The sequence below is a fragment of the Schistocerca gregaria genome, chromosome 7 (genome assembly GCF_023897955.1).
Source record: "Schistocerca gregaria isolate iqSchGreg1 chromosome 7, iqSchGreg1.2, whole genome shotgun sequence".
NCBI lineage: Eukaryota > Metazoa > Arthropoda > Insecta > Orthoptera > Acrididae > Schistocerca > Schistocerca gregaria.
The window spans coordinates 319,123,120-319,233,017 of NC_064926.1; the positions used below are offsets into that span (position 1 = coordinate 319,123,120).

General features: G+C 40.1%; 1 protein-coding gene across 3 annotated transcripts; it reads right to left on the minus strand.

Annotated features, from left to right (window-relative positions):
• Positions 1 to 307: 307 nt before the first annotated feature.
• LOC126281849 (sterol regulatory element-binding protein 1) lies at positions 308 to 100,687 on the minus strand. 3 transcript variants are annotated; one of them, XM_049981104.1, is made up of 15 exons: positions 100,127 to 100,687; positions 99,349 to 99,569; positions 98,815 to 99,102; positions 90,674 to 90,836; positions 90,350 to 90,540; positions 89,914 to 90,186; positions 88,508 to 88,703; positions 79,952 to 80,136; positions 66,324 to 66,505; positions 60,921 to 61,169; positions 59,686 to 60,095; positions 57,446 to 57,777; positions 54,018 to 54,194; positions 30,361 to 30,496; positions 308 to 3,636 (listed from the first exon to the last, which is right to left on the minus strand). In XM_049981104.1, the coding sequence occupies exons 1-15, from the start codon at positions 100,245 to 100,247 to the stop codon at positions 3,419 to 3,421; spliced, it is 3,342 nt and encodes a 1,113-aa protein (XP_049837061.1). In that variant the 5' UTR covers positions 100,248 to 100,687; the 3' UTR covers positions 308 to 3,418. The 3 variants fall into 3 exon arrangements, with proteins under 3 accessions (XP_049837061.1, XP_049837063.1, XP_049837062.1); XM_049981106.1 differs by lacking the exon at positions 100,127 to 100,687 and adding an exon at positions 99,701 to 99,995; XM_049981105.1 differs by lacking the exon at positions 100,127 to 100,687 and adding an exon at positions 99,687 to 99,995.
• Positions 100,688 to 109,898: the final 9,211 nt, after the last annotated feature.

Consider the following 109,898-nt stretch of genomic DNA (forward strand, 5'->3'; position numbering starts at 1 on the left):
TCCAACCTCTTTATTGTGCAGTTTTAGATGCTTTAACTTAGATATGGCTCCATGATTCATCTCATGTAAACACAGTGAAGAAGGTTATTACATTGGTGAGAACAAACAAGAAATTTCCCCTGCCTGGTAATGAGAATAAATTAGAGGAAAAAACAACTGGAAGATGTTCATAATCTCGTTCTTCATTCTTATGTTGACATGCACGGTGGCCCAGCACAGATAAAAGTGAAACAATCAAATTAAATTATCCGCACCACAGAAGAGAGTTAAGGCAACTAAGACAGGAATAAATTGACACTGCTTGAACTCTTGTTCTTACAAAATTTATTTAAGTTAAAAAAGTTGTACTGTACAATTGTGTAAAACTAACTCTCTCTCTCTCTCTCTCTCTCTCTCTCTCTCTCTCTCTCTAATTGGAAAACTCAGTAGCACAAAAGAATTACAAGAAATAATAGATATGTAAACAGTTTAAAATTGTTTTGGAATCAGCGAGTATTTGTAACCATATGATAAAGAAAATACTCAGATTCTAACACATCTTACTTTAACATCCAATGAATGAGACAATAACAAAACAGAGTGAGGGTTTGTATACAGTAATTTGTGGTAGTTTAAGTGGCTAGTTTATTCTCTACAATAAAACTTATAGAGTGATGTCACACATGAGTTACTCATAGTACAAATATGGAAAATTATATACAAATAATCTGAGTTTCCTCTTTCCCTACATATTTACAAAATATTACAAATTCACCAGAATTACAGTGCGTCATCAAGTTTAATAAATATGATTTAAAAACTCTGCAACATTTTTTTTCTTTGTTTGTAATCCACAACATTTTCTATTTCGATGAGATTTTAAATGAAATAAAGACAAACTGTAAAGCAATTTAAAAGTTCTAAAAATAATAATATAACCATGACAGGAAAAGCTGAGCATTTCTTATCGGGTGGCCGATGCTCTTCATCTGTTTCCATATGGATTAAATCCAATGTGCTAATAGAAATGGTTTTACTTATAAAGCTATTGTAACAGTAAAATGAAACAGACATTTACTTATCAGAGCTCGCACACTAACAATGTTAGTGTAATAAATTGATTTCTTTCTGCTGCACTGGGTATTGAATCATATACTGATTTGGAAGGAGTAAGCTATCCTCATCAGCTTAACGACAAACTTGAACATTTCTGTGACAGATATTCTGACTTGTGAATACTGACAGTGAGCAATACATCTTTAAGACTGATTGTTGAATGCTATGTTAAATTTATGGTACATGGCATACTACAGAAAAGACCATCATCACAAGTGGCTGCCATTTATTGTTTCCAAGTTCTTCTCTTAACTACAATCGAACAATTTTGATTTACTGTACCAATTTAGTATAACAGAGCTGTTACTTTAATAAAGACATGTGGTTCCTATAATGAATATCTTTGTGTGAGTTAAAAAACCACTACAATTAATGCAGAATGATAAGTTCACAACCATTTGGGTACAAATCCTATCAAATATATGATAAGCTGATACTACTCCTATCTGTACTTATGTGTAAGTGGAATAACAAAAATTAACTCCTTCGTACTTGCATAATTGTTGAAAATATTTTTTACACGTAACTGTAAATCTAGTTTTTTTTATAAACTCCGAACTCACATTAAAGACAGATGAATTGATCACATGATTAAGAAAATACCCTTACATTTTTCAACACAACAATTCAATTCAAGTAACTCTCTTGAAAACTTAATCCAATTCCTATATGTACACCGAATGTTTCTTCAAGTAAACTATTAACACTTTTGTTTTCAAATAGAGGATTTTGTCACACTTTACGTACTCCATGTCAGGCCCACGAATACTATTCCGCAGGTTGTTGAGCACTGTCATCTGCAAAACAAATTCTACAGAACTTCCATCCCCCCAGGCCCAGACACAACAGTCTCAATAAATTTGATCATTGAGTTTGAGAAGAATCTAGAAACTGCTGTTGGTCCAAAATGGCACTTGCATACAATAATACCGCTCCAAAATATGCAGTACACAGAACTGAGACTGAAGCAGAATGCGAGTGTTTGTGCAAGTGCTACCATAGATCAAGAACACTGATATCAGCTTCAAGGTGATCTTCATGACCACGCCAGAGCCAAAGCCAGCTGCCGATACTCCTGATACTCTTTAGATCTAACTGACAGCTGTCAATGGTGCAGAATGGAGGCAGTCCCACAGACCTGCTGTGCCAGAGGACTTGGTATACCTGTTGTTAGGTAGAGAAGGAAAAGAACCTACTGAATCTGTACAAAATATGTTGCACTCTAATAAACTGCAGCATTTTAGGTGTGACCTTTAGAAAAGAACATTAACTGTGGATGCTTAGTCTTAATGATAACCTTTTGGCCCCAGAGTTTGAATATTTGCACATAAGATTCATCTTTCATGAATAGTTTGTCCTAAGATGGAGAACATTTCAAGAATTTCAGCGAGCATATTCCCCATTTATCAGGGGCAAAATTAAAAGCAGTTGGATCTAAAATGATGTTTCATTCCATCTTCAAATCATAAATGACTGTGAGTAAGAGGGAAGGAGGAACTGTTTGTTAACAAGTTCTCAGGTAATAAAAAAGACCCATATCACATTTCTGTTGTAATTTATATGCTGAAAAAGTCCATGAAGTTAGGCTGCTTAATGGGGCTCAATTTTCATTTTTGAGCACATGCCACAATTTTCTCCCTGCAAATTTGTGTATGTCGGTGAGGAACAAGGTGAGCACTTTAATGATTTGATGAAAGTGATGACAAAAGGTATCACAATTACTGGAACATTCATACAATAAGAAAGACTGTGCATCACTTTGAGACGTACAAAAGGCAATTCGCCACAGTGAAAGCAATGGTAGATGCTTTGAGGAGGATAGAGAAAATTAATGTAAATCAATGGCGTATACAGAAAACTTACGTTAAGTCAGTGGACACGTAAGTGCTATGCAATAACGACTTTTTTTCACATATGTCCATAGTATAAAACCTTCACTCATGCTGGAAAATTAAATTACTTTTCATTACAATTACAAATGCTTTGCTAATTTTCTAGTTTATAAAGAAATCATGTTGCAGTAAAACTTATGTGATGGGAAAAAAACTGAAGTCAGATTTGGATTCAGTATACAAAAATCCTTGGTATTAAGCCATTATGTAGCAAAAATTAACTAAAGACATTTTTCAATGGCCTGGGTTATCTTTGGATTTTCAGTGCAAACAAATTAATCATACTGCAGAAAGAGACTGATGGAGTTTACTCAGTTTAAGAAACAAAAGACAGAAATGTCAATTGCAATTGTTTCAATGCTTGTTCAGACTTTGAGAGAAACTAAAAATATTTGGAATGTCAATTGTCTCTCATAAAATACTAAGATCACTTAATTTGTGACAGAACTGCTACCAAGAGATTTCATAAGATTGTAGCATTCCCCAAGCCTCTTTCGGTCACCAATTCTCTCTAGAGTCTTTGCTGCTTCTGCAAGCATGCCAGCACGTTCGCCTGGTGATGAGAGAAGCTGTGCTGGCAGATGGCGGCAAGCCAGATATAAGGCCATTGCATGCTCTCGCTCTCCACTAACTTCTTGTTGGCTTTTATCTACAAAACCAAACAATGAGTGCAGTCAATCACAACTGTATATCAGAACAAAGAAGAAAAATATATTTAAAATACATAACATCACAACAATCTTAGTAATACAATACACATTCATTACTAAAAAAAATCTGTATTTTTTTAATGGAATTTTCTCACTACTTCAAATCTGATCCATTTTTCACTTTTTAAGAATAATCCAGATATTTCGCAGGACGCACAAAAAATTTAAGAATAATGCATTTTATTACTCTTCCAAGATTTCACTGCAAGATTTACAGCTATTGTGAATTATTAACTTCATTTATGAATTTATAGGCTGTTATTTTCTTACCACAAAATGCAGTCTCTAAACTAAAACAAAATCCCTTTTTCAAGAATTTCTCATTGCCATTGCCATATGTAAAATAGTCTACAAGGGTCAAGTGAAGAGGTTTTGGCCAGGCATAAAGGAGGTATTCCAATCAACAAAACATTGCATTTTGTTCCAATTTTGGTACACACTAGGCAATAATATCAAGTCAAGTGTCAACTTGCGTGACAGAATAGCTTTTTCCATTTGAAAAAATAGTTGCATCTCTTTTGTTTAAATTCATAAAATGATGTAGTGGTGGTGTAAAATTCCTTGTTTTCGATGTCTTTTCACCAATAGAAAGATCCATAAGGAATTTGCTCCTTCATTTTCAATGGTTTAAAAATGGGCAGCTGAATTCAACACCCTCCCACCTTCTCTCTCTCTCTCTCTCTCTCTCTCTCTCTCTCTCTCTCTCTCTCTCTCTCTCTCTCCCATTGTACTTAAATATCCCATCAGCTGCATAAGACATGGTTTTGTGTAGGTGGTTACTGTACAGATAGGAGAAGAAAAAAACAGTTGTGGCCTTACTGAAAGGATAATATTGGTTGAAGTAATATATGGACAGATGGGATGGAGTGGGTGGGAAGCTAAATCAAGAGGGCTAATCATAATTAAACTGGCTTCTCTCCTCTTGCCAGAGATGTGTCTTTTGATAAAAATCTACCAACGAATTATACAAACCTTCATTTTCCTATCTTGAAGTTAGCAAAAGGAATACAAAGACAGAAAAGTTCTTCAAGTACAGTTTTTCCATTATTTCACACTCAACACATTCCAATGGCATACAAAGTGAAAAAGAAAAGACTTGTGGAAAAAATACCTTAAGCAAAAATTATTATCCAAGAGAGTACAACAAACTTCTCTCATTTTCTACTGGAATAACGCCAAGGAACGACTAAAATCTTGTCAAAATGAGTTGGTCATAATTATCTACCATCTACTTCAGTACCATTCATCGATCAGTCCACATGAGCTGACTCAAGCAAACGTTAAAAATGTACTGGGAGTGGGAACTCTTAACGAATAGGACTTGAAATGAAGGCGAGATGGAGATGCAGGTGTTATTTTTGTGGACATGAAGGGCAGCTGTCAACAATTCTAATGGTACAAGCATCTGATAATAATATTAATGAGATTTAAAATAACTAAAATCTTCTTGATTAGTTCTAGAGACATCTATGTGCATTTTGTGACCATTGCCTTTTAATATGAAACAAGAAAATACTAATTGTTAACGAACATTTATTACTGTGCCATTTACATCTTACTGGGCACTACTGTATTAAGCAGAGAGAGTCAATAAGCACCTATAGACAGAGTTACTTCAAGAAATTGTGAAAAGAATGAATGAATGAATGAATGAATGAACTGATTTATAAAGTAGCAACTTAATTTTCACCTATTTCCTAATATAGGAATATTCATATCTGGAGTCTTGTAAAATTGTGAAAAATTAAAGTTTATCAGCATAGTTATAGAAATCTTAACATGGCTGCAAAAGAGCAACTGTGTAAATCTGAAGAGGTTGAAAAATCAGCCAACCAGTTGCAAATAAAGGTTTATAAGTCCATGACCTTGGTTTCAATATTTGTAAAAATATCTTCTTCAGAAGCAGTGGGCCAGGCCTTGTTACATGACATGATGGTACATTAGATTAGATGAAGCTGAGTGGCTCTTGTCATATTCAACATTGACAAAAGTAGAATTACCAGAAGCCATGGCTTTAGATAGCAGCCAGAGTTCGTGCATTGTACTTCAAAATGAATGCTCACTAGTAAATGCCAACAGGTAGAGGCTCTTGTCAACACAAAATTATGACAGGCGACACAGAATAAAATATTTGCATAAGTTATGTTTACATCCTGCCAGAGACTAAGTTCCTGGCATGATGTACATGTCACTTATCCAAATAAGTCTCTGGCATGATGTACACACAACTTATGCAAATATTTTATCCTGTGATGCCTATTACAATTTTATGTTGACAAGAGCCTCTACCTGTGGGCATTTACTAGTGAGCATTCATTCTGCAGTACAATATGTGTAATCTGGCTGCTATCTAAAGCCATTGCTTGTGATAATTCTTGTTTTGTCAATTTTGTATATGACGAGAGCTGTTCAGCTTCATCAAGCTAATGTACCATAATGTGATATAACAAGGCCCACTATTTCTCAAGAAGAAATTTTTACAAATATCGAAACCTAGATCAAGGAGGAACAAAACTTTATTTGCAACTGGTTGGGTGGTTTCTCAACCTCCTCAGTTATAGATATATATATGAGACCGATTTTGTACAAAATTCTTCATGAAATTATGTTTAAGACTTTAGATCTATTAGCTCATGATTCAATTAACCCAGATAGTCCTGAATTATTTGTTTTTCAAAAATTGATTTATATCTTATCTACATTCATTCACAAGGTTGTAAAGAAGAAAGTAAAAACAATTTAGAGTATTTATTTTTATTTAGTATTTCCAAAAATGGGCGTCCTTCCAGAAGGACACCAGGACAATAAGGGAACATGTTTTTAAAGTATATGACATTGCACAATTAACTTGTTTTGGTTTTTATACTTTCAAATAAACATAAATAAATTTGAATTATGGGCTAAAACAGCTAATAATACAAAAAAACGAAAAAATAACCTTTACACATATTTTATGCACTAGTATGATAAGACAAAAAGCAACAAACATGATGTGGTTCGTCACATTTTACACACATAGTAGTAGTTTTTTTGTGGTAACTTCGACATTTCAGCTGCTTCTTCTTTTTCTTTTATCTCGTCCGTTGGTAACTCAGAAACATAATGTCCTATTCCATCAAATCTAGAATCTAGTTGTGCCCTGTTACTAGGACATCCTCTGCTGGTAGTGACTCTTTTGTTACTTTCAAGAATTGCAGTGGCAATTCGACGACGAAACGTCAGATGATCTATGGGTTATTCGTAGTGCTTGTAAAGATCCCAGGCATTTTGCACTGCAATGTCTATAAAATGTACAGTGATCGGGAAATACCACTTTTTCCCTCTTATAGAGCATCTATATAGGGATTCATTTTGGTCAGTTCGATCTATGCCTCCCAAGTTAGGTTGAAGCACGCTAATCCTTTTCTTTTGTTCCCTGGAAAATCTTGCTACAGAGTGTGATGATTGCACTCTGTCAAAGTTGGTAGCTACAGTAACGACACTGTTGTCATTCTAACGTACAATGGAAATCCCGGATGCTGAGTCAGATAAAATTTCATATGATCCTCTACTTTCTTTTATCATTTTATCTACAAATGATTGAGTACAATTCTTAACTCTGTTTCCTCTTATTGTTCCTGTTGCTTCCACGCCCCTCTCTTTTAGGTCATGTAGTGCAGTAGCATTGAGCTGACTTGCTGGTAATTTATCTACACTTGGATTTTCTTCAGCACCCGAATCTTTATCTGTTACGTCATCAGTTGAATTTAGAGGAGGGTGTAATGTTACATTCACACCAGTATTAGTATTTCCTCATCTTTTGATTCTAACATGCCCAAAAGTTCCATTAGTGTACATCGTTTTCCGTGAATACAAAATGACAACATATTACCCTGACGTCCTTCTGGAAGGACATTTGAAAACATTATTGAATTACAACTGACGAAAACTTTCAATCGTAATATGATCCCATAAATAATATAGGTTAATTCTTTAAGATATTATATGACAAGTTTCAGAATTATTGACGCAATATCAAAGAAAATATACATATCCATCAATGACAAGGTCAGTCAGTTGGTCCATGGTAAAATCGGCCCTATTTTCAAGACACAGTTTCTCACTCACTATGAACAACAGTGTCAAACTGACTGTCGCAGCGCGCAACTGATTCTGCCTACTTCATATAACAATGCTTCACAGTCCGTTGCAACAATGCGTTATTCGCAAAAATAAATAATTTCAGTAGTGAGTTACGTCGTCCTTCCAGAAGGACATCAGGGTTATCTGAGTTAATATACAGCCCATATCCCATATCAACAGAAAAGGAGTGACAACTGATTAAATGTTTCCTCTAATTCCCAGAGGTCTTTGAGATGTATGTCAAGTGTGTGGATAATAACTTTACTATATTTAGGTACTTTTCAAAATTTTGCTCTACTTGAAGTGTACTACAAATACGTAGTATAGCTAACAATCTCCATCTCTCTTATAAGAGTGCCCAGCAACCAACGCTCTAATCAATTAAAAAAAAAAAAACAATATTTTACACTGTACATAAAAGCAAGTCTTTAATGACAAACTCAACACAATATAAGAACACTTAGCTTTTTGTTTGCTCTTCACTTGAATACATACAGTAATTTTTTGGGGGTTGATAAAATTTCTATCAACTTCACAAAAATAAATCAGTCAGTAGCAGTAAGAAAGGGGTTGGCTCACTCATCCACAATGAACAGCTATTAATCCTAGGATGCCTTGGGGGGGGGGGGGGGGGGGGGTGTTCATTGAACCCACAATTTCTTTATGTCCCCTGATTTTGCCCAAGTAACTTTCATACTACATACTCCCTTTGAGTTATTGTTTGTTGGCTATTTTATAAAATGTTAATGTCAACATATTTTATAGACAATTCCTGCTTTGAAAGAAAAAATAAACAAACTTATTATGCCCCCCCCCCCCCCCAAGGATTCCATACTATAGAAAATTTCCCTTGGTAGGATTTCGTATTTCTCATCTCCACAACAATGCAAGTTAGTTTCTTGTTGGTTAGTATTCTTGATATTCACAACAATCGGTTTACTTTCAGGGGAAGTGATTGTTGATGTCAGTCAGCTGTTATTTAACTTGTAAACTTACAGTGAGTTAGTGCAGTTCCCTACTGTTCACACCCAGACTTAGAAATGACTAAAAGAATACGTGATTCATCTTTAGAAAGAGTTCTGAATGAAATTTTAGATGAAGATTCTGACTTGGGGAGTGAAAGTGAATATGAGGATGGTGTTAAGGAGTATGATTCAGATCAGGAAAGTGATGTGGATGTTAGAGAAGATGAAGATAGTGCTGCTTCAGGCAGTGACCATCAGGATGTTATTGTGGCCAAGTCTGGAAGAAGGTATGTAATCACACAGCCTAGAATTCCTTGGAGGTCTGTTGCTAATATACTCAGAGAGCAGGCAGGAGTAACTCCGGCTGGTGTTTGCCATTCACCCAGTGAAGCCTTGAAGTTACTTCTTACACCTGACATCATGGATGTTATAGTAAAACATTCAAATGAAGAGGCAGTTAGGCGAAATGTTGCTTTGACTAATGAGAAAGAATTGTATGCCTTTATAAGAATGCTGATAAGGACAATTCTCTCAGTGAACACGATCTTTGGTCAGACCTAATGGGTCAGCCAGTTTACAAGGGTATTATGGCAACAGAACGTTTTAAGGAACTTATTGCAATTATAAGGTTTGATGACAAAAGTACCCGCCAGCTAAGAAGGGAAGCAGACAAGTTCACAGCAATCCGTGATGTTTTCAACAAAGTGAATGATTGGTTTCCACTACTGTATAAACCAGGGGTCCACCTAACCATTGATGAGATGCTCAGCTTGTTTAGAGGGCGCTGCCCCTTCAAAGTATTTATGAAGGATAAACAGGGCAAGTATGGCATCCTTATACGCATGATGTCCGATGCAGTTTTACAGATACATCTTGAATACGGAACCCTATGCAGGTAATGTTCAGAATTAGTCAAAAGAAGAACGGGGTTCAGCAGCTGTCGTCAAACGCCTGGCAGCACCTGTGAAAAATACTGGTCAAAATATTACTACAGACCGATACTACACATCTGTGGATTTGGCGGAAGAGTTATACCAAGACTACAAGGTTACTACAGTAGGAAAGCTCCAGTCAACCAGGAAGCATATTCCAGCCATAATGAAGAACAATTCAAATCAAGAGCTATATTCATCAATGTTCTTGTTCACAGACCCATCAACAGGTAGGCCTCCAGTAACTTTGGTGTCCTACATAGCAAAAACGAAACCAAGTAAAAACTTACTGATGCTGTCAACAATGCACCAAGATAAAGGCACTGTTGGAGGAGAGAAGAATAAAACTGAAATAAATGCATATTATAATTCCAGTAAAGGTGGAATTGATACCATTGATCAAATGGCACGTATGTACACCTGCAAGAGGGGAACAATGAGATGGCCTCTATCTGTATTTTACTCTCTCATTGACATTTGTGCTATCAATGCAACCACCATATTCATCCAGCAACATCCAAGATGGAATGAAAAGATACACAACAAATGTAAACTTTATCTTCTGCAAGCTGGGATGGAACTAGTGAAATTGCAGGTAGAAAAAAGAAGTGCCAATGCAAGAGGGTTATCTAACCAAATTGTTCAATCAATGGAGACTATTCTACAAAAGAAAATCAAAGAAATGACAACATAAGCACGTCAGCCTCCTGTGGGGAAAGGTTGGGGCCATGTTTGTATAAGAGAAGCTAAAACAAAGAAGCAGAAGTACAACAATCTAAGTAAACCAAAACAGTATTGTGGACAGTGTCATAAACATGTGTGTAACACACATTCAGTAAAAATTGTGAAGTGTGTCTCTTGCCTTGAAATTGAGGATTCAGAGTAGTCTACTGTATATGAACACATCTATATTTTGTATGGTAATAGACCAATTTTTTATTCACTCAATCCAATATTTTTGAAAATTAACAACATTTATAAACTGATGCCTTAGTTAAAATACATAAACCACTTTGAAAGTTGAAATTTTTCATCAGTAAACTTATTTAATACCTGTGGGTGAACATTTCATAAATATTACACTGTGTGATAAATGGAAGAGACCAACTGTTAAAAATTCTTCACTTTCTCAAGACATATCCAGTTACCTGCATATAATGAACTTGTCTTTACAACATCTCCTTCTCTGGAAGTATGTCGTGTTGACCAAATTGATAACAAGATGTTAACTAGTTGATAACGGACATCTTTTGAATTTCAAAATCATTTACTTGCCAAACAAGAATTCTGGCGTATAGCCCGTCATCACATTGTGTAAATCTGCATCAAACAACATGTCATGTAGAAATCTCTCTGTCTGTTAGAATGCTGTGGATCTCTGTGGTACATGGATCATCATTTGTACATGCTAAAACTATGAAACGTGATGCATACATACACTATTTATCACAATATACCACGAAGATAAGTTGAATACTGGTGGTGGAGGCAGGTTTATAGCTGGAGGGGAAAAAGAAGGACAATGCCTAGTGAGATTAGTACAGATACCGAATGTGAAATAATTTGGATGAAGACAAGCTTTATAGATGGATCGAACATGGTCATCAGATGCTTTTATAGACCCCCTGCCTCAGCATCAGTAGTAGCGGAACACTTGAGGAGAAATTTGGAGAATATTTCATGTCAATTCCTTGGTTATTTTACAGTTTTAGGTGGAGATTTTAACTTACCAGATAGCAGGCACAAAGAATCATGTGAACTTGTTCTATGTGCTTTACCTGAAAATTACCTTGAGCAATTAATCAGAGAATTGACTCTTGAAGATAACATTAGATCTGCTAATCACAAAAGACACAAACTTTTTGACTCAGTTAGCGTAGAACAGGGAGTGATAAAGCAGTTACGGTGAAGCGTTATTATTGTTGTGGGTTGATTTCAAGTGATCGATATATTGCGAGATGCCTTGTCTTTATTCGTTTCCTGTAACAACAGTTACCTTCTTTTCCTAATTTCCCAGTCACTGTCTTGTTTTCTCTTAATGTTGCGGTCCTGCTATGCAGTGCCGCGTATTCAACTGCTCACTTCTTTTCTAAATGCAGAGGGAGAGTGCTATAAGAGAGCTTCTGCATTTAAACAACTCACTACAAAATCACAAAATACTGTTTCCATAGTCCTTCTGTATTCAAATAAATTCTCAACTCACAACAACTGATAATTAATAAAGTTTTGCAGACAACATGTTCATAAATGATGCTTCAATGCTTGACTAAAACCATACCCCTGCATTTAACTTGAGATTGTACGGCATAGACTTTATACAACAACATTCATTTTTCTTTAGTATTTGACCCCTGTCGCCAGGCCCCTCTCCTTTGTGGTCCACAGAAAAGCATGACTGCCAAGTGCAAGTGACACCTCACTGGCCTGTCCAAGTTACACATCTATCATTGCTGTCTGCACTGTCCCCACATATTTCTTTCTCATGTCTGTGCATAAATTCAAAGAAAATCTGAGCATAGTACATGCTCTTTACACTACCGCTAATTAAAGTCACATTTTTCACCTGAAAATCTTTCATCAGTCTAGTAAAATGAAAGTGAGATCTTCCTACTTAGGGGGGGATTTTATCTGCTGCAAGAACAACACTGAATATCAGTGGACAAAGTTCAAGAGCATTTTACAACAGACTTTCGACAGGTATGTGCTGAACAAAATAATGAGGGCAGCAAAAGACCTGCCTGATTTGACAATTGTGTTAAAAGAACTGCTAAACCAAAGCCTCACAGACAAACAAAATATAAAAGTAACTAAACTTAATATAAGGAGAGCCGTGTGCAAAGAGTTCAACTAATTCAAAAGTAAAATTCTCTCTACAGACATGACAGAAAACCTAAAAAGTTTTGGTCTTCTGTTAAATCAGTAAATGGGTCAAAGCCATCATATCAGATACTCTGAGACCATAATGGCTTTGAGACTGAGTAGAACACAGAAAAGGTTGAGATATTAAACATCTTTTTCCAAAACTGTTTTACAAAGGAGGATTGCACTGTTGTGCCTCCTTTAAATTGTCCCATAAACGAAAAAAAAAATTGTTGATAGCGGAAACAGTGAACCTGGAATAAAAAGAAACAGAAATCCCTCATCACAGAGCCAGCTGCTTGACCTGACAGGATATCATTATGATTCTACATAGAGTATGCGAAAGAATTTTCCCTCTTCCAGCAGACGTGTGCTGTAGGTTTTTGGGGGAGCAAAGTGTTCCTGATCCACCACAATAAAAATTGAAGCTGGATGTGAGACTGTTTGGGCAGACATAAAATGGTAATTGGATCCTTGTATCACCCACCAGACTCATCTCCTGACGTAACCAAAAACTTTAGAGAAAACTTCAGTTCACTTGTACTGAAGTTCCCCATCATCCTGTAATCATTGGTGGAGATTTCAATCATCCAACAATCAACTGGAAAAATTACAGTTCTGTTAGTGGCGCGTGTGATAAGAGATCCTGTGAAACATTACTAAATGTCTTCTCTGAAAACTATCTAGAATAGGTAGTTTGGAACCCTACTCACAGTGTAAAAATATTGGATCAAATGGCAACAAACAGACCTGATGTCTTTGAGGGCGTCCACATTAAAACTGGTATCAGTGACCATGAAGGGAAGAAAAGAAAAAAGAAAAAGAAAAAAACATAGTGGCTGTGGCAACAATCATTACCAAAGTACAAAGGACAACTAAAACAAGCAGAAAGGTATATATATTCAGTAAACTAGATCAAAAATCAGTAGTGTCACATCTGAATGATGAAATTGAAACTTTCAGTACAGGACAGAAGCATGTAGAGGAACTATGGCCCAAGCTACTTTGGATAGATATCTACCCAGTATAATAGTTAATAGTATAATAGTTCGTATACACTCTCTATAAGGAAACTCCCCCCCCCCCCCTCCCCTGCCCCATGAACCATGGACCTTGCCATTGGTGGGGAGGCTTGCATGCCTCAGCGATACAGATATCTGTACCGTAGGTACAACCACAACGGAGGGGTATCTGTTGAGAGGCCAGACAAATGTGTGGTTCCTGAAGAGGGGCAGCAGCCTTTTCAGTAGTTGCAAGGGCAACAGTCTGGATGATTGACTGATCTGGCCTTGTAACAATAACCAAAACGGCCTTGCTGTGCTGGTACTGCGAATGGCTGAAAGCAAGGGGAAACTACGGCCGTAATTTTTTCCGAGGGCATGCAGCTTTACTGTATGGTTAAATGATGATGGTGTCCTCTTGGGTAAAATATTCCGGAGGTAAAATAGTCCCCATTCGGATCTCTGGGCAGGGACTACTCAAGAGGACGACATTATCAGGAGAAAGAAAACTGCCGTTCTACGGATCGGAGCATGGAATGTGAGATTCCTTAATCGAGCAGGTAGGTTAGAAAATTTAAAAAGGGAAATGGATAGGTTTAAGTTAGATATAGTGGGAATTAGTGAAGTTCGGTGACAGGAGGAACAAGACTTCCGGTCAGGTGACTACAGGGTTATACACACAAAATCAAATAGGGGTAATGCAGGAATAGAAGATAGGAATACGGGTAAGCTACTACAAACAGCATAGTGAACGCATTATTGTGGCCAAGATAGATATGAAGCCCACACCTACAACAGTAGTACAAGTTTATATGCCAACTAGCTCTGCAGATGACAAAGAAATTGAAGAAATGTATGATGAAATAAAAGAAATTATTCAGATAGTGAAGGGAGACGAAAATTTTATAGTCATGGGTGACTGGGATTCGAGTGTGGGAAAATGGAGAGAAGGAAACGTAGTAGGTGAATATGGATTGGGGCTAAGAAATGAAAGAGGAAGCCACCTGGTAGAATTTTGCACACAGCACGACTTAATCATAGCTAACACTCGGTTTAAGAATCACGAAAGGAGGTTGTATGCATGGAAGAACCCTGGAGATACTAAAAGGTATCAGATACATTACATAATGGTAAGACAGAGATTTAGGAACCAGGTTTTAAATTGTAAGACATTTCCAGGGGCAGATGTGGACTCTGACCACAATCTATTGGTTATGACCTGTAGGTTAAAGCTGAAGAAACTGCAAAAAGGTGGGAATTTAAGGAGATGGGACCTGGATAAACTGACTAAACCAGAGGTTATACAGAGTTTCAGGGAGAGCATAAGGGAACAATTGACAGGAATGGGGGAAAGAAATACAGTAGAAGAAAAATGGGTAGCTTTGAGGGATGAAGTAGTGAAGGCAGCAGAGGATCAAGTAGGTAAAAAGACGAGAGCTAGTAGAAATCCTTGGGTAACAGAAGAAATATTGAATTTAATTGATTAAAGGAGAAAATATAAAAATGCAGTAAATGAAGCAGGAGAAAAGGAATACAAACGTCTCAAAAATGAGATTAACAGGAAGTGCAAAATGGCTAAGCAGGCATGGCTAGAGGACAAATGTAAGGATGTAGAGGCTTATCTTACTAGGGGTATGATACATACTGCCTACAGGAAAATTAAAGAGACCTTTGGAGATAAGAGAACCACTTGTATGAACATCAAGAGCTCAGATGGAAACCCAGTTCTAAGCAAAGAAGGGAAAGCAGAAAGGTGTAAGAAGTATATAGAGGGTCTATACAAGGGCGATGTACTTGAGGACAATATTATGGAAATGGAAGAGGATGTAGATGAAGATGAAGATGAAATGGGAGATACGATACTGCGTGAAGAGTTTGACAGAGCACTGAAAGACCTGAGTCGAAACAAGGCCCCCGAGTAGACAACATTCCATTGGAACTACTGACGGCCTTGGGAGAGCCAGTCCTGACAAAACTCTACCATCTGGTGAGCAAAATGTATGAGACAGGCGAAATACCCTCAGACTTCAAGAAGAATATAATAATTCCAATCCCAAAGAAAGATGGTGTTGACAGATGTGAAAATTACTGAACAATCAGTTTAATAAGCCACGGCTGCAAAATACTAACACGAATTCTTTACAGACGAATGGAAAAACTAGTAGAAGCCGACCTCGGGGAAGATCAGTTTGGATTCCATAGAAATACTGGAACACGTGAGACAATACTGACCTTACGACTTATCTTAGAAGAAAGATTAAGGAAAGGCAAACCTACGTTTCTAGCATTTGTAGACTTAGAGAAAGCTTTTGACAATGTTGACTGGAATACTCTCTTTCAAATTCTAAAGGTGGCAAGGGTAAAATACAGGGAGCGAAAGGCTATTTACAATTTGAACAGAAACCAGATGCCAATTATAAGAGTCGAGGGACACGAAAGGGAAGCAGTGTTTGGGAAGGGAGTGGGACAGGGTTGTAGCCTCTCCCTGATGTTATTCAATCTGTATATTGAGCAAGCAGTAAAGAAAACAAAAGAAAAATTTGGAGTAGGTATTAAAATCCATGGAGAAGAAATAAAAACTTTGAGGTTCGCCGATGACATTGTAATTCTGTCAGAGACAGCAAAGGACTTAGAAGAGCAGTTGAATGGAATGGACAGTGTCTTGAAAGGAGGATATAAGATGAACATAAACAAAAGCAAAACGAGGATAATGGAATGTAGTAGAATTGAGTCGGGTGATGCAGAGGGAATCAGATTAGGAAATGAGACACTTAAAGTAGTAAAGGAGTTTTGCTATTTGGGGAACAAAATAACTGATGATGGTCAAAGTACAGAGGATATAAAATGTAGACTGGCAATGGCAATGAAAGGAAAGCGTTTTTGAAGCAGAGAAATTTGTTTACATCTAGTATAGATTTAAGTGTCAGGAAGTCATTTCTGAAAGTATTTGTATGGAGTGTAGCCATGTATGGAAGCGAAACATTGACGATAAATAGTTTGGACAAGAAGAGAATAGAAGCTTTCGAAATGTGGTGCTACAGAAGAATACTGAAGATTAGATGGGTAGATCACATAACTAATGAGGAAGTACTGAATAGGATTGGGGAGAAGAGAAGTTTGTGGCACAACTTGACCAGAAGAAGGGATCGGTTGGTAGGACATGTTCTGAGGCATCAAGGGATCACCAATTTAGTATTAGAGGGCAGTGTGGAAGGTAAAAATCGTAGAGGGAGACCAAGAGATGAATACACTAAGCAGATTCGGAGGGATGTAGGTTGCTGTAGGTACTGGGAGATGAAGGAGCTTGCACAGGATAGATTAGCATGGAGAGCTGCAGCAAACCAGTCTCAGGACTGAAGACCACAACAACAACAACAACAACAACAAGGAAACTTCTAAAGAAACTACTGCATAACAGGTGCAAAACAAAGCATAGGATTATAGACACAGAGCTGTTGAATGAAATGCACTTGGCTGTCAAGAGAGAAATGCGTGAAGCCTTCAATGACTACTGAAGCAGAATGTTGTCAAATGATCCTTCACAAAATCCAAAGAAATTCTGGTTGTATGTAAAGGTTGTTAGTGGAACCAAAGTTAGAGTTCAGTCCCAAGCGAAATAGACAGGAACTGAAATAGAGGGCGACAAAGCTGAAGCTGAAATGCTTAACTGTGGTTTCCTATGTTCCTTTACAAAGGAAAACCCAGGAGAACAGTCCCAATTTAATCCTCAGCCACTAATAAGATGAGTGAAATCAATATTGGGTCGCTGGTGTTGAGAAACATCTGAAATCATTAAAACTGAATACAGTTCCAGGGCCCAAAAGAATCCCTATAAGATTCTATACTGAATTTGCAGCTGAGTTAGTTGGAAGAAAGCACAGGTCACTCCTGTCTACAAGAATAGTAGTAAAACTGATCCACAAAACTAACATCCAATATCTTTGACATCAATTTGTTGTAGAATTTTTGAACTTTTCTCAACTTAAACATAATGAGGTATCTTGAACAGAAACACCTCCTCCATGCCAACAAGCACATATTCCAAAACAGTTTATCATGTGAAACTCAACTCATACTTTCCTCACGTTACATACTGAAAGCTATGGATCATGGGAGTCAGGTAGGCACAGTATTTCTTGATTTCCAAAAAGCATTTGACACAGTACCACATCTACACTTATTGTCAAAAGTTTGATCATATGGGGTATCAAGTGAAATTTGTGACTGGATTGAGGACTTTGTGGTACAGAGAACACAGCATGTTAACTTGGTTGGGGAATTGTTGTCATCAGATGTAGAAGTAACTTTGGGTGTGCCCCAGGAAGTGTGTCGGGACCCTTGCTGTTCATGTTGTATATTAATGACCTTACGGACAATATTAATACTAACCTCAGACTTTTTGCACATGATGCAGTACATTGTATCTAAATGACCCTGCAGATAATATTAATAGTAACCTCAGACTTTCTGCATTTCTGTAGTTATCTATACTGAAGAACTGTGAAAGAAACTGAGTAAACATTCAGTCAGATCTTGTTAAGATTTAAAAGTGGTAAAAATAGGCAACTTGCTTTAAATGTTCAGAAATGTAAAGCTGTGCACTTAACAAAATGAAAAAAATACATAGTATCCTGTGACTATAATATCAATAAGTCACATTTGGAATTGGCCAACTGTTACAAATATCTGGATGTAACACTTTGTGGGGATACGAAATGGAATGTGATTCTGTGATCATAAGTTCAATTCTGGATAAAGCAGGTGGCAGACTTCAATTTATTGGTAGAAAACTGGGAAGTGCAATCAGTCTAAAAAGGAGACTGTTTACAAATCACTTGTACGACCCATTCTAGAATATTTCTCAAGTGTATGGAACCCATACCAAACAGGAATAACATGGGATATTGAACATACACATATAAGGGCATCATGAATAGTCACAGGTTTGTTTAACCTGGGGAAAAGTTTTGCACAGATTCTGAAGAAACTGAACTGGCAGAGCCTTTAAGATAGATGTAAACTATCATGAGAAAGTTTAATACCAAAGTTACAACAATTGGCTTTAAATGTTGACTCTATCAATATACTACAATCTCTTGCTTATCGCTCTCACAGGGACTGTGAGGATAAGATTAGAATAGTTACAGCACACACAGAGGCATTCAAACAATCATTCTTCTTGTTCGCCAAAAGTGGATGGAATGTACCCTCTGCCATTTAGTTCACTGTGGTTTGCAGGGCGGTAGATGTAGATGATTATTGGAAAAAAGCACAGGTCATTACCATTTGTGAGAAGCACTGCTGAACAGACAAGCAAAACTATAGGCTTATATCTCTGACATTGGTCAGTTTTGGAACATGTTTCATGCTCGCATTTTATGACATTCCTGGAGGGGGAAAATCTCCTCTGTAGGACTCAAGATGGGTTCCCAAAATAATGGACATGTGAAATCCAGAAACCAGTAAATGCTTGGCACCCAGGTAGATACAATGTTCCTTTACTTCAGGAAGCCATTCGATACAGTTCCAAACTGCTGCCTAATGAATAAAATCCGAGTGTACATAGCATCAGACCAACTGTGTGAATGGACTGAAGAGTTTCTTGCAAAGAGAACACTCCCTGCCACCATTGGATAAGCAGCTGCCAGCAGCAAGTCGTATACTCCTAGCTCACTCATTTGTTACATAGTTTAATTCTTAATTTCTTGGCGTGTTTTTGGTATTTGCATTGTTTAATTCATAAATTTCGGGCGTATTATAGTATTTGAGAGTTGTAGCATCGCGTTTTAGTACCTGAATAGTGTAAAATTGCGTATTCTCCTTCCGCCACCAAGCAGGATGTCAGCAGTGTGCAAGTAGCAGCATTACTGCATTTACTAGGCAATCTTGTATTTTAATAACCGTTAATTTGTTTGTGCTCTCTGTACATTAGTTCAGACGTTCTTTGCACAACAGTTTTTAGCATGGATAGGGACTGGAACTGCTGTGTTCAGATGCAGGCTGAGTTAGCATCCCTTCGCTCCCAGCTTCAGGCAGTATTGGCTTCGGACACACAGCTTGAGGCTGTTGCCAATGGGCATCACTGTGGGGGTCCGGATGGGGGTTTCTCGGGGACGGCCAGCTCGTCCCACGCATCCCCCGATTGGACTACGACTGTGGTTGCCCGGGATACTGCCCGCATTGAGGCTGATCCCTCACCTGTGGTAGAGTGGGAGGTCATCTCAAGGTGTGGCAGGGGGCGAAGGACATTCCAGAGAGCTGAACGGAAGGCCTCTCCAGTTTGTCTGACGAACCTGTTTTGGGCTCTGTCTCAGGCTGCTTGTCCTGTTCCAGAGGTTGCCCCCTCAGTCTGCAAGATCCGGGCGGTTGCAGAGGGTGGGCTTACTGGTAGTTGGGAGCTCCAACGTCAGGCGCGTAATGGGGCCCCTTAGGGATATGGCAACAAGAGAGGGGAAGAAAACCAATGTGCACTCCGTGTGCATACTGGGGAGAGTCATTCCAGATGTGGAAAGGGTCCTTCCGGATGCCATGAAGGGTACAGGGTGCACCCATCTGCAGGTGGTCACTAATGTCTGCACTAATGATGTGTGTCGCTATGGATCGGAGGAAATCCTCTCTGGCTTCTGGCGGCTATCTGATTTGGTGAAGGCTGCCAGTGTCTCTAGCGGGATGAAAGCAGAGCTCACCATCTGCAGCATCGTCAACAGGACTGACTGCGGACCTTTGGTACAGAGCCGAGTGGAGGGTCTGAATCAGAGGCTGAGACGGTTCTGCGACTGTGTGGGCAGCAGATTCCTTGACTTGCGCCATAGGGTGGTGGGGTTTCGGGTTCTGCTGGATAGGTCAGAAGTCCACTACACGCAGCAAGCGGCTACATGAGTAGCAGGGGTTGTGTGGCATGGGCTGGGTGGTTTTTTTAGGCTAGATGGCCTCGGGCAAGTACAGAAAGTACAACAGCCTCAAAGGGTGCGGGGCAAAGTCAGGACATGCAGGGACCAAGCAGCAATCGGTACTGTAATTGTAAACTGTCGAAGCTGCGTTGGTCAAGTACCGGAACTTCAAGCGCTGATAGAAAGCACCGAAGCTGAAATCGTTACAGGTACAGAAAGCTGGCTCAAGCCAGAGATAAATTCTGCCGAAATTTTTACAAAAGCACAGACGGTGTTTAGAAAGGATACATTGCATGCAACCGGTGGTGGCGTGTTTGTCGCTGTTAGTAGTAGTTTATTCTGTAGTGAAGTAGAAGTGGATAGTTTATGTGAATTATTATAGGTGAAGGTTACACTCAACAACTGAGCTAGGTTAATAATTGGCTCCTTTTACCGACCTCTCGACTCATCAGCATTAGTAGCAGAAAAACTTAGAGAATATCTGGAATACATTTCACATAAATTTTCTCAGCATGTTATAGTCTTAGGTGGAGATTTCAATTTACCAGATATAGACTGGGACACTCAGATGTTTAGGATGGGTGGTAGGGACAGAGCATTGATTGACATTATACTGAGTGCACTATCCGAAAATTACCTCGAGCAATTAAACAGAGAACCGACTCGTGGAGATAACATCTTGGACATACTAATAACAAACAGACCCAAACTTTTCGATTCTGTAAGTGCAGAACAGGGAATCAGTGATCATAAGGCCGTTGCAGCATCCCTGAGTATGGAAGTTAATAAGAATATAAAAAAAGGGAGGAAGGTTTATCAGTTTAGCAAGAGTAATAGAAGGCAGATTTCAGACTACCTAACAGATCAAAACGAAAATTTCTGTTCCGACACTGAGAATGTTGAGTGTTTATGGAAAAAGTTGAAGGCAATTGTAAAATGCGTTTTAGACAAGTGCGTGCTGAGTAAAACTGTGAAGGACAGGAAAAACCCACCATGGTACAACAACAAAGTTAGGAAACTACTGCGAAAGCAAAGAGAGCTTCACTCCAAGTTTAAATGCAGCCAAAACCTCTCAGACAAACAGAAGCTAAACGATGTCAAAGTTAGCATAAGGAGGGCTACGCATGAAGCGTTCAGTGAATTCGAAAGTAAAATTCTATGTACGGACTTGACAGAAAATCCTAGGAAGTTCTGGTCTTACGTTAAATCAGTAAGTGGCTTGAAACAGCATATCCAAACACTCCGGGATGATGATGGCATTGAAACAGAGGATGACACGCATAAAGCTGAAATACTTAACACCTTTTTCCAAAGCTGTTTCACAGAGGAAGACCGCACTGCAGTTCCTTCTCTAAATCCTCGCACAAACTAAAAAATGGCTGACATCGAAATAAGTTTCCAAGGAATACAAAAGCAACTGGAATCACTCAAGAGAGGGAAGTCCACTGGACCTGATGGGATACCAATTCGATTCTACACAGAGTACGCGAAAGAACTTGCCCCCCTACTAACAGCCGTGTACCACAAGTCTCTAGAGGAACGGAAGGTTCCAAATGATTGGAAAAGAGCACAGGTAGTCCCAGTCTTCAAGAATGGTCGTCGAGCAGATGCGCAAAACTATAGACCTATATCTCTGACGTCGATCTGTTGTAGAATTTTAGAACATGTTTTCTGCTCGAGTATCATGTCGTTTTTGGAAACCCGGAATCTACTCTGTAGGAATCAGCATGGATTCCGGAAACAGCGATCGTGTGAGACCCAAATCGCTTTATTTGTTATGAGACCCAGAAAATATTAGATACAAGCTCCCAGGTAGATGCTATTTTCTTTGACTTCCGGAAGGCGTTCGATACAGTTCCACACTGTCGCCTGATAACAAAGTAAGAGCCTACGGAATATAAGATCAGCTGTGTGGCTGGATTGAAGAGTTTTTAGCAAACAGAACACAGCATGTTGTTATCAATGGAGAGGCATCTACAGATGTTAAAGTAACCTCTGGCGTGCCACAGGGGAGTGTTATGGGACCATTGCTTTCCACAATATATATAAATGACCTAGTAGATAGTGTCGGAAGTTCCATGCGGCTTTTCGCGGATGATGCTGTAGTATACAGAGAAGTTGAAGCATTAGAAAATTGTAGCGAAATGCAGGAAGATCTGCAGCGGATAGGCACTTGGTGCAGGGAGTGGCAACGGACCCTTAACATAGACAAATGTAATGTATTGCGAATACATAGAAAGAAGGAGCCTTTATTGCATGATTATATGATAGCGGAACAAACACTGGTAGCAGTTACTTCTGAAAATATCTGGGAGTACGCGTGCAGAACGATTTGAAGTGGAATGATCATATAAAATTAATTGTTGGTAAGGCGGGTACCAGGTTGAGATTCATTGGGAGAGTCCTTAGAAAATGGAGTCCATCAACAAAGGAGGTGGCTTACAAAACACTCGTTCAACCTATACTTGAGTAATGCTCATCAGTGTGGGATCCGTACCAAATCGGGTTGACAGAGGAGATAGAGAAGATCCAAAGAAGAGCGGCGCGTTTCGTCACAGGGTTATTTGGTAACCGTTATAGCGTTACGGAGATGTTTAGCAACCTCAAGTGGCAGACTCTGCAAGAGAGACGCTCTGCATCGCGTTGTAGCTTGCTCACCAGGTTTCGAGAGGGTGCGTTTCTGGATGAGGTATCGAATATATTGCTTCCCCCTACTTATACCTTCCAAGGAGATCACGAATGTAAAATTAGAGAGATTATATTGCGCACGGAGGCTTTCAGACAGTCGTTCTTCCCGCGAACCATACGCGACTGGAACAGGAAAGGGAGGTAATGACAGTGGCACGTAAAGTGCCCTCCGCCACACACCGTTGGGTGGCTTGCGGAGTATAAATGTAGATGTAGAACATTTCATCCTGAATGGAGAGAAGTCCTCAGAAGTAAAAGTAACTTCAGAAGTGCCCCAGGCAGGTTTACAGGAACATTACTTTTGACAATATATATAAATGAGGTTTGCTGATGACATTGTAATTCTGTCAGAGACAGCAAAGGACTTGGAAGAGCAGTTGAACGGAATGGACAGTGTCTTGAAAGGAGGGTAGAAGATGAACATCAACAAAAAGAAAACGAGGATAAAGGAATGTAGTCGAATTAAGTCGGGTGATGTTGAGGGAATTAGATTAGGAAATGAGACACTTAAAGTAGTAAAGGAGTTTTGCTATTTGGGGAGCAAAATAACTGATGATGGTTGAAGTAGAGAGGATATAAAATGTAGACTGGTAATGGCAAGGAAAGTGTTTCTGAAGAAGAGAAATTTGTTTACATCAAGCATAGATTTAAGTGTCAGGAAGTTGTTTCTGAAAGTGTTTGTATGGAGTGTAGCCATGTATGGAAGAGAAAGATGGACGATAAATAGTTCGAACAGGAAGAGAATAGAAGCTTCTGAAATGTGGTGCTACAGAAGAATGCTGAAGATTTGATGGGTGGATCACATAACTAATGAGGAGGTATTGAACAGAATTTGGGAGAAGAGGAGTTTGTGGCACAACTTGACTAGAAGAAGGGATCGGTTGTTAAGACGTGTTCTGAGGCATCAAGGGATCACCAATTTGGTACTGGAGGGCAGCGTGGAGGGTAAAAATTGTAGAGGGATGCCAACAGATGAATACACTAAGCAGATTCTGAAGGATGTAGGCTGCAGTAGGTACTGGGAGATGAAGAAGCTTGCACAGGATAGAGTAGCATGGAGAGCTGTATCAAACCAGTCTCAGGACTGTAGACAACAACAACAACAACAACAACAACAACAAAATATAAATTATCCAGTAAATAACTTTGGGAGTTCCATGAGGCGTTTTGCAGATGATGTTATATGGAGGAGTTGCAATACTAGGAAACTGTAGCGAAATGCAGGAAGACCAGCAAAGGATTGACACTTGGTTCAAGGAATGGCAAAAGACTCTCAGTGTAAATGAATGTAACGTACTGCAAATAAATAGGGATACCATTTATTACATGATTACACAATTGCAGAACAATCACAGTAAGCACTTACTCCCATAAAATATCTAAGAGAATGTGTGCAGAGATATCCGATGTGGAAGACCACACAAAATTAATCCAGAGTAAGGCAGATGCCAGTCAGATTTACTGGAATAATCCTCATGAAATGTAGTCCATCAATAAAGGAAGTAGCATACATAATGCTCATTCAACCAATACTTGAATACTGCTTGTCAGTACTTGATTTTTACCAGACAGGACTGATAAGAGGAAGTTGAGAAGATCCTAAGAAGAGTAGCACATTTCGTTACTGATCCCAGAGATAATCAACCAACTCCAGTGGTCGAAGCTGCAAGAAAGATGTTCTGCTTCAAGTTGCAGTTTATTGTTAAAGTTCCAAGGGACATATTCGTAGAACCATCAACAAACATAGTGATTCCTCGTATGTGAATCTCATGAAAAGACCAGGAACATAAAATTAGCGAGATTCAAGCCCACATGGAGGTTTATTGGCACTCATTCTCCCCATAAACTATTTGTGACAGTGGTACACAAAGTACTCTCCAGCAAACACCTTAGGTGGCTTGCAGAGTATACAGGGTGTTCAGAAATTATAATTACAAACTTCTAGGACTCATAGAACGAAGTGAGTAATCTTATTTCGAACTGGAACTCATGTCCGGAAACATAAGGTTTCTGTGCTGCAACCATTTGAAAAATGTGACCACCTTTACAAGTAATTGTTTAGGCATGAGCCAGTATATCACTTGTTTTACAGTTCCACTCATTAATAGTCAAGAAACTGCTCATGCACTTGTTGACAGGTCCTCTTCAATGTGTGCAGTACGGCCTCTTCCAACTTGGGCTTGTGGAATCTCCATAAAGCACCACAGTCACGCCTGATGATGGAGGTGGGTATCCTCTCTCCAAGCTGTTGCATAATTGTGGCGAAAAGAGTATGCTATGGAGTTGAATCTTGTAGATACCAATCTTGAAGAAAGTGATGGGCATCTCTTCCATTACCATGAACTTTGCCATTCAGAAAGATCATGTTGTAGTCTGCTAATGTGTTCTCAACCATGTTGTACTAACACTCGTAGACACGTAAATGAGACTTGAACCAAGTCAGAGGGGTAGGACAGATGTCAAATGATATTAGCTGATCTGAAATAGCCCCCCCTCCCCTCCCCACAACACTATGACTACCCTATTGCATACCTCCATATAAAATGTTTTCAATGGTTGTACTCCATATAAAATGTTTTCAATGGTTGTAGTTTGGAAATAGTATGCCTCTGGGCATGGGTTCCTATTCAAAATATTATGTACTCAGTTCCTTCTGTAAGTCCAAGAAGTTTGTAATAGGAATTTCTGAACGTCCTGTAGACGTAGGTGTAGGTATGCTCAAATACCAGCCTGTAAATAAATACTTTATAGTGCCCTTTATAAAATTCATACAAACTTTGAAGCTCACAGCATACAATATTTTCACATTGCTACCCGACACATTCAATAGTATCCATCAGACTACTGATACATGTATTGGACACTCATTCTGAAACTACAGGTACATTTGCACAATTTTGAATTGTGTTGTGTAAGTAATAACTTAAATGATTTTCATTATCTATATAAATACAAATTTATGAATAAAATAGAAAGAAACATTCCACTTGGGAAAAATATATTAAAAAACAAATATGCTGTGACTTACCAAATGAGAAAGCGGTGGTAGACAGACACAATAAAAAACACACAAACAAATTTCAATCTTTTGCAACCCACAGTTGCTCCATCAGGAAAGAGGGAAGGAGAGGGAAAGATGAAAGGATGTGTGTTTTAAGGGAGAGGGTAACGAATCATTCCAATCCTGGGAGTGGAAAGACTTACGTTAGGGGGAAAAAGGGACAGGTATAAACTTGCGCGCGCGCGCGCCTCCACACACACGTACAGACACAGGCAGACATATGTAAAGGCATAGAGTTTGGGCAGAGATGTCAGTCGAGGTGGAAGTTCAGGCGCAAAGATGTGGTTCAGTGACAAGTGATCTACAAGGGGCGGCAATTTGAAATTAGTGGAGGTTGAGGCCTGGTGGGTAACAGGAAGAAGGGATATATTGAAGGGCAAGTTCCCATCTCCGGAGTTCTGATAGGCCAGCACATCTTGGCACAGTGTTACACCGTCCTGGTTATCTGGATACTTCCCACTGACACCAACCTACCAGAACTCCGGCGATGGGAACTTGTCCTTCAATATATCCTCTCTTCCTGTTACCCACCAGGCCTCAGCGTCCACTATTTTCAAATTGCCACCCCTCGTAAATCACTTGTCACTCAACATCATCTTTGCCTCTCAACTTCCGCCTCGACTGACATCTCTGCCCAAACTCAATGCTATTTCTTTGAATTCAGGCCACATTTGGTCTACACTTACATTGTTAATCTGGAAGGAATGGAGATTGTCTCTCAGGAAGGTTTCAAGCAAATTTTTATCTGCTTTTTTGAACATGTATGTTTTTCTTTTATTTTTGAAGGATTTGGAGTTAGGTGGTGGTGGTTAGTCTTTAACGTCCCGTCGACAACGAGGTCATTAGAGACGGAGCGCAAGCTCGGGTTAGGGAAGGATTGTGAAGGAAATCGGCCGTGCCCTTTCAAAGGAACCATCCCGGCATTTGCCTGGAATGATTTAGGGAAATCATGGAAAACCTAAATCAGGATGGCCGGAGACGGGATTGAACCGTCGTCCTCCCAAATGCGAGTTGAGTGTGCTAACCACTGCGCCACCTCGCTCGGTTTTGGAGTTAGGGTAATCAGTCTCACAATAACAGCCGTGTGTTTACTAATCCCTGTATCCATTTGCTTGTTATTAGTTCAGGATTATGCTGAGAGATCCAGTGTGAGTTCACAACCATTTCCTATTTAATTGGGCTCATGAACTAACTGCTCGAAATAATTTTCAGAGAATGCATTTAGCATTCAGATGATGTTTTATGCTTACCTTCGGATTTAAACATGTATTTTTGCCAACATATTGTGGGTAAATTGAAGTTGCCACCAACTATAATTTTATGAGTCAGGTACATGTCTGATTTAGAATCAAGTTTTCTTTGAACCTTACAACAATTGTATCATTTGATTTGGGAGGTCAGTAAAAGGATCCAAATATTATTTTATTCCACTTGCCAAGAATGACATCCACCCATATTAACTCACATAACCTATTTACTTCAATTGCACAACAAGATAAACCACTTCTAACAGCAACAAATACACCACCACCAACTGTTTTTAGCCTATCCTTTCTGAACACCATTAGGTCCTTTGCTAAAATTTCTGGTGAACTTTATCTCCAGCTTTAGCCAGCTTTCAGTGCCTATAACGATTTGAGAATCAGTTCTTTCTATTAGCACTTGGAGCTTTGGTACTTTCCCAACACAGCTATGGAAATTTATGACTGTTATACTGGTGATTCCTTGATCTAAGTTCTTCCTGTGTTGACCTGCACCCTTTCAGACTGAAGTATGTTTCTTGTTTCCCAAGACCCTCTAACCTAAACATCTGCCCACGTCCATGCCACACAGCCCCTGCTACCCACGTAGCCACCTCCTGCGTATAATGAACTCCTGTCCTATTTAGCAAAATCTGAAAACCCACCACCCTATGACGTAAGCTGAGGAATCTACAGACTATATGGTTGCAGAGCTGTCTCAGCCTCTGATTCATAACATCCACTCAGTTCTGTACCACAGGTCCGCAATTGGTCCTGTCAACTATGCTGCAAATAGTGAGTCCTGCTTTCATCTTGCAAGCAAGACTGGCAGCCTTTACCACTTCTGATAACCACTAGAAACCAGAGAAAATCTCTTCCGATACAAAGTGACACAAGTCACGGGTACCGATGTGGGACAATTCTCGTTTATTTAAAGATTGAGCTTCATCACTAATTACAGTGTCATCAATGAGATACTAAACTGTGATCTTCCTCATCCTTCAACTGTATCAAATGACCAAAGATAACAATGTTTGCTGTAAATTGTCAACTGGTGTTTAAAGTAATCACATTCAGTATGTCAGTATGTACACTTCTGGACATACCATGGTATTATGTTTCTATGGAGAAGAAAATACAATGGAACCTCACTTAACGAGCACCTCTCATAACATGCAATTCACATAATGAGCAAAACAAATTGTAAAGAAAGACTTACTTAATGAGCAATGTTTCACATAATGAGTAATAATGATTTAGTGTGACATCACCAGCTGTTTGCATGTGGCAGGGGAAACATTCAACAATATGAACACCTTCCATTGTCGGCAGTGGCATATGAACAATGTCTGTAGTATGTACTGCAGTCTGGGTTTAGCATTCTTTCGCTGCCCTCTTAGTGCAGCTTGGGATCAAACTTTTTCTAAACTTGTTTTCACACTGTTTTTTGTGGGCAAATTTTAATGCTCTTCGTAGAAATGTCATCGAAGATAAAGCCACAAGAGAAAGGAAGTAACCTTAGAAATGAAACGTAAAATCACTGAAAAACACAAAAGTAGTGTAAGAATTGTTGATTTATCAGACACATACAATTGGTCTACATCAACTGTTTGCACTATCTTCAAGAAAAAGGATAAGTTTCAGGAGATAGATACTTCAAAGGGAGGGACAAGAGTATCTAAACAACAGTTTCGTATTTTGGACAATGTTGAAATGTTGCTCCTTATACGGATAAATGAAAATCAATTCCGAGGAGGAGGAGGAGGAGGAGGAGGAGGAGGAGGAGGAGGAGATAAGTGTTTAACGTCCGTTCTACAACAAGGTCATTGGAGACAGAGCAGAAGCTCCCATTAGCTTTGGCTGGAGTGTGTTTCTGAATGTGACTCTGAGGCATTTGAGTCAGTACCTGCGAAGGCTATTGTCAACAAGATTGTGTCTTTCGCCAAGAGTATGGCACTACTGGATAACAATGATATTGATGAGCCCAAGAAATGACAACCTAAGAGCTTATAGAGTTGCAACGTATTTCACAGCAGGAAGTTGTGAGAGTTCAGAGGAGGAGGAGGTTGCAGTAACAGCAAAGCAGCAATCTTCGGTGTAATACGAGAAATGCTGAAAGCACAGAAATTGGTTGCATTGTACACTGAAAATCATCATCCCAGTAAAGCAGTGGTTATGTGCGCTGCAAATTTATTTGATGATAATGCTGCGTCGCATTTTCGGCAAGGGTTGAGGCGTCTGCAGAAACAAATGACTACATATAGCTTTTTAGTAAAAAAGGATTAGTTATATATCATGAACAATAAAGTACATAACATTGCATGTAAAGTTTTTTTGAATAAATGGCATGAATAAGAAAACTTTTAGTACTTTTTCTGCATGGATTGCATTATAATGCAATGCATTTTACATTAATTTATATGGAATAAATTGTTTCGTTTAACGAGTGTTTCGCACTACGAGTAAGATTCTGGAACGAAATATGCTCACTATGTGATGTTCCGTTGTATCGACATCTGTAAAACCAATACTGAGCTTCTGCAGATGACAAATTCATTTGTCAAAACTTGAAAAGCATAATAAAGTCTATTTGCAACTGATGACTGACTTTTATCCTGAAAAAATAATACTACAGTTACTGAAAATTACAGGCATGGCTAAAATTTTATCTTCCTTTGGATTATGAAAAAGTAACACTATTTAAACACTAAAATTTTAGTTTAGGCTTGATCATGACTGTTATGAAGGTGGTAAAAATTAGAGAGGGGGACCAAGATCTGACAACAGAATGAAGGTTCAAATGGATGTAGGCTACAGTAGTTACATAAAGACAAAGAAGCTTTCAAAGTTACAATACAAGACGAAAACTGTGTGTACAACAATAACATACACTCAAAAACTTACCTTTTCCACAGATAATTGATCCACGACTATGTCGTTGTCGAAGACTTCTGTCCAGAAGTTGTTGTGTGCGTCCTGGTGCAGCACCAGCCATCATTCGTGCTGTCGCTTCATACAGGAAAACTCGTGCGAATGCAGACTAAAAGAAATCATACCATAAAACAATGCAACATTCACTGTAAAATATGTTAACAACACACCAACTCAGTTAATACAAAATACATAGTAATTTGTGCTTGGACTAACGATAAATGAAGATAAAACCAAATACATGGCCTGTGGAAACGCATATCAGCCCAACATGCCGTCAATTTTCAGTGTGAATGGATACACATTTGAAAGGGTTGATAGCTTCAAGCATCTTGGTTTCACAGTCACTTGCTTTAATGACATCTCAAATGAAATTAAGATTAGGCTGGTATCAGCAAATAAGGTATATTTCTCCTTGAGTAATTTATTACAGTCAAGACTCCCCAGCCGCCCAACAAAATTCACTATTTATAAAACACTTATGCTTCGGAAATGTGGCCCTTGATGGAAACCTATGCAAGGCTGCTCGACAGATTTGAGATGAAAGCTTTGAGGAGAATAATTGGCCCTGTGCATATGAGAGAACAATGGAGGAAACGGTACAATGCAGAATTGTACACTATATACGCCGGTGCTCCTGTAACAAAAATCATATGATTTGGAAGGATAAGATGGGCAGGTCATGTGGCAAGAATGGACGAGTCTGAGGTGATAAAGAATATTCTCTTTCGTAATTCAGGGGGACAAAGAGGCCAAGGTTGACCTTGAGTAAGATGGATGGATGGAGTGGAAGAAGACCTACGGAAGCTCGGATGAAGAAACTGGAGGAGGGTAGCACGCGACCGTGATGGATGGCGGAAGCTCATTGGGAAGGCCACTGTTCATCCTGGGCTGTAGCGCCACAGAAGAGTTAATTTGTGCTTGTGAAACAATTTAAATACCTTTAATTAGTTGCAAACTAGATGTCATCCCAAATGTACATTTTAAATAGGCACATGGAATACACATCACAACTGCATTTTCTCACAACATATAATGTGACAAAACATGCCTTAAATATCGTACCTACTGAGAACTAGCAACTCCTGTTACTTGCAGTATTTAGTACAAAACTGATTCACACAAATCTGAATAAAAAAATCATCAAAGGCCGTGATACACCTTGCTGTGAACCTTTGTGAGTAAACATTTCCTTTTCTAATCAATTTCTCACTCTCTATTTCTATCTGAATAATAATATCAGAAAATGCCGAACATAAACCATTCAAACAAAGTCCGTAACTAGACACTACAAACAATGGGAGAACAGGAGAATTTCTGCAGTGATAAGCATTTTGAAACTTCCGTTTTCTCCACTACCAGATATCTATTACCAAACACTGTATGCTTTATCAAGTTTCATCCTAAATTGATATTTTTAAGGCTACAGGGATACTGCAAAAGCACTGGTACTTTATACAGTATATACATTAGTAGCCAGACTAACTGACTAGGCCGTATAAGCTAATGATGGTGTAAAATGTGTGTATAGTTGTCACTCTCTGCTAGCTACTTCTGAATAACTTTGTGTGCGTGTATTGGGAGGGAACGAGCTATTTTGGGAAAAAAAAGTGCCAGCCCTGTACCATTCAGTTTTTGTTTTTATCTAATACTTCAAACAAAGAATTTATGTAACTTTACCCATACAGCTATCATCTGTCTGCATACAGACAGTTATTTAAGTTAAGCAAAATTTATATTGCTAAGTAAAAATAGCCAAACAAATTGTAGAAAGAGATGCTAATGAGGTTTTCTTATACTTTGCTTTTGAGTATTTGGGAATTTCAATTCCCTGCCAGATGGCTACTGTCATCATGTTATAGACTTAAGCATCAGAATATAAAACTCTATTTTAAACCCTACAGAGGACTGCATAGTGTATATGAATTAGTACTGCAGTTGTGAATTGAACAGTTTATACTAAATTCACTCTTGTTGTTAACCACAAATGCCATTATGGGGGATAAGTATTGGCACATAAACGAAAGACTCAACTGGTCCCAGAAGAGGCTTCTGCAAGATGTTCTGTTATCAACTTCACACAACATGCTTATAGCATGCTTCTGTAAAATAGACACTTTTTTCACCTCAGATGTATTGCTCTAGTTAGATTATACCACAGAATGGTATGTAAAGCTTACTAACAATCCTGTCTGCAGGTCAGCACAATGACAAGACCGTTCTGTGTGCAAAGCAAGAAGACCTGTGTTTTTTGGTGAAATTGACCACATGATGCTGCTGCCCGAGTTTCTTATCCCTCTGGATGCCCAGAACTTCACACAGTGCCTCTCCTGTGTATGCCCACTGATCTCTACTTAAGTCACTTTGATTTGTTTGAAATTACAGAATGTTAAGTTTTCACAAGCTAATATATCAACAAAATTACTCAATTTTCGAAAACATAATGTAGTTGTGTAGATAATAAACCCATTCTCCAAGTGTGGCAGGAAAACACATGTAGAAAGGTATGCAAGTTTTTGGAGCCAGTGGCTCCTCCTCCTGGCAGAAGAGTTGAAGGGGAAGAAAGATGGGCGAAGGAACAGGGCTGGTGAGATGCAGTTCAGAAAATTCACACACAACACCAGATCAGGGGAGACATACCAGACAGATTGAGAAGGAAAGACCCACCGCTGGGAACTGCATCAAGCTATGTTTGAAAACTTTGGGGCTTAAGAGTGGATGAAAGGGTAATATGGAAGACAGACATTACTGCTACAGCATCATGCATGAGATAATAAGAGCAAAAAGCTAAGTGGATTGTATGTGGAAGAGACTGGAAGGGGACGGTGAAGAATAGACAGGTCGGAAAATGAAAAATGTAGAAAATTAAAATGGAGTGAAGAAAAGAAAAGTTACAGTGAAGAAATTATGCCCATGTGGGTGGCAAGAACCAAGGGAATGTTGTAGCACCAGTCCCCACCTGCAGAGTTCTGAGAAATCGGTGTCTGGGGGAAGAATGCAGATTGCATGTGATGTGGAACAGGCACCAAGGCCACAACTGTCATGTGGTAGTGCATCCTCTGCAACAGGATACTGGGTATTGCCAGTGTACACCCTAAACACATTCATCCGAAGTGATAAATTGGTGATAATCATGTCGATGTGAAAGGCTGAATAGTGTCAGGGTGTATACATGGGCAAGGGGAGGGGGGAAAAAATGGGTTTTTCCCGGAATTCTCGGTTGAAAATACACTTTTTCCGTATCAAGTGACAGTATAATTTTTCTCAGCACTGTAAAACATAAATCCTTTGAACATTTATGGTTTTATACACCAACGTAGAATTTCCTGGCACTTTAGAAAACGAAACGGGGGGGGGGGGCACATGTTTTGGAAAGCTCTTTGATGTGCAGCAACATGTACGCTGCATATATTTGTGTTACGAAGGTATAAATTCGAATTCCACCAAACATTGCATGTTGCTTTCCGAAGCATAGAAATCAAGATTGCGACCCACTTTTCTAACCCAGTCATAGCTCATTTCATGTGATCTTGCCAGCTGATGACAGCATATAGAACACGTGATGTAGTCAGTCAATAGCAAGATCACTCTTTAAGTAGCGCGAACACACAAATAAGAAAAGTTAATGGTTTAAATTAATATACATAGTGTTGCTACAAGAAAAAAAAACTTTCACATATAATATTGGTCTCTAAGATTAATAAGCTACAAGAGAAGCTGCGCTTCCGCATATAATGTTTATCTTTTTTGCGCGTGTTACACTTTAAGACACTTCACACAAATGTGCCAGTAAAATTTTTAATAACGACGTAAATTTCTGATCTTCTAGGCTTGAAATTCGTCCAGATGGTTGTCCTCAAAGACATGATCTTTAATGAGAGTCAAACGCTCTGTGATTTAAGAAATTCATTGTACATTCTCGCACATAATTCATCATGCGTAAAAGGAAATTTACTTTGAAAGTAATGCTTTTCAAACCACCATTCGCAATATTTTCCTGTGACCTGTCAGAAATTGGTTCATTTCAGCAGTTGCCAGAGAGCGCCAGATAACAGGCGTCACTGCACTTGGGCAGCTACGATGACGCAGGAAGCCCACTAGTTAACAGTGGGAAATTAAACACTTAGTTTGAAATAAATTGACTGCCTCAGTGCAAAAGGTTAATAAAAGCCAAATCTCTTTAGCAAACCGACAAAAATAACTTCATTGTTCTGCAAGGTGATTAATGCTTGACTGTCAGAAAGGTGGAAATAAAACCTGAAACTAGTAACATATTTTAGCCTTCCCTGACTATGTGAACTTATTTTAATTAATTTGACAACTCCCGGCCACAGAAATCTGTTTTGTTTTCATTTAATGTGAGAACAATAAATGAACAGGAAACAGCAAAATCACTAAGTGTTAACACAGGTCACGTGGACACTAACCACCTCACCACTACACCTCAGACTTCTCTGTGGATCTCCGATTTTTCCGAACCACGGCAATATTAGATAGTGGCGCCCAGTCACACATCTGTGGCCAAAAGCGGGAGAAGGTACAACTCATACACGACTCAAGTGCATATGCACAAGAGCCCACCCGCAACTGCTCAAACGAATCTAATGTAAACAGCTGTCACGTCACGCTCATGGGAGGCAATTTGTTGTTAGGTAGCACAGCATAGTTTTCCTAAAGCATTTGACACACTTTGCTGTTGGGAGACGCTTGTATGAGCACTTTGTTTTGTTGCTGTATATGGCGTATTTCCTTTGCAACTTAAGTTTTATTTTGGTTTTTTTCCTTTCGTTCATGTTTTGTTGCTGCATTATTATTCTGCAGAAGCAGGATACAGTAATATACTTTGTTAGAGTATTGGTTCTTACCAGTCAAAAATCACAAAAATTTAACTGAAAACTAAAACAATGAAAAATTCCCAGAATTCTAAAAAATGCCTGGGTTTTTTCAGGATCTCCTGGGTTGTATACACCCTGAGTGTTTACGTAACAACTGGTATATGACATGTTGTTTCGACTTTTCCAAACTATACCCCTTTTCCTAAATCTAACCAATCCTTTTTCTTCACCAGTCTTCCTTCCCATCCAACTCTTCTGCCAGGAGCATGAGCCACTGGCTCCAAATGCTTGTGTAAGTAATACCTTTTATATGCGTGTTTTCCTGCTGCCGCTTGGTGAGTAGATCTTTAATCTATCCAATTACATTAGAATATAATAGAGGGAAACATTCCACGTGGGAAAAATATATCTAAAAACGAAGATGATGTGACTTACCAAACGAAAGCGCTGGCAGATTGATAAGACACACAAACAAACACGAACATACACACAAAATTCAAGCTTTTGCAACCAACAGTTGCTTCATCAGGAAAGAGGGAAGGATGAAAGGATGTGGATTTTAAGGGAGAGGGTAAGGAGTCATTCCAATTCCGGGAGTGGAAAGACTTACCTTAGGGGGAAAAAAGGACATGTACACACACACACACACACACACACACACACACACACACACACACACACACGTGTGTGTGTGTGTGTGTGTGTGTGTGTGTGTGTGTGTGCGAGTGTATACCTGTCCTTTTTTCCCCCTAAGGTAAGTCTTTCCCCTCCCGGAATTGGAATGACTCCTTACCATCTCCTTTAAAACCCACATCCTTTCGTCTTTCCCTCTCCTTCCCTCCTTCCTGATGAAGCAACCGTTGGTGGCGAAAGCTCGAATTTTGTGTGTATGTTTGTGTGTCTATCAACCTGGCAGCACTTTCGTTTGGTAAGTCACATCATCTTTGTTTTTAGATACAATTACATTAGAATATGAGCTTTCATACAATTATGTATTAAGCTTTTGGCTGTGAGCCTGCTGTAAACCTGTTCTACTGTTACCTTGACTGTGCTTGGGCCTCTTTATCAATAAGCAAACACAGTTTTTGAAAAGCGCTTCAATGTCCCAGGTAAATCCTTTATGTAGAAGAAGAACGGAAGTGGGCCACTTACCAAACCTTGAGGTAAAACATTTTTAATATTTTCCCAATCTGAACTTATTATTATTCTTTTTATTTCACTTGCTAAGGTGACATTTGAGAAGAAGCTTGGAGAAGGCTGAGTGTGCATAATATTTCCTTCTCATATTACAATATTGGGGTAGTTTTCACCTAATCAGCTACAAGCGGGGAGACTAAAGTGATTAGGATGATATTAGTGGGAGTGAATCATGTCACATTGTTCCAGACATCTTATGCAAAAATTACCTTGAGTAGTATCTTAGTTCTGGTAACCAAGAGGCTAAAACTTTTTGATTCAGTTACCATAGAATAGTAAATCAGTGATCTAAGGCCATTACAGCATTACTGTATAAGGCTGTAAATAGGAATGTAAAGAAAGATATTTCTGCTCAACAAGTATTACAAGAAACAAATTCCAGATAACCTGAGCAGTCAACATGAAACATTCATCTCCAGGGATGAAAATGTTGAACACAAATGTGTATGAAAATTTTGAACACAAATAGACTCAATTCAAGAACAATATGCCTTACACAGGTATATGCTCAGAAAAGACGCAAAGAATAGCAGATATCTAGTGTAGTCTGATAGTTGTGTTAGAAAACTGCTCTGAAGACAGAGTGAACATCACTGCAGATTTAAATGTAGGAAAAGACACAAAGACAAACAAAAAAAGTAAAAATTATTGTAATGTGTGTCACATGTGAGAGACTTTCATTGACTTCAAAAGTAAAATTCTATCTACCAAACTGATAGAAAATTCTAAGAAGTTTTTGGTCTTATGCTGAATCAGTAAATGGACCAGAGGCATACGTTCAGACACACTGACCATACTTACATCAAAACAGAAGCAAGGTGTAATCCTGCATCATCTTACTGACAAACGATACTCGCAACAAAAGTGATTTCTATAGTAACAAAATCACAACATAAAATGTCAAATATAAATATTCAGATATTGCGTGTTGATTTGATTTTAGTTTGCATGTGGAGAGCTGAATTGAGGGATGATGTCTGTCTTTAGCACAGGACAGGACAGCAGTCACAGCGGCTCAGTGAGAGGACATACTTGCTGGGACACAGCAATAAGCATTTCATGGATCATCACTCTGACCTGGAGGTGTACAGACACACCGAAAAATTATATAACAACAATACTGAGAAGTTTTAAAGGAAGTTACAGAAACTTCTGTGATGAAGAATAATCATGAGTGATACTTTATTAGTTTGTCAATGCACACTAAGCGGCACAAAAAACACAACACTTAAGTTTTTTTAATTTTTTTAAAAAATTAATCACTTTTATGACACTAACTTAATACTTAGTGATAAAATATTACATATGGCTTCACCTAGGTATTTAACAATGGATAAAAAAAGAGCTAATAATAGAAGACAATTACAAACAAATTAAGCAAGAGACAGAAAGAACACAAATGGATTCACACTTCAAGCAAATTCTGTGAAACTTCATGAAGGTAATGTATGTCCGTTTTGGTTTTCAACACTTCACTCTTCACTTGACAAACCTCTCTTCATATCTTTAGAAGCGTGTAATACCTCCTCTTGCACTATCAAGGGATTCAACCTATCAGATATGCTCCCGATTAATGCTGCAATGTCCTCTTGAGGGATCATCTCCCATTTTTTTCACGAGAACCTCCCACAGGCCATCTTGGATCTCTGGAAGGAGCTGATAGACCCTTCTCTCCAGTTAGTCCCATAAATGTTGAATAGGATTCAAATTAGGACTTTGAGCATGCCAAGCCATAGCCGAGTCTCCACTTCATCCAGTAACTCTTGCGCAATTCTCAGAACATGTAGGCATGCAGTGTGATGCATTGGTGTAAATCCATCATCAATAAATGAAGCAAAAGGCAAAAAACATGATCCACAATAATTTCCTGCACATATCAGTGCGCTGTACGACTCCTATGACCCACGGAGACCAAATTCGTCCTTGCAGTCAGGATGATTCCTGTCCACATCCAAAAACCACCATGAAAAGGTGTCCTGAATGAGAATATGCATGGGGAATACTTTTCCACAGTTCTCCAGAGCCTCTCTCTACCATTAGGGGATTGCAGTCCAAATCAAGGTTCATCAATGAACAACATATGTTCCCATTTTTGTACTTTCCAGCCACTATATTCCATGGTGAGACACAGATGAGCTGTGTAATGCTCTCTTTCTGGGGCTGTAGCAGGTATTCTTGACTGAAGATTGATAACACTGACCCCTCAAACTTGATGGAGTCAATTTTGTGCTTCAGCAGCTATAGTGCGACAATTGTGAAGACCTGGAATTGATAGAAGTGGTTGTCTCTTGCTGATACTGATCTTATTGAGACTGATCTCAGCTTCCATGTATTGTCGCCAGTTTCCCCTCTACCTTCTCACGATTCTGGAAATCGTGAAAGTTTTCATTCTCACTACTTCGGCAACATAACACATTTTGTGACCATCTCCAGGGCTTAATAGTATGTTTAGTCTTGAAAGCTGATTACGATAATCAGAGAAAGACTCTACAGACACATCTGATGGCCAGGGATCAACACAAGGAAGAGCTAGAAGAGTGGGAAACATTATTTCCTCCATCCGGAGATGTGTTTTTCAGGTTGCACAGCTACACTCTAATTTTTTACATCCAGAGCAATGCCAATACAATGCACTGTCAAAAGTTATCACAGAAACTGCTACACTTTGATTAAACAGATAATTAATCATCATTTATCGTGTAGTACATTTTTTGGTCAGTGTATTTGAAGACATGAAAATATTTGAACTTTTAACTTACAGTGTGACAGTTATTGAACACTATAAAAAAAAAAAAACCTTAAATTTCATACAAAATATGGGCTGCACACACTTTCCTCAACATTTAGATGTCACTACAGATATTTGGATTCAGGTTATGACATGTTCGATATGCGTGCTATCATTGGCGATGATGTGCTGCAGACGAATAGCGAAATTCTGCATGACCTGCTGAGTGTCAGAACATTGATGCTGCCAAAGACCTGTATGGCTGTTTTAAACTCAGTAATGGTTTTAGGGTTATTGCTATACACCGTATCTTTAATATAGCCTCACAGAAAGCAGTTGCACGAGTTCGGATCTGGAGAATATGGCGGCCAGTCGAGGCCCATGCCAGTGGCCTCTGCGTATCCCAGAGCCAGAATGTGATCCCCAAAGTGCTCCTTCAGGACATCAAACACTCTCCTGCTTCAATGGGGTCGAGCTCCATCTTGCATAAACCAAATTTGGTCAAAATCAGGGTCACTTTGGATAATGTCAATGTTATCATCTTCCAAAACCATCACATACTATTTGGTATTCGCTGTGCCAAAACGAGAAATTTCACAATGATTATTCCGTGACTGAACACTGCACACCACAGAGTCACCCACTGAGGGTGAAGAGACTTCTTCATCACGAAATGCGGATTCTCAGTCCTCCAAATGTGCCAATTTTGCTTATTGACAAACCCATCCAAATAAAAATAGCTCACAATAACAACGCGTGTACACATGCACACAGTAATTCCCATCAGGCACCACAGCCAACCATGTAGATTAAACATCCTAATGCAAAGCACTGTCGCCCTGTACAACTGGCATGAGAAGTTTTTCCTGGTAAGTGTTGTTGTTGTTGGGATGTTTAAGGGGGACTAAACAGCTAAAGTCATCAGTCCCCCATTCCAAAAAACCGGCGAAACAAAATTTACGGAACAGGTAAAACCCCAAGGGGGGAGGAGACGCCCCTCCCCCCAGTCACTGAAAGAACACCAATGTGGCAGCGAACACTAGAGACAAGAAGAGTACAGACGAACACTGGACAGAAAGAAACGGAAGAAAATAAGAGGGTCGGAGACTGGTTGACTGACCATGGGAACAAAAATTGGGAAAGAGTCAACCATCCGAATACACACATTAAAATCTGCGACCAATGGCACACTCGAGGACAAGATACACAGAAAGGGAAAGGGACGGGTCCCCCCCTAAATGGAACCATAAAAAGGACTACCACGGATAAAATTTAAAACGTCGTCAGTCATGGAGGCATCGTCGCATAAAACCAAAGGCAACGTGCCCGGGAGATTAAAAGTCTGCCGGAGGGTGCGCAGGCGGGGACACTCCAACAAAATATGGGCGACCGTCAACCGGGACCCACACCTACACAGGGGGGGATCCTCCTGACGCAAAAGATGTCCGTGCGTCAGGTAGGTATGGCCGATGCGGAGCCGACACAGGATGACAGAGTCCCTGCGAGAAGCCCGCAGGGAGGACTGCCACACATCGGTCGTCTCCTTAACAGCCCGCAGTTTATTCGGAGAAGTCAGGCTACGCCACTCGTTACGCCACATCTGAAGCACCTTACGGCGCAACGCCAGCTGCAAATCACGAGCCGGGAGGCCGATCGCCAAAGTGGGGGCGTCGACCGCCCCTTTGGCCAGCCTGTCGACACGTTCATTCCCCGGGATGCCAACGTGACCTGGCGTCCAAACAAAGACCACCGAACGACCAGAGCGGGTAATGGCAAAAACAGACTCCTGAATAAAGGATACCAGAGGAGAAGAGGTATAGCAGCGGTCGATAGCCTGGAGACTGCTCAGGGAGTCACTGCAGATGACGATGGACGTACCTGAGCAGGAACGCATATGCTCAAGAGCGCGCAATATGGCCACCAGCTCTGCAGGAAAAATACTGCAGCCAGCCGGCAAGGAGCGCTGTTCAACATGGGCAGCGTGAGCAAAAGCGTAGGCAGGACGACCATCCACCAGGGAACCATCAGTGTAGGCAGGCTCACAGCCTGAAAATGAGGCGACGAGCGCAAGAAAACGGTGACGGAGGGCCACATGCGGAACCGAGTCCTTGGGTTCCCGTGCCAAGTCCAGACGGACGGACGGACGGGTCATACACCAGGGAGGCGTGGGTGCACAGGCCCGGAAGGGCGGCAGAAGAGGGAACGACCCCAGTTCAGACAGCAGGGACTGGACGCGGACAGCAATGGAAAGCCCAGACCTAGGTCGCCGGTCGGGCAGAGGGAGAACCCTGGCAGGGAAAAGCAGGCGATGATTGGGATGGCCCGGTGAGCAATGCACGTGGACAGCATAGTCGGCGAGCAGTCGGAGGCGGCGAATCCGCAGCGGGGGAACCCCGGCCTCCACCAGCAGACTATCCACGGGGCTCGTACGGAAAGCGCCAGTTGCAAGCCGAACCCCACAGTGGTGTATGGGGTCCAACAACGTCAACACTGAGGGCGATGCAGACCCATAGGCCAGGCTCCCATAATCAAGCCTGGACTGCACAAGGGCTCTGTACAATCGCAACAGCGTGCTGCGATCTGCACCCCAAGACGCATGGCTCAGGCAGCGGAGGGCGTTGAGGTGCTGCCAGCACTTTTGCTTCAGCTGTGTAATATGAGGAACCCATGTGAGCCGGGCATCAAAGACGAGTCCTAAGAAGCGGCTAGTGTCCACCACTTCAAGTAGGTGACCGTCGAGGTAAAGTTCCGGATGAGGGTGGACCGTCCGACGCCTGTAGAAGTGCATAACTCAAGTCTTGGCCGCAGAGAACTGAAATCCATGAGTCAGAGCCCACGATGCCGCCTTGCGAATGGCTGCTTGCAGCCTGCGTTTGGCGACTCCCGTAGTCGTTGAGCTAAATGAGATGCAGAAGTCGTCGGCATACAAAGAAGGAGACACCGACGACCTCACGGCTGCAGCCAGACCATTAATGGCCACTAGAAATAAGGAAACGCTCAACACCGAGCCCTGCGGGACCCCATTTTCCTGTATATAAGATGAACTAGAGGCGGCACCGACTTGCACCCGGAAAGAGCGGCGCAATAAAAAGTTTTGAAGAAAAGCTGGGAGCTGACCACGAAGACCCCACTCGCGCAACGTAGCAAGGATGTGATGCCTCCATGTTGTGTCATATGCCTTCCGCAGATCAAAAAATACAGCAACGAGATGCTGACGGCGGGAAAAGGCCGTACGGATAGCAGATTCCAGCCGCACCAAATTGTACGCAGCAGACCGGCCCTGACGGAAGCCACCCTGGGATGGAGCGAGGAGACCGCGAGACTCAAGGACCCAACACAAACGCCGCCCCACCATACGTTCGAGCAATTTGCACAAAACGTTGGTGAGTGTAATAGGACGATAGCCGTCCACCGCAAGAGGGTCCGCACCGGGCTTCAAGATGGGAACGATAACACCCTCTCGCCATTGCGACGGGAACACGCCCTCGCTCCAAATGCGGTTAAAGATGGTGAGGATGTGTCTCTGGCAGTCCCTGGAGAGATGCTTCAGCATCTGCGCGTGGATGCAGTCCGGTCCTGGTGCTGTATCAGGGCAATTGGCGAGGGCAGCGAGGAATTCCCTCTCGCTGAAAGGAGCATTGTATTTTTCAGAACGACGTGCGTGGAACGATAACGGCGTCCGCTCGGCACGCTCCTTTAGAGAGCGAAAGGCAGGAGGGTAAGTTGCAGTCGCAGAGCTCATAGAAAAGTGCGTGGCAAGGTGGTCAGCAATGGTGGCAGCGTCCGTGCAGACAGCGCCGTCCAGGGAGATTCCAGGGACACCAATAGGGGTCTGGTATCCATAAATCCGCCGGATGCGGGACCACACGAGCGACGGGGAGACACGGGAGCCCAAGGATGAAATGTACCTCTCCCAGCATTCCTGCTTACGACGTGCAATAAGACGACGGGCCAAGGCACGGAGCTTCTTAAAGGCGATGAGGGTCTCCAGAGACGGGTGCCGCTTATGACGCTGGAGAGCCCGCCTACGGTCGCGAATAGCCTCAGCAATCTCCGGCGACCACCAGGGGACAGACTTCCTCCGAGGGAGTCCAGAAGAGCGAGGGATGGCAGTCTCGGCCGCAGAAATAATTGACGAGGTCAAGACACGGACCACCTCGTCAATGTCACCTTGTGGGAGAGAAGCAATGGTGGCAGCGGAAGTAAAAGCCGGCCAGTCAGCCCTGTTGAGAGCCCAGCGGGGCAGGCGCCCAGAAGAATGACACTGGGGCAGTGACAAATAGATGGGAAAATGGTCACTACCACACAGATCAGGATGCACTCTCCAGTGAAGGGATGGGACAAGTCCGGGGCTGCAAAGAGAGAGATCGATGGCCGAGAACGAGCCATGGGCCACACTGAAATGCGTGGGAGCACCGGTGTTCAAGAGGCTAAGGTCGAGCTGAGCCAACACATGCTCCACAGCGCGACCGCGGTCATCGGAGACAGTCCCACCCCATAGAGGGTTGTGGGCATTGAAATCGCCCAGAAGCAGCAATGGCGGCGGGAATTGAGCCAGCAGCGCAGCCAAGACATGTCGGGAGAGTTGCCCATACGGAGGAACGTAAACAGAGCAAACAGTAATAGCCGGCGAGAGCTCAATCCTGACAGCGACTGCCTCTAAAGGCGTCAGAAGGGGTACTGGTGAGCTACAGACAGAGTGGTGAACAAAGAGGCAAACTCCACCTGAAGCTCGTTGACAGTCAGCGCGGTTCTTATAGTATCCCCGATAACCGCGAAGGGCAGGGGTCCGCATTGCTGGAAACCAAGTTTCCTGAAGAGCAGTGCACAGAACAGGGGAAACACTCAGAAGCACCCGGAGCTCAGGCAGGTGGCGGAAATAACCGCCGCAATTCCACTGGAGAATGGAAGCAGGAAGGGACTGGGAGGGCATGAAGGCGACTAAGAGGCAGACGGCACCGCAGAGTCAACGGCCGCCACTGAGCGAGAGTCAGCTGTGTCCATAGGAGAGGTCCCCGAGGGTTCCGTGAGGGCGAGATCCGCGGTAGAGGCGAGGATCTCCACCGCATCCCCAGAGCCAGAGCTAGTGACAGCAGGCGGTACTGAAACTGCCGGAGCGTCCTTCTTCTTGGACACGTTCCGGTCCTTCTTCTCGCGTCTGTCCTTTGGCTTAGAGGGCTGGGAGAGTTTCTCTGAAGGAGCGTCGGATGCTGACGACGACGCAGAAGCCCTACGACCAGCAGGTGGATGAACCTTCAGCCACTGGCTGACATCCGGCGGGGGTAGCAGAAGAAACGGAAGAAGGGAGGGCCCCGAGGGACCCCTTCCGCGGAGACGACGCCGGCAGAGACGACGCCGGCAGAGACGACGCCGGCAGAGACGACGCCGGCAGAGACGACGCCGGCAGAGACGACGCCGGCAGAGACGACGCCGGCAGAGACGACGCCGGCAGAGACGACGCCGGCAGAGACGACGCCGGCAGAGACGACGCCGGCAGAGACGACGCCGGCAGAGACGACGCCGGCAGAGACGACGCCGGCAGAGACGACGCCGGCAGAGACGACGCCGGCAGAGACGACGCCGGCAGAGACGACGCCGGCAGAGACGACGCCGGCAGAGACGACGCCGGCAGAGACGACGCCGGCAGAGACGACGCCGGCAGAGACGACGCCGGCAGAGACGACGCCGGCAGAGACGACGCCGGCAGAGACGACGCCGGCAGAGACGACGCCGGCAGAGACGACGCCGGCAGAGACGACGCCGGCAGAGACGACGCCGGCAGAGGCGACGCCGGCAGAGGCGACGCCGGCAGAGGCGACGCCGGCAGAGGCGACGCCGGCAGAGGCGACGCCGGCAGAGACGACGCCGGCAGAGACGACGCCGGCAGAGACGACGCCGGCAGAGACGACGCCGGCAGAGACGACGCCGGCAGAGACGACGCCGGCAGAGACGACGCCGGCAGAGACGACGCCGGCAGAGACGACGCCGGCAGAGACGACGCCGGCAGAGACGACGCCGGCAGAGACGACGCCGGCAGAGACGACGCCGGCAGAGACGACGCCGGCAGAGACGACGCCGGCAGAGACGACGCCGGCAGAGACGACGCCGGCAGAGACGACGCCGGCAGAGACGACGCCGGCAGAGACGACGCCGGCAGAGACGACGCCGGCAGAGACGACGCCGGCAGAGACGACGCCGGCAGAGACGACGCCGGCAGAGACGACGCCGGCAGAGACGACGCCGGCAGAGACGACGCCGGCAGAGACGACGCCGGCAGAGACGACGCCGGCAGAGACGACGCCGGCAGAGAAGGGGGAGGGGGAGGGATCGAGCCCCCTGGTTTTGGAGCAGATGTCACTCCTGAAGCATGTGCGGGGGCAGTGACAGAAGGGGGTTTGCCCCCAACTGCTAAGGGGGCAACAGAGGAAGGCTTGCCCCCAGACACGAGGGGGGCAGACAGAGATGGACGGCCCCGAGGGCCAACTGAAGGCGGCACAGAGGAGGCGACAACTGCCGCCCGCGAGGGCGACGATAACGTAGCTGCAGCATAAGAAGTTTGAAGAGGGACAGGATGCAACCTTTCAAATTTCAGTTTTGCCTCGCGATAAGTAAGCCGGTCCAGGGTCTTAAATTCCATAATCTTCCGCTCCTTATGAAGAACGGCGCAGTCCGGCGAGCATGGAGAGTGGTGTTCCCCACAATTGACACAGACAGGCGGAGGCGCACATGGAGAATCGGGATGAGAGGGGCGTCCGCAATCTCGACATGTGGCGCTCGATGGGCAACGGGAGGACATATGCCCAAACTTCCAGCACTGGAAGCACCGCATCGGGGGAGGGACGTATGGCTTGACGTCACAACGGTAAACCATTACCTTGACCTTCTCAGGCAATACAGCACCCTCGAAGGCCAAGATAAAGGCACCGGTGGCCACCCTGTTGGTCTTGGGTCCTCTGTGCACACGACGGACAAAATGCACACCACGTCGTTCCCAGTCAGCTCTCAGCTCGTCATCGGACTGTAACAAGAGGTCGCGATGGTAAATAATCCCCTGGACCATATTTAAGCTACTGTGGGGAGTGACGGTAACAGGGACGTCTCCCAGCTTATCACACAAGAGCAAAGCCCGTGACTGGGCTGGGGAGGACGTCTTGAGGAGGATGGACCCATTCCTCATTTTAGACAAACCCGCCACTTCCCCAAACTTATCCTCCAGGTGTTCCACAAAAAACATAGGCTTTGTCGAAAGAAAGGAGTCACCATCAGTCCTGCTGCAGACAAGGTATTGTGGTACATAAGGCTCCTGCTTGGCACTAGATCTGCGTCCCTCCCATGGCGCAGCCAACGAGGGGAACGACTGAGGATCATATTGTGCAGCATCGAATTCAATTTTGCCTCGCTTAGAGACGCTGGTGGCAGTGCGACCACCAGCTTGGTGAGATTTATTGCGCTTCATTGCGCCACATCCGCCCAGATGCCACCTACTCCGAACGAGGGCTCTCCCCAAGGGCGCCACCCAGCCAAAGCAACGGGTACCTGGCCGATATCCCATTGCCCGGAGTCCCCGTGCCCCAGACAAGATGGGCACATACTCCTTGGCATGCATGGGGAGGAAACAGCTCTGGCATCTGTAGTGCGATCCCTGCGTGGTCCGGGGGCTACCACCAAGAGGGTACATGACGACCCCACCACAACGGACTGGCTACCGTGCTGGATTTTAGGTGTTGAAAGGGTCCACAGTTGCCGTGGGCGCTAAGAAGGGGATTGCGCACAAGACGAGGAGGCAACCCAGAAGACATGGGGTGTAAATCCCTCCACACGACAATAGATAGCATGCAAGATGGAGGTGCACGATGGACCAATAGAAAAACACCACGTAAGGCGTCCTTCCCCAAATGGCACGCACTAACAACGGAAATTTTGAAAATGGCAGGTCAAACCCAAGTGGGGACCATCACATAAGGCCGAAACTTTGGAGACTCCTTTTAGTCGCCTCTTACGACAGGCAGGAATACCGCGGGCCTATTCGTACCCCCGAACCCGCAGGGGGACCTGGCAAGTGGTGTAGAAGATTAACATTGTTTGAATTTACTGTAGTGATTACACCAAAGATGTTTGTGTCCAGAAGATAAGTATGGGAAGTACACAGTCAAACTACAGCTATACATATCTAACAGCCACCCATGTTAAAAGCAGACACCCATTTAAAATGTACTGTACAATATTCTTGAACCTTGTCAATTTATGCTCAATACTTCATACTACAGAAATGTAATAATAAAACATGTTCCAAAATTGTATAAAATACAAAAGGAGCAGGCTATTTCTGTTTTCTAGGAGGGTCAAACTTTTTTAAATTGTCATAAAAATGTCCAAATGACAGATACTGAAATAAGTGAACACTTCACAGAGGAAAAACCACTGGATCTGATGGGGCACGCTTGTGATTCTACACAGAGTATGCACAAGAACTTGCTCCTCCTCCACCAGCAGTGTACTGTAGGTTTGCTGCAAGAACAAAGTATTGCTAGTGATTGGACAAATGGGGCAGGTTATTTCAATTTTCAAGAGGGATCATTGGACAGATGCACTAAACTTTAGGCCTGTATCACTGATATCAGTATTTTATACAATTTTTGGAACATGTTTTATTATTACATTTCTGTAGGATCAAAATCTCATGAAAGGAACCAGCACAGATTTAGCAAACAACAGTCATGTGACACCAAATCATCTTGTTTGTGGGCGAGTTGCAGAAGGCAGTAGATACTGGCAGCCAGATTGATACTGTGTTTCTTTACTTCCAAAAGGCTAATGTTAAAGTTCTGCACTGTCACCTACAAGGGCATTGCGTATCGGACCAGTTGTGTGATTCGATTTAAAAGCTCCTAGCTAACAGATCAGAACAAAACAGAGCAGCCACTAGTAGGGACTAGAAAATTTAACATCATTTTTGGCAGAATTCCCATCTATTTTTAGCAAAGTTTACACCCACTTTTTGCAAACTTCATGTCTATTTTTGTTGAAGTTCATGTCCACTCTTTTAATCTTTTTTTCTAAATGTTTAGATACACAAATTTAAAAGGTTGTCACACTATGAGTGAAGAACAACATAAAAAAAAAGAAGGGAAAAAAGGAGGAGGAGGAGGAGGAGGAGGAGGAGGAGGAGGAGACTATTTAAACTTTCAAAAACGGTTGTTCTATTGAAAAGCAGCAACATTTTCTCACTGGTAAACAAAGTGTCTACAATTTAAGGTGTTTATAGACATTATTTGTCTTTTAAAGCCCAATTTGATGATTACAAAATCTGCCACGCTTGACAATATGCCAGATAGAACTAACAAGGTAACTATTGGAGATGTAGAACCGAACATTCAGTAACTCTTTTTTAATGTTAGGAGCAGAATTTCGACACAGTCAAAAAACATTACAGATTTTGTTTTCCAGTCACTGTAGCACAGGGTGTGGGCACTATAGGCTATATTGGCAGATGGCTACATGTGTAAGCAATTTAGAAGTTTGACTTCCAGAGGGATGAGGAGCAGTATGGGGAAACAACCCTACCCTTCTTTCATAGGACAGTAGCCTACAGCAGAACTGACACACTGTCATACGTATTGCCAATCTCTTCTGGTGTTGTAAGGGTCGTAATCAAAATCCTTGATGGACCAAGATTAGTTGCTTCAATTATTTCAAAATAAGAAATTAAAATGATGAGAAACACACAACACAAAGAATGTGGGGATGGCTACCATGCAGCTACTTGTTGAGGTTAGAAGAATGTTCAATACGCTTGTTTGCCCACTGCTTGAATACTGCTCAGCAGTGTGGGATCCGTACCAGATAGGGTTGATAGAAGAGATAGAGAAGATCCAACGGAGAGCAGTGCACTTCGTTACAGGATCATTTAGTAATCGCGAAAGCATTACGGAGATGATAGATAAACTCCAGTGGAAGACTCTGCAGGAGAGACGCTCAGTAGCTCGGTACGGGCTTTTGTTGAAGTTTCGAGAACATACCTTCACCGAAGAGTCAAGCAGTATATTGCTCCCTCCTACGTATATATTGCGAAGAGACCATGAGGATAAAATCAGAGGAATTAGAGCCCACACAGAATCAAAGCAACAATCCTCCTTTCCACAAACAATACGAGACTGGAATAGGAGGGAGAACCGATAGAGGTACTCAGGGTACCCTCCGCCACACACCGTCAGGTGGCTTGCGGAGTATGGATGTGGATGTAGATGTAGATGAATGTTGTTAACATAGTTCAGGCCCAACCTCTAGCGGTATTTGATGCAACCACAGTTCAAAACATCTGCCACCTAATTAGCCACGTTAAAAGTGTTTGCATCATACCATCTTCTGAGCTTTAGTTAACAAACATACACATTTCTCTGTTAGAAAATGCTGGGTCCCACAGCTGAACACTACATTGCATTATGCAGAATGCATCTTTAAACAGACCATTCAACCAGCTGCAATTGGCATGGCAACACAGAATGCACTGATATGTCATTGCGTTTGTACACTTTTTATTTTGTGAACAGTTTCATACACACATTATCTTTCCAGATTTGGCTTTGCTAGAGGATGTACCAATAACAGTAACTCAAAAGAGTTACATTTTCGATATTTATGAGCAGAAAATAACAGTTATTTCAAACTATCTCTGATAAAATAGTTCATCTGGATACAATTCGCTAAAAAATAGCGTCTTTTAAGTAATTTCGCGTTTTGCATTTTGAGACAGATTTAGCAACTATTTTGCATTTATCGTAAAATGCAAATTTTTCCAGTCACCAACCGTCAAGAACACTTTCTTAATAGGAAGAAGTCTTCAGACATAAAAGTATCTTCCGGGAAACTGCCAAGGGACCATCACCATTCACAATACACACTGAGGTGACAAACGTCTGGGGATAGTGATATGCATATATACAGATTGCAGTAGTATCACAAATACAAGGTATAAAATGGTAGTGCATTGGCTAAGCTGTCATTTGTACTCATGTGATCCAAGTAAAAAGGTTTCTGATGTTTGAACACGGAATAGTAATTGGAGCTAGACACATGGGACATTCCATTTTGGAAATGGTTACAGAATTCAATATTCAAAGATCCAAAGTGTCAATAATGTGTCGAGAATACCAAATTTCACGCAATACCTCTTACCACAGACAACGCAGTGGCCAACAACCTTCACTTAACGACACAGTATTAGTGCCTGCATAGAGCTGTCAGTGCTAACAGACAAGCACACTGTGTGAAAGAACAACAGAAATCAATGTGGAACATACAACGAACTTATAGATTAGGACAGTGTGGAAAAATATGGCATAAATGGGCTATGGCAGTTGAGAACTAATGCGAGTGCCTTTGCTAACAACTTGATATTGTCTGAAGCGTCTCTCTTGGGCTTCTGATCATATCAGTTGGATTCTAATAAACGACTGGAAAACTGTTCTGGTCAGATGAGTTCCAATTTCAATTGGTGAGAGCTGATGATAGGGTTCGAGCAAGGCACAGACCCCATGAAGTCATGGACCCAGGTTGTCAACATGGCACTGTGCAAGCTAGTGATGGCTCTGTAATGGTGTGGGCTGTGTTTATACGGAATACACTGGGTCCTCTAGTCCGGCTGAACTGATCATTGACTGAAAATGGTTATGTTCAGATACCTAGAGACAATTTGCAGCTATTCAACAATGGAATTTTTATGGACAAGAATGTGCCATGTCACTGGGTTACAACTGTTCATGATTAGTTTGAAGAAAATTCTGGACAATTCAAGCGAATGGATACCCAAATCGCCTAACATGAATCCCTTCAAACAATTATTGGACATAAATAAGGGGTCAGTTTCTGCACAAAATACTGAATTGTCAACATTTTTGAAATTATGGATGATTATAGAGGCAAAGGATGACTCAACATTTCTGCAAGGGACTTCCAACGATCTGTTGAGTCTATGCCACATCAAGCTGCAGCATTATGCTGGCAAAAGGGGGTCTGTCACGATATTAGGATATACCCCATCACTTTTGTCACCTCAGTGAATATAAATGACCTCATGGATAAGGCTGGAAGTTCGCAAGCCTTTCTGAAAATGCTACAAAACTGTATTAAAATGTAATAAGTCCTGCCGAAACATTGCTTGGTGCAGGGATAGACCCTCAAAATACACACTGAAGCACCAAATAAACTGGTATAGGCATGCGTATCCAAATACAGAGACATGTAAATAGGAAGAATACAGCGCTGCAATTGGCAATGCCTATAGAAGACAAGTATCTGACACAGTTGTTAGATCAGTTACTGCTGTTACAGTGGCAGGTTATCAAGATTTAAGAGAGTTTGAATGTGGCATTATAGTTGGCGCAACAGCCATGGGACACAGCATCTCTGAGGTAGTGATGCAGTGGGGATTTTCCCAAACAACCATTTCATGAGTGTACTGTGAATATCAGGAATCCGGTAAAACATCAAATCTACTATGTTGCTGCAGCTGGAAAAAGATACAGCAAAAACGGGGCCTACGACGACTGAAGAGAATCATTCAACGAGACAGAACTGCAACCCTTTTGCATATTGCTGCTGATTTCAAAGCTGGTCCATCAATAAGTGTCAGCATGAAAACCATTCAATGAAACATCATCGATACGGGCTTTCAGAGCCGACAACCCACTTGGGTACCCTTGATGACTGCATGACACAAAGCTTTACGCTTCGCCTGGGCCTGCCAACACTGACATTGGACTGTTGATGACTGGAAACATGTTGCATGGTCGGACGAGTCTCATTTCAAATAGGATCGAGTGGATGGACATGTACGGGTATAGAGACAACCTCATGAATCCATGGATCCTGCATGTCAGCAGAGGACGGATCAAGCTGGTGGAGGCTGTGTAATGGTGTGAGGCGAGTACAGTTGGGAGTGATATGGGACCCCTAATATAGCTAGATACAACTTTGACAGGTGACACGTCCGTAAGCATCCTGTCTGATCACCTGCATCCATTCATGTCCAATGCACATTCTGTCGACTTGACAATTTCAGCAGAACAATGCAATATGCTACACGTCCAGAACTGTAACACAGTGGCTTCAGGATTAATCTTCTGGGTTTAAACACTTTCGCTGGCAACCAAACTCCCCAGACATAAACATTATTGAGCATACCTGGGATGTCTTGCAACATGCTGTTCAGAAGAGATCTCTACCCCCTCATACTCTTACAGATTTATGGACAGTCCTGCAGGCTTCATGGCATCAATTTCCTCTAGTACTACTTCAAACATTAATTGTGTCCATGCCATGTCATGTTGTGGCACTTCTGAGTGCTCGTGGGGGCCCTACACGATATTAGGCAGTTGTACCAGTTTCTTTGGCTCTTCAGTGCGCAAATGTAATGTATTGTATATAAATAGGCAGAAAGATGCATTATTGTGTAACTATACGATTGCAGAACAAACAATGGGAGCAGTCAGCCATTAAATACCTGGGTGTGTGTATGATGCGATTTGAGGTGTACGACTACATAAAAGTAGTCAAAGGTATGGTAGATGTCCCACACACTGGAAGAGTTCTCAGAAAGTGTATATTGCTCATTAGTCTGGGATCCACACCAGATAGGATTGATAAAGCTTAGTAACAAACTCAAGTAGCAGATGCTACATGACCAGCATTGCGATTGATCAAGATGTTTACTGTTAAAATTCAAGGAGCAGATGAGTCAGCCAATATATTGCTTTCTCCTAAGTATTTCTTGAATATAAAATCAGAGATTCAAGCTCACACACTGGATTACCAACAATCATTCTTCCCGAACACCATTCATGCCTGGAACAAGAAAGGAGGGCAGTGACAGTGGTGCACAAAATACCCTCCTCCACACACCATCAAGTGGCTTGCAAAATACAGATGTAGATGTGATATTCTGTTGTAAGTTATCTTCTTAATTATGTCTGAGGAAACATGAAAGATGGAGAAGGGTACATAATTACGATGGATTTTTTTTCATAACAGATGCTCTTGACACCGTGACGTCTTCTGACTTCAAATCAGTTGCTTATTCTATTTCATAAACTGGTGGTACAAATGAATACTTCAGTACTGTCCATTATAGTTATGATTTATGTACTATTAGGAAGATACATAGTCATTAATTAAAAAGGATAAAGTTTCAAATCTGCTTTCATGTATCTACCTTAGAAGGTATTCCTTCAGTTTCTAAAAATTGGAACTCTTAAAATATTTAGCTGTTTAAATCAAATGATGGAAGCTCCAGGTAGGAATATCATCTGTAGGAATATCAACTATAGGAAAAGTGAATGTTACTTACCAAAAGAAGACACATTAAGTTGTAGACAGGCATAGAGCTTTTGGCTGCAACCCTCATCAGCAAGAGAGAAACCCGCATCATTCATACACACAAGCAAGCACACCTCATGCACACATGACTGCCAACTTCAGCATTCTGCCCCGAGATGCTGGAGTTGGCAGTCACATGCGCATGAGGTGCACGTGCTTGTGTGTACGAATAGTGTGTGTTTCTCTCTTGTTGATGAAGGCTGTGACCAAAAGCCTGATGTAAGTGTCTCTTAACTGTGCATGACTGCAACTTAAGGTGTATTCCTTACAATAAGTAGCAATCTGTCTTTTACTACATTATTTAGCTGTTTAGATTTTTTCTTTAGTTCATTTGTTCATATACTGTATTTCCAGAAACTACAAAATTGAATTTAGATACGCTGACTGAAAGGTAAAAGGAAAATAAGACACAGAGAATGATAAGACCAATCACTGGAAAATAACAACTCATAAAACGTAAACATTAAATAACAGCAGTAAAGAAGTTACTTTCTTACAGGTACAAGTTGTGCAAGACGTCTCAAAGATGACAGATCCCTCTGAAATCCTGTAAGAACTGCATTGGAGACTGGAACTGTGATGTTTGTTGAGTTCACATCCACATCGCCCATTTCATCTTCCCACAAAGATGTTCTTGTCTCAAGAAGACAGTCACATATGAGTAACTGAGCAAGCTGGAGAAGGAAGTAAGATTAAGGTTTAATATACAAGCTGATGAGTACACACAGATATTTACATGCAATAACAGCAAATATTTTAACATTTCCCAAGCACAAAAATCATTTGACAAGGATACCATACCTACTTATCACTAATTCCATCCAAATTTATGGTACATACAGGGCTTGACAAGTGGGAGCTGCAGATGGCATGGCATCTAGAAAAAATAGCACTTTTAGTGCCAGCCGGACAGGTATGTGCCGTTTATGTTAGTGCTAGTTCCAAGCAGCAGTTGGCACAGCGGAAAGAGCACTAAATGGTAATCTGAGGGTTGTGGGATCAGTTCTCTACTTTGAAACTTTTTTTATTCTCAATTTTTACATTACTTACACTGAAAATAAACCAAAATAATGCTTAATATATTGTATTTATTACTATTTTCAAAAAAGGCATAAAAAGGAAAATTTGAGATTTGAAATAAATTTCAAGGAACTACTGTACTTACAGCTTCCATGAGGACTCTGCAAACAACTTCCCAAGAAGGGATTGTAATTGATGCACATTGTATTTCATTAATTTCAGTTTGACCTTCAAGCAGCCTCAGGAGCTGCACCGAATAATTTGTTGCCACAATGGATGAAATTGGCCCACTGGCCACTGGGCAAACCACTAGCTATGGCTACGGAGCTCATTCAGTTGCTAGCTCTTGACTGAGCAACATGGATTTTTTTTTAGAATATTATCAGAACACAGCGAGAATATTGTTTTCTATACAAACTCTAAAACAACCATGCCACTGTAAAAAATGTGATGTTTATAAATGTGTTCAAGAAGCTGAGAAAATTACTACTTCCCATTCTTTCGATGAAAATACCCCAGCACATGTAAATCACAACCTGTAACATAATAAAAGTATCTAATTTTATGTATGAAGTTGTCCTGTACGCATTACAGTCCCTCCCTGGAAGTTTCTTGCAATCCCAAATTTTCCTTTGTCTCTCCTTTTCATGGCTTTTACGAAAATATTAATAATTACAATATACTGGATGTTATTTCTATTTATTAGCAGTGTAAATAACAGCAACAACAAAAATTCCATTAGGGACTCGGCCCCCATGACTGCTGGATTGCCGGTCTGTGCTTCTTCCATTGCGCCCCGCCCACTGGTGCCTGAAAATTATGCTGACATAAATGGCTTGTGCCTCAACTGACCCAAGCCTAAAATGCTATTTTTTCTAACCAATTGGCCATCTGGAGCTCCTGTTTCTCTTACTTCCATTTTTGGCCAAGCCTTGCATACACCATAAATGGGAACGAAATTGGTGAAGATGAGCAGCTGCGGTCTCCCCTTTTGGGATTAATAAATACTCTTTTTTCTTTTCTCAACTACTAATGTATGGCATGTGGTGTTGAATTTGTTATCGGAAAATATAATTTAAATGCAATGAAACAGAGATAAAAACAGTTTTGTTGGCAGAGCTAACATGATAAAATTACACAGTATAATCCTATTCCTGTACTTTGCTGATGCTTCTGAACACTGGGGTTGCATTGTAGAAGTACTGCATCTTTTATATGTCACATGCAATGCAACTACAATGCACACCAGGGATCATGAATCAAACGAAACAACCTGCTGACAACAAAATTCATAACACATCATAAAAACACACACAAATAAAGTAAGTATCAATTGCATACACAGCTTCAATTTTGAGATTTATTTTTTTGTTCCATCAAGTAACTGAAAATCAACATTAAAATTTTTGACTGCCACGAGAGAAGTCAAAATGATCATAATATAGCAAAGACAGCACAACAAAGCTTAAAACCACCCAATTTCTTCAAAGTCAGTTCTCTTAGACAGCCTGCCAAACTGAAACAAAATGTTAAGGCAATGGAAATTCTAGCGCAGAAGTAACAAACAAGAAATGAGAAAAGTCAACCACTCACCGGAAAATGAGTTATGTCTGGCGCATTCATGTGAACCCCCCTCCCTGTGTGTGTGTGTGTGTGTGTGTGTGTGTGTGTGTGTGTGTGTGTAGAATCTGATACATAAACTCAAACTATACAAAATGATTGCACAAATCTATAGCACCTAGTGAGTGGACTAACAAGACAGTAAGTAGTGAGCATTTAATGGAATCAGAAACACAATCATTTCACTCACATTTTAATCCATGTGATCTTGTAGTGTGCAGCAATTGATCAAAAAAGTTTTATTAATGCAGATCTAGATTTCAACTATTACACAGACATCTTCAGTGCATATAACAACAGGTAACATTAGCCCTGAGTGTCGCTCAGTAAACACGAATAGTGGTGTAGAGTTTACCAGAGTCTAAGATCAACTCCCATAAGAGCTACACCACCAATATCGTTTATGACGTGACACTCTGGGACTAATGTCACATGTTGTTATATGCAATGAAGATGACTATGTAATAATTGAAATCTAGATCTGCTGTTATTAAATAACAGATTTCACATTCAGTTGCTGTTCTTTTCTCCACTGACAAAATTTTTTGTCAATGTTTGATAATGGACATATGTACAGGACGTAGAGGTTGATTGGAATATAAGTGTTGATGTGAAGCTTTGCAAAGGCAATGGCATATTTGATAATAGGCATACATGCGGGATCTAGACATTCTTTGGAATATAAGTGTTGATGGTAAGCTTGCAAAGGCAGTGGCACTTTTGCATTAAATACTGGAAACCAATCATTAATGTGGTAGGTTTGAGGCTCTGATGTAGCCTTAGCAGTAGCTGTTAGTTTCATTTTCCTGTAGGACACGATAAAAAGGGAGGTTGAAGCATAGTGTCTTTCCAACATCAGCAAAGTGTCTTTCCAATATTAATATCTTTCGAGATACTTTTATCTCAGAGAAGGGTGGAGGAAGGAAACAGTTGCCTCGGGTATTTTAGGAAACATTGGAAAGCCTTAAATCTGGATGAGTATCATATCCACTACACTACCTTGCTTGACTTTGTGTTGATTTTTGCTTGCATCGTAATGATGTTGGAGAAACCATGGCATCAGAATGCATGTAAATCAATAAATAAACAGAGACATTTTGTTGAGCAATGTTATTACTGAAATACTAGAAGCATTTCGAAAAGAGTTTCAGTTTTCTGAAGATGAGCTTTGAAATACAAATCGCTATCTTTAACAACTGCTTCTATATAACACTAACCACAATAATTCAGCATGATATTGTACAAGATAAAAGATCATAGTTTTACTACCATTACAACTACACACCAGAACTGTGTTGTCAGATGGTCTGCAGCTTGCATAAGTCAAACTCTCATCAAGAAGACTGCCTGCAGTGTTGCACAGGGCCAATGCATGTTGGGCTGAAGAGCGTGCCCGTCTTCCCGGACTCCTGCTACTGCAGTGTACTAATGCAGCACGTCGAGCACGGAAAGCGGCTAACATAGCTCGTGGCAAAGGGTCAGCTAGGCTTTCCAGAATCTCGGGCATTGCCTCAACGCGGGCGTAGAGCCTTTCTGCCTGAGTTTCCTCACCCAACATCCAATAAGCAACTACACCAATAACACCTGACCACCAGTGAGCAACTTCATCTTCCCTACCTGCAAACAAAAACAAAAAACAAAAAAAACTGCTACATTTATCATACACAATATAGAACAAATAACCTGAACTCAGCTGTAAGAGAACCAGAGACATTTAATCCTATGCTAGTATCATACAGCTACTGTGGGACATGTACTCCATGTGTACCAGAGCACACAGAGAGCTTACAAAGCAGGTATCTCTGGAGCTGGCCCTAGCTTGGAACTCCCAAATTAAATAAATTCATATCCAAATAGGCATAGCTTAACTTCTTGAAGTGGTCTTAATTTAACATTTCATAGGGAGCATATGTAACTTATGGAATGTCCTAGATGTCACGAACCAGGGACAGAGGTTGTGTGTGTGTGTGTGTGTGTGTGTGTGTGTGTGTGTGTGTGTGTGTGTGTGTGTGTGTGTCTAAACAAATCAGGTAAGACAAGCCATAGGTGCAAACATATTACAGATGTGTCTATGAGAAGGTCAGACTAACATATGGCTTCTTAAAAGGGTCAGCAACACTTTCAGTTGTTACAAAGGTGGAAGTTTTTATGACCGACTGGTATGGCCTTGTAGCAGTAGAGCACTGGTAAAGATTATTGAAAAGGCTACAACCAAGCATAACACACGTCAGGTGAAATACGAGGAAGATTGGTAGGATAATGAATGTCCAGCAGCAATTTCAGAAAGCAGAAAAGTACTAAGAGCATATAAAAATGCAGCATGAAGCAAAATTTCGTTCAGCTTAAGGATGCCCAGCACAACAGAAAATAAACCTTAAATAAAAGAGGCAAGGGGCTGGATAGCATAACAACTTAAATTAGCACACCCCAGTTGTGAAATTATGGCAACAAATTTGAAGATATTGCAGTCCTCAACACTGCCAAACCATCTAGTTATGAAGTATACCATCTAGGTTAACCTCGCAAACAGCAGAGAAGGTGACTGAAACCAACTGAGTCAAAGATTATCTTCACATAACTGCGCAATTTTTTACAGTAACTCAAGATACATCTACTACCAACAATTAATTTCTAGTCCTCAAGACGCAAACACAGGCTGTTAAAAATCTTAAACAACATGTGGAAGGACAAAATTAAGAATCTGGAACTGAAACCAAAACCCATATCCCAATTTTAAAGAAAAAAGAAAGAAGCAACATAGAAATATTCCTACAGACAAATATCACTGTCATATTGTGCGCATAAAATTCTGGAATGCGTGGTTAAAAGGTATCTTGAGCAGCACGTCGCAGATTTAAAAAGAAATTTTTGGAGAAAAGTGACCATGCTGGATGAATTTCATCATGAGCTCTGAGGGTAGGCAAGTATTAAGTGAAGAAGAGAAGACTGGAATGTAGAAGGAACACAGAGAAGGGCTATGCGAGGGAAAGAAACTAGATGACAATACAAGGGAAATACAAGTGGATGAATGTGAGATGGTGGATGCGATACAGCAAAAAGAATTTGCCAAAGCACTAAAAGATCTAGGGCATAACAAGGCACCTAGGGTAAATGACATTTCTTCCTAATTATGAACACACTTCAGAGAACAATCCACATGTTAAAAATGTTCCACTTTATTTGCAAGCTATAAATGGGTAAAATACTCCCAGACCACAAGAAGAATGTAATAAATACAGTTCCCAGGAAAGCAGGTACTGAAAACTGTATGACTGAACCATCAGTTCACTGTTGCAAATACCAACACAAATTATCTGCTGAAGAAGAGAATGATTGGTAGAAGAACACTTAATGTTCCAAAATTTTCAAACTAAAATTGTTTTTAATGAAAATATTACATTCAAATAGTTACTGCACGCTAAAATTCAAAAGATAATTGATTCTTGTCACTACATTTGCAACACAGTATGTATAAATCATATTTTTTTAGGAACTAAAAATCACAGAATAGTATTTATTACTTACTTGTGACATGAAATGCAGATGCATGCTGATGTTTGGAAGCGGTAGCAGCAACAGCATTTTCCATAAGTAGCTGGACGTAAGTGAGAACATCTGCTGTCTGGGTACGGCGATATGGTTCTGAGATCTCTGACATCTGAGATGTAGTTCCAATTAATGGAGTGTTTCCTGCACCTGGTGCAGCCAAAGTTTGTAATGCACACAGAAGAAGGTGATCACGGTAAGCACGTGCCACACATGCTACTGGATCAGCACGTGAGCCCAGTTGGCTAAAAGGTGATGGTGCTGCAGCAGCAGGTCCATAGATCCATCGACCAGATACAACAAAGCGATGTCCATATGATGTAAACAACCACTGAAGTCTTGCAGGAACTTGGCTACGGCATACATTGCGTGCCAAACCAAGATAATACCTATATGGAAGACAAGATGTGCCCATTAGCTAGTTATATATACCTGTAGAAACTAATGCTTCAAAAAATTAGACTGTCACACATGAGATTCACTAATTTTTTGTTTTAAATGTCTTAACAATGCTGACTTACAATATCACTGTTTCCACATATAACAAAAGCAAATACACAAAAACATGTAATGAATGAAATCATTAGTAACAGAGAACTTGCACGAGTTAAAAATGGAAAAAGGGTAGGAGGAGAAGATAACAGGGGTTTAAGTATCTATCGACAATGACATCACTGAGACAGAGTACAATGTCCAAAAAGCAAGGAGTGGGAAGAAAATATCTTGTGTAATTTTCCAAGGATCCATCTGGGCATTTGCTTTAATCAACTTAAAGAAATCGTAAAAACCTAAATTAAGATGGCAGTAGGGAAGTTTAAACTATGCTCCTTTCAAATGAGATGCCCGAATGCTTACCACCAGGCCACCTTGCTTAGTGATTAATAATAGAAAAATAGGGTTGAGGATAGGTCATGTTTTTGTTGGAGGAACCATAATGCCAAACATTCTCCGTGTTATTTAAGGAAATGACAGAAAACTTAAAACAGGGCTGACAAATCAAAATATGAACATGGCGAAATACAAGTCTAGTGTCTTACATTAAACTACCCAAATAGAAGATCCAAGAGAGGATCTTTATATGCTTTAAATATTTGAAAATGCACATACTTCACTTGTGATATATACTACGCCACCTTCTCCTTACTCTGTTACAGTCATCGACAATAAACAAGAATTTTTTGTAACTTTTAACCACTAACAAGGATGTATCTCACCTGTTCAGTATCTGCATGAAAGAGGGGCATGATTCTTTTATACGAAGTGCAGCTGCAACATATACATCTGCCATTTGCTCCACAGTTAACAGATGGGCAGCTGCTTCAGACATATTGACAGCACTCAGTGCCAACATAATGCCTGTCCAATGACCATCTGCAGATCCTCCCACAAGATGTAACTGGTTCAGTCGATGATACACTTGTGACAGGTCACGAGCAGAATTAATGGCCTCCCGTCGTGTTGAGCTAGTATAAAAAATGAAAATGTCAACATAACAAATATATCATGCTAATAAAATGTACATGCAGTTCCACAATAAATATTAAATAAAGAAAAGAAGTTTCATAATTTCATAACAGAAGGGTAGTTCCGAATATAAACTATCGGAAGCATCTCAAGCGCACATCATTTGAAACTTGGCTACTAACTTAACATACAGTATCAGATCACAGTAATCCGATTTAATTTTTGTAAATCACTTGTCCCACAATTGCAATTCTTATAAAATTGAATGACATATGAAATCAAACAAATATCTTCTGCAGATGGAGACTACATTTTGCAATGGAAGTAAAATACTATATGGTGATAGACCTCTTTTGTTTGGTCATGTTATCATTAACAGTGATTGGGAATCAGGGTTGCCACAAGTATCCCCAAATGAAATTCCCTGATTTACAGACAAGTTTTAGCATTTTTCCCAGACAAGTTTTGAGGTCTCAAGGGTAAGTACAGACATAAGCTGAGAATCCATCTTTGCAGCTGTGGTACAAAAAAACAATAGTGCCAAACGAGAAAATATCTAAATAAAACTTGCAAGCAGACAGCATTTCCTAATGTGAGCAAAAATCTTAAGTACTAACAGCAACATCTTTTGTAATGAACTGTTTTTAGATAGGGAAAGCAAGCCAAATGGTGTATATGTTTCATTAAGACCACTGATATTATTTTATTTCAATAAAATGAAACAAATTTGTTGGCAAAAATACGCATTTCTTTGGAGTCACAAGACAGATTTAAAATATGTTACTGATTTCAGAAAAAAACATCAGAAAAAAAGGCCTCCTGAAAGAAGTGTATAAGCCAGTGAAGAGATGTAAACCAACAATATAGGTGACCACCAATAAAATGTTAGTTGTTCTATGTTCATTATTGTCAGTTATCAGCCAATGTGCAACGTCTATTACTTTACAAGATATTATCTGATTTTTCTTTCAGAAATATTTAAGTACATAGCTTACTGCCAGCGACTGCCACAATTTTCTCCTTCCTACCGTCCATATTTTGTAATATATAAACTACTTTTAAAGTGTCAAAATGTACTAGAACAGATAAAACATCTATATAATACCACACCTTACAACATACTTGCGATGAGACAGTTGCAATTTCTGAAATCCATCACCCATGGCCTCTGACCTGCTGAGGAGCACTGCAGTCCTAGGTCCATGGTGCACTATGCCACACAAAAACAGTGCCGGCCTGCAGCCAGGTCAGTGAGACTAGATCTGATGGGCAGGATCTGCACGTTAGTGGGAAACGATGGGCTTCAGATCAGCAGGCCCAATCCGTTAGAGACAGACGCAAAAATGGCCTGCGGTTTTGGGCTTTTATGGAAATCCACTAGCATGGCCAGCTATTCAGGAGTCACAGATAGCATGTTGATGAAATGGGACCGCAGTGATCAATCTACGCAAACAGATAACTTGTGCAAGTACTGTGAGAATCAATAATAATGAGGATATGTAGCAACTCACCTTGAACATGATTGCTAAGCTGCATTTTTTTTTTTTTTACAGGCAAGCAGAAAAGACAATCGCACTCAAACAACCAAATTTTTGGCCATAGCCTTTGTCAGAAAACGAGCGCACGCACACACACTTTGACGCAATCACTTATGACTCATGGACACGTGAATTCCATCTCCGGCCAGTGTGTCTACAGTCTCTGAGAATCAGATCCAAACAAACCAGTCCTCATGCCTCCCTGCCTATCGTTGGCAGCTGTTAGGCTAGCGGCGACAAGTGGTGGCAGCACTGACTGCAAGTTGAGGCGAGTGGTAGGAAGGGGAGAAGCACTAGCAGTGAGGGAGTACGGAAGCGGCACATGTGCTCAGCTGCACCCAACCAGTGATAATGCACGACATCTCAGTAAACAAACCATCTCATCTACTGAGTGCTTTCCAGTTGTCACAACTACTGACAGCGTTGGGAGAACCAGTCATGACAATTCCACCTGGTGTGCAAGACCATGTGAAATACCCTCAGATTTCAGGAAGAAAGTTATAATTCCAATTTAGTGTTAACTGTTTATTATGTTAGCCAAATAATGATTTGACATTTCCAGCACATATTCATATAAAATAATATGCTTAAATACAATCTGAGTATATACTGTTGGACATGGGTCATACTGATCATCAGTGCTACAAGTCCTGAGCAATCTTAAACTGCCCCTGATATGGATGCAGACTTCTTGGTGTTGGACGAATGATGGTAGTGTTAGTACAGTTATTCACATGTATCTCAACAGATACTGGATGCACAACTGCACCAACAAGGGATACCACAACTGTAGATACCAGGGTCATTCTTCCTGCAAGGTTCAGAGTTCCATAAGTGGATGGGACTGCCCATTATCATGAGCACCTTTGTTAGGAGAGTGATGGAATCATCCAGTGAATTTACAGCTGTCTCGACAAGGAAGTCCATGTAGAGAAGTATGGTCCCTGGCAGTCATGTCCAGGATGTGTAGGTGGCACTGCTGGCAGATCAAACATGGCTCTGAGCACTATGGGACTTAACATCTGAGGTCATCAGTTCCCTAGAACTTAGAACTACTTGAACCTTAATAACCTAAGGACATCACACACATCCATGCCTGAGGCAGGATTCAAACCTGCGACCGTAGCGACAGCTGGCAGATCAATGGTGCTAATTGTGTGGGCATAGGGGCCACTTTACATTGGCTGGTTTGAGCGATATTCACTGCTGTCATCATATACAGATGAATTAAAATAATGTCTTGGTTTTGCATAATGTATTGTTTTGCACAGAACATGATCGACATGCTGTAGCTTTCCAAGTGGATAATATTTTCTACAATTTCATTTCATAGCATAATGGCTACTCTTCTTCAGCCTCCTCTCCTCCAGATGTTATTTACCTTTATCCTGTCCAATGTAGTTACTCATATCGTGTAAATGACATGTCCACTTCACTTCCAAGTTCTCTAACTTCCTCACTTACTATAATGTTCCCACACTCCAAATTTCCAAATTAACATGGACGTCATCTTTTTTTTTCCTTTCTGGTAATATGCTCTGGAGTAGTTACCATTTGCAGACAGGAATATGGAACTATTTTACCTAATCTAGAACTCTTCCTCCTTACTTTTGTTTCTTATTAGAAAACAATAAGGGGTTAAAATTTATCCTCGTTGTTTAGGACGACCAAACACTGTGGATAATTTTCACAGTCCCAATATTTAAACATTCTAATTGACACAAAGAATCTTGTGAATAATACTGTGGCTATGTAGCAATATAAATGACATTGACAGAAAGACAGCAATATTACCCAAGGAGTCAATTTTTTTATGTTCCTGGGCCAGGTAAATATTTTTAGTGCCCATCATTTCTCAAGACGCAAGATGAAAACTCCAATTTCATGTCACATTAAATTGCAGACACACATTAACCTTGTAATGAAATCTGATCTGATGACTATGTTATGAGAAATGAAAATCTGCACGCTGCTTATCAACAGTGGCTGTCTACAAACAGCAAACACCATTATTACATTTTTCAGCACACTACCCAAGAAGTGTAAAATACAAGAAAGCATATGAAATGCAACAAGCAAAAATGAATAAATTATTCTGTTATTTTCTTTATATTGTTCAAAATATAAAATAAAAACAATTTAAATTTTGTCAGAGAGGGGGGGGGGGGCGGGGGGGAATGGGCAGCAACTATTTTTGTTTCTTTCTAACTGCAATTAGCTCTCCAAAATATACAAAGCACCAATCACAAAAGCAGTAGCCAATTGATGACGCACACAAATTCGCACGCTCATATCCCTCTTCATTCTGGTCATATCTAATAGTGTACACAAAACACAGAAGCAAAAGTCTTTCGTGAAACCACATTAAAGAGACTTGTTACTGATAATCATTATAAAATTGTGGTACATGAACCTGTAACACAATGTTGGTTAATACACTAAAGTTGGTGGTCTTCGTAAACAGAGAACAACAGGCACAAAATCTACAACTGTTTGCTAAAAAGATTACTCGGTTCTGGGACATCCTGGGTGAGACAGAGGTCAGAAATTGTTGTCATGTTATGGAGCATCTTGAAGAGGAATGTTTATGTTTATCATCGTAAGACTGTGCATCTAGTACTGATAAGCATATTTCATGCAGGAGTAGCAACAATTCTTGAAAGCCCTTTATAGAGACAGCCTTCTTGAAAAGCAGTGTTTATTCATACATGTGAAATTAAACTGTAACAACTGGAAGATATAAGGGGAAGTTTCCGGCTCTATATAGCTATAGTACCTGATATGTTTACTAAGGTCCTTGTGTAATAGATGATTATCTGGGCAATCTGATGGGATGGCTGGGGAGGGAAGATGACAAGTGACTAATAATATAACTTGATTTTGAGAAATGAAGAAACCACAGAACAGTTGCTTAATCCACAATCTTACTGTGTACATGACTGGTTTTGGAGCAAGTATTCCATCATTTGGGTAAAAATATAAAATCTGTGTCAAAAGGGCAAAGGGACAAAAAACCTTTGGTTCCATGACAGCACCCTGGGGTGAGGATGACCTCAGATGATTAAGTGATTTTATTCTTTAATACCAGATGATTGAACATTGGTATTCTGAAACCAGTCCTGTGCATAAGAAAAGATTGTGGATTAACCAATTGTTCTGCGGTTTCTTCATTTTTCAAAACGGACTTTTACAGTTGCAGCTGCCCCATAAGGACAGTATGTAATATCACTTGAAAAACACTAAAAATTACAGACAATGAAACTCCCCTGTAATGTTTATATTGGGATGGAGATGCATCAGACAGAAATAACTGATGACAAAACCAATTAATCACAGTTTCTGTAAGGAACAAATGTGGCACAGTGAAGGTAACAACCAAGGTTCTGAGAGGGTATTTCATTCAAAAGTGAAAAATATAAATGCAGAGAGAAGAAATGTCTTTAATGTGTAAGAAGCAAATATTACTATCAATGTTAAAATTGAGTTTACTGTTACATGGATTATGTCTATCAGCCTATGAGCAGAAAGGGTTGACCTGTGTTCATAGCTTTACCATATTTTTGGAACACATTTTCAGTCACAATCTCTCTTTAATTTCTGGATTAATGGTCTTACCTATCAGCAAAAAAGCCACCAGCATGTTTTGCTAACCAGCGGCCAACCCAGAGTCGGTGCAGCAGTTGTCTTAAAATCTGCCATGCTGTTGATGACAATAACTCGAGCTTTGAGGCAGGAAGTGGTTGACCAAACGCAACAAGGCAACGGCGAAGTTCCTGTGTAGCTGCAGGTAACTCACCCTAGAAAATTGATGGCATTACCACAAAATATAAATAGCTAAGATCTCAGGTATGTAATGTATTACATGTATCTTAACACACTTCGAATTTTATTTGCAATAATTATTTTAAAAAACTATTTTCATAAAGTAATAGAAAGGGGGGGGGGGGAATCTGTTTTCAAATTTCTAAGTTATAATTTACATGATATAATCAGTTATAATTTACCTGTTCTGAGGCATCAAGGGATCACCAATTTAGTACTGGAGAGCAGCACGGAGGGTAAAAATCGTAGAGGGAGACAAAGAGATTAATACACTAAGCAGTAGGTACTGGGAGATGATGAAGCTTGCACAAGATAGAGTAGTCTCTGCTCTGAAGACCACAACAACAACAATTTACATTACTGAAGAGAAAAATGAACAACATATTATTTACACAGATGATAAATTCTGTTACATGAGTAAAACGATAAAGAAGAGACATGACATTCAACATCAAGGTACACAACATAATGAGACAGGCAGCAGGAAACACCTAAAACAATCAAAAAAATTACAATCTGGCAGATGAATCTTTGGCAATGACAGCTCAGTACCATTCCTTTGCTGCCTAATGATAGCAGCAAGCCAAGCAACGATGAATAACTCGTCAGCAGGTAGAATGATCCACATTGCTCCAAAGTAAAACATATGCTGACAGCTGTGAAGCACAGCAGTGAGTTTTTTACAATGGACAATTATTGGTGTTTCACTTTGTTTAACTTGAAAATTAGATTGTTGTTTACTTCAGTTTTGGTGTTTATTCATTTTTATTTCATTTCAAAGCACATTCCGTCTAACAAACATTGTAAGCCCAACATGTGAAATGAAATGGAAGAAAAAAAATCAATCTGTACAGCCAGGCCACTGAATTAATGTGCTCAGTGAGGAAGTAATTTGAGAAAGCAAAGAAAAAAGTTCAGAATTTATTACCTGTTGCTTATGGTTTAAAGAGATCAGAAATAGCTTTAAATATAAACAAAAACTCTGCTGTAACATTAGGGTACAAAAGGTACAATATGGGTTGTGATGAGAGTGTTACAACAAAGTTACATAAAAAAGCAATCGAGGAAGAGGCAAGTGACAGCTTTGGACAATTTTCAGACAGATGCCATTCATTGTCATCTATGACTACTATAAGGAAAGAGTTATCAAACAAGATTGAAACTGCTCCTGTAGCTCCAGAAAGACATCCTTTATAAAAGTAGCAAATTTTCATTGTATACAGCGCTGAGAGACACAAACTTCAGCTACTTAGTTACTAATGGACACAAAACATTAATGGAAAAGACAAATGCTGTTACATGGTGATGCAGATTTCTGCAGAGGATTGTGGGTGTGCCATCTGATAATATCCGAGTACATGAAACTTGGGCTAACACCAGTCACTTAAACAGAGGTTGGAGTGATAGCACACCCAAAAGGACAATAGCAATGCCTGTTGGAGAACGAGAGAAATACATAGAACATTTTTGTGTCAAACTGCCTTTCATTAAAAAAACCACTTGATTAATGCGAAGGGATGAATAAAAAGGTAGGTGATTAAAATGATAGGATGAATAGTGTAGTCTCTCTCAAATGGTTCCAAACATCACTATGAAAAATATCATATAGGCAAAAGTCACCATCATGGATAATGCCCCAGAGAAGATTTGAAGAAATCTGAATTGCTCAAGGTTGTGGCACAAAATAAACGACAATTTCCACAATATATCATTAATGAAACTGCTGAAAGACGTGCATGAAATATTTCAGATACCTACATATCATTATCTTTTGAATGTTACTGAAGACATGTGGGTATAAATAAAAAATAACAATGAAAATTTCACCCTCTGTGAAGTTGAGATTCTCTCCTTGTGAAAGCTGTGAGTCAAGCAATAAGTGAGACCTGGAAGAAAACAGTGAACAGCATTGTTAAGTGTGACCAAACGAGAAGCAAAAAACAGTGGCGTCACTGAAAATTAATTGTAAAGCTGAGGAACGAAATGACCATTTGTAGGGACCAGAAAACGTAGCATCTATTTTTCGCAAAATTCACATCAATTTTCTTTGTTTGTAAATGATTAGATGCACAAATTTAAAAGGTTGTCATGATGTCTTAGTGAAGACAAACAAATTATTAGCTATCTGAAACAGACTGTTAAAAAAGTGCTGATTGGGAACTTTTTGACTGGAGTGTTTACTTTTGAAAAAAACTTCCAACACCTTTTTCTTCCAAAATGGTCTTGGTTTTCTTCGTTTCGCTGCATTCAAGCTTCCAAAAATGATTGTTGCGTTGAAAAGCAGCAGCATTTTCCCACGAGTTAAGTGAATGTGTCTCCGATATAAGGTGTTTTGAACATTATTTGTCTTTTCCTGCTGAATTTGAAGATCAAAGAATCTGCACACTACTAATTTCAAGATTTTGTGGATATTTCTAGCCCTATGATCCATACTTGACAACGCTACAGATAGAACTGACAAGACACTTAGCATGGAAGTAGAACCAAATGTACAGCAACTCGATTTTAACGTTAAGGGAAGAATTTCATCACCATAAAAAATAAATAAATAAATAAATAAAAAATAAAAAAAACAAAAACAACCACATTACAGATTTTGTTTCCCAATTGCTATAGCGCAGAGGGCAGGCACTATAGGTTATAGTCACAGATGGCTGTGAGTGTAAAAAGACTAGAATTTTGACCACAAGAGGCAAAGGAGCAGTGCAGGGAAACAAACCGTGCCTCTATTTCACTGGGCTGCAGTCTACAGCAGAACTGACACACTGTCACAGGCATCACAATCTCTTCTGATGTTGTAAAGGTCATAATCGAAATCCACGATGGACCAGGATTAATTGCTACATTTATTTAAGAAAAGAAAAAGAGCAACGCACAACACAAAGCATTCGGGGATGGCTACCATGCGACTGCACGTTGAAGTTAGCAGAGTATTGTTAACGATGTAGTTCTGGCCCGACCTCTAGCGGTATTCAACTACAGTTCAAAACATCAACCAACAAATTTTCCACATCAGAACTGCCCGCATTATACTATCTTTTGAGGTTTGGTGAACAAACAAACAAACATACGTTTCTTTCTTATAAAATGCTAGGTTCCATTGCTGCGTACTACATTGCATTATGCAATGTGTATCTTAAACAGACCATTCAACCGTCCACATTGGCATGACACCAGATCATTTAGTGCATTGATACATCACTGTCTTCGTACATTACATTTTCCAAGTAAGTTCTTGTGCACATTATCTTTCCAAATTGGGCTTTGCCAAATGGTGTACAATGCCAGTAAATGCTTACATTTTCAGTATTGTGTACGCAGAAAATAAAGCTGTTTCAAACTATATCTGATACATGGCTATCTGGATTCCATTCACTATGAAACAGAGACTATTAAGTGATTCGTGGTTTCACATTTTGAGGCAGAATTCGCATCTACTTAGGATTTATCACAAAATGCGAATTATTCCGGTCCTTAAGCATATGGCATCATTGGCTGCAAGAGCTCATCTGGGGGTTGTTTGGCCATCAGGTACAAGTCTTTCTATTTCACATGACTTCGGTGACTCGCACAACAATGAGGATGAGATGAAATGATGATGACAATACACACGCCAAGTCCCTGAGCAAAGAAAATTTTCGAGCCAGTTGGGAATCAAACCTGGTTCCCTTCTATCTAGAGGCAGTGACGCTAATCACCAGACCACAAATTGCAAACATACAACTGGAGGGAGCAGTGACAGCTCATGCACTGCAGAAGGAAATAATTCTGAATCAGATTCTGTGAGCAACATTACTAGTGCCATAACTGGCAGACAGTCAGGAATTTAAGAGGAAAGCAAGCCATCGGTCAATCACCACAACACATTATAACTGTCAGTGTACTGTACTGATAAGATTGTCCTGGAATAATGTTATGGAAGGAAGGAAGACAAAAGGGAGAGACATACTCTAGGAAGAATATCACATAGCACTGAAAGACATTACACTGAAGGAAGACTACATTTTCTCAGAATTATTGAGATTTTTAGGTGGCAAAGTTATTCCATCTGGCACACAAGATAGCCGACATATCGTCAGACTTTCAAAAAGAATGTCATAATTACACTTCCAAAGAAGGCAGATGGTGACAGCAATGGATATTACTGAACCACCAGTTTAATAGGTTACAGTTTTTTAAAAATTGACACAAGTTATTTACTGAAGGGAGTGAGATAGGGTTGCAGTCTATTCTCAATGTTTTCAATACGTACAATGAGTAACCATCAAAGAAAACAAGGGAAAATTTGAAAGGAAACTGAAGTTCAGGGTGAAGAAAATTAAGCTTTGATGTTTGCAGTGGTACTGTAATTCTGGCGTAGATGGCAAAGAACTTGAAAGATCAGCTGAATAAGTGGATGTTGTTGTTGTTGTCTTCGGTCCTAGGAATGGTTTGATGCAGCTCTCCATGCTACTCTATCTTGTGCAAGCCTCTTCATCTCCCAGTACTTAGTGCAACCTACATCCTTCTGAATTGGCTTAGAGTATTCATCTCTTGGTCTCCTCCTACGATTTTTGCCCTCCACGCTGCCCTCCAATGATAAATTTGTGATCCCTTGATGCCTCAGCACATGTCCTATCAACCGGTCCCTTCTTCTAGTTAAGTTGTGAGAAACTCCTCTTCTCCTCTATTCTATTCAATACCTCCTCATTAGTTATGTGATCTACCCATCTAATCTTCAGCATTCTTCTGTAGCACCACATTTTGAAAGCTTCTATTCTCTTCTTGTCCAAACTATTTATTGTCCGTGTTTCACTTCCACACATGGCTACAATCCATACAAATAGTTTCAGAAACAACTTCCTGACACTTAAACCTATACTCGATGTTAACAAATTTCTCTTCTTCAGAAACGCTTTCCTTGCCATTGCCAGTCTACATTTTATATCCTCTCTACTTCGACCATCATCAGTTATTTTACTCCCTAAATAGCAAAACTCCTTTACTACTTTAAGTGTCTCATTTCCTAATCTAATTCCCTCAGCATCACCCGATTTAATTTAACTACATTCCATTATCCTCATTTTGCTTTTGTTGATGTTCACCTTATATCCTCCTTTCAAGACACTGTCCATTCCGTTCAACTGCTCTTCCAAGTCCTTTGCTGTCTCTGACAGAATTACAATGTCATCGGCGAACCTCAAAGTTTTTATTTCTTCTCCATGAATTTTAATACCTACTCCGAATTTTTCTTTTGTTTCCTTTACTGCTTGCTCAATATACAGACTGAATAACATCGGGGAGAGGCTACAACCCTGTCTCACTCCCTTCCCAACCACTGCTTCCCTTTCATGTCCCTCAACTCTTGTAACGACCTTCTGGTTTCTGTACAAATTGTAAATAGCCTTTCGCTCCCTGTATTTTACCCCTGCCACCTTCAGAATTTGAAAGACAGTATTCCAGTCAACATTGTCAAAAGCTTTCTCTAAGTCTACAAATGCTAGAAACGTACGTTTGGCTCTTTCTTCTAAGATAAGTCATAAGGTTAGTATTGCCTCACGTGTTCCAACATTTCTACAGAATCCAAGCTGATCTTCCCCGAGGTCCGCTTCTACCAGTTTTTCCATTCGTCTGTAAAGAATTAGCGTTAGTATTTTGCAGCTGTGACTTATTAAGCTGATAGTTTGATAATTTTCACATCTGTCAACACCTGCTTTCTTTGGGATTGGAATTATTATATTCTTATTGAAGTCTGAGGGTATTTCGGCTGTCTCATACATCTTGCTCACCAGATGGTAGAGTTTTGTCATGACTGGCTCTCCCAAGGCTGTCAGTAGTTCTAGTGGAATGTTGTCTACTCCCGGGGCCTTGTTTCGACTCAGGTCTTTTAGTGCTCCGTCAAACTCTTCACACAGTATCGTATCTCCCATTTCGTCTTCATCTACATCCTCTTCCATTTCCATAATATTGTCCTCAAGTACATCGCCCTTGTATAAACCCTCTATATACTCCTTCCACCTTCCTGCCTTCCCTTCTTTGCTTAGAACTGGATACTGTCCACAAAGGTGGTTGCAAGATGAAAATCAACCAAAGGTAAACAAGGGTTATGGACTGTTGTCAAATTAAATCAAGTGATGCTGAAGGAATTAGAATAGAAAATATGACACTAAAATCAAGTACATCAGTTTTGCTATTTGGGGAGTGACATAACAGATGTGACAAATTAGAGACAATGTAAAATGAAGACTGGCAACATGAAGAAATGAGTTTCTGAAAAATAGAACTCTGTTTTAGTGTAAAGAATTTTTCTGAAGGTGTACGTATGAGTGTAGCCTTGTATGGAAGTGAAATGTAAATAATTCAGACAAGAAGCCAATACCAGCCATTGAAACGAGGTGCTGCAGAAGAATACTAGAGGTTATATGGGTAAACTGCATAACTAATGAAGTGTTACTGAATGGAAGTGAGGAGATTATAAGTTTATGGAATAACTTGATTAAGGGAGTGGATAAGTTCTCACTACACATCCTGGGGCATCATGGAATTGGGCAATTTGATAATGCAGGGAACACAAGGAGGTAAAGATAATCAAAAACTTTCTAATTACAAGTACAACTAAACTGAGAGTATTTTATTCCCTTATGCAAACTGTCATGACATACGGATCAGAAACATGGACAATGACAAAAGCAGACAGTAACAGCCTAAAGGTATTTGAAAGGAAAAATCTTACAAAAAATCTATAGGCTTGAGAGAGAGGCAGAAGGTTGGAGAGTGAGATACAACCATGAAATACAAGAGCTTTTACAAGGAAAAGATATAGTGAAGAATACATTGGTTCGAACATATAGAGAGGATGATGGAAAGACAGGACGCCCAAACGAATAATGAATGCCAGACTGTATTCCACCAGAAGGAAGGGCAGACTAAGAGCTAGATGAATGGACAATGTGCTGATCGACCTTGCCAAGATGGGGATCTGTGGATGGAAGAAAAAAGCTGAGAACAGGGAGATTTGGAGGAAGATTACTGAGGAGGCCAAGGCCCGCCAAGGGTCTAACTAACTTTAACCTGGGAGTCCGTATGAGATTTTGACTCTGGTTTTTATGCCCTGAAGTGTTACACCTTTGTACACAATGTGACCCACAAATAAGCAAAGGCTGCCTGACTGTAATGACTAAAGTTTCAGACTGGCAATAACTTCTGCAAAGTGTGTTTAACCAATGTTAATCAAGAGAAAACTGAAATTAGAATCCGCACTGTAGACCCCTTACATCTGACTGCGTATGTAAATAAATTGTAGCTTATGGTTACAAATTGTGCTGTGCAAATTTTTTTCTTTCTGTGCCCTACGTTACCCAACACTTGAAAAACTGTGATCTTGTTTGGTAGCAGAAATTATTTAAATGTCTGTCAGCCCTAGTACATGTATCTTAATTCCACACCGATATGTATAGATGAAATTGTTACATAATACAATTGTGATCACTGCTCAAGTTAGGCTAATTCATCCCACCTTTAAATATAATTAAAAATGGATGGGGTAAGTTTTGAGAAAGCAGTTCTTCAGTGAACACATGTATGGGTATGGAGAACGAGGAAAAGATTCATAATAAAAAAAAAAGATCCTGGGAGAAGGATAATAAATTCGTAAGACCGCTAGTGTAATTAAATAAAATATAATGAAGAATGTTCATGCACAGCATAACTAACTTCATGCTTAAATACATGCCTTCACATCCTCACCAGATAAGGCAGATAAAGAAATTTAAATAAATATTACTATTACTTCCTGCAACATGGTCTTACATGTGGAAGTTACATTGGCATGAAATGGCAAAAAAGTTTGAAAATAAACTAACTTTTGCAGCCGTATGGAATATCCAGTATGAATTGTGTGCATTCCCTCTTCTGTATTAGTACAGATTGCATGCACTTGTCCACATTTCTACTATGGCTGCGTAACGTTTAAAGAGAACCTTGTTGTCCTCTACCACATCAAGTCAGAATATACTGATTCTAACTGTGAGCCCATCTCTTTCCTTCTACACAGGGTGGTCAGAAACAGTTTTCAAGTGGCCCGTCAAATACAATCAGTGTCAGTTGATCTCATGGAGCAGATGATAGCGCACATGACTGCTGAGCCTTTGGCTCAGGTTCGATCCTTACTACCCTCGCACATTTAATTTTTGTATTGCTCTTTTGTTCGTTTGCAGGAAACCAAACGAATAACACATCTGGCAAACACTGTATCCGGCGAGCCACTCAAATTTGCACACATAACAATACGGTTGGCTGACTTCAATGCTAAACTTGGAAACTACACAATGTACCAATTTTTTTTCTTAACAATTACTTCTCAGCAAAACCTACTGTGCAACACCCTTAAAAGTTTTTCAGACTGTTTCTGACCACCCTGTGCAAAAGCAGTAGTCAGGTGCGTGATTCTTGATTTGAGGTTTTATGAAACTTCCTGTGAGTAGATTAAAGCTTTGTATGCAGTCAAATTTCAATTAGGCATGCCAGTGGCTTCTTATTGATGAATCACATAGCAGACAAAGCCACCAACTTCTAAAAAGTACATGATAAAGATGCACTTACAATGTCACAGATAAGACAGTACAAATAGTAACAATATCAGTCCCTGAGCATAAAATACATGACATAATTCATAATCATACATGAAAATAAACTTCCTACTTACAGACTCTTGTTTGTATCACTCGCACAAACACTACTCGTTCAAATAATTACATAGATCGTGCGCAACTAAGGTGTTAAATGTGCAGCTTTCAGCACTCAACCGAACTGTCTAGCTGCCTTATCCAGGCAGGCGCACTCTACTCAATTCCCCCAACTAGATTCAACAGGCCGAAACACTTTGCGCGGCACGCATTGCTGCAGCAATGCCGAAGGCATGAGAAATGCTTCGTTCGCATTATCAAATACTAAAGCTGTCAAAGAACAAAAGTTATGTAAAGCATCTCAGCATACACCTACTCCTAGAAGAGCGACCTTATGCGAACATGGTGCACCATGGAACAGCACGAATAGGTGAACCATTGCAGTATGCTTTCGGCAGATGAGTGGCATAGACATCTTGTTTGCGTCCTGTCTACAGAGTCGTGAGTGCGCTTAGTTTGTTTACTTCTACGAGGCAGCTACTATTCGCGTCCTTTGACACTGAGTCATTAAGGCTCATTCCTACAGAAAAGCTACTATCAAGATCAGCTTCCAGCTCGACCACGCAAGACCACGAGCATTTGAAATCTTGACAAAGTTCAAATACCACCATGGCACATCATCGGTATTCTACTATCTATCACAAGTAGCATTGTGTACGTCAAGATGGTCTATGACGAGTTATGTCACGTTGTTGTGCGGTGAGCAATTGTGCAAACACTCTAAGTTCAAACACTCCAATGGTCACATCGGGGCAGTTACCGCTGATCATGCAGGCTAGTAGGATTATGCACACTAAGAGTCTTCGAACTCCCGTTCAAAGTGGCACTGGACATATTTACTGCAGTTTTCCCACAATATGGGACGGTAATTAACCACGTGGCCGAAAAATGGAACACCTTTGAAACTTACCCGGTCCTCAGAGGTGTCCAACAAGTCAAAACTGAATTAAAGAAACACGTGCCATCCTACTGAGTCATAGGTGGATGTCGAGCAATCATAATGTATGATGGACAACCTCGTACTTGTTCTGGTTGTGGCCATGAGGGTCATGTACGCTTGGTGTGTATTCAACATCAAGTTTCACAAATCCCATTAGGTAACACGGCACCACCTCATATGGTAACGGCCCTCCCCATCAATTACGCAGGGGTGACATGGTCGACCGTCGTGGCAGACGAAAGACCACTTCAAAGACAGAGTGTGTTAGAGTGTTGAAGAAGAAGAAGAAGAAGAAGAAGAAGATTAGGAGGTAAAAATTTTGTAGGGACACAAAAAAGTGACTGTATACAGGTACAAATGGATGCATGTTGTAGAAATTATGCAGAGGTGAAGATTCCTGCAGAGGATAGAGTAGTGTAGAGAGCAGCATTAAACCATACTTCCGACTGAGGATCACAACAAGAATAATATTAACCTGTTGCCTATGGCAGAAAAATTTAGTAATGAAAATAATTAACAATTAAAACAAACCACAAATGTTCTATAATACAGCAAAAATAGTTTGCATTGCTATTGTGAAGTACAACATAGAACATAAAGGCATAGTAATTGTTGAACAATTCTTTGCAATTATTGGAATTTTATAGTAAAATTAATAACTGTAAATATATTTATACATACAACTATGGCCAGAATATTGCCACTTTTCTGTTTTGCCACTAGCAAATATGAGTTGTTGTGACTGTTAATGTCATATTATGCAACATAGCCACATGAAGTGTCAATAGTAATTATTTGTCATATGGACTATAAAAGTATGAAGTTAAGGAGAAAGGAGCTTTAGTCCCACAAAAAAATTTTCAGAAGGCTGTTATAAACTGTCCATGACACTATGACTTGTGTTAAAATTACTTTTGCTACATTGCAGCAAAAATGTGAAGACATGAACAGCGACCTCAGTGTGAGATGCTACCCATGTTGACATACTGCATTGTGAAACATCCGTAAGCAATGTAAGATAATAACCTTCCTGCTCATACTTCCAACAGGATTAGGGTTCAGCTTGTGATGCAGTTAAAGAAAAGAAAACATTTAGTGGCCATAGCTCTGATTATTGCTAACATAAAACAAACACAATTATTACATTAAGGTGCAACAGTGATTTTTTCCACGCATATAAATTTTTTGAGACAGTATCAGACAGAAAATTTCATTACATCATGTAACACATTATTGTCAGTTGCCAAATGTGGGAAAAATTGCAGAGTGTGGTGTGGTATAAAGACAAAGAGCACAATGACGCCAATGGAAAGTATCCTCCACTTCCCTCTTAACAGAATGCATGATGCACCTGCCTTTACCTTGCACAACATTCCAGTGTATGGCACCTACTGACACTGAAATTTAAAAACAGAAGACATTGTGATGTTCCTCTGAGCTTGGACAATTATGTGTTTGGAGGAGCCCGAGTGTTATTAAAACTTGCTACAGTGCTACTGTGCAGTAGACTATTAACTTCACAAAACGTGTGAAAATTAATCTGCCGACAACACCTGAAAAACTCTGAGATTACTGTTGCGTGCCAATCTCTTCAGTTGGTACTGCAATTCTAATCTGATTTCTCTGCATATCATGTTCAAAGTTTTTGGTACTTTTGAAATTATTTGTGTCTAATAGTGTAATTGTTAACTTTTTTATAATCTTTGTCAATAAATGCACAGTACTTACATACCAGAAACTATTTAAAGTAGATTAGCTACCACATCTCCACTTATAGCCACATAGGTAGTCTGTGTGCATCTCTGAATGAATCCAACAGCAATGTAAGAACTGCTAGAAAAGACCACATCATCATGAGAATAGCACAGAACATGCACTGAGGAGCTCTCAACATTGATCTTACAATGCAATCTCAATTAGGAAGAAAAGGCCATTTGTACAGTAAGTCACCTACATTACTTCCTGTGGGCTCATGGCTAGACTGAGAAACTTTTGTTGAAATATAGTACCATGGCGGGGGGGAGGGGGGGGGGGGGTCTTGCAAAGTCCATAACTGTAATAAAATAAGTACATGAAATAAAGCTTAACTACAACTTGACAGGCTCAGTCACAATATGATGATGTTATACAACTTAAGATAACTGCAATATGAGGAGGAGGACCGAATGCTACTCACCGTAACAAAGATTAACTGAGCTACGGACAGGCACAACAAAAAGCTTTTGACCAAAGCCTTCTTCAGCAAAGAAAACACACACACATTCACAAAAGCAAACTTCACTCACACACACGACTGCCACCAACGGCAGCTCCAACCAAAATGCAACTTTTACGTGAATAGTAACCTGGTATGGGGTGGGGGATGAGGGTGGGGCTGCAAGGTACAGGTGGGGGGAGAAGGGGGAGGGGAGAGAAGAGTGCTGCCTGGCAGAGCATTCAGACAGTGCTCTTCTCTCCCTCTAACTGTACCCTGCTATCTCTCCCCATACCCTTCCCCTGCCCCATGTGAAGGCTTTGGCTGAAAGCTATGTTCAATGTCTTTTTGTTGTGCCAGTCTGCAATGGTTCATCTTTACGGAGATCAGCAATCCCTCCTTCTCCTAATATTGTTGACATATCAACCTAGAGTTTCCACTGTTTAAATTTGCTTAACAGCTTAAGATGATATTAAAGTAAAAAAAGTGGTGGTTCACACCAGACTTATCTACGAACAAACCTTTCAAAGTCGTACTCAGGTAATTTCATTGAAGTGCCAAAGAAACTAGCACAGGCATTCATATTCAAATACAGAAATATGTAAACAGGCAGAATACGCTGCTGTGATCGGCAACACCTATATAAGACAAAAAGCGTGTGACACAGTGGTCAAATCGGTTACTGCTACTAAAATTGCTGGTTATCAAGATTTAAGTGAGTTTGAACGTTATGTTATAGTCGGTGCATGAGCAATGGGACACAGTATCTCCCAGGTAGCGATGAAGTGAGGATTTTCCAGTATGACCATTTCACGAGTGTACCATGAATATCCAGAATCCAGTAAAGCATCAAATCTCCCACATCGCTGCAGCCGGAAAACGATACAGCAAGAATGGGGCCAACAAACACTGAAGAGAATCATTCAACATGACAGACGGGCAACCCCTCCACAAATTGCTGCAGATTTCAAAGCTGGATCATCAACAAGTGCCAGCATGTGAACCATTCAACAAAACATCATTGACATGGGCTTTCAGAGCTGAAGGTCCACTCATGTACCCTTCATAACTACATGACACCAAGCTTTACGCCTCGCCTGCCAACAATGACATTGGACTGTCAATGACTGGAAACAAGTTGCCTGGTCGGATGAGTCTCTGTATTGAATGGCTGAACGTGTACGGGTATGAAGATAACCTCATGAATCCATGGGCCCTGCATGTCAGCAGGGGACTGTTCAAACTGGTGGAAACTCTGTAATGGTGTGAGGTGAGAGCAGTTGGAGTGATATGGGACCCCTGATATGTCTAGATATGAGTCTGCATGTACTGATATTTACATAAGCATCCTGTCTGATAATCTGCACCCATTCATGTCCATTGTGCATTCCAAAACACTTGGGCAATTCGAGCAGGACAATGCGACACAGGATTCATGGTGTCAATTGCCTCCAGCACTTCTTCAGACAATAATCGAGTCCATGCCATGTTGTGTTGCGGCACTCCTGCATGTTCACGGGGGCCTTGCACAATGTTAGGCAGGTATACCAGTTTCTTTGGCTCTTCAGTGTGTAACCATGAAGGAAAACACAGTTAAGGTCTCAAGATTTCAAGTTTGCTTTACCTTTGTTATGTCAAAGTCTGCTTGCTTTCGGTGTCTCCAGAATACAGTTGATGCAGCTGATTTTGAAGGCATTACTGGATCGCCATATACAAATATTTTAATGAGACAGCCAACCAAAATTATAAAATTGAAAAACCACAAAAACAGTGATGTGCTTGTCAAACTCCATATGCCTCCATCAGAACCTACAGGAAAAGAAAAGGTGGATGCACAACAAATTATTTTTTCAGAGAGAACTCAAGTTTACATTTTATATTTAAGTGCGAGTGGTCATTCTCACTCAGTTAAAATACTATTAAGTTGTTATTTCATCCTTAAAATCTCTATTAACAGAAAGATACACAAAGTATCAAAATGGCTGTAATATAGCCTCTTATTTCCTACAGATTGTGTGTGTTTTGTGTGACGATTTATACCGAGTTTCCTCTCCCTTAGGAATCTGCATTCCTTGTTATCTCCATTATATTTCTCTTTTACAGCACAGGAACTTTTGACAGAAATTCAATTGTATTTTAACATTGATTAGCTTCAGCACTAGTCAAACTGTTCCTATTACGGTGGTTTACAAAGACTTTTCAGATGCACCATAAATGTTAGTCATTCATTCACATATGTTCTGTAAACTGCATCATGAAGGAGAGCTAACTAGGACGTGAAACACATCAAACTGTACTGTAGACCACTCCTGTAACGTACACTAATAACAAATAATACACAGTGTTGAGCGAGTCACATTGATAAATATGGGGATTTACTCTACATTACTTTATACCCCGTGTAATAAAAAGATATGGTCAAACTTCCAGCTAATCTTCCTTGCACAAAGAGGAAATGTGTTATAAGTACATGCGTCTGGAAACAGTTGACTTCCATGTTAGAACTAATTTTCTCCTTTTCTTCATAACAACATTTATCATGGGAAATGCACAGAAACAGAATGTATCAGCAATACATGAAACGTTTTCTTACATGAAATGTTCTGCAGTCAGCAGTCAACACTCAGAGAAATGAATGGAGGAAGATTTTAGTAGTTTTAAGGTCCTCTGATACTGAGGTCACTGGAGGTGGAGCACACGACTGGATTACATAAGGATGGGGAATGAAATCAGCCATGGCATTTACCTGGAGTGATTTAGGGAAATCACAGAAAACATAAATCTATATGACTGGATAGGTATTTGAACAGTCGTCCTCCCAATTCCTTGGCCTCTAAACTCTCTCGACTTAAATCCAACAGCCTTTTAATTGTGGAGGCATTTAATAGCTTTTGTGTACAGAACCCCAGTATAAGATGTACAGAGACTTTGTGATTGTGTTGAGGAAGGTTGAGAAACAAAACAATTCTCCAGGGACACATCAGCACACCAGGGAGTCAATGCAATGACAGGTTGATGCACGTATCCTTGATAATGGAGGGCATGTTGATCATTTCATTTAGGAATGTGTTTCATAGTGTGCTTCCCATGATTAATGTGTTGAAGAGTTGGGGAAACTGAGATCCAATTTGAAAATAAAGCATTTCTCGATCCATGTCTGTGTAACATATTTCTTCCTCTACATTTACAAATTTTTCCTTGAAGATTGGCCATATATTTTGGTGACATCCTGTGTAAGTAAGTGTATTACAGGAGAAAAACAGCCACTTTGAAAAAGTAGTGCATGCTCACTGATTTCTACTTTTGGTAACTTTCCTTCTTCAACAATGCAGCTGCTGTTTTCCATAATACTTTGAAACAAAACATTTGCGTAACATCATAGACCACAATCAGCTGTTCATATACTGACAAACTCAAAATCTGTTTAATATGAACATTACTTTTAACTGGAATTCACATCCAGGAGCCTAAATATCTTGATAAATTATAGATAGGGTGGCCAATAAGATTCATTTTTAATCTGTTTTTATTATCTGTGGATTTACAATTTCTTTTTCAATGACAACTAGAAAACTATTACACATTCATATTGGAATAAATAGCTCCATTTTGAAAGCTAAATAGGGATGCACATTTAATGGAAATTTCCACAGACTGGGCATACTGCCTTAGGAGATTAGTCCAATCAACCAGACGATTGTTTTTAATAATACATTTCACACTCATGTCACACAAAGAGATATTATTACTTCAGAAAATGGAGTCTAACCCTGTCCACTTCAGAAAATGGAGTCTAACCCTGTCCATGTTCACTGATCTATACTTCTGATAACTAGAAGCCATTTTGATTTGTTTGGTATTGTGTAATATGAGTCTTAGTAAGATTAAGCCATTGTTGTGAATCAGTTGTGAGCCCATCCCATTACCCTCCTGGATGTGTATAGTAGGGGTGTGTTTGTGCCTTTATCAGTAAACTTGTGTGATCAGCAAACATCACAGTTTTTGAAGAGAACTCCAATGTCCTGGGTAAAACATGAATGTAAAAAAAGAAACAAGTGGGTCAAGCACCAGACATTTTGAGAATATGGACAGTAGGGAGATGAGTCTATAATTAGAGTTCATTTGCTTATCTCCACATTCATAGATGGAATTTTCTACCTCATGATTCAGTCAGATGACTCACGAGTGATTACGATGTTAATTCAAAAGGGGGAGGAGACTGCACAACTATCTTTAACATGTAATTTTTTCCGGTCTCGTCAGCTTCTTCCCACATTCTCTGGATAGTAATGCACTCTTTTGGACAGTCTCCAGAGCAGTGAAGTTCTTGGAGATGCCTATACTAAAACAACTGGACTTCCAGCATTTGCCTGATTTGGCATGTTTGACCACAGTCCAGTAGACAGTCCTGTTATTAACATTACTGTCACCAACACAATCTCTAAACTGCTATAATTCTGCCCGTGTCTGATCTGTTTGAGGTTTCAAGAGCAAATGTTCCTTTTACATTATCATGTAGCGATATTCACAACTATTACACCAAAGGCTAGTTACATTTTCCAGGCAGGCTAGATGCATCACTGCATCCAAGGTGAAAAAAGTGTACACACCCCTGACCATTTCTCATAATGCTGTGGCTGTTTTCACACTTTTCCATTATGATGATACCATGCATGTTCAGAAAGTAAGTGTACTGGGCTTTTATACATTTTTAGAAAAAGCACATTTGGGAAAAAAGGATATATTTGACACTCCTGTTGACTATTTTTTTCAGATAATAACCATCCTGTTCAAAGTATGTGGTGAGCAATAACACAAGCTTCTTTATGACCTCCTCGAAGAACTATCCTACCAGCTCCTTCTCCACTTCAGAACCTCTTTCTACACCTGTTTATTGGCTGAAAATTTAATTCCTCTAATGGGTGTCTTCAGGGCGGTGAAAAATGATAGTCTTTGAAGGTGTCAAGTCAGGGGAATAGGAGGACAGGTTCAAAACATCCGAGCTGGGGAGCACCTCAGTGGCTAAGGCTGTGTAAGGATGGGTGTTGTCATGCAACAAGCACACACCTGTCATAACATTCCCCTGCTTTTGTTTTGCATGCTCCTTTTGAGTTTCTCTAGGGTCTCACAATATTATTGTGTATTGAAGATCTCATCCTGAGAGAGAAATTCTATCAAAATTCTGCCTGTTTACTTCCCAAACACCGAGGCCATGGCTTTTCCCACAAAATTATGGCTTCAAATATTTTAGCATATGGGGAATTGGTATGACACTACTGTCACAACTGTCTTTCACACACTTCATTTCCAGTCGCAACAGAACTCAGAAAAAGCTCACCTAATTCAAGTCACTCAAGAAAATTGCGACCACTATTCACCTGATTTTTCTTGTGTTGCTCTGTCAGATATTTTGGGATTCATCTAGTAAGCAGTTTTTAGTGTCCCAGCATTTCAGTGATTATCTCTTATAAAAGAGTTCTGAAAACATAGCTGAAATTTCATCCACTGTCAAATGGCAGCCTCCACGAACAGTTTACAACTTTTGTACCAACTCATCAGTCAAAATAGAGGGTCTTCCACTCCTCCGTTCATCATGAACATTTCTTCTGCCTCCACTATACTCCCTAAACCACTTTAACACACTTGTTCTGTTCATAATAACATCGCCATAAATTGTTTTCATTAGTGAAAAAATTTCAGTAGGTGTGACTCCTTCCGCAAATAGAAAGCGGTTCACAGTGTCACTCCCACTAGGCAGGATTTCTTAACGACATCTCTCACCCTACTGGACACTACAAAGTGATTTTACATCCACCCATGTGCCTGCAACGCTCGCTCTGGTCACAGGATCCTTTGTACCACCCTCAAAAAATCAGCATCCAGTTATGGTCACAATACACTTATTTACTGGACATGCATTGTATTTTACTTTAATTTATACAATTTATAAATAGTTACTCAACAAAAAAATCCAATTACAAGACTGTTTTGCACAATAATAATACTTCTGAATGCAATAAATACCTGTGTTGAATATTACTGAGCTTGCTAAATGTTAAATTACTAACAAGGGAAACTCCTCATCGCATCCCCTCAGACTTAGTGGTAAGATGACCCAGATAGCCTGTCAAAAAACTGAACTCAGATCAAGCATGAAAAGAGGAAGAAGGGTTACTGAACTGTAGTTGGGGAAAAAACTACACACACACACACACACACACACACACACACACACACACACACAGTGTGGACAGTCCAAGCTTAACAATGCTGGCAAACAGAGTTCAAAACTGCCTCATGTCTTTTTTCCTCCCACAACATTATGAACTGTAAGTCTGGTCATTGAAACGTTTGTGCTTTTTCTGTGGTCTTAGCAGTTGTCACACTATACAGTGGTTAAAGAAGCTGAGTCATGTGGTAAGAATACATTAGAGTCACAAGTTAATGTGATTAATAGTGCGAGCATGCGAGATACCACATAGAAATCTCACACAAATGAAAACAATAAATAAACGGGTGTGACCTATATTACAACAAAGGAATTAATAGTCAAAATCTCCAGAATGGAATTGTAACGTTCCCTCTTTCTGTTTATTTAGGTTTGATTTGTTTGATTGTTATTCTTTATTTCTATTATTCGGAATCTTTTTTTTTTTTATTAAATTGAGCCTGAAACTTACGTAATAAATACTTCGCGTGAAGTACGATTTGCAGCATAAACAAAAATTAATTTCGGAAATGTAATCCACTGAATATTAAAAGTAAAGCTTTTGAACAACGCGCGTGACTGACTAGATACATTCAGAGGGTACGTACATTCGCGTGCGAGTGGTTGCGGTCTGATGAGAAATTTTCATTGTGAAATAATTTCGTCGTAGCACACTCGGAGATTGCGAACGTACATTCAGAGTAGAGGCACGTACGTTCTATCATTCCCCGTGGCCTGGGTAAAAGAATGGCAATTATTTAAATCTAAGAGTATTTCTTTTGCATCGGACTAGTATTATTATAAGAAAAGAAGATTGCAGGTTCTGAATGTCTCGGCAAAACGAATCGGAAGTAATTTTAGCGGCCACGAAAGGAAAGTAGAGAGCACAATCACGCACCTCTATTGTTGAGCAGTGCCGTTTTGAAGATCTTCGGTTCCATCTAAAACTCGCCTTCTCTGCTTAACATAAATACTCCATAGGCATGGGAATAAGGCTTGTTGTGCGATGAAAATAATATAAAACACATCTTGCGTCTTTTAACTCTTTCATTTACCACACACACACACACATACACACACACACTAGTAATTAGACAGTACGATATCCCACCAGCCCATCAGAACAAAAAGTAGTCGTTCATACAAGAAATAAAAAACGAAGGGCGAAATTGTTCCTATGTCTCTCAAAGATAAAAAGTTTACCAGATATTTCTCTGGTGTGTCACTGGAACAATTTTTCAGCACCTCTGCGATTAAATCACAATATTTTCAGTTCCTTTACAGAATGCAACTCCGAAACAAATTAAAAACATAATTTTTGACAGAGCGCAAGCAAACTATGCAATTGTGAAACTGTTGCCTTTATTTGGTGTAGCTTATGTGACAAACTATTGTGTTTTCATCATTTCCTTCAGAAATCATGAAAGGAGACATATCTCACTCAGTCACTAGGCATAGAAAATTAGGAGCATCGTTAACAGATATCTATCATATGACACATGTACTGTCACTAATGCCATATATGACACACCAGGTATGTTTTTCGTTGGAGGATTCAGTTGACTTATCGCCTTGTCATCAAATGTTTGCAGTTCCCGTTTGAAAGCCAGTTCCTTTCGGCTGCTAACAGAGTAGTTGTGGAGAATCAGCTATCATTATAGGTCTCTACCTTACACCTCGTAATTACACCAGGAAACAGACACAAATTTGACTACAGCAAAAGAAAAGAAGGGAAAAAAGAAAAAGCAGAAAAAGAAAAAAGAAAATTAATTGCACGGGGGAGTTTTAATCCACCTCGTCCGTCTTGCAGTCCAACACTGTGACCAGTTCCCCATGACACTGTGGCTCCACCACGCTGTCCTATGTTGCACATCTCTTGCTAGGACCATTCAGTGTTTCTATTTTGCCTACTTTTTCACAGTTCAGTACACCTTCTTCCTGTTTTCATGCTTTATCTGTGTTCAATTTTTGGTAGGTTGACACTAAATCTCATTGGGGGGGGGGGGGGCATATAGAGGGGAGGGGAGAGGGGTACAGTGGAGAGTTTCTCATTTAAGCATTTTCAAAGGAAGATGATGTTTCTTATACGTGATATAATCACTTCTACAGCACAGAATTAGATTAGTTTATATGTTGTGTTTGCTACCCAAGAATAAGGCGATATTTTTTTTTTTTTTTACTGAAATATAGGTAAAGCAATTTTCAACTCCTATTTACTATCACTATTTGACACATGGAAATCTGATTTTTGCATTGTTTTATGTGTACCTAAAGTAGTTAGACTTATTAGAAGCTTTCAAAGCATTTTTAGTGCCTTAAAGCACGGTCATATTTTCAGCGAACCGCATAGCTGTGTTGTAGAATGTTCGCCTGTCATATGGGTGGCCTGCATACAATTCCAAGCCACAATAAGTTTTTAAACAAAGGAGCACATCTTATGAGCTTTTTGAAGATAAAATATTTAAAGATGAATGAGATACCACACAAGAAGTGGTTGTGACAGCTGGTACCAGAAGCACTGAGGACATCCATCCGCAGCAGAAACATCACTGCACTCAAATCAATCAGGCTTCCTGTGAGAAAAATGCCTCCTGGAGTGGCAGCAGCACCAGGAAGAGAGGCACGTGCTTAAGTAACTGTGCAAGAGCAGAAGTTTCCTGAGTCTTGCTGGGGAATTCCTGCAGAACGTTAGTCATGTCTTCAAGTCGTCGACAGAAACAATGACAAAAAGACAGACAGTAGTCAGTCTTCAGTGTCAGCGGAACAGCGAATAGAATTACCATGTATGGACAGAGATAGTCTGCCTAGAGATTTAACTGAGTACTGTTAGTTTAGAAGAGTTCCTCGAACAATACATCAAGACAGAAGATTAGTTCTGAGCACATTATTTAGCTTATGTTCATGGAATTGTAGTCAACACGGGACAGGTAGGCTAAAGTTGCATGACCAAAGTTGGGTAATATACTTTACTATTCACCATCATTCTGTGTTACTTTAATTGTGTGTGTGTGTGTGTGTGTGTGTGTGTGTGTGTGTGTGTGTGTTTAGGTGGTGGTGGGGGGGGGGGGGGGGGGTCAGTGTAATCGTGCTGCCCTAGGAACCACATATCCATCCTACCAGGACACCCGTGTCAGTCTTCCTTAGACACAGTAAAATTTTCATCAATGTGGAGCCCCTGGTCCACATCTTTTATAAAAGACTGGTAATTTGCAATGAAAACTGAATTTTTGTTTGTGATATACAATTAGAAATAACAAGATGTGCATTTTTCATAATTGGTAGTTGAGATACATTTGCTTAATTATTTAAATAACATAGGTTTTCAAACTGAATGAAATAAAATGACTAAAGCACGACTCAAATTAGTGATCCATCCGATACCAGACATGAGGCCAATTTGCATTGAAGGTACTAAACCAAAAGTCAGCTCAGTACTCTACCACAGACTTGTGTTGCCTGTTGAAAAATCTACCTTACTTCAGGGCATTAAAGAAGCTTGGAAATCTTCGAAGTATACTTTCTCAAGAATTTTTGAGAGTTTAGTGGGATAAATATTTGATTTCTGAACTTCATGTAGCACAAATATAAATGATCACAAAATCTGATTGCCATATAGTTGCCTTGTAAATAATTGTATAATATAGACACTCGTACTTCTACAGCTGTAGACACTCTACAATGCAATTTCTAACGAGCTTTTACTTCCACAGCAGCTTTTTAATCACTAAAATAGTCACTTTTGGCAATGTCTGCAAATCCATGAAATTTATTCCTAGTCTTTATTCAGGCTAGACAACAATGTGAATTTAGATGCAAAATCTACAGGTAGTAACAACATTCTGAGGTATATTCAGAATACATAAGCTGACAAAACCAGTATATGCTGTGAAAGCACCACTTTACACACATTATTTTGCAAACTGAAACACAGACATTAAAACAAATTTTATACAGTGAGAACAAAATATTTACCTCCATCACTTAGAATTGTTCTTCCTATTGTACTTGGTTGGGTATAATCAGTATCTGTGTTCATGTATTTGTTGAGAACTATACCAAATGGGTTAAATGCCATAACAACAAACATGAACATGCAAAGTGTCATTCTGGAGTGGTCAAGCATTCCACTGCTGACCCTGTGCATACAGTCACTGTCTTCTTTCTTCATCTGTGAGGAAAGAACAAATATGATAATTGCTGAATTCAAGAAAAGTAAACAAGGATAAAAGTGCATCGTGTTTATAAAATCAGTTTGGAGACCTCACTGCGTAGCAGCAGCAGCAGCAGCAGCAGCAGCAGGAGCAGCAACTTAAGCAGGAAGTGTGTATTGCAACCACTTGCTAAGTAATGAATTTTTTTTATAAAATCTGTGACAGCTTATAGACTCAATGAGAAAAGGACACACACAACATACAAGATAATAAAGGGCAGATATTTAAGCTTTAAAGTTTATGATAGCAAATAATTATTCTATTTGCTTGGGTACCTTCTCAATCCTTTTAATTTGTTAGTTTTGAGGATACTGAGTCAAGAATTTGAACTGCATTTCTATTTATATATAACATACATATATACAGCTGCAATGAGCTCCTGCAATTCACATGCACTGACTGGAAACTGATACATAAACCAGTTTTTACCCAATGATACATAATCCAGTTTCTGCCCAAATTAAGAGTAGATACAGCATCTATTACTGATACAGTTCAAATCTTATAATGTGTTCGATAAATGATGTCTGCTGTTCACCACTATCTCATCATTACGACACAAAATATTCCAATGTTCAGTTTAGTTTTTTAAATCAAGTCTACTATATGAAAAGAATTGTCTAGTAGGATTTAACAATGAAGTGAATAAATAATATCTGATGGCTGGTGTGATATGAGAAACAGCACTCTGACTTCATTGTGACCTAATTTCTCAACCAGTAGATAAGAAAATGAACACACGACAAATACATAACTTATTACATCAAATAATCAAAAGAAACTTTTACATTTCCACAAGACACTGCATTCGAGATTACGAAGGAAGATCTCATCTACTGAGCTGTGGTAACAATGAGGCGTTGCCACAAAGACGTTTATTAAATCGCGTTATTTTCTTTTGTTGCGGTAGGTCCATGAAGCTGTGCTGCCCAGCCCATTGCAACTGTCAGGGATCAACTTACGCTGACTCGACTACAGCAGTGACACAGAAAAAAGTTTAATATTATGTCTTACGGCAACAGAGAAGAGGAGAGACAGTAAATAATATCTGAAATGAAAATGTATCTGCTACTTCATTAGTACCAGCAAGTGACTCAAACATATCAAAGCGATATCTATTATACATATGTCTGAAGACATAAAGAGTTTAACAAAGCAATAACATACCTCCATTTCAAATGAATTCTCAGGTGATGGTGGTACAGAACTGTCCGAATGAGGTGGTGAAAGCGATGGAGAAGAAATGTCTGACTGTGGTGGTGTAATCTCCCCATCAATAAACATTTCAGACTTCACACTTTCTGGCTTCAGCAGCTCTTGTAAGGACTGCTTCTGAGCACTCATTTTTAGAGACATATTTTCTTGCTTTAACTTTGCATTTGCATTCTGGAGGTATCTGATATAATCAATGGCCTTACGTAAAATTGCTGATTTATTTAACTGCAACAAAATAAATAAAATACCACAATCTGTGACCAATGATATAAAAATGTATTCTGCATTATTGTTATTAGCTATTCCACACGACATGGATTCTGTAGTGAGGAGTAAGATTGCTAATCCAAGAGAAAAATAGTTTTGTTCAGGAATGTTAAGTACCAACCTTTGCATCAACTCCGACTACAATATTTTTCAATTCAATAATTTTATCATTTATGCTTGTTCGATAGCGTCTTTCAATAGCATTATGAGCACTTCTCTTTACTTCCTTCACCTTCGGTTCTCGAGTAGTTGGAGTCACAGCTGCTATTCCATTGAGAGCAAGTTTGTCAGCGTCCAGCACAACTGGAATTCCTGTAATTGTTATTATTAGTGGTGAAATACATTTGACAGGCCAAGTAAAAGCACAAATCAATGAACGAATCTTGACATTAAGTTATGATATGAGAGTGTAATTAAGAAGTGGTGCATCAAACCAAGGGCTCACCTGTAGCAAGAATTGTACCATTGGCAGTATTTACTAGTGTGTGTATTGAAGTTCCAGCAGGAGAGGGACTGGTTGTTGAGCCCGTTACATGTGACGTAGTGTACATGACTGCTGTTGATGTCATCTGTGGTTCTGATTTTAAGAGTTGTGTTTGGAGAAGTACCTATAAATTGAGATCCAAGAATGAAAAGTGAATATAACCCATAAACCTCTATACAAATAAATTTGTTCTCAGAAAAAAAGTTACAGTATATGACGTAATTAGTTGCCAACTGCTGGAACCAAATTAATTTTGGAATGGTATGAGAAGTTAGGGCAGATTGGGGAGGGGGGGGGGGGGGGGGGGTGTTAAGAATGCTTCTTATGAGCTGTTGCTCACTAAATGCAGAGGGTGATATCCTAAAGTTAGGAGAAAAGTTTTAAAAATCTTTAGGAACAAAATTTAAAAGTCTCTGATGCTATTTATACAAATTCCCCATCCACCTTTTTCCCCTTTGTTCACAACAAAGTAAAGCAATTAACACAGTAGCAGAGTCTCGATTGTCCAACATTTTGAACCATTGTAAACAGCAAACAGCAACTATAATTTAAATTGGTGATTTATATGAGTATAATGCACAACAAATCACATATTTTAAATACAATTTATTTCCTGTACCAGAAACTAGTTTTCATGCCACTGCAGACTCACCATCAGATGAAGGTGTTACAGGAACATAACACAACCCCTGTGCAGCTGGAAGCTGTAGTCGTGCTGGTGGATATAACAGAAATTCAGTTACAGGTAACAAAAAGCTCATAAAATGAAAAGGTTATTACACATTGCATGTGTAATGAGCTGCTTATTCCACAAACTACTTCTTGCTAGTAACTAAATTTCCATTTAATCTGCCTGTACCATGACCACAGCATCTAGCTGCACATGTTTGAGCACAACCAGCACTGTTACATTTCCATTTGACAATAAGCTTGCAGCAGCTTGTAATCTAGTTAATGACAATTATATCATAATTAAAGAAAGTGACTTGTTACATATCATAACCAAATAAATCACCAGAGTAAATACCGCCCAATATTACTGTACATTTATAATGAGAAGTGTAGCTAGAACATTAGTAATATTGAATAATCATACTGACTACAGACCGCTTTAGGCGTACTTTGTAAAAAAAAAGCACATCAAAGTTTCTAGATATGCACTCTCATCTCTAACACATGAATAGTACAAGTGTGATCCTAACAAATTAGTACAAAATTCTAAGACTAGTGTAAGTAACATAATCACAGCTTGAAAAACATCACTTTGTAATTAAAGAAAATTATAAAAATTATTAGTAGAGTTGCACTTTGGAAGTATAGTCTGTAAATTTTGTAAACACTATTTTATGGAGTAAATCTAATCCATCTTAGACAAGTCGCAATGCCTTAGGGAAACACAGAGACAGACTCATAAAAATTATGTTTTTGTTATATATTTCAGCCTCTGATTGCATACATGGTATCTTTATCGGTTTCAACTTGTTATCAAATCATCAGATGATTCTCTGGTGACAACTTGGCAATAACTCAAACCCAACAAAATGATATCGTATATGTGATCTTGAGGCTGAAATATATAACTAAAAATGCATTTGTGATTGGTCAGTATGCTCAGTGGTTGCTGACATGGTCAAAATTTCATCATTGTAACTGGTGGCCAATGATTTGAATGTATCATCATTTATGCCAAAGTCATCTGGAAACTCAGTTTCATTTCTCTAACTCTTAACTCAGAAGGTGAATTTTCTGTATATACTATGAGGTGTGGTCTCCAAGACCCCTATCTTTAAACCCAGTTTTAAGCTGTACATCATTTGAAAATTTAATTCATGTTATATAACATTAATGGTTACAACTTTATAAGTGTTGTTTTAATACTGGTACTCCTTGTTGATTTTATTGCACTAAATAAAGTCAACAGCATTTTATTTTTGTATCACACAAAAATCACATACTTCCGTGAAGCTTTTTCAATAGTACACATAAATGAACAGTTAGAGAACTGAATTTTACATTCTGAAAAATTGTTATCTCTGTAAAAAGCAAATTATCGCATAAAACTAATTTATGGGGTTTAAACTTGCATATAAAAATTGAGCTCAATAGCCAGTAAAAGAAAGGCTGCAAAATTAATATTCACTACTCAGTTCTACATCTTTCTTTACCTCCACTCAGGACACATTTAATTTTAACTAACACTAAGTATTTTGTTGGAGAAACAGAAAGGTTCTCATCACCACTATACTCAGGTTCTTCCTCTGAATGGTCCTCTTGTTCACTAGCAGAATTCTGATTGCTGGCTACTGAAAAATCATTATTTTCTTTATCTACTTCTTGTTCTATGTCATTGACACCATTCTCCATCCACTGACTAAAAATTTCATCAAACTTAGAATGCGTCAAATTGTCACATTCTTGCAAACACATTTTGTACTGAACTGATGAAAACAGGTGCCTACTTCATGAGGTGTGGTCTAGGAGACCACATCACATGTCAAAAACACATCAGTAACAATCAAATAAGGTGATAACGCAACTAACAATAATAATTTGTAGGGTTGGTGAATAAGGAGGGTAGGTGGTATATAAAAACATTCTGCCATAGCTGAGCTATGAGAGCGACTTAGAAAATTCTGGCACGGTCTGAGAGACCACACACCGTGAGTTAAGGGTTAACAGTCTTTACCTGTTCGTTATCTTCTAAGGAATTGAAACATTTTTATTCACTCTTTCAACGAGTTATTTCTGTACATAGCACAGGTTTTCCTTTACATACATGAAGTATGATTTATGGTAATGAAGTTTTAACTTTTCATCACTTTGTCTTCTTGTGTTTTTAGTTTGTAACTCACTTGTAATCAAGTCTAGTGAACAACAGGAGCTATTGATATAATCTTCCAAGTGTAAATTGCACTATGTAGATGGCATCTGCAACATTTCAATTCGTGTATTTCAGTTGTAGGTGTCATTCATTCACACCTTTTGTTTACAATATGTTGTTTATTTCTTGTGAGTGATGGCTTGGATCAATTTGTTTAACAGACCTAAACAAGTCTTGCGCAGACAGCAAAACCATTAGGCTGGTTTTCACCAAATAGCGGAGATGCTGAGTCGCGATAGGCACAACAAAAACAGACCTGCAACACAGTCATGAACCTTTCCTCCAGAAGCCTTAGTCCCACAGAAATATCAGTCCTTACCACAGGCCGCACCTTTTGCCCCACCCCCAAATTCAATCATATAGGACTTTTTAAAGACCTTCTCTCCTTCTCCCGGTCCGTACAGTGGAAAAACTTTTTCGCCACCAACTCGTCCAATGAGACTCAAACAAAGACCAATACTGAACTTTGCCCAACTCGGCTCACTCCTCTATCCAACCTTGAACCTTGCCTCACCACCATTCATCAAATCCCTCAGCATACACACTAACATTACATCTACAGAAAGAACTTCAGTCCACCATCTAAGAACTGATCCTGACCTTATAATCGTACCTGCAGACAAAGGCTCCACCACAGTTGTTTTGAACCCCAAGGATAACGTGGCGGAAGGACTCCATCAGCTGTCAGATACTTCCACCTACAAACCATGCCACAGTGATCCCATTCCAACAATCCAGCAGGATCTCCAGTCACTACTAAAATCCTTAGACCCATCCCAGAACCTCTATCCAGAGTCCGTATCTCTACTCACCCCTATCACTCTCCACACTCCCACCTCTTACACGCTTCCTAAAGACCATAAATCCAACCACCAAGACGACCCATTATGGCCGGTTACTGTGTCCCCACTGAGAGAATCTCTGCTCATGTAGACCAACACCTTCAACCTATTACCCGGAACCTATCCTCCTATATAAAACATACCAAGCATTTCCTACACCGACTCTCCACAGTTCCTGTCCCTCTACCACACAGTGCCCTGTTCGTCGCTATTGATGACACCTACCTGAACACTAACATTCCTAATGCCCATGGCCTTACTGCTATTGAACACTACTTTTCCAGACGCCCTATGATTCCAAACCAACATCCTCCTTCCTAGTCGTCATGACCGACTATATGATCACCCACAATTACTTCTCCTTTGAAGGCATTACCTACAAACAAATCTGGGGTATGGCTATGGACACCTGCATGGCACCATCCTATGCCAACCTATTCACCCATGAATAGAGGAAGCTTTCCTAAAAACACAGAATCCTAAACCCCTCACCTGGTTCACATTCAGTGGTGACATGTTTGCTATTGAAGGTGAAGACACCCTATCCACATTCCTCCAGGACATCAAAAACTTCTCCCCCATTTGCTTCACCTGGTCCTACTCAACCCAACAAGCCACCTTCCTAGATGTTGGATACATCAGTACCTCCGTTCATATCAAACCTAACCACCAGCAATACCTCCACTTCGACACTTGCCACCCATTCCATACCAACAAGTCCCTTCCGTACAGCCCAGCCACCCGTGGTCATCACATCTGCAGTGATGAGCAGTCCCTCTGAAAATATACCGAAGGTCTCAATGAAGCCTTCACTGACCATAATTTTCCACCCAACGTTGTACAAAACTGAATCTCCTATGTCTTATCTTTCCAGTATGCCACCACCACCCAAAGTCCAGCAGTCTGGCCACAGAGGAGCATTCCCCACGTAATTCCCTACCGTACAGGACTGGAGCAACTTTAATTACATTCGCTGCCAGGGTTTTGATTACTTCTCGTCGTGACCTGAAATGTTTTAAAATCCGTGGAGAAGAAATTAAAACATTGAGGTTCGCCGATGTCATTGTGATTCTGTCAGAGACAGCAAAGGACTTGGAAGAGCAGTTAAATGGAATGGACAGTGTCTTGAAAGGAGGGTATAAGATGAACATCAACAAAAGCAAAACAAGGGTAATGGAATGTAGTCGAATTAAGTCGGATGATGCTGAGGGAATTAGATTAGGAAATGAGATGCTTAAAGTAGTAAAGGAGTTTTGCTACTTGGGGAGCAAAATAACTGATGATGGTCAAAGTAGACTGGCAATGGCAAGGAAAGCATTTCTGAAGAAGAGAAATTTGTTAACATGGAGTATAGATTTAAGTGTCAGGAAGTCATTTCTGAAAGCATTTGTATGGAGTGTAGCCATGTATGGAAGTGAAACATGGACGATAAATAGTTTGGACAAGAACAGAATATAAGCTTTTGAAATGTGGTGCTACAGAAGAATGCTGAAGATTAGATGGGTAGATCACATAAATAATGAGGAGGTATTGGATAGAATTGGTGAGAAGAGGAGTTTGTGGCACAACTTGACCAGAAGAAGGGATCGGTTGGTAGGACATGTTCTGAGGCATCAAGGGATCACCAATTTAGTACTGGAGGGCAGCGTGGAGCGTAAAAATCGTAGAGGGAGACCAAGAGATGACTACACGAAGCAGATTCAGAAGGATGTGGGTTGCAGTGGGTTCTAGGAGATGACGAAGCTTGAATTAGATAGAGTAGCATGAAGAGCTGCATCAAACCAGTCTCAGGACTGAAGACAACAACAACAACAACAACAACAACAACAACAACAACAACAACAACAACCACTCCTTCAGTGGTATTCCACTGTCCACCAAAGATACACAATATACTCATCCATCCGTACACGATCACTGCCCCCAATCCCTTACCTCATGGCTCATAGCCCTGTAATAGACCTAAATGCAAGATCTGTCCCATACACCCTTCTACCACCACCTACTCCAGTCCAGTCACTAACATCACCTATCCCATCAAAGGCATGGCTACATGTGAAACCAGTCATGTGATTTACAAGCTAAGCTGCAACCACTGTGCTGCATGCTATGTAGACATGACAACCAACAAGCTGTCTGTCTGCATGAATGGCCACCCCCACAAACTGTGGTCACAAAACAAATGGACCACTCTTTGCTACCAAACATGACATCCCTCATCTCAATGACTGCTTCACACCCAGTGCCATATGGATCCTTCCCACCAACACCAGATTTTCTGAATTGCGCAAGTGGGATCTTTCCCTGCAATACATCCTATATTCCTGTAACCCTCCTGGCCTCAACTGTCCTTGGTCACTGTCCTCACACATCCAGCCCCTTCCCTGTTCCCATTCCAGCACTATTTAGCCGTCATTTCACCACCACACCCAGTCTTTTAATTTCTTTTTATTTCTCTCCTTTCTGTTACTTAACCCCACCTTCTCTCCTGTCCTCTGTCTAAACTGTCCACCATCCCCACCATACTATCCTTCCCCATCCCTGCCCCAGCCACCTCTTTACCCCCACCCAGTCACCATTCCAATCATGCACTGGTGCTGCTGGTTGCACAGTAGTTTCAGTTATCTGAGCCTGCAGATATGTGTGCAAGTTGCATTTGTGTGTGTGTGTGTGTGTGTGTGTGTGTGTGTGTGTGTGTATTGCTGACAAAGGCCTTAATGGTCCAAAGCTATAATTGTCCTCCTTTTTGTTGGGCATCTCCGCTATATGGTGAGCAGCAACTTTTCTTCTCTAATATTGTCACATTCCATCCTGGATTTTACATATTTACATTTATGTACCCAACGAAACTCCTTATTTTCTCACTACGATTTTAAATTTTTAAGTTTATAGAATTCTTCACGCTGTTAGTAACAAGAACTATCACCCAAAACTCTCTATTCAACAGAAGGCCTGTCAATTTGACAGTATATGTTTTGGTAATGTTTAGCGTCAGTGAAATCATAGGCCTAAATAGGTCATTTCTCGGGGCTTGAATCTCCAGCCTGTCAATGTCTTAAGTCTTTTAGAGCTGACTGCACCCCCCCCCCCCCCCCCACGCAAAAACAAGTCATAAGTTCCAGTTCAGTACATGCACATAGCATTCAAAAATGTCAGTATCACAAGCCTGTGTTTCAACTCACGCTGACATAATATGGAATTCAAATACTCCTTTAATGATATACACACTAAAATGAGTAATATAGCTGAAAAAGCTGTAAGAAATATGACAGCACAAATAGATAACTAGCATGAACAATGACCATAAAATGGAATCTTGAAGACATTGTTGGACATAATGTATAGTTTACATTTTATACAACCTACAAGCTGAGTGGCCGAAGCGGAGAGCGAGCTCGGAGTTAAAATGCAAAGAAATGAGAACACATCAGGTCACAGACACTTTGTAATTTAGTTTGTTCAACACATGACCACCTATGACTGATAATCTTTACGGCTTATGGAACATAAGCCTAATATGAATGTTGGTCTTCAAATTAAATTACTGATTGCACACTTTTACTTGGCACTTGAGCAGAGTATGCTGGGAGCAGAAGCTCGCGATCAGCTGCTGAGACAACCCCTCGTCTGCCTCCCAGAACAGTCAGCTTATAGCTAGTAACAGAAATGGATGTGTATTGTATTAATCCAACACTAATGTAAAACAAAGGTAATGACACGTCACTAAAAGTACCAAATAGAACCTCTTTGCTTATTTTTTGTATTAACAATCACTAGCATCAACTTTGATCGGTGACGTAAGAAATATGGCATAAACAATACAGTGACTATAACATGATTTTGTTGGTGATTTTTTCAAATGGGCCAAGCTACAGGTCAGTACTGTCACCACGGCCAGGTTTTTTTAGTGTCATATTCACTGGCTTCACCAACTCTCAATCAAACTGCCACTGTCCAAACTAACCTAGACCTCGAGCAAAACTACAGCTCAATCTGTCACAACAAGCAGGTTTTTATAGTCAAGTTTGATGACTTCACAGCTCACAACAAATTTGTTACCTTCCAACCTAACCTATACGTTGGACTGAGCTACAAATCAGTATCACCAAAACCAGTTTTCCTATTGATCCACATTTGTTAGTTTCACAATAAACAACAAAACTTTATACATGCACCAAAAGGTGATCTGAAAGCAGCCATTTACATTATGTCATTGGCCAAAGCCAATGACTTGTAGGCCTACTGAACATTCATCTTGATCCCATTACGGTTACATGGCAAGAGGTTGGTCAACTTCCACCAATCAAAGAAGTGCCAACGTAAAACACGTGAACAGCAAATGCTACTGAATGGTGACTGGTTTGTTATGTCCTACTTACCTGCTGCACTTTATCAGACGAAACTTGTCCCATTCCTTGAAGAGTGAGAAGTTGATTTAACTGTCCTGGAACCTTCTGCAGCACAGGAACAGTAGTTTTTTGTGTAGTGGGAGCTGGTGCCACTTGCTTCACTATAGGCTGTTGCTTACGTGGCTGAACATATTGAATGCGAGGTCCAGAAGGAGTTGCTTGCTGGGTAGCTGGATGCAACAACTTTGGTGTCTGCTGAAGAGACGTCTGAGAGACGCATGTTGGTATTGCAGTTTGGCTCCTAGTTGTCTGCGAAATCTAAACAGCAAATCAAGGACTGGTCACTAGCATACTTACATCACAGTATTTAGTTTTCTGCTTACGAATAACACAAGAACTGCCCATTCATCATTACACTCACACAACAAAGGAACGACTTTGTTCTACCTAGTAACTATCTATATTACACGAATAACGAACAAATTAACAATTGACAAAATACAAGCAATATGTTGCATTCTAACTGCAAACAAAGAAACAAAAACAGATCTGTGATTAGTTTACTTGTTGCTGAAATGCCAGTCCAGAGTTCTGAAGTTGTGGAGCTGTTTTCTGATGATCCACTGCCTGTTGCTGAACGACGGTATTTGGAAATGGCACGGAGCTCGATACATTCATAAAGTCAAATGATTCATCTTCTTCGGTCAGTTGCGACAGCAGGGCGTCATCGGCAAATATGTTACTGTTCTTGGAGAACAACTCATTCTCGCAGTTTGATATCAGATCTGCAAAATATAATTAACTCCTAATATCAAGAGAAATTATATCATAAATTAGTGTTGCTAAATTTCATGAGTTCTGCGACAATCTATATAATACTTAAAGAATACTACTAGTAATACCTGAAACGGCATACTTTACTAGGTAATGCTGCTACGAATAGTAACTGTCGCTTCTCTTCTAGTAATTGCACACTGTATATTTTTACGATTAATCATGCTTAAATATTAATAAGACACTACGTATGATTAAAAAACAATTCTCTTTCTGCCAACACGACAAGCTATATAGTGATACATCAGTCCCAATATTTGTAACATGTGCAACCGACAACCGTGATTATTGCACCACAAGCGCGTACATAAAAGAAAATTAATATATAAATAAACACAACCAAATATCAACACATTCTTGCAGAACACTGGCACGTGCTGCCTGCTATGATTGGTATGTCACTGCAAAGGGGGAAAAAAAAGAAACCAACTCCACCTTCAGCAGACGAACTTAAATAAGTACCAAGCAACTTTCACTGCAAATGACATGAGTGTACACTGTTGATTACCATCTAGGTTGTTAATGTCGCTGATATTAAACGTGTCACTCATCATCGCGAAGCTGTTTTCGTTGTCATACTCTGGCAACTCCTGCTGCTGCGAAACATTCCATCCTCCCGGGTCCGCCATGTTTACGAATTAATCAAAACACCTTTCGTCAGCCAATGGCGTGGGCGCTACGAATCAGACGATTTTACGTCACAGGCGATGTGCGTAGTAGTTGGAATTGAGGGTATTGTTGTGGCACAGCAGTCGAACAGTTTGTGTGTAGCACAGAACAGCAATTTCCACATTCAAATATTTGCGCCAACTTGTCTAAACAGAAAGAGTTCGTAGACACAAGTGCTTGCGTGTTCATGAATCACTGAAAAAAAATGTCTGTGTTACCGTCTCTACTCGGCTGCGCGAAGTCTGGCGTGCTTGAATTGACGCAGTCCGCATTAGGGTAAATCCGTACTACCCCGGAATGTTATTACTAAGGTCCTTCCAAACGCACCGATTTATCAGCACTAAAAGCTGCGCACATCAAATGGCGTAGGCAATAATTGCATGTGAACCACAGACTATGTACCTGTGGTGTGAACAAGCGGTTTGCGCAGCTGATCAAATTAGATCAGTTTAGATTAGATTCAATTTTCATTCCATAGACCCAAAAAATGAGATGATTCTCGAAGGTGTGGAACATGTCAGAAAGTATAACATAAAAGCATAATACGTTTAAATATAATACTGACTACCTTGATGTTTTGTCAGGAGATGGTCGAAAAAGGTGAATACAATGTGGTAAAGTGGAACAGCTAATCTGTGGATGTAAATCACATCTGTGCAAACATGTCGGAGAGTATGGTCAGAAGATCACAGCAAAGCTGGTGCGTGAAACGTGTTTGAGTCAACTGTTTGTTCAGTCTCATGTTTCACGCACGTGTGTGGGTACAGTGAATTTTAAAGTAACATATACGCCAGTGCTCTAGAGAGTTAATTGGAGAATTTACTGATTTGTACGGGAGTCATACACGTCCGTGCAAAATTAAGAGCAGGGAATACAGCGACAGAGATACAAAGACAGCTGCCTGTAATTCTTTAATAGAGGATTTACGCGCGGCTGACAGTACGGCGGACAGGGAAACGGCGATAGAACCAATTAATTCGTTGTGGCGAATTTACCGTAAAGAGACAAGAAAATTAACGAAATCTATTCGATATGACGCTGGGGGATTCCTAGTAGACTTTCACCCAAGTACTGACCTATTCCATAACCTTATGTGACTGTAGCAAAAGCAAGTAGGTTCCATTTCTTTCTAAAGAACAGTGCGGTCAGAACATTGTGTTAAGCTGATAGTGGAACACCTTGAAACAATGCCATAAGTGTCAGATAATTTAACCTTTTTTTATTTCCTAACATACTATGTGGTTCTTAACTACAGTGATTTGTAGGCGAACTGTGCAATTCACTTCCACAGTAATAGAATTAAAACTTTCCAAATAAACTATAACCATACAACTAGAATTCAGAAAAGAGTTTTATATTTTGATGTAAAAATCTTTAACACATTGCTGGAAGACCAGTAATGTACAAGTACGCTTGCGTGCGCTATATATCGGCTTTCGGAATTATTATGCAAGCGGCTGGCACGTATAAACACACTGCGAAGCGATTCTTTATTGCATATAAGGAGTGCAGCAGCATATTAAAAACTAAATGAAGTCATCTCTCGGATGATGATAATGATGATGGTGTTTGGTTTTTGGGGCGCTCAACTGCCCGGTCATCAGCGCCCGGTCATCTTTCGGAGTTACTTCCGCCAGTGTAATTAGCAGAAGAAATAAAGACCAACCTCGAACTTTGTAAAAGCTGTGTCTGTAATAATATATCAAAATGTGTCTGCAATCTGCAAGTAAACTTTTGGAATGATTTACTATCGATGTAGTTACATTGCTCTGACATTTTATTATTTTATTTTGTTATTAACATGACACGAGACAGTACTAAAAGCCTAGTTTACACGACGACACTGGCTTGCGCCATTAGTTGCGTGAAACGAGTTGTACGCAAATGGTTTGGTATATGGCTGTAGACACGCTGCCACTAGTGCACACTTTAGTTTCGTCGTTTGTGAGTGCCGCATATGCAAGTCTAAAATGAAAGTTTTGGCAGCTGTACGAGTTGTAGTGGAGATAATTCTTCTTTGCGTGAAATTGTTGCATAAGAAAAAAGATAAACATATTAAGAAACGTGTTTGGGTTCGTGAACGGATCAGGAAAAGAAGTAAGCTCGGTTGCTCACCGACCTTGTTGAAACAAATTGCAGTGGAAGATCCAAGAAGTTATTTTAGTCACCTCCTAATGCCGTATTGGAATAGTCGCACAAAGCAAATTTCCTTGCCTCAGAATATTTATCGCCACTGTAAACAAATTCGATATCAGGCTTCGTGACAGATGTGCACTTATTTCCTCAACCTAAAATACATTGCGAGCACAGAAACCACATAGCGTTTTATACTCTACCCATCACGTCGTCCCTGCTGTAACAAGTGACCAATGAAAAATTAAAACTGGAAGGCCAATCAGAAAGCGCGATGTTTCACCCTCTTTCAGGTTTGTATTCTTTTTCTTGTTAAAGTTATTTTTTGGCTCATTGAAAATTTATCACAAGGATACCACCCCTGGTAGGATTTCTTATAACTAAATATCAGTTAACGACGCTTCGAGTAAAATGTCATCAGGAAATTCCAATATCAACAACTGCTTTGTTTATAACGCTCAATGTTTGAAGTAGCTGCATGGTTAAAGGTGTCATATTCCTGTGTTCTGGTTCATAGGTTCGTCGCTTGTTGTATATGAATTTTATTTTTAATTTTTTTTCAATTTTCGTGTTTTTAATATATTAACATTTGTCGGTCTATTTCCACTATGTCACAATTTCCATTGTTGCAGTTAGGCAGGAACCTAAGACTGCTGCTTAAATTGCTGTGAGTGAATGAGCAGCAATGACATGTAGACAGGAAAGTGCCTAAAAGCAGACCCCCATTTCTTTTTTATTTAACAATTAGAAAAGAGTAAAAACCTCTTTTAAAATTGTGTAATATTTATTTTATAATAATATGGGGCATTTACATTTTATAAATAGTGAATAAACGAAAAGCTATTACGAAAAACATTTTTAAAAACTTTTCACTTAGCTAGTTCAAAAAAAAGCTCCCAAAGTCGAATCCCAAAAACAAATAATCAAATTAGCACTAAACAAAATTAGAAGAAGGTATTAAATCGGAGAAAACATTTTAGATGCAGTGTAGGTATAGTATGACATCTTTCATAAAGTTTTACAATTTCTATGTGTTTTCTTTCCTGAAACAAACAGCCCTGCTGTATGATATTACTGTAGGATTAATTTCTGACTGTTTGGATTTGTGTCTTTTAAGAAGTCATTTTCCCAGCAATTTTCGTCAAAAGGTGTTCAGTGTTGTTTCTCTCTGCCAGTTCTGTAGCTATTCTTCATAAGTTATTGCGAGTGAGCATGAAGAAACAAGCTTCCATAGCAAGATAGTACTAAAGCAGCTCTTCTTCAAGATCTTTACCGAAAAGTGTAGCTCTGGCTCTTTTTGTTTTTGCTGCTTCATCAAGTATACTGTACTTCTCGGTGTAAACCCTCATAAGAATTATTTTTGTAACATAAACTGCTCACTGGCCTTCTTCCAACTCACCTGTTTCTGAACTATTTCAGTGGGTTTAGTCATTTTAGATAGACTCCATGTTTTTTTATCAGCCCTTCCTATCACCCTCTTTGAATCAGCAAGAGAATGAGAGTATGTACTAACACAGGAAGACGTTAAAAGTAAGGGGTCCAGTTTAAGCAATTTTAGGAAGTCCAGTATACGTGAGTAAAGCTTGCCTTTGGTAACAGAATAATTTTTTTAATCAAAAATCTAAATAAAAAAGTAAAAACGTTTGATACAACAAATGCATCGAGGTACAACAGAGATGCCGAGTATGAATAGCATATAAAACATCACAGCGAAAAATACCAAAATTTTACACTCTGCGTAAAATAACTGCAATCAATATAATTTATTTGACGCCCATTTGATAGTATTCATGATATAGGGTTTGTTTTTACCACTGCATTGTAAAGTACACCAAACATTCATGGGAGAAACTATTATAGAAGCTTCACTGTATAAAACAGCAATACGAAAAAGATAGTACACATCTATATATATCAAAGAAAGTCGTGTTAGTTACAGTATTTATAACTCAAGAACGGCTGGACCGATTTGGCTGAAAACTGGTGGAGAGGTACCTTAGAACCAGGAGACGGACTGCTATAAAACGTTGTATAACAAAAACGCATTTGGCATAGAATAACAAAACGCAAATGTCAGCTAAACGTCACTATGAAACGTCGCATAACAAAAACGCATCTGATATGGAATAACAAAAAGCAAATGACAGCTAAACGTCTATGGTTAAGTATTAGTATATATCATTAACTAAAAATTTAAAGAAATAATTTGTATTTTCTTTGAATTATCGTTAACAATGCCGCGACGAATATTTCTCGACAAAGCCATAATGCAAGAAGAGTACAAAACATTAAGAATGAAAGGACTGAAGAAGAACAACAAATTTCGCGTGAAGAGCGCCGCATTAGTATGGCTCGACTTTGTGATTCTCAATCACAAGAACAAAGTGAGGCAGCCCTTGAAACAGCTCGGTTGGCAATGAGAAATCGTCGAGCGAACAACAGATAATTTTCGACACAGAAGAAGAGATTTATCACTTGATGATTTGAATCGAGCAGTTTTTAGATACGATTGCAGCACTGATTACTGCTTGCGTCCTTGCATTTTCATTGAGCTGATGGACGTTGTTTGCGAGTACTGTGGCGCATTGAAGTTTTCCAGAGAAATGCACGGATTGCACTGCCTTAGTGCGAAAGTGAAATTACTATTATTGACTCCGCCACCTAAGCCATTGCATTCATTGCTTTGTGGCGAAACACCCAAATCACGTCATTTTCTTACAAACACCCAAAAATTCAATAGTTGTTTCCAAATGACCTCATTTGGGGCTGACATTATATTTGGCATGTTCATGGGTTAGAAGACGAGATGCGTTGTTTGTTCTTGAGCCTGATAATAAAACAAAAAATGTCGTGTATCACAAGGTACTTAATTGAAGAGAGGAAGCTATACACCAAAAAACATAAAGAATAAAGAATCATTAAAATACTTAATTTTTTAATTTGTATTTCCTAATAAAAATTGAACTTAACATCCAAATCTGATTACTTATTGGCTTTAAGGCGGAACAGAGTTCGTCAGGTCAGCTAGTTATTTTCATAAACAAGTACAATCATCGCAAAGAAATATAAGTTTCAGAGGAAACATTTTTCACACATAAGTAGGCAAATTTTCAAAGAAGCAGCACTAATTTAGGTAGGCAATAAAAACCAGCTGTTTCCAGTTTGGAAATTGAAGTCAGGTTCACACACACAACTAATGTGGCACCACACCTTGTGGCTTTCTCTAGTGGCAGGATGTCACAAATTCTATGTAGTTGCCCAGCTTTCAGTATGGCGTCCACTGACATTATAAGAGTGGGTATAAATGTTATAATGCAGGTAATGGTATTAAGACTGTGACAAGAGTTAAATACAAAGAAGATGGAACCTAAATGTTGGATCTGAAAACAGATTTTGCACAGGGAAAAACCATGGGCCACATTACATTTATAAAAGGAAAAACACTTGCAGGTGAAAATGCTGTTTATAATGGAAAAATAACCAAAAGCTAGCATGTAAATATCATGAGCATATATATACCACTCTTCCAAGATTTTAGAATCTTACTGTATTCATTGATATAGATATTTTGAATATCTAATTTTTAGTTTAACAGCTGTAGTTGGGAGCTATTTCCAGCCTTTAATCCACAATTTACACAATGTTTGGTCTCACAGATCGTGTAGTTTATATGGCTCTGGATAGCTGATACCAGTAGGAACCAAAATTACTGATGTAGTTTATGGTCGAGAACGCACCATTTTTGAACTACAGAAACTTGGCACCATGCACTCCGATTGGCCATGGGATTGCCATGTTAACATTCGTCAGTTGACGGGCAGTGCTATGGTTGTCAGTTCACACATACAAACGTCTCTCGCCCTGTCACTGCCCCAATATGACACGCACATTTCAATTGATTCTTTCAATACGCAATCCCAGTAACGGGACCACGAGGCAATAATTTGCGTCTCATTATACGATATATTTTGCCCTTCATTAAGACAGTCCTCAGCAATGGCTGAGTTTTCCGGCTGGAGCAGACGTGTATGCCGTTGATGTTCCACACATCGATCTTGAACTGTACGAACAGTCTGTCCAATGTAGGCCTTTCCGCAGTGACAGGGAATCTTGTATACCCCAGGCTTCCTCAGTCCCAAATCTTCTTTAACCGATCCAAGAAGCGATCTAGTTTTGGCCAAAGGCATAAGGACACTTTTAATATCATATTTCCTGAGGATTCTTGAAATTTTCGTAGAAATACTTCCCACGAAGGGTAAAAAAGCAACTGACTTGGAAGTGTCCACTGTTGGTTCTCGTGGGGGTCCAAATTGAAGAGCAGAATGGATGAAGGCAGAATGGGTATTCTGATCACCAAAATACTCGTGAGACGCAAAGTATTGCCTCGGCTTCCCGTTACTGGGAATGCATATTGAAATAATCAATTGAAATACGTCTGTCTGATGATATTATTAATAGAGATAAAGGTTTTCCTTTAAGTAGGACGTGGAATCCTATTTTATCACAGATATAACAACAACGGTCTGGTTTCCGACCGGCTGCATTTTAATTTTGCGATTCCTCGCTTTTCACTGCTGGCGCTTCTGCAATTCATCGCCTCACAGAGGGCAGCTCTACCGTTGCTCGCGCACGCGCAACTGTCAGTACCCGCGGTATAAAGGAGCCGCCGAATCTGAGGTCTCTCCAGTTTCGGCGTGATTGTGCACTCAGTCTCAACTGAAGATAGCGGCCAGGACGATGACACCCGGCTGCAAACCCGTGAAAATCATCAGTATTTGATGCGCCGCGAAAATCTACATTATCACAGCAGAGTCTACTGTTTGCTCAGTGGGCGGAGGATAGGGAAGAACGTCTCAACAACGTTTGGTTTTCAAACGAGGCGCATTTTCACTTAGACGGCGTGGTTAACACACAAAATGTACGCTTTTGGGCCACTGAAAACCCACAAGTGCTTCATGAACGACAACATTATGCTCCGGGGATTACAGCGTGGGCAGCAATTTCCAGTCTCGGATTTATTGGACTCTTTTTCTTCTACGAAACTGTAAACAGCGAGTGTTGTTATAGCATGCTTCGTAAGAGCTTCATTCCACAACATCTTGCTACTGCCTTGCCCTTCAACACGCAATGGTGCGTGCAAGATGGAGCAAGGCCACATACTGCAAACACTCTATTGGAGTTTTTACACGAGCATTTCGACATGCGGATCATTTCACTCAGGTTTCCAGGTCGCTTCCGTGATGGACAAAATTGACCCCCCAATTGTCCAGAACTCAATCCATGTGACTTTATTCTTTGGGAGTACCTAAAGGAAAAAAATTTCCCGAAACGTCCACGTGATTTAATGGAACTCAGAAGACTTATTCTTCAAGCTTGCAGTGAAATTACGGAAGACATATGCCATAGGGTATAGGCTAACTTCAGTGTTCGTTGGAAGGAAGTTTGGGAACGAAATGTTGGACATATTGCGCATGTGTTGAGTTAGAACAAATCTCCATGGATGGCTTTTCATTGTGGTATATGTTCCTTTCAGATTGCATTGTTAATAAAGTTTATATTAAAAAACAAAATGGTAACGCATTTCGTGCCCCACTCTTTATGTTCATAGCTCCACAGACAGTGTAACATTTATTATGGTGACCTACTGCAATAAATATTTCCGTCGCCTATTATCTCGTAACTTACAGAGGCACACAAATTCAGAGTGAGTGACAAAGATATAGAACAAGTAAAACAAAAGAAAAAAGTTCATATAAACATAGATCAGCAAATTTTTAGTTATGGAGTTACAGTTAATAACTAAATTTGCATTAAATTTAGTAACTTAGCTAGTATGAAGTCATCACAAAATTGTACGAGCTTAAAGTAAAACACAATTTCCATTTATTTTGTTGTTATTGGTATGGTGAATCTACTAAGACATGTCCCAGACTTGTATCTGCAGTAGTTTTCCAGACCTCCAGAGAAGCAAAGATTATTATACAAGTAAAGTTGTTTACTTTCCATTAAGAATGTAAAACGTTTATGTCATTGTTGGCAACCGCTAGTGAGTTGTTTCAGTTTTTTCCTAACCTTGAAACGAATTAGTTTTCTGTGTTGTTCAGTGAAAGAACATAATAACTTCTAGTTTGTAGATTATTTATGAAATAGAGATGCCTTTCAAATTTATGACAGGGGAATAGGCAGGGACAGGGTTTATTTATAGGAAATGAGATAGTAATGCTACAGTTGCAGCTAATGAATGTCATGTGCATTATCCAACTTGTAGGATCTGAATGCACAAACTATTAGTGGAGTATTTCGAATATTACTGAAAACAGGTTTTCTACCTAGCGTTCATAATCAGTATGAGCGCTCGACATGTGAAGAGGATGCTGAGGATATTACCAGATGCTTTTCAACATAGTCCGGGTACCAGTACACTACATATCTCTCAACAATTAGGCATTTCACAACCTAAGGTATGGCGTACACTGATGTACAATAATCTGTATCCTACCCATAAACAAAAAGTGCATTATTTACATCTGGGAGATCCCCTTTGCTTGGTATTGTGCAACTGGTTAAATACTAATTGGCAGTTACACAAGTACGTTTTAATTACCGACGAGGCACTTTTTACATAACGAGCACATATGATCTGAAGCAAACCGACATATAACAGTGCAATGCAATTTCCAGCTGTGATTTAGCATAAATTGGTGCAATCAGTGAGCAGTTTGTTGGACTATTCACTTTCCCAGGACGTCTGACTAGCGAGACGTACTTACAATTCCTTCAAGAATAAATGCCCCATTTCCTCGAAGATGTTCCATCTGTCAAGCGATTGCAAATGTATTTTCGACACGACAGCGCGCCTCCACATTTCACCAACGCCGTTACTACACATTTAAATGAACATTTTCCCCAGAAATGGATTAGTTGTGGTGTTGTGGCCACACCGATCACTCAATTTAACACCAATGGATTCTTGTGTTGGGGATGGATAAAGGGCATAGTTTATGAGTAAAACGTCAATACATGGGAGGCATTACCCACTCGTATTATGAAGGCAATATACGAAATTAAGAACAACCCTGTGAAACTAAAACAAAATCTGTTCATACAGGTGAAGCTAAATGCATTGAACTCGGTGGAGACATTTTTTAATATTTATTGTGAATGTATTGAGAAACTATATGTACACTGTACAACTTCCTTAACACTGATCTTTGCTTTTTAACAGCTGAACATGAATTCGTGCGTGCTATGGTGTTAGTAAACGCAGATTATCTGAAACATTCATAAGTTTCAGTTAATGTTATTACCATCATGTTTCCAAAATTAAATTCTCTACAACATTTGATGAAAACTTTTAGCAATTGTCTGGAATTTAAAAAACAAATTGGGCAAAGTAGTTAATAAATTAAGAATTTTACGAAACTACTTCTTTGATTCTCTGGATGTTCTGTAAAACCACTGCAGATACATGTCTGGGA

What these genes read in the sequence shown, in the direction of transcription:
- LOC126281849 (XM_049981104.1), bottom strand. Translation starts at nt 100,247, where the DNA reads ATGGCGGACCCGGGAGGATGGAATGTTTCGCAGCAGCAGGAGTTGCCA. An exon ending in CGTCTGATAAAGTGCAGCAG is followed by an intron (nt 90,837 to 98,814) that starts GTAAGTAGGACA and finishes CTCAATTTATAG; the next exon opens with GTACTTCTCCAAACACAACT. An exon ending in TTCATGCAGATACTGAACAG is followed by an intron (nt 60,096 to 60,920) that starts GTGAGATACATC and finishes TCTTCCATATAG; the next exon opens with GTATTATCTTGGTTTGGCAC.